This window comes from Vanellus vanellus, assembly GCF_965231255.1.
Source record: "Vanellus vanellus genome assembly, chromosome: 27".
Lineage (NCBI taxonomy): Eukaryota > Metazoa > Chordata > Aves > Charadriiformes > Charadriidae > Vanellus > Vanellus vanellus.
The window spans coordinates 3244703-3366097 of NC_138932.1; the positions used below are offsets into that span (position 1 = coordinate 3244703).

The window sequence follows — 121395 nt, forward strand, 5'->3', positions numbered from 1 at the left end:
TGCAGGGGTGCGTGGGATGCAGGGTGGGGGATCGGGGTGCAGGGGATGCCCAGGATGCAGGGTGTGGGATGGGGGCGCGTGGGATGCAGGGTGCAAGGCGCAGAGCATAGTGTGCAGACCCCGGGACGCACAATCTCAGGCGGGGGGTGGGGGGTGTTTGGGGTGCAGGCTGCGCAGGGTGAGGCTGGGGGATGCAGGGGGTGGGGTGCGAGGTGCAGCGATCACACCGCCCCAGCTCAGCTCCTGTCGGCCCCAGTGAAATCCCACCGAAGCAGCGGCTCTGCCCCAGGACACGGATCTCTTGCGCCGGTTGTAATCCTGCAGTTCTCACCACCGGTCCTTCACTCCCCGTCAGCGCCTCGGGTCCCAGCAAGCTGACAGCGCCCGGTATTGTCTTGCTCCCTTTGATTTCCCAGACTTGATCGTTAGCCCGTAAGGAGGTTCCCGCTGGTGATATCGATTCTCGAGCATCAATACTTCCTCCAGCTCTCCGCCGCCTTAGGATACATCTCCGCACCTCACCCCGGTCCTGCCCGAACCCCGGGAGAGGCGCGGGAGCGTTTTTCTCTGCTGGCTGCCCCGCAGGCCAGCGGAGACGCCGCATTTCAGGCTGATTTGCAGAATTTGCAACGTTTTCTCCATTGCCTTCTTACAGAGACGGGCAGAAGCTTCTCCTGCCGGGGAGGTAGGGCTGAGGGTCACCTGTAGGCACACAGGCAGCAGCAGCAGGGCTAAGAATAGATTTTGGGGGGGCTGCCAAGGCAGCGAGGCTCTCCCCGCCATCCTGCCCACCCTGCAATTACGCTAATGACAAGAGCTTGGAAGAGGGGAAGAGCAGCTCCTTCCCGGCAGCAGAGTATCTCCCGCCGGCCGAGGACCAGCCCAGGCTGGCAGCGACGGCCGCGCGTCTCCTCTCCTCCCCGAACGCGACGGGAAAGACCGGGGCTCGCTACCCTGCTACCGACGGGCCTCAACGCAACCCCCTCTGCAGCAGCGGGAGCTCGTTTTTGCAGCATTCCCGCTGCCGCCTCGCAGCCTTCCTCCACCTCCTCCTCCTCCTCCTCCTCCTGCCACCGGCTGGGGGGGGGGGGGGGGAAGGGCGAGGGAAGCGTTCCTGGCTAACTACTGCTTGTTTTCCACGTAACTTTAATTGCAGGGCACAAGGAGTAAACCACCTACCACCGGCAGCAAGTGGGGTTTTTGCACAGAAATTCCTCGGCACCGGGGCTGATACGTCCCTGCCTACGTGCGCACGAAATCCGGCGTTATTTATGGAAGGGAAAGAGTTACAAAGGAGAAGATTACAGGCTGAGTATACCTGGAGTAACACAGTGACTTTGATTACAATTACTGACACCGCTGGGTGAGGTGTAATTAATATCGCGGAGTAATTACGCGGTTACTTCATCTGTTTAAAAAATATATAAATAGCCTCTGCTGAGTTTTCGTTGAAAGCAGCAAACACCAGTCCCGAAGCCGGAGCCCGGCAGCAGCAGGGGCTCCACGCAAAGACCTGGCAGAGCCCGAACACCGCCCCGGAGCAGAACTGGGAAGGAAAAAGGGGGAAACGGTGAAAGCGGAACAGAAAACGCCTGGTTCCAGAAGTAGCCAGGTGATGCCGAGGGTACTTCAGGAAGCTGGATGCCAGCATAAAAAAAAAGAAAAATAAACCCAACAACAACAACAAAAAGAAGCACGAGGGGCCGCGTTTCGGCGGGCACAGGTGGCGGTGCGGCATTGCCGAGGCGGCGCCGGATGGTGCTGCCGCTCCCCACCAAACCCAGCAGAAGTGGCACGAAGGCGATGGGCTTTGTTTTAAACAGATGAAGCGCCTGCCCCCGCTACTACATCACTTGCCAGCGAGCCCCCTGCTCGACCCCGGCGGATTCGGCGCTGCCGGCTGGGCTCGAGCGCGGACTTTCCCGGTGCGAGTGGAGGTGGTTGTAGCTGATGGTTTGTTTTTTTTTTTTCATCCAGCAGTTCTGAGGCCGCCGCAAAGAGCCCGCTGGCTTCCCAAAATGCTGGGGAGGGGGAGCTCCTGGGCGAGCGGCGATGTGAGCACCTGGAGAGCCCCCCGCCAAGCGCCCGGGCTGGCCCGCCAGCCCCGTCACCGGCCATCGCCGCCTCGGCTGGGGGTAGCCCTGCCCGGCCCCGCATCCCCGCACGCTTTAGGCACTGCTTTCCTGGCTCCGGCACGTTGTCTCCAGGCAGAATATGACACCGAGGACCAGAAAGAAGAAGCGTCCCTTGAAACACTCATGGCTCCGAAAACCGCCTCCCCCCCCTTCCCCGGGCAGGTTACGGCCAGACACTGTCACCCACCCGGCAACGCGCCGGGGGGTTCATGTGCGTCCCGGTAAGGAGATGGGATGGAGCGTGGGCGGCGTAGGTCAGAGCCTGTGCAAGAAACCACCACATTGGCATCTGCCCGGCGGTGCTTTGCGATGGTGAGAGGGGCGGGGGGGGGCGAGGGGAGCGCCCCGGCCCCCGGCGGGGTCCACGCAGGGGAGGAAAACTCTCCCTCTGGTGTCTCCGTTGCTTCAGTGCTTCTGACTTGTCGTTTTGTTTTGTTTTCAAATGTGAAGACCTGAGATTGAGCGTGGGTTTTCCGGACGCCACCGGACGCCGCGGCGCGGGCTCGCCCGAGGCGTCGCCTCCCGTCCCCTTCCTTCACCACGTGTAGAGGCACCTGAACGGGGATGCGATTCCCGATACCAAGGCGTTGGCAAAGCTCCGAGCATCGCTCGGCACTGCTGGTCCCACCGGCTCCGGCCGAAGGGGTCCTGCGGCGCTTCGAGGACCAGAAGAAAGTCCGTGGAGACCTCGGGACCTGCGCGGAAACGCTTCCCTTTGTCCGTGGGGGGGGCTGAGGGGGCTGCGTTTTAGCAGCTGCTTGAGCTCGTGTAAGGGGTGGGGAAGGAAGTGGAGCTGACCCCGATGGGGCTCTCGGAGAGAGGAGTTTGGGGGGTGCCCACCGGCACGCCGACCCCCCGCGCCTCCAGGACGGCGGCGAGCAGGCGCTGCTGCTGCTGGCGCAGCATGTCGGCCATCAGCAGGGGCAGGGAGTTGAAGCTGGCGCTGAGCTGCTCCAGCTTGGACTCCAGGCTGCCGATCTGCTTCTCCAGGTCCTCGCTGCGGTCGTTGAGCTCGGTGATGAGGTCGTACATCACGTTCTGCATCTATAGGGGAAAAGGGGGGGGCGGGGGGGTAACAGAAGGGAGAGCGGAGGGGTTAGTGCCGTGGCCGTGGAGGGGGTAAGGGGGGTTAGTGCCACCGCCGGTGCTGAGCCCTTTAACCCCTTCCTCTGTCTCAGCCCGCTCCGGGAGCTTGCAGGGCACCATGACCGCAGTTTGGATTACCCCGGGGACGTTAAAAGAAGGAAACTCTTCCTCCGTGCAGGCAGAGGGGCAAGGGACGGCCAGCCCCGCTCTGCCGAGCAATGGCACCCCCGGCCGGGGCGGCGTAAAGGGGCTCAGGGAAGCAAAGACCCTTCCTGGAAGCAGGGCAGAGCCCCGCCGGCCCCTGGGTTGTGCCTGTGTTTCTCCTCCTGCCTTGCAAGGGCGGCCATCCCACGGCAGCTCTTCCCGGCTGACATCCACCTGAGCGGAGCGTTTCGCCGTCAGCCAGGTCCGCTTTTGGTTTTTTCCCAGTTGAAAAGAAACACTGGGGCAGCCCGGCCCAGCTGAGAGGTCGCGGCGGGGACTTGCCTTCGAGAGGTCGACCAGGGTGTTGGCTTGGTCGCTCAGCTTCCTCTGCTCCATCTTCACGCTCCGCAACCTGGGCGGAAGGAAAGAGCAAACGCAGCTCCTACCCCCTTCCCCAATTGCAAACCGTAGCCGGAGACCTGCCGGCAGCCGTGGCAAACTGGTCCCCACGCCCCAACCGGGGACTGGACCGTCGTTCCCCCAAGGATGGGGCTCAGCATCCCCCCTCCCCGGGTCCCCCCCCGCAGCGCCCAGCGCCTTACTGGTGAATGGCTTGGAGGAACTTCCTCTGATGCTTCCTGACTTTGGCGTGGTCGATCTTCTTCAGCAGCTTGGTGTGCTTATAGATGAGCCACGTTTCCCGCAGGACGTTGGCCGCAGCGTTCTTGATCTGCAAAAGGAGAGTCGGCTGCGGGTCACCGGCCCCGGTTGCGCCGGTACATGGGATTTCACGGAGCCACCGTGCCGTGAGCCACCGGTCGGTGAGCCGGTGCTGCAAAAGCACTTGTTTCGCCCCAGCTGGAGCTCGGCTCCGCTCCCGCACGGTCTCCTGCGCCTTTGCAAGGGCAGTTCGACGGGAGCAGGGGCAGACAGAGCTGCCCACACCCAGCGGTGGCTCTCGGTCCCCAGTGCGCCCGCATCCCCATCCTACCCTGCACCGATGCTCCGCCACCGGGCTCATCGCCTGCGGGCGAAGCTGTACCCTAAGCCTCAAGAAAAAGAAAAAGAAAGAAAAAAAAAGAAAAAAAAAAAAATCCCAAAGTTTTTCTCGATTCCTGTATCCATCTGGCACTCTTGGCAGGTCCCGGCTGAGCTGCCGGCATGAGGACACGGCTTCCGCAGGCTCCCCGGCTAAACCGCGGCTCTGCTGCTCACTCCAAGATGAATTGGCCGCCGTCTGCTTGGCACGGAGCCCGCGGATCCATATCCACCGTCGGGGGAGTGGGGCCAACCGGCTGTTTGCTTTCCCAGCCTGGCCACGCCGAAGCCCCCCCGACTATCACCGGGGCATCAGGGCTTTGCCCGGGGCTCCTCTCTCCGGGGCGAAGCGGGGTGTCCCGGCCACATCCCAGCACTGGGAGGTCACCCTTCCAAGGGCTGCACTGACACTCGCTTTGCCACCGTCCCCTATATAAAATATCACTCCTGCCACCGGTGCGCGCAACCCATTCCATCACGCGGCACTGTCGGGTTGCCGACGCTTTGCCGCGATGACGCTGCTGAGACCAGAGCACGCACGCTGCCAGGGATGTAACGCCGGATCCCGGCATGACCACAGACCCCATGGACCACCCCCCGCCGCAGCCGCGGCCTCCGGGTCCCTCCTCGGGATGGAAACCGCAGGAGCCCCATGGCACGGCTCTCATCTGGTTGTCTTCCTGACATCGAGCTAGGTGAGATCGTGCTCTGCAAGAGGAGGGAGTCTATATCCTCCCGGGGGAGGGAAAAAAAAAATGGGCTTTTCCTCTCGGGGGTGCGGCTGAGCATCCCGCATCGCCTACATCCCCCATACGGAGCTGGTGCTGTTTGCTTTCACCGTATCGTTTGCGCCTGCGCTGCATCCAAGGCACACGGACACCGGCTATCCCGCCGCAGGACCCGCACCCAGGGGTGCCAACACCTTCCTCCCGCCATGGTACCCGGCATCCTCGGCTCCCACCGCGCAGCACAGCGCCCCCCCGGGCTCCCCCGCGGCGCCTTACCCGCTTCGTCAGCTGCGTGTCCATCATGAAGTTGTGGACGTGCTTCTCGGCTTTGGTGAGCTCCAGCTTCCTGGCCACCACGGCCACCACCAGCGCTGTACAGCCGGCGCCCTGCGCGGGGACGTCAGCCGGGGAAAGGGTTTGTCACCCTCCGGCAAAATTCGTGCAACAGCAGCGCTCCCACCCTCACCATCGCAACCCCCTAATTAACTAAAGCTCCCTGACCTTCAACCCACATCATCCTAATGAGGAGATATCGCGGGGCCTGAGTGTCCTTGCACAGCTGACGATGTGCTGGGGAATTAACGGGAGAGGCCAGGGCTGATTTACGGGGTCAGCGGTGAGTCCTCACATCCCCGGCGCCCATTAGAAACAGCCGGGCTAAACCTTGCTTACTGGTGCCGCCATGGGCTGGGGACCTGCCCCCGTGCCAGTGCCCTGCGGGATTGGCGAGCCCCCTGCTGCCGAGAGGGGTCCGGGGTGGCAGAGCGGTGGGGAAGCACCGAGCGACCTGGGGGAGAGCGAAGAAGGGGATGCCCAAATCGAGGACCCCTCCTCCCCCGGAATCGCCGCGTCTCCCGAGCGCGACAGCTGGGCGCTCGCTTATCCCGGCGATTAGGGCCAGATCCGCGCCGTAACCGTCATCTCCGGCGTCTATTTGTCTTTGGAAAGCAAAGGTGCCAAGCCTCCGCTCCCCGCGGTGCTCCCGCGCTCTGCCTGCCGCTGCCTGTACCAGATGAGCCGCTCCCCCCTCCCGGCACTCTGGCAGAGGCCCACGAGCCTGGCAAACGCTCCTTAATTTATTAAAGAGTCATTAATTAACATCATGCTCTGAGCTGAATCCTTTAGCATCCCCGAAGGTCCCGCTGTGTGCTCTCGGCTCCCTCTCTTCCCGGCAGGGCGGCCGCCCCCAGTGTCGCGGCTCGGAGAGCCCGGGGTTTCCCCCGGCGCCGGCAGTCGCGGGGGGGTCCCCATCCCCGTGCAGGATGGGTGCCGGGAGATGGGCACGCTTTGCCGGATGGTGCCTGGGTTCAAAGCGGGGAGTTGCGGGAGCCCCATCGGCTGAGCCGGCGGCTGCTCCCCTGTGCCGGCAAACGCCGCGTCCCCCCCTCCCAGGAGGGATTTTCTCCCTCGCTTGGCTCCTGCCAACAGCGTCAGCCTCGCTGGCGCCCGACCTCATGCGATCAAAGACTTGAAGATAATATAAAATGAATACCCGTTGGCGGAGCCGCCTCGGCCGACAGCTCTCGCGGGGCACAGAGCGGCAGAGCTGAGCCTGGTCGGTGCCGGGCACCAGTTCCGGCTGCCCCGGCTGGCAACGGGGTGGGGGGGACGGGGACAGCTCTGTCCCCAGAGCCTGGCAGCCGAGGGGAGCAGGGCTGGGGGGAATGGGGCTGGACTGGGACCGCAGAGCCGCCGGCTGCTCCTTCGGCCACCCCGGCACATCTCACGGCTGCCTCGGGGGCAGGTGGCCCCGGAGGACTGTGACCTTCTGGCCGTGAGGAAACGAAGCCGCGGCGGAGCGGGGATGCTGGCGGGAGCGTGGCGGGGGCGGAGGGCTCCCAGCTGGTCCCAGCTCTCAGCAGGAGCCGGCAGCATTTGGGATCGCTCCTGGCGATGGAAGCCAGGCGGCGCGAGCAGGGATGGCCAAAGGATGCTCGGGGGCCCCTCTGCTCCCTGGGGACAGCCCCGATCCCGCCGCGGTCCAGCCTCCCCCCTCGCTCGCCGAACGCAGGTCCAAATCCACCCCGAATTCACCAGCGGGGACCGCAGGGCAGGGGACAGGCTGGTGTCCCACCCTGCGCCCCGCGGGACGGCAGCACCCGCCGGGCACGCACACCCAGCCCGTACCACCACCTCCTTAACCAAACCGCTGCGTCCTGCTAATTACCGTGCTTACAGTAATTGCAATTACAGCTCTATCAGCTTCCAGGCTGCGACACCTCACAGCCAAAGCCGGTACGCCTCATGCACGGACCAGCCAGCCGGGAAGCGGGTCCCTAAAATCTGGTGGCCACGGCGGGGACGAGCAGAGCCCGTGGGATGGGCGACTGGCTCGGCACGGCTCTTACCATGATGCCGGTGAGCAGGCAGACGCCCTTCCCGCAGTAGGTGTGCGGGACCATGTCACCGTAGCCGATGGAGAGGAAGGTGATGGAGATGAGCCACATGGCCCCCAGGAAGTTGCTGGTCACATCCTGCTGGTCGTGGTACCTGCCAAGGAGACACGGGCATCAGTGTCACGGCAGGGGACGGGGACGGCTGCGGGGAGCAAGCTGGGCGCGGCGGTTTCTCTGGCACGAGGCGGGTGCTGTGCAACGGGGAACGGGGATTAACGGGGCGGGATGCCCCATCGCGACAGCGGTTGCACAACTTTTGGCGCGGGAAAACCCACATGGACAAAATCAGAGCAAAAAAACTCAGCGGAAAGGGTTTCTGCTTTCGGTCAGACCTGTCACCACATCCCAGTCCCGCCGCCTGCGTCCCCGGTGCCACGTGGCGTGGCGGTGAGAGCCGGCTGATGGGAGAAACAGCTGCGGCTCTGCAAAGCCCCCGACCGCGCCGGCTCGCCGCCGGCATCCTCCTCCGCATCCCCCCGCTGCCGCGGTTCGGGCTGAGCCCGCTCCCCCTGCGCCGCCCCGGGGGACGGTGCTGTCAGCAGCCCCGGCAGAGCCGCCGGGGACGGATCCTGCCAAACCTCCGGCACGCACTTGGCTCCCGGACAGCGCGGGGGGGAACGGCTCACACGCTCGAGATGAAGCACACGTGGAGCGACCCGCCGCTTCGGGGATGCTGCAAACTTTCCATGGCCGTGTCCCTGCCGAGCTGCGAGGTCAGCGACCGCCCTGGCCGGCCCGGCATCCGGCTGCGGCTCTTCCGGCAAACACGCAACCGGGGCTCCGGCTGCCTCCGGCTCCCCAGGGCCGGTGCGAGCGTGGCCGAGCCACGCGGGGACGCTCCCCGGGGATGCGGCGCTGGCTCCCGGTGGCAGAGCAGGGGCTGGCGCAGTCTGCGGTGGGACTCGGCCCCACACTCCGGGGCGGGCAGGGACTGGCAGGACCTTCGCCCCGCTACGGGCAGGACAGTCACCCTCCTGCCTGCACGCATCCCTCTCCCCGGCAGGCTTCTCCCAGCCTCCTCACGAAATCATGAGAGGGAAACCAGATGGAGCTTTTGGCAATCCCCCGCCCCGGTTCATCCCAGCTCCTCGCTCCCGGAGCAGTTGGGTTTTCTCCTCTTCCGACATTTTTTTCCCCCAAACCAACCGGAGACTCGAACGAGATCCTGGCGCGTGAGAAAGCGCCTTCAGCCACGGCGAGAGCCGCTACCGCGCGCGCCAGGGGAGCCGGAGCCCCTCGCCGCGGTCACGGCAGGGCTCCCCAAAATCTCGGCGCCGGCAGCGGCACGCAACCCCCCATCCCAGCCACCACGTTCCCCTGGGAAAGGCTGAGCCCAGTCCGTCCCGCAGGATGTGGGCTCTCGAGCCGCGGGGACGACCCCGGGAGCGTCGTGCCAGTGAAGGGGGTTACGGCGCAGCCGGACAGACGGACGTGTTCTCTTCCGAGAAGCACTTTGAGCAGAAGGAGCTGATAAACGGGGGGGGGGAGGGGAGGGGGGAGCTGGCACGTGCCGCAACTGGTGCGGGCATGAAGAGGGACCGCCCGCTCCCGCCGAGGGCCGCCAACGCCGGTCAGACCCCAGCGCCGCTTTCCGTTGTCCCCCCACCTGCCTGTCCCCACCACCGGCAGCGCCCCGGTCCCACCGCAAATGCCACCGCCGAGTGGAGCGTCGCCACGCCAGGACGCTGCGGCAGCACCGGGGCGGCTGGATGGACCCCATGGGTTTGGGCGACACCGCCGGGGAGCTGCGGGCTGGCTGCGCCCTCAACCCCGGGGGAGCGGGACCGGCTGCACGTGTGCGCACACGTGCGCGCCGTCGGCGGGCAGGCCCGGCAGCACTGCCGGCACCGCAGGCAGCTCTGCGTGGCGGCCGGGCGAGCGGGCGAGGTTGCTAAGCGACTCGCTGCCTGCGGAGAGCTGCGGTGTGTCCCCCCCCCCGGCACGCCACGGGAGGATGCCCGGCAGCGATGCTGCGCCCGCGGGCGCTGGTGCAGCTCACGGTGCTTGAGGGGACGTGTCCCGGCCAGGCCAAACCCAGCCCCGGGGAACCACGTCTCGGAGCGGCACGGCCATCTCCGAGCCACCCGGCCCCAACGGGTGCCGCTTGGGGATGGCCCCGTAAGCCACAGCAAACTGGTTTCCAGCACCAGCGCAGCAACCTGCCATCAGTAGGGATATGGGGACATGTCCTGTGTGGCCCTTGCGGGAGCTGTGTGGCACCCCAGGCCGGAGCGTGCCCCGGGAACGGTGCATCGCTCAGGGATGGGGCATGTCCCAGAGGTCCTGCATCCCCCTGGATCGGTGCATCCCCCTGGATCAGTGCATCCCCTTGGGTCGGTGCATCCCCCCGCGTCGGTGCATCCCTCTGGGTCGGTGCATCACCCCGCATCGGTGCATCCCCCCCGGGTTGGTGCATCTCCCCGCATCAGTGCACCCCCCTGGATCGGTGCATCCCCCCAGGTCAGTGCATCCCACCGCATCGGTGCATCCCCCCAGATCGGTGCATCCCCCGGATCGGTGCATCCCCCCAGATTGGTGCATCCCCCCAGATCGGTGCATCCCCCCGGGTCGGTGCATCCCCCCAGATCGGTGCATCCCCCCAGGTCAGTGCATCCCCCGGATCGGTGCATCCCCCCGCATCGGTGCATCCCCCCGGGTCGGTGCATCCCCCGGATCGGTGCATCCCCCCAGATCGGTGCATCCCCCCGCATCGGTGCATCCCCCAGATCGGTGCATCCCCCCGCATCGGTGCATCCCCCCGGGTCGGTGTATCCCCCCGGGTCGGTGCATCCCCCGGATCAGTGCATCCCCCTGTGTCGGTGCATCCCCCGGATCAGTGCATCCCCCCGGGTCGGTGCATCCCCCCAGATTGGTGCATCCCCCCAGATCGGTGCATCCCCCGGGTCGGTGCATCCCCCCGGGTCGGTGCATCCCCCCAGATCGGTGCATCCCCCCGCATCGGTGCATCCCCCAGATCGGTGCATCCCCCCGCATCGGTGCATCCCCCCGGGTCGGTGTATCCCCCCGGGTCGGTGTATCCCCCCGGGTCGGTGCATCCCCCGGATCAGTGCATCCCCCCGGGTCGGTGCATCCCCCCGGGTCGGTGTATCCCCCCGGGTCGGTGCATCCCCCCGGGTCGGTGCATCCCCCGGATCAGTGCATCCCCCTGTGTCGGTGCATCCCCCCAGATCAGTGCATCCCCCCGGGTCGGTGTATCCCCCCGGGTCGGTGTATCCCCCCGGGTCGGTGCATCCCCCGGATCAGTGCATCCCCCTGTGTCGGTGCATCCCCCCAGATCAGTGCATCCCCCCGGGTCGGTGCATCCCCCCGGGTCGGTGCATCCCCAGCCCACCCAGGTTCACATCTGCCTCTCGGTAGGCAGAGGGAGGTGGCGGCAGCTCACGGCAGCTGCGGTGCCGGTGATCTGCAGCGCCTTGTCTGCGTCATTTCTTTTTTTTTTTTCTTTTTTTTTTTTTCTTTTTTTTTTTTGTGTCCCTACCGGTTCTTTATTTACATTGAGTTTTCCACCCTAAGCCCCCCTCAGGTGCAGAATCAACCCCCTGCACGTCCCCCCCCATCCTCCCCCCGGGAGCCTGTCTGCCCGCTCCCTGTTTAAGAGGCACAAATAAAAATCTCCCAAACACAATTAAGCAGCGCAACAACCATCCAGCACATCCTGAGAGCATCATTAAGGCAGACGGGAAGGCAAACGCAGCCTGTAAAAGCTCGTAAAATCTCAGCGTGCCGCTCCGCTCCGCTGCCACGGTACTTAAAGCTGCCCTAATGCCCCCGCACGGGGTGGGCAGCGCGAGGGGTGCCACCCTGGGGAAGAGGAGGGGTGGCCTTCCTCCCACCTCGCAAGCGCCCAGAAGCGAGCTGGGTGTCCCAGGGGACGCGCCGGGGCGCCATCCCTCGCACCTCGGTTCCGAGGATGCCATGAAGCTGCTGCAAATAAAAATAGAAATAGAAATAAAAAATAAAAATAAAAATAAAAATAAAAATAAAAATGAAAATGAAAATAAAAATGAAAATGAAAATAAAAATAAAAATAAAAATAAAAATGAAAATGAAAATGAAAATGAAAATAAAAATAAAAATAATACAAATACAAATAAAAATACAAATAAAAATACAAATAAAAATACAAATAAAAAAACCAAATAAAAATACAAATAAAAAAACAAATAAAAATACAAATAAAAATACAAATAAAAATACAAATAAAAAAGGGATTTCAGGCCATTCGGCTGATCCACGGACACCGAGTCACAACACGCGCGCTTTGTCCCAGGCGAGCCCGGGCCACATTGATGGCAGCACAGCGTCGAGCTCAGCCTCCTGGGGACAGGGATGGCCCCGCGCTGGGGACAGGACACAGGACACCCTGTTGGGGGACGTGCCCTCCCCACCCTGGGATGGATGGGTGCCGGCGGCACCTTGTACTGCGGCCAGGGAGAAACGCCTCCAGCACTGGGATGGACTGGGGATGCTGCACCACTGCCCCCCCCGGTTCCCCTCGGGGGACAAAGGGGTGCCATAGTGTCCCCGGGAGATGGTGGCACAGTGGTACCCACCGGAGCCGGTCGCCACAGCAACCCCTGTGCCGAGCACGCCAATGCCGGCATGATGCCATCCGGCAGTGGGTTTGTCACCGCCGTGTTGTCATGGCAGTCGCTCGCAGCGATGCCAGAGCCGAGCCGAGCTGCTCGCCAGCACCTCCGGCCTCTCCCCAGCTCCCGCCGCCCCCCGCGTCCCCCACCCGCCTTCCTGGGGCTCCCGCGCCAGCTGGCAGCGCACGCTGTCCCCTCGCAGGGGGACACTGCCTGTCCCCAGGGCTGTCCCTGCCTCTGCCTCCTGCCCGGGATGGGGGCTCGTCGGTGGGAACCGGCGGCTGCCGAGCCCCTGGATCTCTGCATCCTTCTCACAGGGTGCGGGGGACATCGCAGCTCCGCCGAGGATCCCGAATGGCTGATTATCCCGAACCGCTGCGCATCCCCAACTGCTGAGCGTCCCGAACCACCGCACATCCCGAACCACCATGCATCCCAAATGGCTGAGCACCCCAAACCACCACGCATCCCGAACCGCCGTGCATCCCGAACTGCTGATTATCCCAAACCGCCGCGCATCCCGAACTGCCGATTATCCCAAACCGCCGCGCATCCCGAACTGCTGCTGAGTGTCCCAAACCACTGCGTATCCCAAACTGCTGAGCATTGCGAACCGCCGTGCATCCCAAACTGCTGTTTATCCCAAACCACCACGCATCCCAAACCACCGCACATCCCGAACTGCCGCGCATCCTGAACTGTTGATTATCCCAAACCACCACGCATCCCAAACCACTGCACATCCTGAACTGCTGAGTGTCCCAAACCACCACGCAACCCAAACCACTGCGCATCCCAAACCACTGAGCGTCCCAAACCACCGCACATCCCGAACCACTGAGCACCCCGAACCACCGTGCATCCCAAACTGCTGATTATCCAAAACCGCTGTGCATCCCGAACTGCCACGCATCCCAAACCACCACGCATCCCAAACCGCCACGCATCCCGAACTGCCGTATACCCCAAACCTACGCACATCCCAAACCGCCGAGCATCCTGAACCGCCGCGCATCCCGAACCCCGCCCTGCAGCCCCAGCCCCTCTCACCTCTCGCACACCCGGACCGTCCACGCAGCGATGATCCAGAGGGAAATGCTGAAGACCAGCAGCACCGTTCCGGGGCAGATGGTCATGAGAGTCTTCATGACGAAGCGGGTGTTGAAGTTGATCTTGTTGAGCGCCCCGATGCTGCGCGAGGAGGCGTCGGTGAAGAGCTTGCTGTGCAGCAGCATCACCCGAGCGATCAGGTAGAGGCGCAGAAACATGGGGATGGACAGGATAATGTCCACGTCCGCCTCCGCCCGAGAAGGCGTGTAGGAGAAAGCCAGGCGGGCTGTCCAGAAAAATTTGTACTCCCCGGGAATGGGGTGTATGGCACAAACCAGCATCTCCAGGCCGATGTAGAGGATGCGCTCGTACGTCATCGCTATCCGCCAGTCGTCGGCTCCGTTGTCGATCACAAAGAGCTACCGGGATGCAAAACCACATGGTTACCGGTGGCCATGGCCAACTCTGCCCCACCAGCATCCCGCCACGGGCAGCGGGGGCACCGACACCAGCGCCCTGCGGAGCTGGGGATGGCTTTGGCCGGGGGGGCCGGGGATGGATGGGGAAGGAGAGGGTGGGAACGAGCCATGGGCATCCCCTCCGCTGCCCTGCCTGTGTGTTTAGGGGACGGTTACAGCACTGGGGACACCCCAGAAGGCTTTAGGGTGCCCGGCCTTGAGCACACGCCCAGGGCACGGCACAGGGACAGAACCCGCTCCCGCAGAGCGGCCGGCAGGAGCCCACCTCCCGGCACAGCCTCCTCGCCGGGGGCACAGAGACGGGCAAACCACGGTGCCGCAGAGCACCGGCACGAGCCACCCCCAGTCCCTTTGCTCCCGCCAGCGCTGCACCGGTGCCACCGACAGCCACCACACCCCGAGTGCCAGGGCAACTTTTGGAGAGGGAACACCGCTGCCGGAGCACCCGGGCTGCTGGCGGCGATGGGATCCGGTTGTCATAGCAACCGCCGGTTCATCCTGGGTACCAGCTCCTCTCCTGCTGCCAGCGATGGAGTCGGGGTCTCTGCGGGAACTGGGGGGACGGCAGCTCGGGCTGGCACCTCCGGAACGCCACCAGACCCCCGGGGGTAACCCGCCCCGGCAGCCTCGGGACAGACCCGCTAAGGCAGGACATTGGCTTGTCCCCGGTGTGACGGGGACACCGGTGTCACCTACAGCAGCGAGGACGCACTCAGGGTCTCTCTGCAAGCAGCGCTTGGCAAAGCTGCCACTGGGAAGGGATCCAAGGGGGACGTGGCAGCCGGCACTACCGTCACCGGCGTGTCCTCGACCCTGCAAAGCACGGAGCGACCCTGGCTCAGGCCGGGGCAGGGGGGGGGGTGCCGGGAGCTCCTGTAGCCGCTCCAGCCTGGGCGGTGGGTGGGGAGGACGGCCCCGGCTGGCGTTGCGCCCGGGAACAATGCTCCCGCTGTGCCGGAGGCCCCGGCGCACCTGCGCCAGCCGCCTCGCCGGCACGGCATGGCACACGGTGCTCTCCCCGGGGGGACGGCAAGAGCCGCCGGGGCTGACTCACGGAGCGGCCGTCCCCGGCCACCTCCCTTTCTGGTTGGAAAGCTCCGCTCCTTTTAGCTGCTTTGTTTGAGAAATTGTTTATAAAAATGCTCCAAGCTGTCAAGGGAGATCCTCAGGCATTTAACAAGCTGACAGCCCATTCCTTCCTGGAAAAGGGTGTTAAAAATAAACAAATTAGCGAGAGGAAAGAGGCAGGGAGCCTTTTGACTGCGGGGGGGGGGGGGCGGGGGTTGCAACAGGGCAGGTTGGGGAAGGGAAGGAGCGAGGGGGGGATTCGGGCAGGTTCCCCCTGCGCCAGCCCCTCTCAGCCCTGCACCTGCGGCGCATCGCCGCGGGTTTCCATGGAAACCCCCAGCACGGTCCAGCGGTACCCGACGGGGCATCCCCAGCATCCCCAGTATCCCCAGCTCCGGCATGTCAAACGTGTCGGCCACCGCAGCTCCGGACAAGCAAAGCACATGGGAAGCCACCGAGAAACCACGCGGGTGGGGGGAAAAAGAGCTTCGCCGAAATAAATGCACAAAAAGCCCTCGGCGCCCCAAGGGCAGGGCCGAAAGGGGCTGTGTGTGTCCCCCCCCCCCCCAAAACCCCCCTCTGCTGGAGCCGGCAGCCTCGCCAGCACCGTGCTCCATCAGGCACCGCAGCGATAAAGGCGGCGCTGGCGGGGGACGGCACCCACCGCACCAACGCCGCGGCACCGCGGCGGCAGACCCTGCCCCGGGGTGCAGACCAGAGCCGTCTCCGGGGCCACCGAGTCACCGGTGCCACCGGGAGCGGGTCAACCTCTGCCCGTGGGCGCGGGGAGGGTGAGGACCCGGCAGCTCTCTGCACACGCTCAGCCTAACGAAGAGCGAGCGACACAGGCAATTAGCAGCAGCTCGCGGCCTAGCAGCAGGAGGCAGAGGTGGGAGGCCGGAATGGGCCTCACCTGCAGGCCCGGCTGGCGGGCGACGGGCTCGGGGACACCCCGGGGACCCCTCACCGCCTCAGCCCGTCAGGTGACAGCAGGGACCGGGGCCGGGCAGGACCCCAGGAGCTGGACCCGGGACCCCGGGCACAGCGGTCCCGGAGAAACCGAGGCACAGGTTGAGCTGCAAACGTGCCGAAGGACTCGGCAATTAACGCAATTAATAGCGAGGGAAGAGGCCGAAGCTGCTGTCGAGCCTTTCCTGGAGGCCGGGGAGGCCTGGCAGCGCCGCGGCAGGGCGAGCGCAGGCCCCCCCTTAGGCAAGAGGGACGAGAAACTGAGGATTTAGAGCTCTGTCAGCCCCGTTTCCATCCCCGGCGGGATTATCAGCAATCCCTTTATAAGCACCTAAGAGATAATAGGGCGATCAGCAGCCAGCACGGCTTTGTCCGGACCAAATCACGTCAAACCGATCCCATTCCCTTCCCTGCCAGCGCCACCAGTCCAGCGGAGCAGCGGTGGGACCGTGGTGAGGTTGGGTGGCCGCACCGGCACCCCGCGCTTGCTTGGGGACCGGCGCCCCGCGGAGGGACGGCAGCGAGGGTTTCGGCTCCGGATGGAGCAGGGAGAGGCGGGAAGACCCACACGCCGCTGGGGTGGACGCCGTGTTTGCACAACCCGCTCCCAAGAACAACAAGGGGAGGAAACGGGAGAGCGCCGGGGCTCGGCCCTCCCGGCTGACCCCAACCGCCGCCACCCCGGGGTAAATATTATTCTAGCAAAAAAAAAAATAAAACAACCAAAAAAAAACAGAGCTCTCAAATATTTGCTTTGAACAACCCACCGCCGGGCTCGGCCCCCGTACAGGCAGGCTGCGCCAGCGGCTCCCAGTAAGGTGCCGTCCCACAGCCGCCGGTGGGACGAGGTGGGAGCTTTGGTGCACCAAAACACCGGGGCGCTCGGGGCCGGGGGGTTCGGCGTCCCATCCCGGGACACTCCTTCTCCTGGCCTGGTGATTCGTTCCTCCCATTCCCAAAAGAGGCCGGCATCGTGCCGAAGCCGCATCCTGCGGGGAAGCGCAGCCTTCCTGGAGCAAACTGGGGGCCCTTGAATTTCCCAGCAAAAGCCAGGGCGGGCGAGGGAGGAAGAGAGTGGGCAGCCCTGATTAGGAAAGGATTTCACAGCTTTCCTTGGCACCTCGGCTGGTCCGAGCCCTTCCTGGCTTCAGCCTCCCCCAGCCACCGGCAGCTCCACCGGCCACCCCGTACCCTGGCAGACCCCTCGGTGCCCGGCTTCACCACCCCACCGAGACCTCCCGCTGCCCCCCGAGGCACCGGCGAGGAGGGAAGAGGCTCCACGCAAGCTGCGAGCTCGGGCGTCGCATCCCAACCGGAGCAGCCGACAAACTCCGCAGCCCGTTTCGACCACCCGCCCCGGCAGCCCCTCGCTCGGCACCGGTGACACCGGGACCTACCTGCACCTCCCGCGTGTGGTAGGCGATGATGAGGCCCAACAGGATGACGGTGGAGAGGCTGATAAGGCATTTCAGGGCCAGGGAGAACATGGAGTCCTGCAAGGCGAGAGCAGGGCGGGCGTTAGGGGGGACGTGGCTGCGGCACTTCGCCGGCGCTGGCCGCGGCACCGGGCTCCGCACCCCCAGGAAGATGCTGCATCCCCCTCCGCAACACTTGGCCCCCCTTCTCCCCAGCACATCGGCCCCCCCAGCTTCCACCCCGAGCGGCGCGGCACAGCAGCAACGGCACCGCCGGCACCGCCGGCACCGCCGGCACCACCGGCACCGGCAGGCAAGAGCGGCCTTTTCTCCAAAAGGTTTTCTTTAATCCGATTCTGCCAAGTGTAATTACCAACCTCCCCTTGCTGGGCCACGCGACGCCAGTGCCCCGGCCACATCCAAGCCTGAGCCCAATATTATGGCACCCTAATGGATGGTCTAATTAGATCCTCCTGCTAATTAGCTCTATGGAAATTAAACCAGCCCCTGATTGACTGGCGACCAAAAGGGCTGCTCTTCAGGACGCAGCCGGGAAGAGCGGGATTCACCGTCTCCTCCCATGGGCTCACCTCCGGCCCCCATTTCAGTCACCAGCAACCCCATACTGCCACCGGTCGCGAGCCGGCCCCGCTGATGCCGGGGCACCCGCCGAGCACCGGCAGCCCCTCACCGAGGTGTTATCTCCAAACCAACCTGCCCTGTCACCGCGCTCATCCCACACTCCCACCCCATCCCCAGCACGCTGAGACCCGGCACGCTCGTGGCACGCTCGAGATGTCAGCACGGTCATGATAACGCTGAGACCCGACGCGCTCATGGCACGCTGAGACCTGGCATGCTCGTGACACGCTTGAGACGCCAACACGCTCATGATAACGCTGAGCCCCGGCACGCTGAGACCCGGCACACTCGTGACACGCCACACCTTTGCCCCCAGCACCCCTGGCTGCCTTCAGCCTCGCTCCTCTCCCTCTCTCCAGTGTTCCTCAGCCCCACATGGCATTTAAACGCGGTGAAGGGACTATTTGCCGCGGAGGGGGGTGGCGGCGCATTGTTAACGACTTGGCTCCGGCCACGCAATTGTGTGGATATAATGGCTGGTGCTGAGAGAAGTGCCGGGGACCAAACAACGGCTATTAATAGGCAAACTCCGGGACAGGGCTCGTGCCAAGGCTGCTCCGGACGGACCCTTCCCTGGGGCATTAATCCTGCCTGCCCAAAACACAGGGACACCATGGGGCCGGTGGGTCCCCGGGTGGCGCAGCCGCCGCGTTCGCGGCGGCTGCGCCACCCGGGGACCCACCGGCCCTCCTGGCAAAGGCACACCCACCGCGTTTACCGACGGCTCCTGCCATCGCCGGGTCCGGAGGGACCCGGCAGGAAGAGCTGTCGCTGGATCCCACGGTCCCAGCAAACAACGGGGGAGATGTGTGGGAGGGGACGACTTGGCCAAACTGCGGCGACACCTCGGCACCTCCGGCAGCACCGTGCGGTGCAGGTGGCAGGATGCTTCACCCCGGCGGTGCCATCCTGGAGACGGGAGAGGTCCCCATCCTGCCCACGCTCAAGGGATGGGCAGAGAGCAAGGAAAAACTCAGCCATCGCATCCCTGCTTTCCGGCTCAGCCCCGGCACCCTCCGGCATGGGTGGAGCGTGCGGCGGCGTAGCCGCCGGCGGTGAGGCAGAGCTGGAGCCAGGCCAGGGCCGGCAGCACCGACATCCCCGTCCGCACGACAGCTGCCGGCCCCGGCCCTGTGGGTGCTCCTTCGGTCACGGCTGCATCCCTGCCGGAGAGCTCTGGTTTCCCACCGGGGCCTGCCGGGGCCGGGGAGGGGGGGGGATTTATAGATGGTCGCCCACTGCCGCAGCTCCGGCCAACGCTCCGGGGCAGCCGGCATCCGGGGACCCCCCGCCCTGCGCCCTGCGGTTGTCGGCACAAGCATCGTGGCGAGCGGCAGGCGCCGGGGCAGGGGTCGGGGCCGCGGGCGGCTGCACGGCAGCGGCGCTGACTCACGGGGTCTTCCCCGGCTGACACAGCAGCCCGGCGTGCCGGGGCCAGCAAGCGTGGCAAGCGGCACTGCCGGCAGCACGGTGATGGCAGCCGGTCCCCCCCGGCACGAGGCACGCGGGCCCGGGGAGCCCGGTGAGGCCGGTGGCGGTTCAACAGGTAGCGGGTACGGGTGGGAGACGGTGGTTCAGCCCCGCTGGTGCCGAAGGCGAGCGGGAACCGCCGGGAAAGAGGCTCCGGCAGTGATGCCAAGCGAAGCATCCTCCTCCCTCGGCGGGGAAACCGGGGATGCGGACTCGGCACCGAGGCATCCCCCTGCCTCGGCCGGAGCCAGCAGCTCCTGCGCTCCCACCAACGCCGGGAGCTGGGGGCAGCCGGGACTCGGGACCCCCCCCCCCCCAACCAGCCGGGCACCTCCGTGGGGAAGCAGCGGTGCCCCCCGCACCCACGGGACCCCCAATCACCTCCCTCTTTCCTTCCACCTGCTCCGTCGCCTCCTCCGCCCGCGCCGCCCTCCCCACCGCCCGTGCCGGATCACGGCAGGAAGCAGTGAGCAGCCCCTTCCCACCACCACCACCCCCCCCCCCCAGCCAGCTCTCCTTCCCCTCCGCCGGCGGCACCGCGGCACGGGGACCCCCGCCGACCGCCCCCCCCCCCCCCCCCCAGCCCCCTCGGCAGTGCCGTCCTGCTGACGCCCATGGGTGCCACGCACGCCCTGCCGGCGCGGGTGCCGATGCCTTCCCCTCTCTGGATAAGTATAAATAACATGACAGATGTCTATACAAAGAGTTATTCATATCGCTGCCAACCAGCGCAGCCCGGGAGCAGGAGCTGGAAGGGGCGTGGGGGGGGAGAATTATAAATAAAAGACACCGTCCTGCAAAAAAAAAAAATAAAAATTAAAAAAAAAATGGAAGAAAGGGGTGTGGAGGAGGAGGAGGAGGAGGAGGGAGAGGGGGGCTCCACTGCACCGCCGAGGGCACGGTGCCTCGAGGAGCGCCCAAGCGGGCCGGTGACGGGCACCGCGGACCCCGGTGGGTCATTCTCCGGCGCTGTTGGCACATGGGGCAGCTCCGCCAGGTCCCGGCGCAGCGCTCGTCCCGGCACACCGTCCCGGCGCCCCCCAGCCCGGCGCTCACCCTGTCCGACACCTGTGGCCGCAGCGTCCCCGTAAGGCCCTGAGGCCACCCTGGTGGTCCCCAACCAGCCTGTACGGCCCCGTCCGACACCAGATGGGGCAACTGGCTCCATGTTTATCCCGTGGGACACCATATGGGGTAAACCACTCCGCGCTCACCCTACCGGGCACCGTCCGGCGCCGACGGCCCCGTGCCCACCCCCGTGACCCCACCGGTACCTTGGAGTAGAGCCCCCAGGAGAGCTCGGTCTCGATGACCATGACGACGATGCCGAACATGCCGAAGATGAGCGCGTAGTCGCTGAGGCGCTTCCTCTTCTCGAAGAGCGCCCGGCGGTGCCCCAACCGGTAGCCGATGTTCTGCGCTTTGCGCTTGGGCCCCTTGGCGAAGGCGGCGGGGGCCGGGCGGGCAGGTGGGCGGTCGGGGCGGCGGGCGGCGGGCGCGTGGTTGTCCTCGCGCGAGACGACGATTTCGGGGGGTCCGCCGGCCCCGAAGAGCTGTAAAGGCTGAGCCTCCGGTTCGGCCTCGATGAGATTCCGGCGGGATGCGCTGAGCCGGCTGAGGGGTTTCATCACCCCGCCGCTGTACTTGCAGGAGCTCATGGCGATTTCGGTGAAGGGGTTGCTGTCCCGTCGGTGAACCAAGGGGCTGGGCTGCCGGTGTTTGCCGCTCCCCGTCCCGGAGCCCGCCGGGTGGTCGCCGAGGTTGAGCTGGCTGCCGTGGCGGGAGGAAGGGTGGAGGGCGGCGGGGGCGGCGGGAGGAGGAGGAGGGGCCCGTAACGACCCGGGCGAGGAGTGCAACAGGCTGTGCTGGAGCGGCGGCAGAGCGGCGGGAGGCGGCGGTGGCCGTTCATCCCCCGGTAAGGGACAGGGACACCGAGCGTCCTCCTCCAGGTCCCCCACGCCCGAATCGTGGAGATGCCCCGATGTCTCCATAACGGCGGTACCGGCGCCGTTTTCTCCGGCACCGGCTCCGCTTTCCCGACCACCGGCCCCGCTCGCTGGATCATGAATGGGCGCCGCGCTCTCGCCGCCGCAGCCGCCGCCGCCGCCGACGCCGCCGCCGCCGCCGCCGCCGCCGCCCCCGCCGCCGCCGCCGCCGCCGCCGCCGCTGGCCCGGCCCCGCCGCGCCATTGGCCGCGCCGGGGCTCCCCGCAGGCTGACATCATCCCCGCCCGCTCCCCGCTTCGTATCCCCCCCCCTACACACAACCCCGTCCCTCCCCGCGCCCCCGGTTCCTGCCTCTCTGCGGGGTCGTTCGGGACTTGTAGTCCGTCGGGGTGCACCGGCGCCGGTACCGGCGCCGGTGCACCCCGACGGACTACAAGTCCCGAACGACCCCGCACCCGTTCCACCCATCTTCCCTCCCCCGGGGACCCCCCCACGCCCACCGGGGTCTCCCCTCGACGGCACATCCCCCCCCTTATATAAACCCCCCCTAATCCCCTTATGGAGACTGGAGATTACGGGGCAGCAGCTGGAGCGGGCGCTCCCACGCTGGGTCACCCCCTGTCTGTGTGTGTCACCCCCCCGCCCCCCCCGGAGATGTCCCCAAGGGGGATCAGGGCGATGCCGGACACGGGAATCACCCCAACAGCGATGGGTGTGGGGGACAGAACCCTAATCCCCCTCCCCAAACCTCACAGCCCCCCAGGACCCCCCCAGCTGCACCCAGTGCGCGCTCCCATATTGGGTCACCCCATATCTGTGTGTCCCCCGGAGATGTCCCCAAGGGGGATCAGGGCAATGCCGGACACGGGGCTCGCTGCCACAGCAATGGGTGTGGGGGACAGAACCCTAATCCCCCTCCCCAAACCTCACAGCCCCCCAGGACACCCCCAGCTGCGCCCAGTGGGTGCTCCCATATTGGGTCACCCCATATCTGTGTCCCCCGGAGATGTCCCCAAGGGGGATCAGGGTGATGCCGGACATGGGGCTCGCTGCCACGGCGATGGGTGTGGGGGACAGAACCCTAATCCCCCTCCCCAACCTTACAGCCCCCCAGGACCCCCCCAGGACCCCCCCAGCCATGCCCAGCGGGTGCTCCCATGCTGGGTCACCCCGTGTTTGTGTGTGTGTCCATGTGTCCCAGAGATGGCCCCAAGAGGGATCGGGGCAATGCCGGACATGGGGCTCGCTGCTACAGCAATGGGGTGTGGGGGACAGGACACTAATCCCCCTCCACAACCCTGGACCCCCCCTCAAAGCCCCCCAGGACCCCACTGGCCATGCCCAGCGGGCGCTCCCACCCAGTGTGACCATGTGTCTGGTGTCCACCCTCCCCCAGAGATGTCCCCAGGGGGGATCAGGGCAACGCTGAACAGTGATGGGGTGTGGGGGATAGGACCCTAATCCTCCTCCCCAACCCTGCAGCCCCCCAGGACCCCCCCAGCTGTGCCCAGCTGCAATGAGAACTCCCATACTGGGTCACCCCATATCTCTGTGTCCCCCCTGGAGATGTCCCCAGGGGGGAGCAGAGCGATGCCGGACACGGGGCTCGCTGCCACAGCGATGGGTGTGGGGGACAGGACCCTAATCCCCCTCCCCAACCCTGCAGGCCCCCCCCTCCAGCCATGCCCAGCTGCCACGGGAGAGGAGCGGGTATTAGGGCAGGAGCCGTCTGCTCGGGAAGCGGATAATCCGCGGGGAATTGGCTGCTGGAAGTCTATTAAAATACACCATGAAGCACCCCAGCTGGCGGCCCCCCGCCTGGACAGCGGGAATTAAAGTGCACCTCTGTGCCCCCCCCCCCCCCCCTAAAGCTGGGGAGCCCATGCCGGGGGGTGGGGGCACAGCCCATGTCCCCCGACCCCACGTCCCCTGGTCCTGTGTCCCCCAGCCCCACGTGAAGGTCCCTCTCTCCCGGGGAAATGAGACACGGAGTCACTTGGGGTGGCAGCGGTTCCCCGTGTCGGAGTTTTATTTGCAGGGCACGTGGCAGAAGGGGGGACGCCGCGGGGCTGGGCAGGGGACACGGTCCCCAAGGCCCGGCAGAGGGTCACCGAGCTATAGCCGCCCACGGAGTGACCGCAGCAGTGGTTCCAGCTGCTCGTCCAGGGACCGCTCGTCCCCGTCGTTGGTGATCACCCAGTCGAAAGCCACCCCCTGGTCCAGGCCGCACTCGGACTCGGCGTCGTCCACCCCTGGGGAGGAGCAGAGTGTGGCTGAAGACCCCACGGTGGGTTGGGAACCTCCGTCTGTCCGTACACCCCCCCCCGGAGTTAACACCTCCAGCCAGGCGATGGTGGCGGCAGCAGCGGCGCGGCAGAGCTGTGCCCATGGGGCAGCCGCGGTGCCAGCGCAGCCCCAGGTTTGGCACCGCACTCCAGGACGCGGTGCTCGCTTGCTCACCGGTGACGAAAACCCAACTCCTCCTCTTCCTCGTCTCCTCGGTGGCCACCACCCGCACGGTCTGCACCACGTCCCCGTAGACGTCCCGGAACCACTCCACGTCCGAGAGGCGCCGCGTGTCACTCACCACCTACGCAAGGGCTCCGTCAGCGCCCGCCCCACGTGCCCCACGCGCTCCCCGAATACCCCCGCCGCTCACCCACACCGGCTGCGCCGCCCCCTCCACCGCCGTCCTGCAGAAGAAGCCGGGGTCGGCGCGGCGCTTCTCCTCGCCCCAGCGGATCATGTCCTGCCGGTACCTCTCCTTGTAGGCGCTGGCGTCCAGGAGCCGCTGGAAGTCCAGGCCGTGCTCCTGCGGGAAGAGAGGGTCAGCGGCCACGGGTCGTGCCATGGGGCATGGCACGGCACGGCACGGTGCGGCAAGGCTTGGCTCGGCAGGCCATGGCTCAGCACAGCACGATGGTGCGGCATGGCAGAGTTCAGCGGAGCACTGCACAGCACGGCGTGGCACGGTGCGGTGTGACATGACATGGCACAGCATGGCATAGCATGGCATGGCATGGCATGGCACGGTGCGGCATGGCACAGCGTGGTGTGACATGGCATGGTATGGTGCGGTGTGACGTGGCACGGCACAGCATGTGACGGCATGTCACGGCACGGTGGGGCATGGCACGGCGTGGTATGACGCGGCATGGCACAGCATGGCATGGCATGGTGCGGCATGGCACGGTGTGGTGTGGCATGGCATGGCGCAGCATGGCACGGCACGGCATGGCACAGTGTGGTGTGGCATGGCATGGCACAGCACGGTATGGCATGGCATGGTGTGGTGTGACGTGGCATGGCATGGCCCGGTGTGGTGTGGCACGGCATGGCATGGCGCGGCGTGGCACGGCATGGTGTGACGTGGGATGGCACAGCGTGGGATGGCACAGCACGGCACAACACATCCTGGCATGGCTCGGCATGATGCGGCACGGCATGGCAGGGCGTGGCAGGGCGTGGCAGGGCGTGGCGCAGCCGGCGGTACCTTGGCGTACTGCTCCTTGAGGGGTCCGGAGAGGCGCAGGACGGTGCACACGTCGGGGCCCAGCCTGCGGGAGAGGGATCGGCGGTACCGGCACCGGTACCGGCCCCGGTTGGCTCCAAGACAGATCCCGGCCGCCCCGCCTGGTACCGGCCCCGCCCCCCCGGTACAGGCCCCGCCCCCCGGTACCGACCCCGCCCCCCCGGTACCGGCTCCGCCCCCCCCCCTCCCCCTCGGTACCGGCTGCGGAGCTCCTCGGCCACGAAGTCCTTTCCCGACTTCCTCTTCCCGCTCAGCAGCAGCACCGCGCGCGGCGCCGCCATCCGCCCGGCCACGCCCTCGGCCACGCCCTCCGCGCGGGGGAGCCCGCCCCGGCTTGGCCCCGCCCCTCCATCGTCTGTCCGTCCCGTCCCCCCCCCGCAGGGAGAGTCGGGTGGTACGGCCCGAGGGAGGGGGCGGGGCGCGGCGCGGCTGACTCCGCCCCCCAGGCGGGGCGCCCGCCCGACAGCGCCCCCTGCAGGGCGGGGCCGGCACAGCGCGGGGGGGCGCGGAGGGGGTACCCCGAAACCGCGCGGGGACACGGCGGGTCCGGGCACCCATTTCCCCCTCCCCAGCACCCTCCCCCCTTTCCCCCAGCATCTCCTGCCCCCAGCACCCCCTGTTCGCTCCCAGCACCCCTTTACCACCTGCACCCCCTGTTTTCCCCAGTACCCCCCCTTTATCCCAGCACTCCTTCTTCCCCCCAGCAAACCCTTTCCTCCGGCACCCCCAGTCCCCCACCAGCACCCTCTTCCCCCCCAGCACCCCCTCTTCTCTCTCCAGCACCCCCCTTCCCTCCCCAGCAACCCCTGCTCCCCCCCAGCACCCCCTTTGCACCTGCACCCCCCTTCTGTCCCCAGCACCCCCTCTCCCCCAGCACCCCTAATCCCCCCCAGCACCCCTTCTTCTCTCCCAGCTCCCCCTTTCCTCTTCTGAACCCCCTTTTCCCCCAGCACCCCCTTTCCTCCTGCTCCCCCTTTCGCCCTGCAGCACCCTGCTCCCCCCAGCACCCCCCTTCTCTCCTCTGAACCCCGTCCCCCCCCCAGAACCCCCTCTTCACCCCCAGTACTCGCTGTTGGCTCCCAGCACCCCCTTTCCACCTGCACCCCCTCTTCTCCCCCCGCACCCCCCTTTTCTCCCAACACCCTGCTCCTTCCCAGGCCCCCCTTTCCCAGAACCTCTTTCCACCCGCACCCCCTGTTCCCCCCCGCACCCCCCTTTCCCCCAGCCCCCTGTTGGCTCCCAGCACCCCCTTTCCGCCTGCACCCTGTCTTCCCCTCCCAGCACCCCCATTTCCCCACACCGGCACGCTCTGCCCAGCAGTGACTTTATTGTGGGTGGCAGTGCAGCATCATCACACAGTGCATCTGGTCGGGGACCCGGCCCTGGGGGGGGAGCAGTGGAAGCCCCCGGCCCCCCAAAAGTGGCCCACGGGGGACCGCCCTGCCCGGGGGCGCTGGACGAAGGCTTGTGATGGGGCGGCCGCCCCGGTTTTACCCTCTCCGGCTCCGCTCCTTCCCGGCGGCGCTGCAAGAGATGGGGGTGGCCACGATGGGGGGACATTGGGGCTCAGTCCCCCAGGACCCCCCCTCCGGCACCACCCGCCCCGGCTCACCCGCCGTTCCCGGCATAGTGCCGCAGCGCGTATTCCTCGAAGCCGTCGGCCGCCTCCTCGTCACCCCCTTCCCGCCGCGCCACCTCCTCCAGCAGCTCCTCCACGTCGTCCACGAAGTCGACGAAGCGCAGGCGGTCGTGGGCGAAGGTGCCGTCGGCCCCGAAGACGCCGTCCAGCCGCGCCGCCAACCCCCCAAAATGCCCCCTCCAGCCCAACCGCTCCATGAAACCCTCCAGCAGCCGCAGGAACTGAGCCTTCTGCACCGGCTCCAGCGCGGCTCCCAGCACCTCCCGGCCCTCCTTGCGGGCGCAATCGGCCACCCCTGAGCAGCCCTGGGGTGCCCGGTACCGGTTGAGCGGGGGCAGCTCGCGGTGGCCACGCTGGGGGGGACCGTGAGGTGACTTCCCCCAGGCTTTGCCCGGCTTGTGCTCCCGGGGGGGGCGGGGGTCCTTCCCGTGCCCGTGGGGTTTGCCCTGCTCCTTCCTCTCCCGCTCGTGGGGGGCTCCCCCGGCGCCGTGCCGCTTGTGCCGCTTGCCCTCCTTCTTCTCCGCCTTGTACGGCTTCTTCCAGGGTCCGGGGAAGGGCTCAGCCCCCACTGCCTCCAGCTGCCGGCCCAGGCGCTGCTCCAGGGCGCTCAGCTCCTCCACCAGCCCCTCCAGACCCCCGGAGCCCCGTGCCCGCTCCAGGGCACCCGCCAGCTCCTGCCGCACCGCTGCCAGCCAGCCATGCTGCCGGGCACCCTCCCGCCGCGCCGCGTCCTCACCGCGGGCTGGGGCACCCGTGCTGGTGGGCTGCTCTACTGCCGGTTCCCCGGCCCCGTGGCTGCCCGGTGTCCCCGCAGCCCGCAGGCGCTGCAGCTCGGCCCGGGCGTCGCGGAGAGCGGTGGTTTCCCGCTCCAGCGCCGCGCGCAGCCGCGCGTTCTCGGCGGCCATGCTCTGCTGCTGCGCCCCGGCCGCCGCCGCTTCACCCTCGCTCTTCTGCAGCAGGGCACGCAGCTCTTCCTTGTGGGCCTGGGGGAGGGAGAGGGGGGCCGTGAGCCAGGAGGGAGAGCAGCACCGGGACCACCACCCAGCTTCCCTGGGCAACGGGACCACCGCCGGGCTTCTCCGGGCACAGCCGCGCTCACTCACCTGCAGCTCTGCCTGCATGAGCCGGATCTCCTGGTTCTCCTTGGCCAGCTTGTCCAGGAGGAGGCTGACGGACTGCACGCTCTGGGGGTCCCCGGCATCCGATGCGGGGGGCTTCTGCTGCGAGTCCTGGGGAAGGACAGGACGGGAGCAGTGGGGGTGCTGGGGACGCTGCCAGCTCAGGGGGCTGAGCCCCACCGCGGACCCCCCTCCTTACGTTGCCGTCGGCAGGCAGCGGTGATGACTCCTGTTCGCCGGCCGCCACATCCCGGCTCACCACGCTCTCCGCGGGGCCTGGGGAGGAACCCGACAGGGACGTCCGACCACAGCCGAACATCTGTGCTGCCGCAGGGCTGCACCCCACCCGGGCAGGACAGACCCTCCGTACTCACCATCGGCTGGGTCGTAGATGCCACCTGAGGAGAGAAAGGGACAATGAAGGGGACGTCGGGACCCCCACCCTGCCCCTGGGACCCCCACTCACCGGAGATGACCAGCAGCCCCACGGCCACCAGCGCCAAGGCGCCCAGCAGGTACTTGCTTGTGCTGAGCCCGTCCTCGTCACCAGTGTCTGGTGTCCCCCGGTGTGGGGCAGGCATGGGATGGGGGGGGACGGGCCGGGGCTCGTGGCCCTGCCGTCGCCGCAGCCCCTCCACGTCATCGTCGCTGCTGGTGCAGCTCCCGTCCTCCGTTAGTGGCCCTGGGGAGGGACAGGGGGACCTCCAGAGAGGGGCCGCATGCCGGCACCGCCAGCACGAACCCCCCCGGCCGCTCCCCTGCCGCGGCCTGACCTGCTTTGGGGGTGTCAGGGCCGGGTCCCGGCTCAGCCTCAGCATCGGGCTCCTCCAGCTCCCCGCCATCCGGCACGCCGGGCTCGGCCGAGCCGACCACTGTCCCCGTGTCCTCACACTCCTCCAGGTCCTGCGGACACGGGCACTGGGGACTCAGGTGTGCCCATGGGGGGGCAGGACCGAGGTCCCCCCTGTCCCCCCAGCTCACCTCCAGCTCGGTGCCCTCGGGACGCGGGGTCCGGCCGGTGAAGGCGGCTGGGGAGAGGCAGAGAACGGCGGTGAGCCGGTGGCACTGGGGGGGGGGGACACCGGGCCTGTCCCGTCCCCGCAGCGGCCACCTGCCTGGGACGGTGTCCTGGGTGCCCTCCTCCTCCTCCTCCTGCTCTTCCTCCATCTCCTCCTCCTCGTGGTTGGCCGGATCCTGCTCCGCACCCACCGTGTCGACGGGCAGGCCCTGGGGGGGGAGAGGGGGACACAGGGGACACAGGTGGCACCGTGGGTCCCAGCGCCCCCCAGTTCCCCCCCGCTGCCCCCCCCCCCCCCCCAGCTCCCGGGGGACCCTCACCTCGCCCCCCGCCAACACCCAGCTGCCGTCCGAATCCCGGGAGCCCGAGTTCTCCGCCATGGGGACAGCCCGGAGCCACCTGCGAGGAGACAGATGGACGGACAGACGGAGGGACGTGCCCGGCTCCCGGCACCGCCGGCGTTCGACGGGGAGAGCCGCGGTCCCCGCGACGGCCGGTCCCCAACTCCCGCGGGGAGCGGCTCGGCCGAAGCACCGTCGTGTGTCCCCCCCACCCCGCCGTGGTCCCCCATCCCCCCCCCCCCCAGCAGCTGCCGCCGCGGGTATTTTTAGCCGGTGATGCCGCCCGGCAGGTGGACGGGCCCGCGGGGCCCGGCGAGGGGGCACCGGGGCCGTACCGGGAGGGGACCCTCGGGCAGACACCCACCACCCCCCGCTAAAGACGCCGGGACCGGCCCGGGGGTGTACCGGCCCCACCGGTGACATCCCCCCATCCCTGCGCAACCGGGCGATGCCCGGTCAAGCCCTGCCCGCCGCTCCCGCTGCGCAACTCCGATCCCGGTCCCCAGTCCCGGTCCCGGTTGGGCAGTGGGACTCCGCCGCAGACGGGGGGGGCGCGGGGAAGGACCGGGCGGTACCTGGTGCCTCTGCCGCGGTCCCGCCGGTAACTTCCCCCCCCCCCCCCCGTAACTTTCCTCCGGTGCCGGTCGCCGCCCTCGGGAAGGGGCGCGCACGTGACGCCAACAGCCAATGGGAGCGGGCGGCGGCCGCCACGGACCAATAGGACGGCCCGAGCCGGGGGGGGGGGGGGGGGGGGCGGGGGAACGCGGGGCTCCCCCGGTACCGGACACCCCCCACCTCCCCCCCCATGGGAACGGAGCGAGACACGGAGAGGCGGGTTCCACGGTTTTATAGCGACGGTACAAAAAGTTTCCATTAACGATCGGCTAAAACGGGGGGCGGGGGGAGAGGGACCGGGACTGTCCCGAGCACCGGGGGAGGGTGGGAACACCGGGACTGTCCCAAGCACTTGGGGGGGGAGACGGACGGAGCACCGGGACCACCCCGAGCACGTGGAGGGGGGGAACACCGGGATCGCTGCACAGCCCCGGAGGGAGTCACAGATGGTGGCAGGGACAGGATTGCTCCCCCCCCCCCGCAATGGCACTGAGCCCACCGGGCAGAGTTCAGGGGGGGCACCGGGGAGCCTCAGTGTCCGAAGGTCGGTGCACCAGTACTGGAGCATCCCCCGCAGCAAAGGGATGACAACGGTGTGGCCAGCACTGGCCTGGGGCCCGGCGGCAGCCGGTGCTCGGTGCCATCTCTGTCTGGCGGGGGCGGTAACGGCTACAAAAAAAGGGGGTTTGGTCCTAAACGGGTGGGGGAAGCTGTCCGCGGCGGCAGGAGGGCGGCTCAGCCGTCGTTGGCGGCCACCAGCTGTCCCATGCCCTCCCGGACGTAAACCGACTGGATCTCCTTGGTTTTGAGGCAGAAGTCGCAGGCCCAGACGGCGGAAGCCTCGGTGGTGAGCAGCCCGTAGGCGTTCTCCGTCATGCCGGTGCACTCCCGGTGAAACCACTTCTGGCAGGAGGCCTCGCACAAGATGGCATCCTGGTCGTCATTCACCTCGTTGCGGCAGGCTCCGCAGGGATACACAAGCCCCGGTGGTGGCTGGTGGCCCGATCCGCCGGCCGCCTTGCCGGGGGGAGGCGGTGGGAGGCTGTTGGTTTCGGGGGTGCCGGCGCCACGGCCGGCGCTGCCGGGGGCGAAAGTGGGTTGCGCCCCGTTGACGGCGGCGGTGGCGGCGGGGGAACCTGAGTGTGGCTCAGGAGCAAAGGTGCTGGGGGGTGGGTTGAGGGTTTTGCCCCCCTCCTCACCGCCGGTGGGGAAACCGGGGTCGGCACCAGGGAAGGGGCTGGCGGTGGGGGGCAGGGGGGGCACATTCTGCCCTGGGCGCTGCAGGGGCGATTGTCCAAAGAGGTTGGCGGGCTGACCAAAACGTTGAGCCACCGCCGGCCCCCCAGGGGGATTGAGGGCCGGCCCGGGACCCATGTCACCCCCCCGGGGGGGCTGCCCCATGGTTGGGGAGATCATGGGGCCGAAACCCCCGACGGGTCCCTGCATGAGCTGCCCGGCGGGGGGGCTGAAGTTCTGTCCGAGGGGTTGCCCGAAGGGCTGCCCGGGGAAGCTCATGCCCCCGGGCTGGACGTAACCGGGGTTCTGGGGGGGCATACCGAACGCTGGACCCATCTGCCCGGGGGCGAATGGAGGGGGCGGTTGCCGCCTCAAAGGCTGAGGACCCCCACCATAGCCGGGGGGCACTTGCGGCGACATCCCGCCTTGGACACGGAAGCCACCGAAGGGGACGGGGCTACCCAGGAAAGCGGCAGCGGTGGGGGCCGCCCCGGCCTTGGGGGCCCCAAAATCATCCTCGAAGGGGTTGGAAGCCACCAGGTGGTCCACCATGGGGGTGGGCGGTGGAGCGAATTCAGACAGGTGCGAGTAGGCCGGGCCCTGCGGGGGGAACCGTGACGGTCAGGGCTGCGGGTGGCGCCGGTCCCGGCACCGCCCGCAGCCCACGGTCCTACCTGCGTGTTGGACTTGCGGCGTTTCTTCTCGGGGCTCTTCATCTGCAGCCCTGCGGGGACAACGGGGGGCGCGTCAAGCGGGGCCTGTCCCCGTTCCCCTCCCGCCGGCCCGGCCGCCATCACTCACCTGCCTTCCCCTGCTTCCGGCCCGGCCCGCCGGCGGCGGCGCTGCCCGCGGGATGCGGGGGTCCCGGTGGGGGCGGCGGGGCCGGGACGCCTCCCCCTCCGCCTCCTCCACCTCCTCCTCCTCCCTCCAGCTTCTCCGCGTGCGGGGCCGCCATGCCCTCAGAGCCGGCCCGCCGCCATAGCCCCGCCGCCGCTCCTCCGCGCCGCGCCACCGACCGGAACCGGAAGCAGCACCCGCGAGGGGCCAATCACAGCGTGCGGGGCGGGGCGGGGCGAGGGGCCAATCACAGCGCGCGGGGCGGGGCGTGGGGGAGCGGCACGAACCATTTGCAATGGGGGGGTGTGGGGCGGACCAAGCGCAGCGCGCTGGGGGTGGGGAATAAAGCAGAGCGGGACAGACCACTTGCGGGGGGAGGGAGGCGGAATGGACCATGTACCATGTACCGATGGGGGCGACCCCGCTGACGCCCGGGGCGGGAGGGGCCGTGCCCGGTGCTTCCCCCTCCCCCCCGGTGTTGTCCCGTTCCCCCTCACACCAGCCGGGGCGTAGAGAAATAACAACTTTAATACCAACCGCCGGTTCCTTTGGTATCGCGGGGCCCCGGAGGGGGGGGTGTGGTGTGCTACGCTTTGGCTTGGGGGGGGAAACACCGTGCATGCGGGGGGGGGGGGGGGTACACCCTCCCGCCGCCCCCCCCAACCTACCGGGGCTACCGGAGCCGGCCAGGCCCTGCCGGACCCCGGGGGGAGGGGGGGGTTATGGAGGGGGTGCGGAGGAGCACGTCCCGGGGGCGGGGGGAGGGGGGGCACGGTGGGGGCTGGGGGGAGCGGGGGGTCTGCCCCGACCCCCCCCCGGCATTGCATAGGAGCGCGGGACCCGCGGGGTAAGGCACAGAGTAACACGTCAAGTGATCGGTATAACGGGTGCTCGGGGGGAGCGGACACCCCCCCCCCCCCCTCCGCAGCCCCCCAAGGTGGCCGGTGGGTAGGGGACGAGGCCGGGATGTCCCCCCTCCTCCTCGAAGCCCGGGGAGGGGGGGTCTCAGCTCCGCCAGCCCCGAGTCGCTGCCCACGCCGGGCTTTGGTAGGAGCGGAGCTGCTGTGCAAAGGCCAGAGGTGTGGGGGGGGGGTGGCAGGAGCTTTGGCAAGAAAAGCCCCCCCCCCTGCAGGTAGCCCACCCCACGCTGCCCGCGGCCACCAGCTCCTGGGGATGGAGAGAGGGGGGGGGACAAGCCCCGGCCAAGTCCACGCTCAGTCCCGGGGCAGAGCAGCCAGCTGAGAGTCCGAGGGCTCCCTGGAGCAGGGAGCAGGGCTGGGGAGGGGGGGCTGCGCACCGGGGAAACCCCCCCCCCCAGGCGCTCACAGTCTCCTCTCCACCGGTTGCTGCAGGCACATCTCGCTGCCGGCCGAGATGATGGGCAGGTGATTGTCCATGTGGTAGCTGATGAGGTGGCTGACGCTCTCGAAGCGGTGGTCTTTCGTCCGGACCTGGGGGGAGGGGGGGGGACACCAGGGAAGGGGCACTCAGGAGGCTGCCAATGCCACCAGCCTCCAGGGGGGTGGGAGGAGCAGCCCTCCCCGCCTCCCAGGCCCTCTCCAGCCCCCCTCCAACCCCCCAGCCAGTCCAGAGGTGTCCCCCGAGGAGCAGCAGGGAGGCCCCATGCCCTGGTGGCTCTTGTAACACCACCTCCCTGCCCCCCCCCCCCCCCCTAATTTGTGCCAAGCTCTGTCCCCAGGGACTCACCACTCCCTCGGGATCGACGAGCAGCAGATGCTTGGGCTGCCCACCCTGCAAGCCGGTCAGCACGTACTGGCCCGGGGTGGTGGTGCTCTCCCGCACCAGAAAGTCTCCGTTCACCTTCAGCAACTTCTCGGCCTCTTTGCGGTTCATCTTCCCGTGGTACCAGGGCTCCCGTCTCAGCTGCTCCTCCATGGAGGCCACCACCTGGGCAGGGGGCAGCCCCACCGGCACGGATGGGGGGACGCGCAGGGCATCTTCGAAGGGCTCTTCAGGGAGAGAGGAGCAGGGGGGGGAATCCGTGAGCGACCTCACAGCCACCCTCCCCCAACACAGGCACAGCCACGGCCATCATTCCACTCACTCATGTCAAAGAGGTCTCTCTGGGTGCTGCCGTTGGCCGTCGCAGGGGTGCCAGCGGCCGACGCTTGGCGTGTCTTGTCCATGTTTTGCACGTTGACATAAGACGGGTCATCAAACAGGTCTGTGCGGCCGGACGCGCCTACTGGAGCCGGGTATTTCTCTCTCCCTGCTGCCAAGAGCACCGTGGTCAGCAGGGCTCCAGCCTGCCTCAGCCCCAACACCAGTGCCGGCTGTCGGAGCGCTTGGGGTCCAGGAAAGCAGACGGGGATCGGCCACGTCTGTCACGTTACCTTGGGCAGGAGCGTGCTGCTTCCGAGGGTCGTAGTCCCCACCAGACGTCTGGCCAACGGGCTGCAGGGGAGAGGTGGGTGGTGAGCCCCGCTGTGCTCCCCCATCCCTTCCCACTTCCCGCTAGAGGTGCCGGGGAGATGCGCGTCACCGCTCTCATGGTGGAATAACCCTGAGAGAAGAGCCCATGGCCCAGTCCGGGGTCCCTGCATCTCCCTTGTAATGTGGAGCCTCCCCGCGAGGACGTGCCCAGAGCCTTACCAGCGTGGCCCCCAAGTGATTGGTGGTCTGAGCAGCCCCATCCCGCAGCCGCATGTCCACAACCCCCCCGATGGGAGGCTCCTTGCCGGGGAAGTCATTGTAATACTGGTGATCCGGGGCTGGTTCCTCCTCTTCCTCATCCCAGGCAGAACCATCAAATCCTGCCATCCTAGGGGGGAGCACAGCACAGATGAGCAGCTGCCAGCAGCCGGGTCTGCATCCCCCACTCCAAAACCAATCCCACCTTCCTCCTTCCCGCACAGCCCTGCCCTGACCTGTCATGGGGTGTCACCAGCTTTGGGGGGTTCTTCAGGTACTGCTTGAACCGCAGCTCGAAGGCCTGCCCGATGGTGCTGATCACGTCCTGCGCCAAGCCCTCGGGGCACTCCAGGATGTGGCAGGCTGGGGAAGGAACGGCGAGATGACAACGGGGAACCCCAACGTTAAGTTTCCCACCCCTCGAGCCTGTCCCTATGCGCCCCAGAGCTTCCGTTAGGGGATCCCACTGCCTCCCCACCACACTGAGCTGTGCCTAAACATCCGTAAAACGGGGCTCTGGCATTTAGGACCCTCGGCAGAAGCCTCACCTCTCTGATTGACGGGGTCTTTGGCAACGTAGGCGACGTACTCGGCTGTGTCCTGTGGGTGAGACACTGGCGGTGAGACGGGGCTGCCGGGGAGCACGGAGCCCGAGACTTCGGGGGGAGGCACCGATCCCTAGCACGGGGCAGGGCACGCACGGACGGGGACACTGTGTACTCACTGGGTCTCCTCCAGAAGCAAAGGAGATGGACTGCATGTGGTGGTTGGCAATGATCTGCAAGGCAGAGAGTTTGTTGGATGCAGCCAGGAGCTCCTCGGCACCCAGCTGAAGACAGCACCTCCTGCTTGCCACATTCCTCCCGGGGCTGGCCCAGCACGGGGGCTTACAAGACCCTGGGGCCCTGGTTATGAGCCACAGGCCACCAGGAAAAGGGTTGGGACACCAACAGGGCCAAAACCAGGAGACCTGGCCCCAGGCCAGGAGACTTGGGGTCCCACAGTCCCCAAGGCCAGATCCTGCAAAGCACATGGAGTATCGCTCCAACTTCTTCACCCCTCAGGGGACTGGGGGGAGGTGGACACTCAGCAGGTCACACAGCCCACCAAGACATCCCTTATGGAGGTTGGGGACATCCCCTGCCCCAGCAGGGCCCGGGGTTGTGGACATGAGGATTCCTGCTCTCCACCCGGCCCCCGGCACCCCTCTGCTCTCACCTGCTTGCAGTCAGAAGCCATGAGGTTGAGGCTGCTGGTGGAGATGGTCAGGGTGATGGGCATGCCGGCAAACTTCAGGTTGCTCTTGCCCAGGATGGAGTTCAGGGAGCGGCCGCAGGGCTGGGGGGGCAAACAGCAGCATGGGGAAGGGGCTCCCTGGGCCAGACACAGCCCGGCTGCGGGGGGACGGGGCACCTCCTGCCACCCTCCACAGTGGAAACGGGCACCTCATCCTCCCCACCGCTTCTCCTGAGCTCTGCTGGCCGATCAGCGCCACAGGTTGCCCAGCCCGGGCACGGCCAGTTGGGCTGGGATCCGGCCCTCGGCTCCATGCCCAGATGGCCGAGGACGCTCCCCCCCCCCTTCCCAGTAGCTCCCCAGCCCGGCCTCACCTTCCTCCTCCGCACGGCTCCTTTGGCACCGGGTACGGCCTCGCACACCAGCCCGATGGCCTCCCTGCGGGCAGCACAGCACAATATCAGTCCACCCCCCGAGCACCTGCCCTCCCCATTCCCCCGTGACCCCCCCAACCACAGGACCGAGGACACAGGGACCAGCGCAGAAGGGACAGGGTGACAAACGGGAAGCCCTTGGGGCAGCATCAGCTGGAGGATCTTCAAGAAGGTGGAAGCGCGCTGGAATTAGTACCTGATGGGGCCGCAGGCTGCCTGACCCCGCTGAAAACCCCACGTATCAATCAGGGGCTCGTGCGGGGCTCGGATTTCCCCCTGCCCCAAAAACGGCAACCCCCTGGGGAGAGGCAGAGCTCACCTGGTGACCTGCGTCCTGGTGTTGAAATCCAAAGCCCTCATGGACTGGAGGACTTCCACGCAGCCCATGTACTGGGGGAGAGAGCAGGGTCAGCCCTGCCGGCCCCGGGGTTTGCCCCCCCACGCAGCTGGGGAGGGGGCCGGAGCCCCGAGCCCCCCAGCTCCACAGCAGTCACCTCCCCGGCAATCCCACTGCCCACCCGCCACCCACAAGGAGCATGCCAGGAGGTCCCCAAAAGCCCACCATGACCCCTCCCCACGGTCCCCCCAGTCCCCAGCACTCACCCGGACGTGGTAGGAGACCCCGGGGCCCATGACCTTATCATCCGGGTGCAGCCAGCCGCGGGTGGGCTTATTGACGAAGCTGCCGTGGCGGGTCCATTCGTCACCCCCCAGCTGGCCGCCTTCCACCCGCGTCTTCTTCCCTCCCTTGTTCATATCCTGGGAACAGACAGTGACAGATCCCACTGAGTCGGAGCCGGCAGCTCCCGCCGGTGCTGGTGCCATCGTCCCGGCAGAGCCGGGCTCCCCCGGGCTGCCGCCAGCCGAGGAGCCCCGCAGGCTAAGCAGGTTGGCGGGGTTTGAGAGCTTCAGGTTGGCCATTTTGGGGAAGAAGGAGCAGAGGGTGGTGGGGCTGTCCTCCGACTCAGACGAGAGCTCCCCAAGAGGCGCCGCGGGGCCGAGTGAGGAGGAGGACAGGGAGTCAGGCAGAGACTGGGTGCCTGCGAGGGACTCCACTGGGGAGGCCGGGACCCCCAGGCTCCCCACCACCTCCTCCAGGGAGGAAACGGACTCGTTCCGCAGGTGGCTGTATTTGCTCTTCTGCAGGAGATCCATGCCGGAGAGAGGCAAGAAGGGCTGGGATCAGCCCGTCCCCCGCGGCTCTGGGGTGGACGCAGCCAGCCGGGTCTCACGGGGGCCCCATGGAGAGTCCAAGCGCCTGCAGCCGCCAGGAAGCCACCCCCAAGCACAAGCCTCGGCCGAGCTCCGTGCCAGGTCCGTGCCAGCCCGGCATGGCTGGCAAGGAAAGCCGGCCCCGGGACGCCAGGCAGCAGGTCCGGGGGCTGCCCGGCTCCCTGCCGTCGCAGCCGATCGATCCCGATCGGCGTCAGCAAGGATGTGTGGATCCAGCCAGACAGAGAGCGACCCCCAGCTCCCACCGCGGTGTGGAGAAAAGGGGGCCGCGGCTACGCCCCGGGGAGCGGCCGGCACAGGGAGGGGGGCTCAGCACGCTCGGCCCCCAGCCTGGAGGTCCCTCAAGCCCCACGGCCGGGTCCGGCACGGCTGCCCTCCGCTCCAGCCGCCTTGCTCCAGCCCCAGCGCTGCCCCGCTGCCGCTAAGAGGAAATCAAAAGCATGAATATTTAAAGCCCAGAGACAAGGCAGCCACAGAGCGCATCCAAGCCCAGCCCAGCCCCGCTCCGAGCACCGTCCAGGAGCGAACAAGGTCCTTCTGTGGCCGCCAGCGCTACGCAGCCCACGTGCCAGCGGTGGGCAGCCGCCGTTGGCTCCCCGGGCTCTGCCGGGGGGAGCGGCGCTTGAAGCCGGGGGGGGCCGCGATGCTGAGATGCCGCTGGTGCTCGCAGCTGCCTGGGATGCAGGGACATCCAGTCCTTGGACAGCGCGGCTCTCTGGGTGCGGATCTTTCCCGGAGGGCTGGCAGAAGGAAGAGGAGGATGCCCGGGAGCGGGATACAGGTGGGTTGTCAGCGCGGGCTCCCGGCTGTAGCGGGGAGCCGGCAGGAGAGGCGGCTGCTGCTAATTGCTGCTGCTGCTGGCTGCTTCCCACATCCCGGCCGGCGCTGAGCAGCGGCTCCTCCCGGGAGAGGAGCAGAAGGGGCTGCCGCTACCGGGAAAGGGCCGTGCTGACTCACGGATGGCAGGGCAGGCTCTGCCCGCGGCGGGGGCTGCGTGCGGGCTGGGGCGCAGCGCAGGAGGGGCTCCCGGAGAGGGGTGGGGACCCAGCGCGGATCTGGAGCAGAAAAATCAAGGTCACAGGCGGAGCTAGTGGGAGCGAGCGGCGAGAGCACGCCGGGGGGCAAACCTCGACCCCTTCTACAGCCGGGAGCCGGGCAGAGCCCCCACCTGCGGGTCAGGGGTGTCACGGGCAAGTCTCCCCCTGCCCCCCGGTTCCCAACACACTGGCAGGCCGCTGGGACCGCGCCGGCAAGCCTGACCGCACCACCCGCACCCGTGCTGCTCTCCATGGCCTCATCCGCACCAGCCTCCACAGAGGGCAAAAGCTCTCCCCTCTTCCACCTCCCGTGGGCTGAAGCAGGGATTTCGGGCAGCCCCGTGGCACCCAACCCCTCTGACCCACCATGGGCCAGGGCCTTCCGCAAAACCAGCCACCGAGCCAAAATCCTGGTAAATCCAGCTCAAGGGAAGGGCTCTCCCTGCTTGGACCCACCGCAGGGCACTGCTCAGCACGGGTGGCTGCCTGCCCTGTTTCCCAACCGCTGGCATGCTGCCACGGGGACAGGGAAATGGAAGGCAGGACGGAGCTGGAAATAGCCTCCTGCACAGCGCGAGGGGCTGCGGCTGACGACGGCGGGTCCGTCACCCGCCTCCTCCCAGCACTGGAGCATCGCCTCGGCCGCACACGAAGCCTCCGCGAGCGCCAGCCCCCACCTCAGCCGATGGTGGTGGTGGTCCCACAGGCGCAGAGAGCCCACGCCAGCCGTCCCGTGAAGCTCTCGTCCCCGCCGGGGGCCCCTGGCCGCTCGGTGCTGTGACCTTCCCGTGGCCGGCAGTGCCGCTGCTCTAAAGAAAAGCAGGAAGCCCGGGGCCAGGGAGCCAGGAAGCCGCCAGCCCGGCGAGGGGCCAGCCACAGCCCCCAGCTGCCGGGGGGAGCCCGGCTGGGCGGCGTCGAAGGGCCATGGGGCAGTGGGTATTGCCCACAAGGGCCCAGGCGGCTGGCGTACATAGGGCTGGGGTCCCCTGGCATGGAAGCATGGGCTATGTGAGCCCCGATGCTTCCCCAGGGCCCCGCTGGGATAAGAGCAGGAGGGAACTGCACAGGGCAGGGGGGTCTCCTTTGCCCCTTCCCACCACCCCAGGCCCCATCTGTCACCCAGACAGGCAACAGGGCTCAGAGCAGCCGTTCCCGACACGCACCGAGGGGCTGGCACGCCCCAAGAGCCGCAGCGCCCTGCTCAGACAGACCTCTGCTTTCATAAGATGGAATAATTTCTGATTTTATCAGAATCTTCTGAGGCCAGCCAGCCCACATCACCTCACCAGCCTGCCTGGGCTGGGGACAAGACATATCGCTACTCCCAGTTCTCAGAGACCAGAGGTGCCACCGTCACAGCCTGTCCAGCCCCAAAGCCCACCCCAGGGTGTCAGAGACCCCTTCCCAGCAGGCTCAGAGCACAGAAGGCAAACCAAGACGCTTGCACAGCCACTGAACAGCTCTGCCTGAACAGGCAGCCCTTGAGCCCGACCCAGCAGGCAGCAGCCCTTCCCCTTGCCAGACAGGCCGGCAGCGAGCTCCTGCCCCTGCAGCGGAGGACGAGCGGAGCAGCCAGAACAACCGCCCCTGAGGAGCTCGTCCCAGCCCAGACACTCCCCGTACCCCGGCAGCAAGGAGAGGCGCCAGATCGGCCAGGAGAAACAGAGGGACACAGGCTCCTTTCGGGCGCCCGGGGCTAGGACTTCGCACACAGCCTGGGGCGAGGAAGAGGAGCGGAGAGGGGACGCTTGGGGCCCTGCTACCAGGCCAGCGCCTTGACATCCTCCCAGGAAACACAAACTGGGAGCTGAGTCAGAGACCTGGAACACGCCAGTGGTTTGGCAAGAAATTGAGCAGGCAGCCGGCCGCTGCCGCACGTATGCGCCTTGCCCGGGGCAGGAGACCCCCTCGGTCCAACAGCAGCTGCAGTGGAGCCATCCCCAAACCTCTGGGGCAGGGGGGAAGCAAAGAAAAACACCCAAATCTAGCTAACAGCTGTTTTTTTCCCCTCAAACGTCACGACGGCATCTACGTGTTCCTGTATGCAATCTCTCTGCTGCTCAGAAGAGGGGCCGGGAGATGCCAGCAGTGACCTGGGGAGGAGGCCGGGGCCCTGCCAGCGGGGAGAGAGAGGAGGCAGGATCCACCACCGAAGCCACCTAGCCCTCCACCGAAGTCCTTACCACATACTCCATCGCCGGCGGAGGGCAGGGCAGGCCCCGGGCAGGGAACAGAAACGCACAGCCCCTCTCGTCTGGCACTCCGACCTGCGGTTCGGGGACAAACAGGGAGTTAGCCAGCCCTGCCCCGGACCGCCGAGGCGGTGGCCCTGGCACCAAGAAGCAGACCCTGCTCCTCCTCACTGACTGCAGGTGGATGGGACCGTAGCAGCAGCACGACGTGCTGCCAACATATGGGGCGTGAGAGCCAAGGAAGCCTCCTGCTTCCCATCCCAGGGAGGACAAAGCTGGGATGTGCCAGGGCAAGGAGTGAGGCCAACCCTGGCTCTGCTCAGGCCCTACCAGCAAATGGTGTCGGGAGCCGAGAGTCACTCTGTGACCAAGATAACTGTCAGTGCCGATCCCTGCCCGGCCCCAAAAACAGCGCCCAGAGGCCACACACAAGGGGGGAGAGTGGAGGCAGCCCAGGGGGGCAGAGCTGCCCCCTCCTGCCCACCTGCCACCCCCTCGGCCGGCACCCTGCCGCAAAAGGACATGCGGTGAAGAAGGGAGTCATGGAAAGTGGCTACAAGAGAGGAGCCAGGAGGGGCAGGAAGTTCTGCGAGGGGAAAACAAGGCAAGCAAAGCAGGAGCAGCTCCGGAGCCGCTGCCCTTCCCGCTCCCACCCCCACGCTGATGCGGTCAAGGCCGGCCGAGCAGCTCAGGACAGCAAACATGATTTACTTCCTTGCAGCAATCGTGCCCTTATCTGGGGCCTGCAAAGGCAGCGCCGGAGCCCAGGCGGGCACTAACACAATTAGTTCAGGAGGCAGTGAGATAAGAAGGGCCCTGCTTGGCAAGCGCAGAGGCGCAGACTGGCCCTGGGCAGGGCCCGGCAGCACAATGCCAGGTCATTTGCTGCCGAGCAAAGGTGGCGACCAGGCCCTTTGGATGCCAGGGGCTGAGGTTGGCAGCAGGGAAGGAGGATTGGGACCCCAATCTGGGGTGCTCAGCCTCACCAAAGCCTCCTCAGGGCCTGGTTGTGTCTCCCCTGGAGAGGGGACACTGCCCTGCACAGCTCCCAGGGGCATAGGCAGCCCAGCCATGGCACTCCTCCATCAAAGGGCTGCGGGTGGATCCTCAGGCCCTGCTTGGCTGAGAAGAGATGGCATCTTGGACCCTGCTGGAAAAGGCTGAGGCCAGAGCGGCCCCGGGGAATGCCATGAGAGCTGCCCTTTGCCCACAGGCTTCCGCAGCGCCAGCCCAGCAGGCAGGGCCTGGGTCACGGTTCCTCAGACCCCGTGTCCGGGGTCCCCTCGGGCCAGCACAGCGAGCAGGTGACCCCACTGGAGAGATTCACCCCAGAGAGGCAGGGACAGCCTGCGATGGATGGACACACCACACTGCCAGGGGAAAAGGCAAAGGCTGGCAAGAGGGAATATGTATCCCCAGGCATAAGCACCGGGTCTGCTCTGGATACTCGCCCCCTGCCTCCCTCCGAAGCGGGGAAGCGCAAGCAGGGCTGCATGCCGGATGGCGGGAGGGTGCACCCAGGCACCAAAGAGGCCGAAGACCCCTCCAAAACTAACCAGTGCCCTGTCCCCACTGGGGGCGACACATCCAGCGTCCGGGGGTTCCCCGGGGCCTGACAGCGTCCCTCGAGCCGGCCTCCCTCCCACGTACCTCACCGGCACACGACCCCGAGCATCGGGATAGGGCAATGCAAGCGGGAGCCCACCAAGTGGCCGTGGGCACGCACAGCGGCCACCGCGCAGTGTGTGGGGGAAACCGGGGCACCGGCATCACCCCGAGACGTAGAGGCAACCGAGCAGCCGACACAGCCCAGTCCCGGCGAGGCCGCCCCCAGGAGGGGACAGGGCCTGAGCCCCCGACTCGGCAGCAGGGAAAGAGCAGCCAGACCCCGCAGCACCGATGAAGGCAGTGCCGGCCCCGGGAGGCGGCTGCGGCGGGACCCCCGCTCGCCCCGCGGAAGGTAGCGGCGGTGGGCGGGGAGAACTCAGCCCCGGCGGCACCGGCGCTGCGGGGCCTCGCCCACTCCGGCAGCCCGGGACCCCGCAGGGCCCGGCCGCTCCCACAGGGCTGCGCAGGCCACGTCGACTCCGCCGCAGCCCCCGGGCGCGGTCCCCCCGCCCCGGGCCGGCCCACGCGCTCACCGGGGCACCATGGGTCTCGCGCCGCTCTCCTCCGGTCCCGGCGGCCGCACCGACCGCCCTCCCTCCCCCCGCCGCGCCGCCACTCACTTCCGGCCCACGCCCTCCAGCGCGGCCTCACCGCGCCCCCACCACGTGACGCGCGGGCCAATAGCAAGTCGCGCCCTGTCCGTCAGCGCCGTCCAATGGGAGCCCGTTCCTCCCCGTGACGCGCGGCCAGCGGGGCAGCGCGGCCCAATGAACGCGCGGGGCGGCGGCGTTTGAAAGAGCCGTGAGGGGCGGGGGGGACCAACGGCCCGGCGGGGCGCTGAGGCGAGGGGCGCGCGGGGGCTGCTGGGAAGGGGGCGGACTGGCGGCATGGCGCACAAGCAGATCTACTACTCGGACAAGTACGACGACGAGGAGTTCGAGTACCGGTAAGGCGGGGGAGGAGGGCCCGGTAACGGCTCTGGGGCGAGTGGGGGGTGTCCTGGTAACAGCTCCTGGGTGGGGGTCCCGGTAACGGCTCCCCGGGGGGAAGGGCGGGAAGGGGGTTGTCCTGGTAACGGATCAACAGGGGGGCGGGGTGTCCCGGTAACGGGTCCCTGCGGGGTGGGAGGGGGGGGGAGGGTTGTCCCGGTAACGGGTCCCTGCGGGGTGTGGGGGGGAGGGTTGTCCCGGTAACGGGTCCCTGCGGGGTGGGGGGGGAGGGTTGTCCCGGTAACGGGTCCCTGCGGGGTGGGGGTGGGGGGGGGAGGGTTGTCCCGGTAACGGGTCCCTGCGGGGTGGGGGTTGTCCCGGTAACGGGTCCCTGCGGGGTGGGGGTTGTCCCGGTAACGGGTCCCTGCGGGGTGGGGGTTGTCCCGGTAACGGGTCCCTGCGGGGTGTGGTGTCGTCCCGGTAACGGGTCCCTGCGGGGTGTGGTGTCCCACTCACGGTTTCCCGGGGGGGCTGTTAACGGTTCGCTGAGGGGGTGGTGTCACCGGTCCCCGGGGGGGGGATCATCCCGATAACGGTTCCCCGGTGGCAGGGGTAGGGGTGTCTCAGTACCGGGGCAGGGGGCAGGTCCCGTTAAAAGCTCCGCGGGAGGGGGGGGGGGGGGGTGTCTCCAGCAGGGGGTTTGGGGGCGGGGGGGCGTCCCGTGGGTGCCGGTCCCGGTGCCGGTCCTGGCTGAGGGCGCGGGTCGCAGGCACGTGGTGCTGCCCAAGGATCTGGCCCGGCTGGTGCCCCGCACCCATCTGCTCTCCGAGTCCGAGTGGCGGAACCTGGGGGTGCAGCAGAGCCAGGGTTGGGTGCACTACATGGTGCACGAGCCAGGTGAGAGGGACCGGGAGGGCTGACACCACCCCCCTCCCCCCCTTCCCCGGGATCCCCACATCCTCCCCCCCCCTCCCCAGCAGAGTACTCCCACATATCTCCCTCAGAGCCCCATGTTCCCCCCTGGAGCCCCACATCACCCCCCTGCAGAACCCTGCTCCCCCACTCTCCATCCCAGAGCCCTACACCCCCCCCTCCCTGATCTTCATGGCCTCCCCCGAGCCCTCCCCCCCCCCCCCCCCCCCCCCAGCCCTGAGCCCCACATATACCATGTCCCCCCTCCAAGCCCCACATCCCACCTTGCCCACCCGCATCCCTTCCCCCAGAGCTCTGTGTCCACCCTATCCCTCTGAGCCCCACAGCTCCCCCTTGCCCCCACAGAGCCCTGCATCTCCCCCAGAGACCCCCTGAGCCCTCCCCAAGCCCCACATATCCCACATCCCCCCCAGCCCTGTGTCTCCCCTGGGAGCCCCACATCTGCCCAGGGGTTGCAGAGCCCTGTCCGTCCGTCCCCCGAGCCCCACATTGTCTGCCTGTCCACCCCTTCGTATCCCATCTCTCCCCCCACCCTGGGAGCTCCATTTCGTCCCCAGCCCCGCGTGCCCCATGTCACCCCCTCCTCTGAGCCCCACATCCCACCTCACCCCTCCCAGAGCTCCCCAAGCCCTGAGGCAGCGTCCTCCCCCCCCTCGAGCCCTGTGTCTCCCCCTGCCCCAGCTCAGAGCCCTCCAATTCCCCGGAGACCCCATCGTTTCCCCCCCCCCCCCCCTCCCCTCCAGAGCCCCACATCCTGCTCTTCCGCCGCCCGCGGCCCAAGAAACCGGAGAAGTGACGTAACTGGCCCCACCCCACCGGGACAGCTCCCGCCGCAGCTGCGCCGTTCCCGGAGGTCTGCCCTGTGCCGCCCCGGTACCGGTGGGGGGGGGGGCCGTCCCGCCACGAGCTTCAATAAATGGATATTCAGAAGCTGCTGTCTGCCGTGCGGTGGGGGGGAGAACTGGGGGAGGGGGGCACCGATGGACTCCCGGTGCTCCGAGCGTCCTGCCGGGGGCGGGGGGGAGAGAACCGGGGGAGGGGGACACCGCCGGGCTCCCGGTGCTACGAGCATCCTGCCGGGGTGAGGGACCGGAGGGAAGGGTAGGGTTTCCCCGGGGCCACCCAGCTGGTCCCGGGGGTGGAGGGGGCTCCCAGGGCATCTTGCGGGGGGGTGTGTGGGAAAAGACGCGGGGGAGGGGGTGTCTCCCGGCGCCGGGGGGGCGGAGCTTTCCGAGAGGCGGGCTTGGCCCCGCCCCCTTTCCGGTCGGACCCGCGGTCACCAAAGGGGGAGCGAGCGCCGTCCCCGCCCACCGCGATGCTTCCGGTCCCGCCTCCCGACCAATCCGTGCTGGCAGCGCCTCGCGATGGACATGGTGCTCCGCCAATGAGGGCGCGGGGCGGTGCGACGGCCTGTCGGGGCTGCCGGCCGGGCCGATGTGGGGGACGCTGAGGGCGGGTCGGGCCCTGCGCGCCACCGCCTCCCGCTCCATGGCCGCCTCCGGCCCCGCGGCGGTCCGGGGCTCCCCCGCCACCGCCGGCATCATCGTCATCGGCGACGAGATCCTCAAGGTGCGGCCGGGGGCGAGCTGGGGCTGCGCGGGGCGGGGGGGCGGGGGCCGGGGCCTGGCGGGCCCGAGGCGCCCCGCCGTCACGGGTGTCCCCGTCCCCTCAGGGCCACACGCAGGACACGAACTCCTTCTTCATGTGCCGGCGGCTGCGGGCCCTGGGCGTGAGGGTGGCCCGGATCTCGGTGGTGCCAGACGAGGTGGACGCCATCGCCGGCGAGGTGGCCGCCTTCGCCTCCCGCTTCACCTACGTGCTGACCTCGGGCGGCATCGGCCCCACGCACGACGATGTCACCTTCGAGGCTGTGGCCAGGGCCTTTGGGGAGAGGGTGGCCCCCCACCCCGAGCTGGTGGCCCTGGTGCATAAGTTCTTTGGCAAGACAGAGGCGCAGTGCCCCGAGATGAAGCTGGCTCGTGTCCCCGAGTCCTCCTGCCTCAACTACGGCACGGACAGGCACACGGGCAGCACCTTCAAGTACCCACTGGTCAGCGTGCGCAACGTCTACATCTTCCCTGGTATCCCGGCGCTGATGGAACGCGCCCTGGATGGCCTTGCCCACCTCTTCCGCAGCGAACAGACCCGCTTCCACTCGCGCACCATCTATGTGGCGGCTGATGAGATTCTTATCACGCCCGTGCTGGACCAGGCTGACGCCACCTTCCAGGGTCGCGTCAGTTTGGGTTCCTACCCGGACTGGGCCAACAACTATTACCGTGTGAAGCTGACGCTGGACTCGGAGTCGGAACAGGACCTGGAGGAAGCGTATCGTTTCTTGATGGAAAAGCTGCCGCCAGGCGTTGTCGTGCCGTTGGTGACGGACTGCATCTCACCAGCAGCCACGGAGGTTTATGGCCTGGCTAAGTCAGGTACAGGGAAGCACTGCTGCAGCACAGCTCAGTGCCTCCGTGCTGCTCCTGCGCAGACCCTGCAGCCCAGCAGGGCCAGGGCAGTGGGATGACTGGCGTGGGAGCAGAGCTTGCCTGTTCTGGTGTGTTGGGGGGCTTGAGGGTTGCTGAGGCTTCGCTGGTGCTGCAGCTGCAGTGGGCTTCATCCAACACAGGTGGGAGTGGGACCCATAACCCCAGTTGAGGCTGGTGCCAGTCCCAGAGAGCACAGCATGCATTAGAGGGAGCGGTGCTGCGGTTCCCCGCTGCAGGCAGGATCCCTGTCCCATCCGTGGCATAGAACTCCAGGTTGCGCAAGCTCTTGGCTCCAGGCTGTGGTGCCAGCAGTGGCTTTGCTGTGTGTCTGGAGACAAGTGGTGCCCGGAGGGTGAGGTGCCGCAGGCCCTGGGGTAGCGCCGAGGCGCTGTGGCCCCAGGCAGGCACCGACCATCCCCTCCTGGCAGGCTCAGCCCTGGGGCAGAAGGTGGCAGCAGCACTGAGGACCATCGAGGAGGCTTTGGACCGGTACAGCCTGGCCCAACTCTGCGTGGGCTTCAACGGGGGCAAGGACTGCACGGCCCTGCTGCACCTTGTCCACGCCGCCGTGGAGAGGTACCCAGCCGCAGGGCTCTGCTGGCCTGGCCTGGGGCAGGGGTGAGGGGGTCCCACGGGCCCTGGACGGGGCTCCAGGGCTCTCCCCTGCCCCGCTCTGGGGGAACAAGCAGATCCCTGGGGTCCAGCTTGCGGGGAGTGGGCCGCTTCCCTGCCTTCGGTCCCTGGCTGCTGGAGCCCAGCTGTGACGGGTCTCTCCCCAGGCGGTACCCGGCGAAGCAGGAGAAGCTGCAGGTGCTCTACATCCGCATCGTGTCCCCCTTCCCTGAAATGGAGCAGTTCATCCAGGCGACTGTCCAGAGGTATGGGGCAGAGAGGGGTGGACTGTCAGGCAGGCGGGGTGAGGACTGTCTCCCACAGCCCTGCAGGCAGCTGCCCGTCCTGCCTGCGCAGGTACAAGGTCCAGCTCTGCACAGTGGAGGGCTCCATCCGGGAGGCCCTGGCCCACCTGAAGGAGCAGCAGCCGCAGCTGGAGGCCGTCCTGATGGGGACGCGGCGGACAGACCCCTACTCACGCACCCTGACGCCCATGTGCATGACGGACCCTGACTGGCCCCCGTACATGCGGGTGAACCCCTTGCTGGTACGTGGCTGCCTGCTCTGGGGATGGGACTGTCCCTGCTCGGGCCGGGGAGTGAGCCTGGCAGGTTAATGAGACGGGGCTGGAAGCCGACACTAATCCACCCCCATCCCGGAGGGCTTCCCTCCCGATTCCCCCTTTCCCCAGTGCATCTCCTGCCACATTGCGCAGCCGTGGGTGCCCCTTGCTGCAGCCAAGCTGCCTGGTGCTGTCAGGCAGGGCTCGTTCCTGCCCACCCGGAGCTTTTCCCGTGTTTGGGGACGTGCTGACAGGGACAGGGAGCTCTGAGGCCCCTGGGGACCAGCCGGCTCCTCCGCGTGCTCTTGGGGGGAAGGGTGGCTGGCTTCCCTGGGAGCGAGGGAGTAGCCTGCCTGCCTCTGCAGCAATCCTTGCCCAATTCTGCCTGCAGGACTGGACCTACCGGGACATCTGGGAGTTTCTGCGCAAGCTCTTTGTCCCCTACTGCGTCCTCTATGACAAGGGGTGAGTGTCCCTCCTGCCCTCCCTGCTGGCCACAGCCGATCCCCCTGCGTGCAGCCTTGCAGCCGCCTTTCTCCCTCCGCAGCTACACCTCTCTGGGGAGCATGGCCAACACGCTGAAGAACCCAGCGCTGCGCTACACAGACACCCGGGGCCGGGAGAGCTACCGGCCTGCCTATGAGCTGGAAAATGAGGAAGACGAACGCACTTCCCGCCAGTGAAGACCCACGGGCCACAATCGGGGAGGTTCTGCTGGGATGCTGCCGGCGGCCGGCTCCCCCACGGATGTCCCTGGCGCTGCCGGGGATCACACTGAATAAACCTGCTGCCCGCCAGCACTGAATAAACCTGCTGCGCTCAGCCTGCGGTCTGCATCACGCTCGCGCTTGGCCGTGCTGGTCCCTTCGGGCCTCGCAGGGCTCTGGCGGGGGCAGGACAGGGGGTGAGGCCAGCTCTGCCCAAACAAAAGGGTCCCCGGGCCGTGCCCCCTCCCCGCGCCCGCTATTGTGGAAGCTTTTGAAGCGCAGAGAATGGAGCAGGTTCCAGCGCTTGCCCGGGACCCGCGTGTGGGTGCAGCTGCGTCTCTGCATCAGACCTCGCCGATCCCTCATCGGCCATGCTCCTCCTCCGGACCGCGGCGGCTCGTCTGCCGGGCGCTCCGAGGCGAGCGGCACGCGCGGCGGCACTGCCGGCACCCGCCGAAGCCTCCCTGGGGCTGCGCCTGGGCTCCTGGCTGCTGCGGCTGCTGCAGGAGTGCGTCTACCTCCTGCTCTGCAGCTGGTGCATCCGCGAATTGCTGGACTAGGGAATTACCCCCCCGCGACGTCACAGGACCCCCCGGCACCCCCTGCCTGCCCCTGCACCATGGGTGAGTTCCCTGCCTGCTGCTGCCTGCTGGGCACAGTGCTTGGGGGGGTGATGGGGGCCCGGCTGTGGTGCTCCTGGCGGTGACACGGGCCTGGCCATGGCGCGTGTTGGGTGACAGCGTTATGGGGGCCTGACTGTGGTGCTTGGGGGGTGATGGGGGCCTGGCCGTGGTGCTTTTGCGGGGTGACGGGGTGCAGCTGTGGTGCTGGTAAGGGGGTCCTCACCCCCTGTGCTTCTCTCTCCTCTCCAGGACCGCTTGTCAACCTGTGCTGAGGGAGCTGACGGACCCCCAGCACTGGGACCCCTCTCCAGCCTGTGCCCCCCCTCCCCGATGACAGAGACCCCAATAAACCTGTGTGGCGCCTGACCGGCTAGGTGTGTTTGGGGACAGCTCTGGGAGCGCCCCCCCCCCCAAAAAAAACCATCAAAACCTCGCCCTGGCCATCCCAGCGCTCGCATCGCCTCTGCCTGGGGCCGAGGGTCCCCAGGCCCCTTGGGGACAAAGGGGCAGGAGCCGGGGGGCCATGGCTCTGCCTGCCCGTCCTGCCTGCCCCTCTGCCGGGTTTATCCCTGCCCGTGACTCAGCCCCTTGTTTAAAAAGTGTCTCCATTTGTCCCCGCTCCAGGCCGTTTCCTGCCCCAGCCCCGCGCGCCTGGCCGGCACCGGTGCTGCCAAGAGCCGGCGGGAAGCGAGCGGAGCAAAATGTCCCCAAAGGGCCCAGCCCGGCTGGAGCTGCGGCGAAGGTCACGGCCAGCGGGATGTGTGGGGCGCTGGGGACCTGCCGCGGGGATGGCTGTGGGTCCCTCAGCGAGCTCAGCCCGCCGTGGCCCGGCGGTGCCGATGCTTGGCTACAGTGCGGTGGCTGCCTGCAGCCCTGGCCCCGGCACAGGGGAAGCTCCGCGTTGTCCCGGCTTCGGTGGCAGCGCCTGGCGCCAGCGCGGCCTCCCTTATCTCGGCGGGAAGTCGGGAGCAGGAAGCGCAGCCCGGCGCGGGATAAGGGTCCCGTTTACATTAGCCGCTTTGTTGTGGAGCGGGCTCCCACCCTCGCCCAGCGCCCGCGGGGGGGCCCTGGCCGCAGGGAGGGCTGGGGGGCGGTGGGGACCCCTGGCTGGGGTGCCACGAGGGGCTCGGGTAGTCCTTGCGCCCCCTGCGCGGTCGCAGGCAGGGATGGGGGCTGCCAGGACAGTGCCCTGCCGCTGCACCCCACGGCTCCCCCTTGCCCAGGTCGGCTCCGGCAGCCGGACTCTGCCCTATGGCCATGCACCGGTGCGGTCTGCGGTGCCGAACGGGCTCCCGCCTGTGCCCGGCTGCCCATGGAGCCGTGCCAGCTCTGGGAACATGGTGCTGGGCATCGCTGCCCACCGGAGCCCACACGTCTGGCGCCTGCCCGGCTGTTGCCGCGTCCTGGCCCCGCAGCGGCTCGGCCCCAGCCGGGACGGGGCGAATCAATGAATTCCCCAAACGGGGAGGGCCGGGGGAGGGGAGAGTCTGTCCCGGCACAGGAAAAAGTCCTGGCGGCGGCGCGCAGCGGGCAGAGCGGTGCCGGCCGCCCCGAGAGCGCGGCCCCATGCGCAACCCCGGCTCCTCGCACCCACCTCCGCCACCCGCCGTGAGTGAGACACCCCCCCCCCATTTCCTGGGGACCCCTCACCCAGCCCCACACTGGGGGGGGGTGGGGGGCACAAGGGTGGGGTGGGGGGCGGGGGTGCATGGACCCCTGCTCTCGCCGTCTCAGCAGGGGCAGGTTCCCCGGCAGAGGGGGTTGGTTTTGGGGTCACATCTCCACGTGACCCTGGGGGCACCCGTCCCCCTGGGAGCAGCGCTGTGTCCTCGCACGTCTGTGGGGACAGGCAGCGTCGTGGGGGACTGGCAGCCGCGGGCAGAGGCAAAAGCGGGCAGGGTGGCCTTGCCGGGGCCCCGGTGGGGACGGGGAGAGCGGCTCTGCCAGAGCGGGAGGATGTACCATGTCCCAAATGGGGTCCCCCGCAGCCGTAGCACCCTCCTGGGCACGCAGAGGTGACTCCTGTCCCCGTCCCACAGGCCGTCCCCGCTGCCCCCCCATGTTCCGCTCACGCCGCGCCGGGCTGGTGAGACGGTTGTGGCGGCAGCGCTGCGCGGCGGCCGGCCCCGAGGACGGCCCTGGCGCCCTCAAACCGGCGGCGCACGCCCTCTTCAAGAAGCTGAAGGACGAGGAGCTGGAGCTGCTGGTGCAGGCGGTGGAGAGCCGGGGCGCCTGGGAGTCCGGCTGCGTCTGGGCGCCGCGGGGGGCCAAGCAGGCGCTGCCCCCCCAGGTCCTGCTCTGCCGTCTCTACCGCTGGCCCGACCTCCGCCAACCCCATGAGCTCAAGCGCCTCTGTTACTGCGCCGGGGGCCGGGGGGGCTGCGGGGACGCGGCCGTGCTCTGTTGCAACCCCCACCACTTCAGCCGCCTGGCTGCACCCGGTGAGTGCCGCCAGCTCCACCGGAGCCTCTCCTCACCTTCCCATCTCTGGTCCCCGCTCTGGGGGCTCTGGTGGGCTCCGGAGGGGTGGGATGCGTATCCCAGCCACTCACCCCCTTCCGTGCCCCCCCTCCCCCCAGAGACTCCGCCGCCCCCCTACTCGAAGGCATCCTGCGGTCCCTCCTGGCCGGATGAGCCCCAGCACCCCGGCACTCAGCTCCTGGAGTTCAGCTACAACGGCGGGGACCGGCGCGGTAAGAGGGTCCCCCGGGGAAGGGGGGGTGGCCGGCAGGGCTGGTGCCGCAGTCCCGCTCCCCCAGGCAAATGCCCCCCCCCTACTGCTGGTCCGGGTGCAGCGGTGCGGGACACAGCACCCAAAAATCGGGGAGCGGAGCCGGCAGCCACCGCCAGCGGGAGGAAAGGGGTTCCTGCCGGGGGACCAGCCCGGGTCTGCCCCCACCCCCCCCCGACCCCCTCCCAACTGCGGCTCCTGTTATTTTTGGCGGCGCCGGGCTCCCCGCCGGAGGAAGCGATGCCCACGGGGACACACACAATGTGCCTTGACGCACACAGCCGCGGCTCCGGCCTGGCTGCTGGCCACCGGGCCACTGCCCGCTGGGGCTCCACCTTCCCCTCGCCCGGGGACCCCCCTTTGCCGCAGTCCCCAGAGACGGTGGCCGGGGACGGCACGGCACTACGTGCCGGCATGCAGCGGCTCCGGTGACTCACACCCCATGCCAGAGCCCATGCGGGGACATCCACGGGGTGCCGCGTCTGTCCGTCTGTCCGCTCCGCCAGCCCCTGCATAAACTGGGGGGGCACGAACCCCCCTGTGCCCACCCCCTCCCCGTCACCTCTCCCCGCAGCCCCTCCGGCTCTGCCCACCGCTGACGGCTCTGCTCTCCCCCACCAGACACCAGCATCTCGTGGAGCACCGTTAAGGATGGCTACTGGTGCAAACTGGCTTACTGGGAGCACCGGACGCGCGTGGGCCGCCTCTACGCCGTGCACGAAGCGTCGGTGAACGTCTTCTGCGAGCTGCCGCGGGGCAGCGGGTTCTGCTTGGGCCAGCTACCGGCTGCCCACCGTAGCCGCGCCGTCCGGCGGGCGCGCGGCAAGATCGGCCGGGGGCTGCTGCTGAGCCGGGAGCCGGGCGGCGTGTGGGCGTACAACCGTAGCGAACACCCCATCTTCGTCAGCTCGCCCACCCTGGGCCCCCCCGGCGCCCGCGGGCTCACCGTCCTCAAGGTGCTGCCCGGCTACTCGGCGAAGGTGTTCGACTACGAGCGGGCGGGGGGCGAGGGGGGCTGGCGGCTCCCCGGGGAGGGTCCCTGCGACCCCCATAGCGTCCGTATCAGCTTTGCCAAGGGTTGGGGGCCCTGCTACTCCCGGCAGTTCATCACCTCCTGCCCGTGTTGGCTGGAGGTCCTGCTGAACCGGCCCTACTGAGGGGCCGGGGCTGGTTGGGGTTGGGGGGGGGGGGTGCCATGGACACCCCCCCCCCCCCCCCCCGAGGCAGGTACAAGGTGGAGGGGGGACCCTTCTGCTGTCCCACAGCCTTCCAGGGCTGCGCTGCAGCGGGGTCGTCCTGGCGCAGGGGACCCTCGCCGGGACCCTCTGCCCAAACCCCATGGGGGTCCGGTGCCCCCCATGCCTGGCTCACCACCCTGCTTCCCCCCCACACACACACACCCCCCGGCTGACACAGGGCACTATTTAATCTCTTTCTCTCTCTCTTTTTTTTTTTTTTTTATTTTAATGGTTAAATTTATTTTAATTTATGTTATTTTTGTAAAAAAAAAGAAAAGCACGATGCAGGACCCCCCCACTGCACCATAGGTGGCCGGGGGAGGGCAGCCAGGGCAGGGTGCGCAGGAGCCGGGCACGTCTGGGGGACACCGGGGGCCATAGGGCGCTCCTGGGGAGGTGGGGCAGATCCCCAGCATGGGGGGTTGGGGGGGTGGGGTGGGTCTGGGGGTCACGGCAGGCATGGGGGGAGTTGGAGTGAGCTGGCAGAGTGGGAGGTGTGGGGCAGGTGAGCACAGCTGGATGGGTATGGGGCAGGTTTTGGGGCAGGTGAGCACAGCTGGATGAGTGTGGGGCAGGTGAGCACAGCTGGATGGGTGTGGGGCAGGTTTTGGGGGCAGGTGAGCACAGCTGGATGAGTGTGGGGCAGTGTTTGGGACAGGTGAGCACAGCTGGATGGGTGTGGGGCAGGTTTTGGGGCAGGTGAGCACAGCTGGATGGGTGTGGGGCAGTTTTGGGGGCAGGTGAGCACAGCTGGATGGGTGTGGGGCAGGTTTTGGGGCAGGTGAGCACAGCTGGATGGGTATGGGGCAGGTTTTGGGGCAGGTGAGCACAGCTGGATGAGTGTGGGGCAGTTTTGGGGGCAGGTGAGCACAGCTGGATGAGTGTGGGGCAGTTTTTGGGGCAGGTGAGCACAGCTGGATGGGTGTGGGGCAGGTTTGGGGGGGCAGGTGAGCACAGCTGGATGGGTGTGGGGCAGGTTTTGGGGCAGGTGAGCACAGCTGGATGAGTGTGGGGCAGGTTCTGAGGGAGGTGAGCACAGCTGGATGGGTGTGGGGCAGTTTGGGGGGCAGGTGAGCACAGCTGGATGGGTGTGGGGCAGGTTTTGGGGCAGGTGAGCACAGCTGGATGGGTGTGGGGCAGTTTTTGGGGCAGATGAGCACAGCTGGATGAGTGTGGGGCAGGTTTGGGGCAGGTGAGCACAGCTGGATGAGTGTGGGGCAGGTTTTGGGGCAGGTGAGCACAGCTGGATGAGTGTGGGGCAGCTTTTAGGGCAGGTGAGCACAGCTGGATGGGTGTGGGGCAGGTTCTGGGGCAGGTGAGCACTCCTGGCTGGGTGTGGGGCAGGTTTTGGGGCAGGTGAGCACAGCTGGATGAGTGTGGGGCAGGTTTTAGGGCAGGTGAGCACAGCTGGATGGGTGTGGGGCAGGTTTGGGGGCAGGTGAGCACAGCTGGATGGTGTGGGGCAGGTTTGGGGGCAGGTGAGCACAGCTGGATGAGTGTGGGGCAGGTGAGCACAGCTGGATGGGTATGGGGCAGTTTTTGGGGCAGGTGAGCACAGCTGGATGAGTGTGGGGCAGGTGAGCACAGCTGGATGGGTATGGGGCAGTTTTTGGGGCAGGTGAGCACAGCTGGATGGCTGTGGGGCAGGTTTGGGGCAGGTGAGCACAGCTGGATGGCTGTGGGGCAGCTTAGAAGGGCTGAACAAGTGTGGGGCAGCTGAGAACAGCTGGACAAGCGCAGGGCAGGTTCTGGGGCAGGTGAGCACAGCTGGAGAAGCGTGGGGCAGGCTCTGGGGCAGGTGGGCACCCCACGGCAGGCGCTGATCCGGGTCACCACCGCCGGGACAGAGGTGCCGAGCGGGAGCTGAGCTCGGGGCCGCTCCGTGCCGGGGGCCGGGGCCGGGGCAGGGTCTCCCGTGGCAGCTCCCCGGACCGGGGGATCCCGGGGCCCCTCCAGCCCCGGGGGGGGGGGGCACGGGGACCCCCTCCCACCCTCCCCGGGGCGAGCACAGCCTTGGGGTGCCCGGGCTGCATCTGATATTTGTAACCCAAATAAACGGTGCCGCCGGCACCAAAGCGACCCCCCGGGTCCCCCACGCGTGTCGGTTACCGCGCGGGGACGGGGCGCTGGTGGCCCGCGGGGCTCGGCTCCGGGGACCGGCAGTGCCCTCTGCAGGCGGCCGCCGCCGGGCCGCGATGACCGCCCGGTCCTTCCTGCCACGCCGCCGGCCCGGCTGAGACGGGCCTGGGCTCCGCGGCCCCCGCCCGCCCCGCCCGGCCCCGGTCCCGCTCCCGGTCCCGCCGCGTCCCCGCGGGCAGGAGGTGAGTGGGGACCGCGCCGTCGGGGCCGCCCCCGGGGGAGCGGGCGGGCGGGAGGCACCGGGAACGCCGCCGCGGGTACCGAGGGCTCCGGTACCGACAGAGCGCGGCGGCCCGAGACGGAGGGGGGCGGGGGGGGGCGGATCCGCGGGGAGCGGCGGGGCCGTGGGAGCCGGTTTCGGGCCGGTGGGCGGCGGGGCCGGGAGCGGGTGTCAGCGGCGCGGAGGGGATTTTCTGCGGATTTCCCCCCCCCCCCCCCCCAACCCCCCTTCCCCCGCGCCTGCCGCCGCCACCGCCCCCGCGGGAGCCCCGAGCCCGGCGGGTCGGGTCGGACCGGGGATGTGCGGGGGCGGCCGGTGCGGCGGCGGAGGTGGGGGCGGGGGGTTGGGGGGTGGGGGGTGGGGGATGGAGGTGACCGTCCAGCCGGTGGGCGGAGGGAGGTGATGGAGGTGCGGGCGGGGCGAGGGGGGTGCGAGGCAGGTGGACGGACAGACGGACAGAGAGAGATGAGAGAAGCGGTGTCCGCTGCGCGGGGAGGGAGCGGGGCCGGGCGAGACGCGGGGCGGCGGCAGGTGCCCGGTACCGGGGCCCGGCGGGTGGGGGGGGACACCACGATGATACGGGACCCGGCGCTGGAGCGGTGCCCCCCCCCCCCCCCCCCCCCCCCCCGCCGCTCCCGGCTGACATAACGTCTGCGCGGGGCGGTGTTTGCCTTGGCAGCCCGCGGCGGCGGCGGCGGCGGCGGCGGCGGCGGCGGCGGCGGCTCCTCACACTTTCCGCCAGCGCCGGGCAGCGGCCGGGCTCTGAGTCAGGAGAGGGGGGGGGGGGGGGGGGGGAAGAAAACGGGGAGGGGGGGGAACGGACACACGAATCGGGTGAGACGAGGTGAAGCCGGGGCCGGGCCGCGCCGCCGCTGCCTCCCGGGAACCGGCGGCGGCCAAACAGGTTGCGCGGGGTCCCCGCCCCGCCACCTGCGGGAGGAGGAAGGAGGGGGGGGCCGCTCCCGGGGAGGGGACACACACACACACACACCGCCGCCCCGCCCTGCCCCAGCGCCGCCGGGAACGGGAAGGGGGGGGGCTGCCCCGCCGCGCCGCGCCCCTCCGCACCCCCGGTTCCCCCTTCTCCATCCTCCCCGTACCCGGTTCCCCGTGCCCGGTTCTGCTTAACCCCCCCCCCGCCCGGTGGGCAGGGCTGCATTCCCCGCCCCCGCCGTGTCCGGGTCACCGTGCCCGGTTCTCCATCCCCTCTCCGGGTCTGGTTCTGCAGTCACACCGCGCCCCCCCCCCCCCTCCCCCCCGGTGTCCGGTACTCCATTCCCCCCCTCCCCCGGTGCCGGCTCTCCGTGCCTGGATCACGGTGTCCGGTTCTCCATCACTCCCCCCACCGGTGCCCGACTCTCCATGCCCGGTTTTCCATCACCCCCCCCCCCCGGTACCCGACTCTCCGTGCCCGGTTCACGGTGCCCGGTTCTCCATCCCCTCCATCCCCCCCTGCCCAGATCTCCGTGCCCGGTACTCCACCCCCCCCAACGCCGTGCCCGGTTCTCGGTGCCCCGTTCTCCATCCTCCCCACCCCCCCCGTGCCTGGCTCTCCCGTGCCCGGTTCCCCCGCCCCCCCCGGTGCCCGCGGGGCGGAGCGGAGCGGGGCGGTCCGGCCTCGGCGGCCGCAGCGGGCGGGGCGCGTTCGGCGCCTGGCACCGGGCGAGGCACCGGCGGGGCCGTACCGGGGCCGTACCGGCACACCCCCCCACACCCCCTTTACCCCCCCCCTTCCCGGGGATCGTTCCCATCGCGGCCCCGTTAATCGCCGCCGTCCCGCGCCTCTGACTCAGCTCTTTAACCCCCCCCCTCCATCCACCGCACCCCCGGTCCCGGGGGGGCCCCCGCATGGCCCCCGCCCTCCCGGGGGCCCGCCCTCCCGGGGGGGGGTGTGGGGGTGTGGGCGGGGTGTGGCGGGGCTGATGGGCGTCTCCGGCCACCAATAGGAGGCCGGAGCGCCGGCGCGCTGCCCAATGAGCGCGGGGGGGGGGCGGGCGCTTCCTGGAGCCCCGGCGGCGGCGGCGGCGGCGGCGGCGGCGGCGGCGGGGGGGGGGTGGGGGGTGGGGGGGGGCGGTGGCGGCAGGTGAAGGCGGAGGCGGGGCCGCGGTCCCGGGACCGGCCCGTAGGAGGTCGGGCGGGGCGAGCAGGTGAGCGGCGGCGGGTAAGAACGGACGGAGCCACCGACGGGGAGGTACCGACCGACCGGGAGCGGTACCGGGACGGCGAAAGCATTTGACACCCGGTTTACGGTGAGTCGCGTGGATCCGGGATGCTACCGGCGGGTACGATCGGGGAGCGGAGCACCGCCCGCTCCCGGCGCACGGGAACCGGGACCCGACCGTACCCGCCGGAGCCGGTGGACACGTCGCCCGTGGGGGGTGTGTGTGTGGGGGGGGGAAAATCACGCGTGGGGTGTTCCCGGTCCGCGGGGCTGCGGGAAAGCGGTGACACCGGCAGGTCCCCACCGCTTCCCGAGGTGGCTGCCAAGCCCCGGGGGGCGGGGGGGGTTGGGGGGGGTCCAGTTTGCGGTGCCACCCTCCGGGTGACAAAGTGGCTGCCGCCATCCCACCGGCCCCCTTCCCGGCACGGTGAGCATTCACGGGTGTTGGCGGGCTCTGCACCGTGGCGGCGAGGAGGTACCACCGGTACCGGTAGAAGCGGGAGAGCGAATGTCCCCGTGTCCCGGCACGCGCTGCGCCATACCGGTGACCTGCCAGGCCTGGCACCTGGTGGGGTACATCGCCGGTGGCAAGGCTCGGCGGAGGGGTGCCCACTGGGCCCGGCGGTTCGGTAGCACCCGCCAAACACGGGTGGACTCTGCCCCACGCGCGCACCCAGCCCTGCCGTACCTGTCCCCCCCCCCCCCCCCGGCTGGCTGCCCCCAGCCGGCTGTTTGCCCGGGGCGGGGTACGGTATTTACCCTCCCGCCGCGGCCCGCGCCGGAGGAGAGCTGCTGTCTCGGGCCGCGGCCGCGCTTGACCCTGGCGGCTGCTTTCGCCGGGCGAAGGGACGCGGGGCCGGGTTTGGCGTGGGGTGAGTTTTGGCGTGCCTCAGTTTCCCCCACCTGCAGCCGGGCTGGGGGCTCCCCGGGAGCAGACTGGGGTGTCGTTGTCTTACCCCCCCCCCCCCCCTGCCCCCGGCACTGGCAGAGGCACACGGGAGCTGCCGGTGACTCGAGGCCGCGGTGGTGATGCCAGTGCCGGGCGCGGAGGGAGGAGCTGGGCTCGGGAACTTGAAGTGGGTGCCCGGAGAAGGGGAAGCTGTGGGGCAGGGGAGGGTGTGGGGCAGCGGGGCCGGGCTGGGGGCTGACTGGGGCTGGGGGTGCCCTCTCTGGGGAGGCGGGTGAAGCCCCCGGGCATGGGGATGTGACAGGCGGGTGGGGGGGGATGTCGGTGTTGGGTTTTGGGGACCCTTTGAGACCACCCACCCCGGCACGGGCTGGCTGTGTCCACCCCCCTGCCCCCCCCCTCGCTGGCAGCGCCACGGTGCTGAGCCCGAGGCCGTGGCAGCGCCGCTCTGCCAGCTGGTGCCGTGCACCCTCGATGCACACGTGGCACGAGCGCGACGGGCCTGAGCGCGACGGGGGCGGGCAGCGGGGGCAGCGGGGGTGGCAGGGGCCAGCGCGGCCCCCGCACCCCGGCCCTCGAGGGGTGGCCGCTGCCCCGCGCGCGGAGTAGGAACTTCTCCTTCGGGGCGGGTGGCGGATGATGAAACCACGGAGAAATCTCTCCTGGCAGCGCGCGGGCTGCTGGCGGGAGCCCCCGGGAGCCCGCGCTCCCCCTGCGCCGCCGCCGCCGCCTTTCCATGGTAACCCCACCGCGGGAGCCAGCGGGGGAGGCCGCCCCGTCTGGGGGGGGTTGGCGCCCGCCTGGCTCCCCGCGGCAGCACTGGCGTCCCCGACATGCCCCAGGAGTTGCATGTCCACACCCCAGCGAGCCCCGGGGCGGCCGGAGGACCTGGCGAGGGGCTGGGCTGAGACCCGTCAAACTCGCTTCATGCCAGGGAGGTGACGCTTGGGTGGCCGTGCAGGCAGCGGGGGAGGCGGCCGTGGCCGATGCCGGTGCCATGGCTGGTGACCTTCAGCACGCCCGGTGCCTGGCCACGCTCTGTTCCCGGGGACGGGTGGCTGGTTGGCGTGCACGCCGGTGTGGCGGGAGCTGCAGGGTCCCGGTGTCCCGTGCCCCCGGGGCCGGTGGCGTGACTCGGCGGGGCCGTGGGCGGGCGGGGGGACCGAGCCGTGGCGAGGGAAAATGAAAGCAGGTGATGCGGAAGGAGAAGTAGGTCAGGCGAGCGCTGGCCTCTCCCGGCAGCCTCGGCTGCGCTGCGTGCTCCGCTCTGCCCCGGCTGTCCCCGCCGTGTCCCCGGGCCCCATGGGCAGCGGCTGGAGGGGGCGGTGAGTATGGCGTCCTGCCGCTGGGCGCTGGGTCCTGGGCAGGGTGGGTGCCCGACGCTGCCTGCCCTGGTTGCCGGCGGGCTGGGGAGCGCAGCCGGGCTGGCTGGCACGCGGCGGGCACGGCAGCGCCCCGGCGATTCTGCTTCGGTTCCCCTCCCGCGGGTATTCCTTGGGGACACGGGGCTGGGGGCTGCGGTGAGGATGGGCAGGAGGATGCTCCGCTTTTGGTCCGCAGCGGGGCCGAGGAGGGGAGGGCGAGGGGATTCCCGTCCCGCCGGGGCTGTGCCCAAGAGCCGGCACGGTGGGGACATCCCGCTGGGGCCCCGCGTGCCACGGTGGGGCTTCACGGCCGGCTGCCCCCCGAACCACTGTGCCGCGGGGCCGGGGGCCGTCGCCCTCCCCGCGGTGCAGGGCTGGCCGGGGTCTCGCTCGCGGCGCTGCGTGGGTCGGGGAGGCCGCGGCGGGCACGGCCCCGCTGGCAGCGCTACGTGGGCTCGGGGGGGATTAGAGCCGCCTGCCCCCTCCTTCCCTCCCCCGGGATCAGCCGTGGGCAGCGGGGAGCTGGCAGCAGGCAGCTGCCGTGGGGGCGGAAGCCGGGCTATTTCGGGGGGTGTGGAGGGGGGGCCGTGGGCTGGCACTGTCCTTGCCGGGTGACCGCCCCGGTGCCGGGATGGAGCACTGGGGTCCATCCTGCGCCAGCTCCGGCTGATGGAGCTCAGTCCGGCTCGGGGTGCCGTGAGGACAGGGACCCCACGGCGGGGAGGAGATGCCACCAGCCTGGGGGGCCCCCCGGGGCCGTGCAGCACGGCGGGACCGGGGGGTCTGGTTGCCTTCCAAGGGGCTCCCGTGACTGTGGGCTGCAGGGCGAGCAGCACCGGAGCCGGCTCACCCCGGGGCCGACGAGCGGGACCAGCCGTGGGAAGCCAGCCCGGCCCAGGCCCAGGGCTGGCAGAGCCTCGTCCTGCTGCCACCGGCACCCCCGTGCCTGTGCCCCGGCTGTTGGGGTGCCCGCAGGCAGCCGACTCGTGTTCCATCCCAGTGGGGTCCTGGCCAGGCTGGGCCGTGCAAGCCGGGGTGTAGCGGGATGCCCGGCTCCGCCGTGCCCCCTCGGCACTGGCAGAGGTGCCCCCGGGCACCGGCCGGGCTTGGAGCCCCTCCGCAGCCTCGACCGCAGCCCTGTCTGTCTGTCCGTCCCCCCCCCCCCCCGGCTGCCGGGGAACCCATGGGTGGGTTTCACCCCGCGCCGGGGTGATCAAACATGGGGTTTGCTGTTGATCATTTCCTTCCTGGTCGTCCCTTCCTCAAGTGCAATTTTGGCAACCCCTTCCTTCCTTCCTTCCTTCCTTCCTTCCTTCTTTCCTTCCTTCCTTCCTGCCTTCCTTCCCTCTGTCCACTCTGGGCCGCACGTGGCCGCGCTCCCTGGGCCGCCCTGGCAGGGAGCAGCCGGTGACAGCCCCTGTCCGGCCTCGCGTGGCCTCTTCCCGGCGCTGGGGATGGCGATGGTTATGGTGGGGAGCCCGGGGGTGACCGACAGAGGCCACACACCCTTGGCCACATCTGTCCTGGCCACCCACGGGCAAGCAGGTGGCTGTGGGACACCCAGTCCTGGCAGGTTGGGGTCCCCCGTGTCGGGATGTGGCACGGGAGATGGGGCCACCCATGGCTGGCGTGCCCGTCCTGCCGCCAGGAGAGGGGCTGGTGCCGTGCGGGAGCCAGGATGCTACCGGAGCCCATCGCCGGCTGCGTGTGCGGGATGGGGCCGTGCCCCATCACTGGTGACACTGGTCAGGGTGCCGCCAGCCGAGGCCATTACGGAGCGCGGAGGAGGATGGCTGAAACTCAGCTCATCCTCCCCAATGGCTTGATCCATCCCACCCCGGGGTGGGCACCCTCCGGCTGGGGGGGGGACAACACACCAGTGGCAGTTGGCGGCTGGCGCGTGGGCGGTTGCGACACCCCCCCCCACCCCCTCTAGGGGTGTTGGGGGGATGGACGGACGACGATGTGGTGACTCACTCCGGTGGGGCCTGGCCACCAGCGGGAACCCTGAGTCAGGGCTGCGTGCCCATGCCGTGCCCCTCCCTGCCCGCCTCTCCCACCTTATCTCCCGCCCTTAGCACCTGGCACACCTGGGCCAGGGGGGGCTGGCGCCATTCCCCTCCTTTATGGGGAGCAAAGGGCAGGCAGAGGGTTGGCAAGCAGCTACCGCGTCCCCTCCCTCCCTCCCGGAGACGCTGGCCTGGGGCCGTGCCCCCGCGCTGGCCCGCAGCATCATGGCGGCACTTATGCGGGCATCGTGCTGACCCGCTGGCGGCATTGCGTTCCCCGGCGATGATGAGGGAGGTGGGATGCCACCTTGGCCTTCAGGAGCGAGTCGCCGACGTAGCCGCTTGCCCCTCTGCCCGCCCGCCCGTCCCTGTGGTCGGGTTCTTGCACAAGCCGGCTCTTTCCGCGAACGTTGCTGGGGGCCCCCCCCCCCCCCGCCTTGCCCGGCTGCGCGGCCGCGTTGGCGCAGGGCTCTTCCCCTTTCTGCCAGGCCTTGTGCTGCTGGCAACGCCGGCACGGTGGCATGGCTGCTCGGAGCCCGGCCGGGGACGTGCCGGGGCGCTATGGCGAGGCTGCCCCCCGTACGGGGGGCAGCCTCGCCGTAGCGCCCCGGCACGTCCCCGGCCGGGCTGGTGTGGGTGGCCGGGGCGGGTACTGGGTGCCGGTGATGGGGTGTGGGGTGCTCTCCCCTGGCTGCTAATTGCTGTTTAGCTGGGGAGGCAGAGGGTGTAATTACAGCGTGTGTGTGTGTAGGGGGGGATTGCGTGAACCTACAGCCGGCCCTAGGGGTCTGCCGGGGGAAAAAATTGGGGGGGGGGGGGGGGGCCGTACCCCACCGGTGTGGGGAGTGAGGGCACCGAGGCGACACAGCGCTGCCCCCGACTCCCCCTCCCCGCCTCGCCATGTCCTACATCCCCCGTGGCACCTCGGGGACCCGCTTATGGGGCCGGAGCGGGATGTGCATCTGCAGGTTTTTTTGGTTTTTTTTGGGGGGGGGGGGGGGCGGCTCTGGGGCTGGCCAGGCAGGCCACGACACGCCGCACCGAGCCCAGCCCTGCGGTGGCAGCCCCGCTCCCGCCAAGCGCAGGCGCCCTCCTGGCTCGGCCGGGGCCGGCCGCGGCCAGCGGCGAGCACCCAGCACCCAGCGCCCTGCCCCGGGGCGGCGGGAGGGCGAGGGCCCGTCCGACACCTCGGCGCGGGGGGCCGGGGCAGGTGGTGGGGTAGGCGACGCCGACGGCGAGGAGGGGATGCCGGCGGCACGGGGCGCCCGTCCTGTCGGCGCTGGGAATTTCCTCCCTCGGGAGGGGACCAGGGGGTGCCCCCTGCCCGGTTCCGGGTTGGCGCCCCGCGGCACGGCGCCGGCCGCGAAGGGTTAATGCCGTGTGTGTTCTGGGAAGCAGCGGGGCTGGGAGGTGCGTGACCCGGGGTGTGGGCGTCGACTCCTTTTGAGGTGGGATCCTGCGCTCAAGTGCAGCGGGGAGCGGGGCCAAGTTCACACAGCACCCTGTCTTCCCCTCCCTGCCGCTCGCGGGCCGCCGACCCGGCCGCGGCGCAGCACCGAGCCACGCCGGGACACGCGTCAGGTGAGCCGCGCGCCCACCCCGCCACCAGCAGCCGGTGTGGCGGAGAAGGTGCCGGGGCGGCGGGCACCCGGCGAGGTACCGCCGGGCACGGGGAGGGCCGGGCATGGCTGCTCTGGCACCAGCTGGGAGGCTGCCGGGATGCTGGCGTCGCCCGAGCCGCGCACCGCCCTCGCTGCCGGTGGGATGGGACGGGACGGGAAGGGAAGGGACGGGCGGCGAGGTTCAGGTCACCGCGGCCTGGCAGAGCGGGGCCCGCACCTTGCGGCGTCGATGCCAGGCAGCCGGACGCGCCTCTGCCTGGCCCGGGCGGTGGGGAAGGTTTTGGCAGCGGGAGGGTGCCGTGATGCCAGTATGGGGCCGGTGGGCGGGGGACTGGTGTGGGGGCTCGGCTGGGCCGGCAGTTGCTCGTCCCCGCTGCAGGTGCCGGGGTTGGCGCGGGGGACGCCGCCGATCCTGCAGCCGCCTGCTCCGCCATGGCAGGGCAGCCCGTGCCCAACCTCCAACCCAGCTACCGTGCCGGGCTGGCACCGGGCCCCGGGAGCCGTGCCGGGCAGCGCCGGCTGGGTGCGGAGGCACACCTGGCCCCCGGAGCTCCGAGCCCCTTGCCCGGTGCTGATGGCTGCCGTGCCTTGGCCACCGGCGCACGGCCGTGCCCGCGAGGCGCTCGAGGAGCCGGGTGGCACTGCGGGCGCGAGGAGCCGGATGGCAGCGGGGGGCCGGGGTGGTGCCGTGGGGCTCGCTCCCCGGCGCCGTGGGGTGGGGGGTCTGTTTATCCTCTTCTCTCTTCAAACCATTTCCTTTCGGCTCTGCTCGCTGTTTTCTTCTTTTTTTTTCTAAGAGCGGGACCGCTTTCCCCCGACCGCTTCCCCGCCAGCACCGGGACCCCCCGCCACACCGCCAGCGCGTGCCCGCTTGAGGGCCGCCACGCTGGCCAGACCCCGGCTCACCGCCTTCCCCGCCGGCTGGGCAGAGGGGCCGCGCAGCCCCCTGCCCCCGCAGCCATGCCGCCCCCTGCACCGTGGCGGCCAGCGCTGGGGCCGCTGCTGCTCCCCACCGCCTCCGGGCAGGGCGATGGGTGGGTGGGTGCGTGGGTGGTGGTGGGGGGGGGATGCACGGCCCTGACACCCGGGTCCCTTTCCCGGCTCCCAAAGGGCGAGGGGCCCCTGCGGGGCGAGGGGCTGGGGGCCGCGTCGCTGCCTGGCGCCGCGCTCCCCTTCCTGGGTGACTCATTCTCCCCGGTGCGGCTGTGAAGTCCCTCGACAGCGTTTGCGACCGAAAGCAGCAGCACCGGGACGGGGACCGCGCTCCCCGGGACCCCTGCCCCCCCCCCCCCCTCCTTTCCCATGGGGGAGCAGGTGAGGGGATCCCCCCAGGCACCCCCTCCCACCCCACGTCTGCCACCGAGCTGGGGCCGGTGCCTGGCCCAGGCTGGCATCGTGCCCGTGTGCCGGGTGCCATCCCGGCTTGGTGGCACGGGGTGCAGCCGGGCCCCGCGCTGGGTGGGTGCTAGCAGGGCCGGACCCCCACCCTCCTGCAATGCGGCTGTGCCGGGGCGGCGGGACCCCCATGCCGAGGAGGGGGGAGCTGGCAGGTAATGGGGGCTGGCCGCGGTTGTGCCAAGCGGCGCAGGCCGGCGGCGGGATGTCAGGGTGACCTGGGCAGGCATTGTTCCCGTTGCCGCCCGCCCCGGCATGGGAGCCGGCTTGGTGTGGGGAGCGAACCCCCCCTTTTCCCCGGCCCCGTGTGGCTGCCGCAGCCGAAACGGGCCCGGCCGCAGGCATTGACGTAACCGAGAAAGCCCTGGCGCGGCGGGGGTGCGGGCATTGTTGCCAGCCCCCTCCCCGGCCCGTGCCCCCCGCGCCATCATCTCCAGCGCCGGCCAGGGAACGCCGGGGGGCCGGGGGTGGCTCCGGCAACCTCACACCTCGTCGTTCCCCCCTCCTCCCCATTTCCTTATCGCCGCTGCGATCTCCTCGATGGCAGCACCCGCTCAGCATGTGACTTCGCTCCAGCGGGGAGGATGCGCGGGGGGGGCGGGGGGTGTCGGGGAAGAAGCCGTAAACGGGCGGTTTGGTGGATGGAAAATCCCCCTCCTGCTGCCGCCTCGCCCCCGCCCTGCCCCAGCCCCGCGCCCTCGTCCGCAGGCATCCGGCCCCGCGACCGCTGACGGGGGTCCCGGCTCCCATCGCCGGGCTGAGCCGGGCCTCCGCCGGTGAGCACCGTGGCACGGCGAGGCCGCCTGCACCGCGACACGGCGAGGCCGGTGGCCATGCCTGTTCCTCGGAGCACCTCGCCACCTGCCAGGACCTCGACTGCTGCACCAGGCCCGGGCACCCCTGGCGCAGGAGCCCCGCCACGGTCACGTGCCGGCGGGTGCCAGCACCAGGGAGAACCCTACGAGCTCCCCATGCCTGGTGGGACCAGGGGATACTGCAGAGACCGGGGGACAGGGGGGTCCATCCTGCTGCCGTCGGGGTTTGGCCAGGCGAGGCAGTGATGGAGGATCCAGGTGCCACCTCATCCCGGGACCACCGCCTGCGACAGCCATGGGGGTCCCTCAGCGGGCACCGCGTCCCTGTCATCGTCCGTGTGTCCGTCCCCCCCCCCCCCCCGACTGTCCGAGCTGCAGCACGGGGCGCTCGCCTCCCGTAATCCTGCCCCCGCTGCTAATCCTGCCTAATCCCACCGGGGGCTGTCGCTGCCTGTTGGCTCCCGGGGCCCTGATGGCTTAATCGCCCCTAATCCGCTCGCCCCCGCCCTGGTGGGCAGCGGGGACCCCGGCCGCCGGCGGCGGTGGCGGGACGGGCTCCTGGCAAGGGAAGGTGGGGGGGGCGGCCATGGGTGCTCGGCGCCAGCATCCCGGGCGGTCGGCACTGCCCGGCTCCCAGTTTCAGGGGCGGCTGCCGCCTGCCATGCCGGTCGGGCCTGCTCGGCAGCGGCTGGGGCGGCTCCGCAGCCGGTTGCTCCGGGGCCGTTCCCAGCCGCCTGCCGAGGCAGCCCCAGCTGGCGGCCGCCCAAGCGCAGGGAGCGGCCGGCGCGGGGATGGGCCCCTGCGCCGGGGGCCGCCGGCCGCGCCGCCCCTCCACGGGCAAGAGGGGGCACGTCCCCCGCGCCCGCCGACGGCACAGCGTGGCTTGGCACGGGCCGGCACGGCGTGGTGGGGTTCGGTTTGGATGGGCCTGGCGCGGCTCAGCGTGGCCTGGCGGCGGCTCGGTGATGTCCAGTGCCACATGCCACCCGCCGCCGTGGCTTGGCTGGGCTCGGCGTGGCACGGCACAGCTCTGGCAGCACCGAGAACCTGGACATGGCGGTGCTGCGCACCCGCCTCGGAGTGCAGGCAGGGCTGCAGCCACCGGACGGACCGCGCACCCCGGTGTCACCCGGCGGCACCGGTCAGCCGGGAGGGCATGACCCACGGCCAGGCATGGGGTTGCGGGTCAGGTCGCGGCACCGGAGCTGCCGCTGCTGCCCGTACCCTGCCTGCGTGTTGGGAGGGCAGTGGGCTCCCTCTTCCCGCAGGCTCCATCGCCCGCCTGTGCCGGCTCCGTGGGGACGCGCGGGTCACCGGCACAGCACCATGAGGGCCCCGGTGCCGGATTTATGGCTGTGGCCAAGCCCTGCCAGCCGCAGCGTGGGAAAGGCCCGGCTCACGCAGGCAGGGCTTGGCTGGGCGAGGAGCAGCCCCGGGCTGGGGCAAAGAGGGAGGGAGGGGGCCGGGCCCCCACCGGGAGCGGGGGCAGGAACCGGCGGCGCGGGTGCTGATCCTAATCTGCGGTGGCAGGAAGCGTGGCCCCCGTTCCCAGCCCGACCGGGCTCCGCGGGGCGGCCCTCGGCCCTCGGGGCCCTCTTCCCAGCACTCGCCCGCCCACCCGCGCCCGCCGCCGGTGAGGCCCGCCGTTCCCAGGACGAGGGTGCCGGGAGCCGGTGGCTGCGCCGTGCCGTGCCGGGGGGCCGGGGGGTGGGTGGGCTGGGGCAGGAAGCGCGGCGCCTGGGCGCCGTTCAAAGGCGCCGCGCTGAGATTTCCCCCTTTGCTGTGGTGGCGCGGGGGGCGGCGCGGGCGGCCGGGTGCTGGCGGCGGAGGAAGCGCGGGGGGCTGCGGCGGGGGGCCTGCCGCCCGCCAACCCCGGCACGGGCTGGGTGGGGGTGAGGGCAGCCCCCAGCCTACCCCGGTTTGGTGTCCCACCAAAACCCCGCTCCTCGGTGCCGCCGGCGAGCCCCGTGCAATGGTGGTTTCCTCGCACCCCGGCTTCGTGGCATCAGCCGCCGCGTTTCCTCCGAGCGCCGTCGTTCGGTTGGTTCCCGTGCTGGTCGGCGAGCGTTCCCTCCTTCCCGCAGGTGAGGACGATGGCCAGCCCGGAGGACGACCTCATCGGCATCCCCTTCCCCGAGCACAGCAGTGAGCTGCTGAGCTGCCTGAACGAGCAGCGGCAGCTCGGGCTGCTCTGCGACGTCACCATCAAGACGCAGGGGCTGGAGTACCGCACCCACCGCGCCGTCCTGGCCGCCTCCAGCCGCTACTTCAAGAAGCTCTTTGCCGGACCGGGGCCGGGGCAGGAGGTCTGCGAGTTGGACTTCGTCGGGCCGGAGGCGCTGGGAGCGTTGCTGGAATTCGCCTACACGGCCACGCTCACCATCAGCAGCGCCAACATGGGCGAAGTGCTGCGCGCCGCCCGGCTGCTGGAAATCCCTTGCGTGATCGCCGCCTGCGTGGAGATCCTGCAGGGCAGCGGGATGGAGGCGCCCGGCCCCGACGACGGCGACTGCGAACGCGCCCGCCGTTACCTGGAGGCTTTCGCCTCCCTCCCCGAGGGGGAAGCGCCCGCCCCGCCGCCCCCCCGCCCCGCCGCCCGCCGCAGCAAGAAGACCCGCAAGTTCCTGCAAGCCCGCGGCGCCCGCCTCAACAACCACGCTGAGGAGCCGCCCGCTGAGGCCGAGGGCTGCGGCAGCCCCCCGCCGCCCCCCGGGCCGCCCTCGCCCCCTTTGCCCGAGGGGCTGCCTCTGCCCTACGAGAGCTTCGAGCTGCCCGAGGAGGAGGAGCTGCCCCCGCACTCCTTCCCCTTCCCCTACCAGCCCTCCCTGTCCCCCGAGGAGGCCGCCTCCGACGAGGACGCCATCGACCCCGACCTGATGGCGTACCTGAGCTCGCTGCACCACGAGTCGCTGGCGCCCGGGCTGGATACGCCCGACAAGCTGGTGCGCAAACGCCGCTCGCAGATGCCCCAGGAGTGCCCCGTCTGCCACAAGGTCATCCACGGCGCCGGCAAGCTGCCCCGCCACATGCGTACGCACACGGGCGAGAAGCCCTTCGCCTGCCAGGTCTGCGGCGTCCGCTTCACACGGTGAGTGCTGCCGGTCGGACCCTCTCTGCCTGATGGGTACCCAACGGCGTTTCCCCCATGGCACCTCCCCTGCCGGCGCCTGTGGCACGGTGCAGCGCAGGTCTGCGGGTTCCGCTTCACACCGCGAGCGCTGCCGGACCGACCCTCCGTGTCGGATGTGTCCCCGGCAGCATCCCCTGGCACCGCCTCCCCTGCCGGTGCCTGGCCGCAGCCCCGCCACCGTACGGTCCAGGTCCGTGGGCTCTTCTGCGTGCCGTGAGCGGTGCCGGACCAACCGCGCAGGCAGCATCCCCCGCCACGCCTGCCCTGCCTGCAGCCCCGCTGCGGTACAACGCAGGGACCCATTTCCCACCGCCGCCGGTGCCGCGGCAGTCCCCGCACTCCCCGGCCCCGCCGCGGCACCCGGAGCTCCATCACGCGCTGTTGGCGCATCCCTGCCCCGCAACCCTACCTCAGGGCTGCCGGCACCGTCCCCCTGCCCGCCGCGGCCAGGCAGCCGCTTGCCCAGGGCTGCCGGCTGCCCCGTGCCGACGTCTCCCTGTACGTGTGTCGCCCCGCTCCAGGAACGACAAGCTGAAGATCCACATGCGCAAGCACACGGGCGAGCGGCCCTACTCCTGCCAGCACTGCAGCGCCCGCTTCCTGCACAGCTACGACCTGAAGAACCACATGCACCTGCACACGGGCGCCCGGCCCTACGAGTGCTACCTCTGCCACAAGGCCTTCGCCAAGGACGACCACCTCCAGCGGCACCTCAAGGGCCAGAACTGCCTGGAGGTGCGGACCCGCCGCCGCCGCCGCGACGAGCCGCCCCCGCCGCCCGCCGGCCCCCCCGGCCTCGACCTCTCCAACGGGCGGTTGGAGGGGCTGCGCCTCTCCATCGCCCGTTATTGGGGTCCGGGACGGCCCGAGGAAGAGGAAGAAGAGCCGGAGGGTGAGGAAGGGCCGCAGCCGGACGGCGCTGTGCCGGTGGAGACGGCGTAGAGCCGCCGCCGGGGCGGGTGCCGCGCCGTGCCGTGCCGTGCCGAGCCGTGCCCGCCGGGGTTTCTGTTCCCGTTTTTCCCCGTCACGGTTCGTTCCCAGTTATGCAAAGGGGGAAACTCCCCCCTGGCCGATTTGCACAATGGGGTGGGGTGGGGGGGGTGGGGGGGGGTCCCTCCTGCCCCCTCGCCGTGCCCGGGTCCCCCCTTCCTCCCCTCCTCCGCCGTGCCCGGGCGGCGGAGCCCTGGCAAAAGTTGGGGGGGTGGGGGGGGGGAAGCGAGACTGGGGTGTCCTCCCCACCCCCCCATCCCCCCCACCATGGATGTTCCCCCCCTCCCCCAGCGGGGCCCGGGCACCCCCCCCCCCCCTCAACCTGGGGGGTGGGTACCCACCACCCCACACTGTACATAGCTTGTCCCCCCCCTCCCCCCCCCCATTCCCATCCCGAGCAGCCCCTCCCCGGCGAGCCCCCCTCGCCCCTGCACTCCCGGCTGCTTTCTCTTGGTTGCACTATTCGGGTGAGCCCACCCGGGTGTGGGGCAGCCCCGGCCCCCACCCGACTCCCCTCTCCCCCCCCCAACCCCCCCCCCTCCCTCCCCGGCCCTGTGGGACCCCCCCCCCTTCTTTCCCCGAGGTGACCAGGTCACCCCTCTGCCCTTTGCACATGCCCCACTTCCCCCCACCCCCCACCCCAGGGCGCAGCCCCCCCACCCCCCCACCCCCGGGGGGGGGGAGCAGGGGATTGGCACTATTTGCCTAAAATAAGAGTTTATCTATATTTAAAAAGATGATGTAATATATTCCCCTCCCCGGCCCCTCCGCTGCTGCCCGCCAGCGCTGCCCGGCCCCCCGCGCGTCTGTCCCTTGCCATGGGGTGCCGGGAGGGGTGATGGGGACGAGGGGCTCGGCTCCCGTCGTGGCTTTAAAGTGCCTTATGGTGAACTTGAAATTTTCGGCTACTTGAACCTCTCTGGTGTCAGGAACCAAACGAATCATCGGCGGGCGGCCGCCCCCCCGCCCCGCCGGGTCGCCTCTGTCTGTCTGTCTGTCTGTTTGTGTTTGTTTTTTTAAACGAAGGCTGCTTGGTAATAAACGGAGAAGCAGGGACCCCCCCTTCACGCTTGGCACTCTGTCTGCCCCACACCCCCGCCCCGGAGCAGCTCTGGGGGGAGCAGAGTGGGGCTGGGGCCACCGCGGGGTGGGGACGTCGAGGGCCTGGGGACACCATGGGGACAGGGACAGGGCTGGGAGCACCGCGGGGATGGGGACATGGAGGGACTGGGGACATGGAGGGGACGGGGGCACCATGGGGACAGGGACAGGGCTGGGAGCACCGCAGGGATGGGGACATGGAGGGACTGGGGACATGGAGGGGCTGGGGGCACCATGGGGACAGGGACAGGGCTGGGAGCACCGCGGGGATGGGGACATGGAGGGACTGGGGACATGGAGGGGCTGGGGGCACAATGGGGACAGGGACAGGGCTGGGAGCACTATGGGGATGGGGTCATGGAGGGGCTGGGGACACCATGAGGCTGGGGGCACCATGGGGACGGGGACAGGGACAGGACTGGGAGCACCATGGGGATGGGGACAGGGACATCGAGGGGCTGGGGGCACAATGGGGCTGGGGACATGGAGGGGCTGGGGGCATGGAGGGGATGGTGACATGGAGGGGATGGGGGCACCATGGGGACAGGGACAGGGCTGGGAGCACCATGGGGCTGCGACATGGAGGGACTGGGGACATGGAGGGGATGGGGACATAGAGGGGATGGGGACATGGAGGGGCTGGGGGCACCATGGGGACAGGGGCAGGGCTGGGAGCACTATGGGGATGGGGACAGGGACATCGAGGGGCTGGGGGCACTGGGGGCTGGAGACAGGGTCACCATGGGGCTGGGGGCACTGTGGGGACAGGGACAGGACTGGGAGCACTATGGGGATGGGGTCATGGAGGGGCTGGGGACGTGGAGGGGATGGGGACACCATGGAGCTGGGGGCACTGTGGGGATGGGGACAGGGACAGAACTGGGAGCACTATGGGGATGGGGATGGAGACATCGAGGGGTGGGGGGCACTATGGGGCTGGAGATGAGGGCACCATGGGGCTGGGGGCACCATGGTGACAGAGACAGGGCTGGGAGCACCACGGGGGATGAGGATGGGGACGTGGAGGGGATGGGGACACCGTGGGGCCGGAGATGGAGGCACCGTGGGGTTGGGGGCACCATGGGGACAGGGACAGGATTTGGAAGACTGTGGGGGTGGGGCTGGGGTCAGTGAGGGGCTGGGGGCACAGTGGGGCTGGGGGCACCATGAGGATGGGGCTGGGGGACACAGCAGGGATGGAGCCAGGGACACCACGAGGTCGGGACCACCATGGGGTGCCGGTCACCAGCTCAGGGCACCATGACACGGGCACCTCAAGGACCGGGTGCTTTATTGACCAACCCCTCCCCACCCGCCCCGGCAGCTCCCGGCTTCCACCGCGCTGCTGGAGCTCCAGCCACGGCCTCGGAGCCTGGCCGCGTGTCCTCGCTGCCGCGTGGCACCGTCCTGCCGTCACCGGGCCCTGCTGGGTGGCCGCAGGGCCACCACCTCCTCCAGCTCGCTCCCGCTGCTCTCGGGCTGCTCCTGGTAGCCGAAGTCCAGGCTGTGGGGTCGGGATGGTGGTTTGTGTGTGTGTGTGGGGGGGGGTTGGAGAGCTGTGTTGGGGACAGTGCCAGCGGGGTGGCGGGGACATCGCCGTCCCCATCGCCAGCCCTCACCTGGAGAGCGAGCTGTCCTCGCCGTCCTCCCCGCTGCTGGCCCCGTCGCTCTCCCCGCTCGCCTCTTCCTTCAGCTGGGCAAGCAGCCGGGTTGCCAATTCGGGGGGCAGCCGCCTGCCGCCCCCCCGCCCCACCGCCACCTCCCGGACACGCCGCCACAGTAACCGCCCTCGTTCCTGTCCCCGCAGCGCCCGCACAGCACCCAACCACAGCCCCACCGTCTCCTCGTCGCTGGAGTCCCTGCGGGGACAGGGGGCGGGAGGGTGGGCTGCACCCACACTACACACCCACACACCCCCCAACCCTGGGGTCCGGCGGGGTCCCTGCACCCCCCTACTCACATCTCCTCGTCCCCGCTGTCCCCGCAGCACAGGGGTCCCATGCAGAGGGAGCAGACGTTGTTCAGGGTTTTGTAGCACTCGTTGCAATACAGCCCTGGAGGAAAAATGGGGCTGTAAAAGGGGCGGAAGATATTTTTTTTGGGGGGGGGGGAGGGGGGAGAAGGTGGGGCGGGCTCCTACCTTTGCAGCCGGGCGTTATACACGCCATGAAATCCGGCTGCTCGGCCGTCTCGCAAGCCAAGCAGCGTTTCTGCTGGATGCCCAGGAGCCGCGTCAGCCGGGCAAAAGCGGGAAACCTGCGGGAAGATGCTCCGTGGGGCAATGCTACCCCCTGGGGGGGTCCGCGGTGAGGGCTTTGCCCTCGCCGCGGACCCCCCCAGGAGGTGGCATTGCCTTTTTGCGCTGCCCAACGAGGCGCTTCGTGGGGTCAGGATGGCACCAGCCCCACGGATACATCCCCAGCGCATCTTACTTGGAGGTGAGGAAGAGGAGCAGGTTGCCTTGCCCGGCATCGGCCGTGCGCTGCTTGGTGGCCCGGTACAAGGCACGTGCCAACCCTGCCCGTCGTGCCAGGATGGCGCTGTGGAGAAAAGCCGTGCGCTCCTGGGGTGGCGGGGATGGGGGTGAGGAGAAGCGGTCGCCGCCGGTTGGGGGGGCACGGGGAAGGTGGTGACGGTGGTGATGGGGGTTTCTACCTGCTCGCGGCACGGGTAGTAGGTGGCACACGCCAGCCGGCGCAGGCGTGCCACGTAGCTGCCGAAGACGGCGATGAAGAGGCACGTGCCGTATAGGAGTCCTGGTGGGAAGAGGAGGAGTCACGAAGAGGCAAACCACCACCACCACCATCCCCGTGCCCCACAACCACCCCTTGGGCACCGAAGGTGCAGCACCCACGCTCACCCATGCTGATGTAGGTGCCGTAGTCGGGTTCCACGGGGCGGAGGAGGCAGCGCCGGGAGAGCACCGAGACGTTGCCCTGCTGCAGTGCGTCGAAGGCAGAGACCACGTCGCGGAAAATCTTGCTGGTGTAGCCCGACCCGTTGACGCTGATGCCCATCACCACCGGCGCTGCGGGGAGAGCGGTTCAGCCCGGAGGTGGTGGTGGTGGTGGGGGGGGGGGAACCGAGGCACCCGCCGCCCCCAAACCCCGGCCTCCAAGGGTGCCGCCGTGGGGCGGCCGGTGCCGCTCACCCCTGGCGACGATCTCCCCCTGCATGTGGTGCCGGATCAGGTCGAGCAGCCAGAAGAGGCTGTAGTCGGCCAGGATGACGCTGACCCCCAACAGCACGTGGCGCAGGACCCCCACCAGCTGCAGCCCGTACCGACGCCGCTCCTGCCGTGACAACCACAACCCGGCTGGGCCGGCACGGGAGCGCCGTCAGGCCGTGTGCCGTGCCGGGACCCCTCCGGCTCGCTGCCGCGGGGATGACCCTCGGCGCAGGGCGGACCTGGGGCGACGTAGCGGCCGCACTCCCTGGCGGTCAGGGGCAGCACGGTGGGTCTGCCCTGCTCTGCCCGCCGCAGGTCCAACTCCTTGAAGCGCCGCGTGATGTAAACGTTGTCGAAGGTGTCATCCCGTAGGTACCGGTGACGGTACCGCAGCGCCCTGAGGACACAGGGGGGGATGTTGGGCACCGGCACGCTGGGTGACCACAGGAGGGGGCCGGAGCGGGACCTCAGCCCACTCACTGGAGGTAGATGTAGAGGATGGCGCAGAAGGAGACGTGCGTGAAGAGCCCCAGGAGGCGGCGGGTGGGCTCCAGGCGCAGGCGCACGGCCTCCATGATGTCCAGGGCCACCTCCCCCAGGCTCTTGCTGGCGCTGAGGCTGACGTTGAAGCGGTGCACGGCTGAGACGTTGAACTCGAACTCCCCGCGGACGCGGTCCAGAGCATCCCTGAGGGCTGCGGGGGTGACAAGGGGCCGCGCGGTGCTGGGAGTCAGGATGAGAGCCAGGGGGGAGCAGAGAGGGACCCCCCATTCCCCCCTCCCCGCCGCACCGAGGTACTCACGGTCTGAAGTTCTCCTCCTGAGGAAGGACTGGATGTAGTGGGGGATGACGCAGAAGAAGAGGGCGTCTGTGGAGAGAGGGAATCTCTGCCAGGGTGGGGGTCCCCAGGGCGAGCAGGGGTCCACCCCCCCACCCCCCCCTACGCACATTTGGCCAAACCGCAGAGGGGCCTGAAGGTGACGATGATGTAGCAGAGGAAGTGGAGGAAGGGGATGGCGCGCTGGCAGTCGTCCTTGGCCTCGTCGAAGAGGCGCAGGCAGCGGCGGTACGGCGTGCCCAGCTCCCGGTTGCACGCCTTGCCCACGTTCAGCAGCCACAGCCAGACGTTGCGCAGGGCTCGGACTGCGGGCAGGGAGCGGGTGATGATGGGGACAGTCCGAAAGTAGGATTGGGGCGGGGGGGGGGGAGGGTTGGAGAGACCCTCGGGGACCCCCCTCTCACCGACGTAGCTGACGGAGTCCATGATGGAGCGGAAGACCTTGCGGGCATGGTCGCCCACCATCTTGGCTTTCTGGGAGATGTCCTTGATTTTGGCCAGCATGTCTGTGGAAGGGGGGGGTGGTGGATGATGATGACCCCCAACCGTACCCCGAGGGGTGAGGGCAGCCCGGGACCGGCCAGCGCTGCTGGGATCCCCTCCGCCGGGGAAGTCACCCTCCCATCCCACCGCGTCCCCGTCCCCCCCCCCACCCCGGTCACCGGTCTCACCCAGCAGCGGTTCCTGGGCGCGCCGCAGCCGCTCGGCCGTCTGGTTGAGGGCCAGCTCGGCCCCGCACGACAGCGACTCGGCGGTCCGGGAGAAGTTCTGCAGGATGTTGGCGCAGGGGCCCTGCACCGCCACGCTCAGCGCCAGCAGCAGCATCAGCATCTTCCCCTCCCCTGTGAGGATGAAGCAGGAGATGGGGGGGGGGGGGTCAGCTGGGACCCGGCGCCCCACCACGACACCCCCCCCCATCCCCCCCGGCTCCTGGCGGCGGGACCGACGGCGGCTTACTGGTGAAGATGTGGGGCAGCGACAGCAGCACGGTGAGCCGCGCTTTGGCGGAGAAGGCCATGCCCAACCCCAGCCCCGCGCCCAGGCCGGCGGTGGTGACCAGGCAGTACCAGACGTTGTGGCCCTGCACCAGCAGCACCAGAGCCCCGTACAGGCTGGCCAGCGCCAAACCCAGCACGAAGCCGCCGAGGCTGCGGGCCAGTCGCCGCGTTTCGCTCGCCTTCCCCAACCGGCTTTTTTGCCGGGGCCTCTTGTTCCCAGACGGCGGTTCCGGGCTCTTCCCTCGGCCCAGCAGCCGCCAGCCCGGCCCCATGCCGGGTTGGGATTCCCCAGGGCTCCCGGTGCTCTCGCAGGCGCCGGCTGCAGGGGTACGGCGGGGGGAACGGGGCGCTCAGAGCGTGCCGGTTCCAAGGGAGCGTTCCGCCATTGCCGGTTCCAAGGGAGGGTTCCACCGTTGCCGGATCCGCTGGAGCATCCCGCTGTCGCCAGGACGAAGCGTAGAGCCATGGAGCCGGTGGCAGCCCCTGGGGGAGAGCGGGCGGCTGGGAGAGGGACAGGCAGGAGGGGGAAACCACCCAACACGAGTGAGGTCCCCGTCCCACCCCGCTGCCGGCCGGGGCCGCCCGTGGGCAGGGGGAGAAGGCAGAGCTGACACCTCCCTCCCCCCCCAGCCCTGAAGCGAGCGGTGGTCTCGCTGCTGCCCGCCCCGTGCAGCCGGTTCCTCTGGAGCCGGCCGGACCAGTACCGCAGCAGCAAGTTTCTCCTGGGAACCGGCATCGGGACCCTCCTCGGCATCGGTGTGTGCGCCCCGGTGTCAGGCACCGGCGGAGGGTGGTGGTGGTGGGGGGGGGGGCGGTGGCACCGGGGGCTCAGGGCGCATTTATGGGTTGTTTCAGGGCTCTGCCAACTCCTCATCGTCCCCATGAACATCACGGAGACGCGCAAGGTGCAGCTCGCCTACGGGCTGGCGGGTGAGGATGGGGCTGGGAGGGAACTGGGGTGATGGGGACCATCGGAAGTCCCGGGGGGTCTCTGCGGGACTGTGGGGACAGCTCTCCGCTCCCTGCAGGGGTGACTGCCTTGGGCTGGGCCACGTCCCCCCACTTTCGCTGCGCCAGCCTGCTCGTGGCCCCCAAATTCCTGGGCAAGGAGGGTCGGGTCTACGTCCTCTCCTTCGTCCTCACCGCCATCTACAACGGTAGGGACCCCCGCCGTGTCCTCGTCCCGTCCCCCGGCAGGGTCCTGAGGGCCGGTGGGGGTCTGAACCATCCCTGTCGGTCCACGGCAGGACCCGTGGCCAACGTCCGGCACAACCTGGAGGAGGTGACGCGCTCGCTGGGCTGCGTGGCCGAACTGCAGGTCAACCACAGCCGCCAACTCTGGCGGGTGTCCACCGCCCCCCTGCACAAGCTGCTGGAGGACATGGCGGTGAGGTGGGGGGGCAGGTGGGGGGGGGGGCGGCGGGGCGAGGGGGTTGGGGAGTCCGGGAAGAGCGGGGCCGAGCTCCCTATGTGTGGGTGTCCCCGGCAGCGGAGCGGAGGGATGCTGAACGACGAGATGCGGAACGTCTCACGCGCCTTCGTGGAGCTCAACGAGGAGGTGGCCAGCGAGGCGGGCTACGAGCTGCGGCAGCGCCAGAGCCCGCGCCCCCGGCCGGCATCCAACACCCAACAGCTCTTCGAGATGAAGACCAAACTGCGCTGTACCTGTGAGCGGGGCGGGCGGAGGGGTGGCAGCAGGCGGTGCAGGCAGCTGCCGGCACGGGGAGGGGGGTCTGCTGCAGCCCCACCGTGTCGGCCTCGCAGGGCACCCGTGCTGTGTGGGTCAGCGGGGACGGGGTGCGCGGCGCGGGCGCTGAGCGCTCCTTTCCCCCCCCTCCCTCCCCCACCTTAGATGTGATCGAGCAGGGCATGCAGCGCTGCCGGGACTGGTTCGCCGCCATGCACCACGCTTGTATGAAGCGGGTGGTGGTGCCCATCATCAACCACCTCGTCTGCCTGCCCATGAAGCTCAAGTTCATCTGTGGCGTTGTCAAACGTGGGTGACGGCTGGGACCCCCACCCCGTCCCCGGCAGCCCCCGGGATGGCAGCCGCAGCCTGTGCCGGGGGTGATACCCGCTGCTCCTGGGGCGATACCCGCTGGTCCCGGCTCTGCCGGCATCATCCCCGCTCCCTCCCTGCAGTGATGCACAGCTGGTGCCGGGACAGGATCCCCGTGGACGGCAATTTTGGGCAGATGTACGACCTGGTGAACAACTCCATCAGCAACCTCAGCCAGGAATTCAGCGCCAGTGTCATCTACCAGGTGGGGGCCTGTCCCCTCCGCCCAGGGCCGGGGGATGGGGGGGGCCGGATCCTGCCCGGCCCTACGGCCCCTCCGCCGCAGGAGGAGCACCGCGAGATGCTGCTGGACGCCAACGTGTCGGCCGAGCAGCTGATGCAGGAGGTGACTTCGCACCTGCAGGAGCACAGCGCCCGCCTGGGCCGGGCCGTCTCCTTCTTCCGCCTGCTGCTCTCCTTCACCTTCCTCCTCGTCTTCATCTCGTGAGCCCCGGGATGGGGGGGGTGGGATGGGGGGGGGGCACCCCTGGGCCAGCCGCAGGGCACGGAGGGGTAGGGACCTCCTTTGGCAGAAGGTCGGGGGGGGCACAAAGACAAGGGGGGGGATCCTGGGGGGCTGTAGCCAGTCTGTTGCCCCCCCCCTGCCCCTTCCCTCCCCGGACCCCCCCTTCTTCTCGCCAGGGCTTTCTCCTACACCAAGCGGTACTGCCAGGACATCTGCTTTGACAACATCTACATCACCACCTACTTCCGTCAAATCGATGCCCGTCGCCGAAAGCAGGTGAGGGGGGTGAGGGGGCAGCGGGTGGACCCCCACCCCCGGCAGAGGGTCCGGGAAGGTGGTGGTTGGGGGGGGGACGGATGGGGACGGACACTGCTCTGAGCCGCCCCGCTCTGCCTCCCCCCCCAGCACAAGCGGACGCTGCTGCCCCTGCGCCGCGCAGAAGTCTCGACCGTCATCTTCCCGTGCCGCCCGGCCGTGCAGCCGCCCGAGCTGCGGAACATGGTGAGGGGCCGGCGGGGACCGGGAGAAGAGGGGGAGCCGGGCTGGGTTGGGGGGGTCAGGCTATGGCGGACCCCTCTTCTCCGCAGGTGCTGGAGCTGCTGGAGTGCATCCCTCCCCTCCTCCTCCTCCTCCTCGCCTGCGGCCTGGACCACGTGCTCTTCGCCGTGCTGAGCGTCATCCAGCAGCACTCCTTCGTGCAGTACTCCTTCCACAGTGAGCCCCCAGCCCCACGGCGCCCGGGGGGGGGGGTGGGGGGGGGCGGGGGCAGCCCCCAACCCCACAGCCCCCCGCCACGTGCTCCCCTCCCGCAGGCAGCCACCACTTGGCCGTACACGTGACGGGCACGTCCCTGATGGCTCGGCTCCTGCGCAGCACCGTTGGGGCCCTCAACACCTCTTCCGAAACCCAGCTGGAGACCTCCAACTTCGGTCAGCCCTTCTCGGGGGACGGGACCCCTCCCCAGGCCGTCCCTGCCATCGAGAGGGGCTTTTCCCGCGGAGGGTGGGGGGGGCACACTCAGGGCTGTCACTTTGTCCCCAGCCTGCCTGCCGCAGCCCCGGGGCATGACGAGGCAGCAGTACGTGGGCAGCTGCCTGCCCCTGGCCGTGTTGGTGCTGCTCTGCCTGGCCCAGGTCTACACGTACCGCCTGCGCCGCGCCATCGCCGCCTTCTACTTCCCCAAGGTGAGCGGCACCCCCGGCGCTGACCCGAGGGGGGGACAGTTTTTAGGGTGGGCTGGTGTCCCCGGCCATCCCCTCACGGTCATCGTCGGCGCAGCGGGAGAAGAGACGCGTGCTCTACTTCTACAACAAGCTGCTGCGGCAGCGGCAGAGCTTCGTCTACCGGCAGCGGAAGCTCATCGCCCAGCGGGCACGGCAGCACCCGGGACTGGTGAGCGGGGACGGGGACGCGGGGATGGCTCTGAGGGGACGGGGTCCCCCCAATCCCAGGTCCGCTCAGCTCCAGCCCCACACGGCCCCGGTTCCGCCGCAGGGGACGTCGCTGCTGCAGCGGTGTTGCCAGCGCTGGCCACGACTGCGCCGCTGGATGCGCCGGAGCTGCACGCTGTGCGGGACGCCCCAAACCCCCCGGGACAGGGTCTGCCCCGCGTCCGCCTGCGGCGCCCCGTACTGCCGGCCGTGCTGGAGGGAGGTGGGCAGCGTGTGTCTCGTCTGCACCCCCGGGGACCCCGACCTCTCCCGGGACAGCAGCGAGGACGACACCGGGTACGCGGCCTGAGGACCCCCGGCAATACAGGCTGTGACCCCCACCCCGCGCGCGGTGTGATGTGGGGTGTGGGGGGGGTGCGTCCGCAGGGGTGGGGGGCTCTGGCGTGCGGAGCGGTGAAAGGGGGTGTCGGGGTGATGAAGGTTGGGAGGGGGGGGGTCTTCTGTGTACGGGGTGGTGAACACGGGGGTCGCTGATGTACGGGTTGGGGAAGGAGGGGGTCTCGAGAGTGGGGGGTGATGAGGATGGGGGTCTGCGGCGCAGGGGATGGTGAAGGCGGAGGTCTCCGGTGTAGCGGGTGATGAAGATGGGGGGCTCTGGAGTGGTCTCCACTGTATGGGGTAATAAAGATGGGGGTCTCCTGTGTATGGGATGGTGAAGGTGGGGGTCTCTTCTGTATGGGGTGATGGAGGTGGAGGGTCTCCAGTGTATGGGATGATGGAGGCGGGGGTCTCCAGAGCATGGGATGATGGAGGCGGGGGTCCCCAGTGTATGGGATGATGGAGGCGGGGGTCTCCAGAGCATAGGGTGATGGAGGTGGGGGTCTCCAGTCTATGGGGTGATGGAGGCGGCGGTCCCCAGTGTATGGGGTGATGGAGGCGGGGGTCTCCAATGTATGGGGTGATGGAGGCGGGAGTCTCCAGAGCATGGGGTGATGGGGGTGGGGGTCCCCAGTGGATGGGATGATGGAGGTGGGGGTCTCCAGAGCATGGGGTGATGGAGGTGGGGGTCTCCAGTCTATGGGGTGATGGAGGCGGGGGTCCCCATTGTATGGGGTGATGGAGGCGGGGGTCTCCAGATCATGGGGTGATGGGGGTGGGGGTCCCCAGTGTATGGGATGATGGAGGTGGGGGTCTCTGGTGCACAGGGCTGTGAAGGCGGGGGTCTCTGCTGTATGGGGTGATGAAGTCGGGGGTCTCCGGGGCACGGGACGGTGAAGGCAGGGGACCCGCTCCACAGCAGCGGCGCAGCCGGTGACGGTCGCAGCGCACCGGGCAGCGGCAGTTGTTGGCTCCCGTCGCACACGGAGCGGCCGCTGCGCGGAGCCCCGGAGCCGCCTCCAAAGCGCGGCCCCCCGGGTCCCGTTCCTCCCCCCCCCCCCGCGCCCTCCCCGGCCGGGTTGGGCGTCGCCGGCGGAGCGGCGGCGGCGGCGGGGCGGGGGCCGGGGAGGAAGTTCCTCCTCCCGGGCCGGGCCGGGCCCGGCGGCCGGTGGCGGCGGCGGTGCCATGCGCGGCGGGAGCGCCGACGGGGGCGGCCGCGGCGGGTCAGGTCGGGAACCGCCTGCCCGGGGCCGCCGAGCCCCGCTCGGGCTACGGGAGGGCGATGGGGGCGCGGGCGCTGCGGCCGCTCCTCCTCCTCCTCCTCTTCCTCCTCCTTCTCCTCCTCCTCTTCCTCGCCACCGGGGTCACCGCGAGCGGCGCAGGTGAGTGGGGACGGGGGGACCAGAGGGTCGTCGGACCGTGTCGCCTCAGCCCGCGGGGGTCCGCTCGTCGCCCCCTCCGGGACCCCCGGGGACCGGTTGGCGGAGGGGGGGGGGGCGGGGGGGGAGTGTTGGGAGCGGGACGGGAGCGGGGGTCGCAGCCCGGAGGGATGCTCGGGGGGTGTGGGGGGGGTGGGTGTGTGTCCCCCCCGGGGATCGCGGAGCCGGCTGTGCCGTGGGGACCGGCGCTGGTGCGGTTGCGGGGAGTGGGGGCTGCGGGGGACCCCCGCCGCTCCAGCATCCTCCCGGTCCCCCGGAGGGCGGGGGTGCCCTGGAGAGCCGGGAGGAATGGGGAGGGGGGGGACGACGGAACTGGGGCGGGGGGGGGGTGGGGGTGAGGGACACTGAGTCAGCCGGGCCGGTCCTCCCAGCCCTGCCCCGGTCCCCGAGCTGGTTGTACTGGGGCGGCTGGGCCGGGGCTGACGCAAGGGCTGGCAGGGGACCCCGGGAAGCCCATCCCCAGGCGGGGGCGTGCGCTCCCCCCGTCCCCCCTCCCGCCGCTTCCCGCCGCGGGGGGGTCGGGTCACCTCCAGGCGTCCCCCGCTGGGAGCCGGCGCACTGGGTGGTGCGGAGGGGGGATGCTCAGGGCTTCGCTCCGGGGCACCCCGGGAGCTGCTGGGTGAGCGTGGGAGTCCCCGTTCCCACTCCCCACCCCGGACCCTGCCCTGGCCCTGGGGGCCGCCCTGTGGCGGGTGACACGGGGGACCGGGCTGTGACAGGTGACACTGGGGACTGGACTGTGACGGGTGACACTGGGGACCGGGCTGAGATAGGGGACCGGGCTGAGATAGGGGACCGGGCTGTGATGGGTGACAGGGCTGTGATGGGTGACACTGGGAACTGGACTGTGACGGGGGACCAGGCTGTGATGGGTGACACGGGGGACTGGACTGTGATGGGTGACATTGGGGACTGGGCTGAGATAGGGGACCGGGCTGTGACAGGTGACACTGGGGACTGGGCTGTGACGGGGGACCGGGCTGTGATGGGTGACACTGGGGACTGGACTGTGACGGGGGACCAGGCTGTGATGGGGGACACTGGGGACTGGGCTGTGATGGGTGACATTGGGGACCGGGCTGAGATAGGGGACCGGGCTGTGACAGGTGACACTGGGGACTGGGCTGTGATGGGTGACATTGGGGACTGGGCTGTGACGGGGGACCGGGCTGTGATGGGGGATACTGGGCACCAGGCTGTGACAGGTGACACTGGGGACCGGGCTGTGACGGGTGACACTTGGGACTGGGCTGTGATGGGTGACATTGGGGACCGGGCTGTGATGGGGGACTGTACTGTGACGGGTGACAAAGCTGTGACAGAGCGGCTCTGGGCCCCGCGCAGGTGACAGCTCGCAGCAGCGCCGTGCGGAATTGGGACACTTCTGGCACGTGACCCCACGTGTCCTTAGGGGCGACCGGACGCTCAGCCTGGCAGAGGTGACCCAGGTGAGCCCCCCCCCGCCTCCCTGGAGCACCCGCGCCGCGCAGGGGCTTGTGCCATTGGGCTGGGGGCTGCTCGCACCCCACCACCTCCTCCTGCCCCCTTCCCCGTGTGGGACACCCTCCATCCAGGTCCCCTGGCCCCGAGACCCCGGGGGTCCCAGCGCCCTGGGCCCCCCAGTGGCAGCGATGAGGGGTCCCCCAGCAAATCCCCCCCACCTCCCCAGTCTTGATGCTGGGAGGGACATTGCTGGGTCGGGGCACCCACCCTGCGCCCGGCCGGGGCGGAAGGGCCCAGCCCTCCCCGCGGCCGTTGGGAGTCTCTCCAGCGTTTCCGCCGCGCTGCACCGGGCAGGAAACGTGGGGGGCGGTGGGCAGGGGCGGGGGGACGGGGGACACGGGACGGGACCCAGCTCCGTCCGACCCCCCCCTTCCCCGGCACAATGAGCCTGGGAGGGAGGGACGCTTCCTGCGGGGCGTGAGGGTGGGGGCCGGGGTGGGCAGGGGATCCCTTCCGCCCCCTCCCTCCGGGCACGTGCCAGGGCCAGGCGGGTCCCCTGACCCCCCCCCTGCCAGCACCCCGCTGCGGGTCCCGGTGTTTCGGAGGGTGATGGGGACGGGAGGGGACCCACGGCTTGGCGCAGGCTCGGGTCCCCTTGGGGCAGGGGGTCCTCCTGTAACCGCTGCCGCCTGTGGCAGGGGGGGTTCCCCACCCGGCTGCGGGTCCTGCTGGAGCTGGAGGGGACGCGGCTGGTGCTGGAGCTGGAGCAAAACTGGTGAGTGGGCGGCTGGTTTGGGGGGGCAGAGCAGGGGACGGGGTGGGATGGGGGGCCGGGGGATGCTGTATATCTGGGAATGGTGCGTGCAGGGTGGGGGTCCCGCGGGCTCCGTCTCCATCCGTGGCGCACACGGGGTGGGGGTCCCTTGTTCCCCTTCTCCATCCGTGGTACGCACGTGGTGGGGGTCTCGGGGACCCTGTGCACCCGCAGCAGGGTGGGAGGTCCCCATTTTCCTCAGAGTGGGGTGGGCTGGGGGTCTCCCTGCTGCGGGGGTGACGCATGCCTCCGGCAGGGAGCTGGTGCCGGGCGCCGGGGCGCTGCTCTACTACCTGCCCAACGGCACGCGGGTGACGCAGGCGGCCAACGAGCAGGTAGGACCCAGGCACACCGTGTCCCCAGCGGTGTCCCCGAGCTGTCCCCTTACCCCGTGGGGACCCCAGTATGGGGCTGCCTCCTGAGTCCCCCTCTCTGCTGCAGGAGCACTGCTGCTACCGAGGGACGGTGCGGGGTTTCCCCGGCTCCTGGGTCAACCTCTGCGCCTGCGCTGGACTCAGGTGAGCCCCCGGCCCTGGTGGTCCCCGAGCGCAGTTCCCACCACGCCGCTGACGCCTCCTCTCCCCATCCCCAGCGGCCACCTCCGGCTGTCGGAGACCAGGAGCTACGGGCTGGAGCCGGATGCCGGTGGCCCCCCGGGGCGACACGTTGCCTACCGGTTGCGGGAGGTCCGGTTGGCGCCGCGAGCCTGCGGGCAGGGGCCCCTGGACCCCCCCCAGGAGGAGGTGGAGGAGACGGACCCCCCCGGGCCACAGAGGGTAGGTCACCCGTGGGTCCTGCCCCGAAAGAGAGGGTCCCCTCGCCCATGCCCTGACCCCCTCTCCCCCCCCCCCAGGGCAAGCGGGCGGTGGTGGAGCAGCAGCAGTTCGTGGAGCTGGTGATGGTGGTGGACCACGCTGCGGTGAGTGCTGAGCAGACATCCCCGGCGCAGGGGCTGCCCTGCTCCCCCTGTCACCCCCCCCCCCTTCCCGCCCCCCTTGACACCTCCCCCTGTGCCCCCAGTTCCAGAATTACCGCGACCTGCACCGCGTCCGCACCCGGACCCTGGAAATCGCCAACCAGGTGGATGCGGTGAGTCACCGCTGCGACCTGCCGGGCACCATCCATCCATCCCGGTCCGGTGCTCGGCTGTGCCCTCGCTGCTGTGGGGCTGGGGGTCTCTGACCCCCCTGTCCCATCCCATCCCATCCCTCCCCAGTTTTTCCAGCCGCTGGGAGTGCGGGTGGCCTTGCTGGCGGTGGAGGTCTGGAGCGAGGGTGACAGGTTTGCGGTGGGCGGCAGCGCCCGGGCTACGCTGGAGCGGTTCCTGCGCTGGCGCCGGGAGGAGCTGCTGCCCCGACTGCCCCACGACAATGCCCAGCTCCTCACGTGAGTGGGGGACGGGACGGGGACGGGGGACGGGGCGCGCAGGCAGCCCTCCGCGACCCCTGCGCTCTCTCCCCAGGGGTGTCCGCTTTGACGACGTCTCGGTGGGGATGTCGGCTCAAGCCTCCATGTGTTCCCCGGCGCGTTCCGGGGGGGTCAGCATGGTCAGTACCCCCCTTCCCCCCTCTGTCCTGCCACCGCCTGCCTGCCCTGACCCCCCCCCATCTGTCCCCCAGGACCACTCCATCAGCGTCCTCGTCGTCGCCTCCACCGTGGCCCATCAGCTGGGGCACAACCTGGGCATGCGTCACGACAGCGCCGGGCGCTTCTGCGACTGCAGCGACCTCCGGGAGGACCGCGGCTGCATCATGGCATCACCCACGGGGTGAGGGCAGCAGGCAGGGCCGTGGGGAGCCGGGGCCTGAGCCCCCTCCCCGGTGCCTCACCGGTGCCTCTCCGGTGCCTCTCCGGCTCCGTAGGCTGACGCCCGGCTTGAGCTTCAGCAACTGCAGCCGGCAGGACCTGGAGCGCAGCCTGCGGCGGGGACAGGGCTGGTGTCTCTCCAACGTCCCCGAGCCCCAGCGCCTGGCCGGCAGCCCCCGCTGCGGCAATCGCTTCGTGGAGCCGGACGAGGGCTGCGACTGCGGCCTCAGCGTGGTACGGGGTGGGGGACCTCCCCTGCGGTCACCTCCCTTCTCCTGAGCCTGCCCGTGCCGTGGCTCTGCCCAGGGGTGCCATATCCCCACCCTGCCGTGGGGCTGGCAGGGGGGGTGCCGGTGGCCCCCTCCCCGCTCACCGCAGCCCCTCTGCCGGCAGGAGTGCACCGATCCCTGCTGCAACAGCAGCAGCTGCCAGCTGATGCCGGGGGCCGAGTGTGCCACGGGGGATGCCTGCTGCCAGGATTGCCAGCTGCGCCGCGCCGGATACCCGTGCCGGGAGCCCCTGGGCGAGTGCGACCTGCCCGAATTCTGCGACGGGGTCTCACCGCGCTGCCCCCCTGACGCCTTCCTGCAGGACGGGCAGCCCTGCGCCGGCGGGCGGGCGGTCTGCTTCGGCGGCGCCTGTGCCACCTACGAGGGGCAATGCCAGCAGCTGCTGGGACCAGGTATGGTGAGGCCAGGGTGGGGGCCGGCTTCTGGGTGGGGGTGCTGAGTTTGCTGCCCTCCCCCACCTCGCTGCAGGCGCCAGCCCCGTCTCCAGCTCCTGCATGGCCTCCTTGAACGCGAACGGGGATGAACGCGGGCACTGCGGGCAGCTCCCCAACGGCTCCTACGCCGCCTGCGCCCAACGGTGAGTGCCATCCCCTCTGTCACCGTCACCCCCTCGCCGTCGTGTCCCACCCCCCCGGCCCCTGACCGCTCTATTTCTGCAGGGACGCTGCCTGCGGGATGCTGCAGTGCCAGCGCGGCAGCACCCGGGGGGACAGACCAGAAGGGTCCTGCCTGGGGACCATCCTGCCTGGGGACGAGGACGTGAGCGATGCGGCTATGGTGCTGCCCGGCACCGCCTGCGGCCCCGGGAAGGTGAGTGCCAGGGTGGTGGAAAAGGTGCCGGGAGGGAGGGGGGGGTCACCGGGTGCTGACCCCCCCTCGTCCCCCGATAGGTGTGTCTCCAGCACCGGTGCCAGGACATCTCCGCGCTGGGTGACCAGCAGTGCCGGAGCAAATGCCACGGGCGTGGGGTGAGTGCGGGGCCCAGCAGGGGGGGGGTGGTGGAAGTGGGGACCTGCCGGGGGGGCTGAGGCTCGGTGTCACCCCCCCAGGTGTGCAACAACCACGGGCACTGCCACTGCGAGCGGGGCTGGGCCCCCCCGACCTGCGAGAGCCCCGGCGTGGGGGGCAGCCAGGACAGCGGCCCCGCCGCCCTGGAGCGAGGTGAGGGCAGCAGCAGCAGCAGGCGGCCGCCATCGCCGCCACCGCCGCCACCCGCGCAAAGAATGGGGCTTTGTTTGGCCAGAGCCCGGCGTGGGGTGCAGTGTGTGTGTGTGTGTGTGTGTCGGGGGGGGGGCTGACGTGCCGCTTTCCGCAGGGGGGAGCGCCCTGCCCACCGCCCTGCTGCTGAGCGCGCTGCTGGGGCTGGCCCTGGCGCTGGGGCTCTGCTGCGCCCGCCGCGCCGGATTGCACAAGCGCCTCTGCCAGCTCGGCAAGGGGACCTCCTGCCAGTACAGGTAAGCGAACCGGCGGGGACACGCGGCATGCGGGTGGCACGCACGCCTCTGCGTGTGCGCGTCGCGGCGGGTAGCGGAGCTGCCTGCGTGCACGGGGGGCACGCGCACGTGTGTGGTGGGTAAGAGGGGCACGTGCATGTGCGTTTGCACGCGTGCGTTGTGGCCCGTGGCGGCTGGCCGAGCGGTGTGCATGCGTGTGGCCCCAGGCAGGTGACCGTCTGTGTGTGCGTGCGCCTGTGTGCATCCCCCCCCCACCCCCCTTCCCCATGCAGGTAGCAGACCCTGTCGTGCATCGTCGCCCCGCGTCACCGCGGTTCCTCGCCCCGCGTCACCGCGGATCCTCACTCCATGTCACCGCGGTTCCTCACCCTGGCTGCTGCCCCCTGCCCTCCCCCCGCCCAGCCCAGGGCTGAGCCCCCCCCAATCTTCTCCCCACAGCGCTGAGACCCGGGTCCGATTCCTGGGTCCGGAAGCCCCAGACGGCTGGAGCGGGTAACGTCACTGCCGGAGCCTGGGCGTGGGGCTGTCCCTGAGCCATCCTGCTTCGCAAGGCCTCCGGTGCTGCGATCTTCCCCTGGCAGTGCCCGTGGGGTGTGGGGCAGCCCCGGGGTGCAGGGTGTCGCATCTGCTGGTGCCGAGGGGTTCGTTTCTCTTGGGCTTCTGCTGGTGTCGGTGTCGCTCGGTTGCCGTGCCGTGATCGCCTGGAGCGAGCGGGGCCTGATCCTGCCTCTCCCCTGCAGGATCTCGCAGCCGGAGCACCGGTCGGGCAGCCAGGTCCCCCCCGAGCGCCCCCGGCCCCCGCAGTGGCGTCAGGCCACGGAGCTGCAGGTCATGCACAGCAGCAAGGTGAGAGCTGAGGGAAGGGGAGATGGGGATGGAGGGGGATGCTGTCGCCGTGGTAACAAGCTGCGGTTGCCGTGGGTACCAGGGTTCGTTCGGTTGTTGCCGAGGAGGGTACCAGCTCCGAGCATCCTTCTGTGTCGGGGCCGCGCACTTTGACTCCGTGCTGCCCCGGGACGGGAGCAGCCTGGCACGGCCCCGGACCGCGCTGCTGCGGTAGCCGGTGCCACACTCGGCACTGGCTGTGCTTCACCGGGATCAGTGCCCGTCTAGGGGCCGTGGTGGCCATCCAACCCAGGGCTGAGCCCCGGAACTGCCCGCTCTGTGTGTGTGTGTGGGGGTCTCAGCTTCGCGGTGGGAGGGGGGTCTTCGCATGCTGCACGGCTTGCCCTGCTGCAGGGCTGCATGGCGCGCCTGCCCCCTCTCCCTTTCTCCGCAGCCGGCTGCCATCGGCTCGGCCCGGCCCGATCCGCCCTCCCGGCCTCTCCCGCCGGACCCTCCGCCCAAGGTAACACCCGGGCCGGGGTGGGGGTCCCGGGCAGCACCCCCCTGGCCGCCGGCCACCACTGCATGCCTGGCTGCGCAACCAGCTCTCAGGGACCTGCGGGCTGCGGCCCCTCCGTGACACGGCTCCCGGCGCCCACCGCCCCCCACGGGAGAGCTCTCCCCCCCCCTTCCGCCCTTCCCCAAACAGCCCCCGGCCCGGTGAGAGCTGTCTCAATCTCCCTCCTCCTCTCTCTGCCCAGGCCCCCCCCTCGGACAGGCCGCCCCCCCCCACACGCCCGCTGCCTGCGGACCCCGTGGCGCCCGGCACGCAGGTAACGGTTGGCACAGCGGTAGCACCGGCGTGTGGGGCAGGACGGCGTGTGCCTGGGCCGGGTCCCCCTCCCAGCCCCACCTTGGGCCAAGGGAGGTGGTTTGGGCCCCCCCCAAACCCATCGTTGGGGGGGTGGGGGGGGGAGGTTGGCCCGTACCAGAGCTTTGACGCCCCGGTTCCCCTGCAGCCCCCAGCTCCGGCCAAGCCCCCCCCGCCACAGCGGCCGCTGCCCTTGGACCCCCCGGGGCCTTCGCTCCCCCACAGCGAGATCCCCCCCGGTCACCCCTACGTCACGGTGATTCCCTCCAGGTGAGGGGGAGGGGGGGGGGGGGGATGGACACGACAGGACTGGGGGTGGGGGGGCTGCGGGGGGGGGGAGTGGGGGGGCTGAGCAGGGGTGCAGAATGGGGGGGTTGCACGGTGCTGGGGGGGGGGGGGGGGCTGTGGGGCACAGAGGCCTTCTGTGGCCCCAGCCCCATCACCGCCCGCCTCTCTCGCCCCCTCCCCCCAGGCCGGCCCCCCCTCCACCGCCGCCCGCCGCCGCCGCCGCCCCGCGGGAGGCCTGAGCCGCGGGCCGGGAGCCACCGCAGCGCTGGAGCCGCGGGGAAAGGCCTCGCCCCGGGGCCCACCGGGCCTCACCGCCCTCTTCTCCCCTGCCGACGCCAATAAAGGGGCTGTGAGCTGACCCCGCGCTGCCTCCGCCGCACCGGGCACCGGGGGGAATCGAGGGGGGATGGGGGTGGGGGGGGCGAGGTGTAGCCGATCAGGAACTACAACTCCCAGCAGCCTCCGCGGCGTCCCACCGGAAGCTCCGCCCCTCCAGGAAGTTACTTCCGGTAGGCGACGCCCCCTGGCGGTCGCCATGCGCGCAGCCGCCCCGGGGCGGCGGGAGGCGGGGGGTCCCCCGGAGCCACGTGGGCACGTGCAGGGGCCGCCCGTGTGCGTGGGCACGTGCGTGTCCCGAGTAAACGGACACATACACACACACCCCTCCCCCCCAGCCTCCCCCCACCCCCTCCCTTCCCGGGTCCCGCCGCACCGGGCCGGTACCGGCGTCCGGTGGGTGCCGAGGTGCCGATGCCCGGTGGGGGTGGGGGTGGGGAGGTGCGCTCTGCCGGTGCGTGGGCAGCGCCGGTCCCGGTGCCGGTGGGTGCCCGAGAAAGGGGGGCGGGGCCGGTCCCGGTGTGAAGGGGGTGGGGCGGGACCGGTGCCGTCGGAGGTGCCGGTGGGTGCGAGGAGGCCGGTCCCGGTGCCGGTTCGGTGTGGGGGTACCGATCCCGGTGCCGATCTCGACGATGATGGGGTGCCGGTCTCGGTGATGGGGTGCCGGTGCCGGCTCGGTGCCGGGGGTCCCGGTGCCGTTGATACCGGTGCCGCCCCCAGAAGGGTTAATGGCACTCGGGGAAGTTGCCGGGCGGCGGCGCGGCGCGGATTGGCCCGAAGTTGGCGGGGCGGGTCGGGCCGTGCCGAGCCCCGCCGTGCCGGGCCGCCCCCGCCGCCGCCGCCGGCCCCCGCCCCGGCCCGGCCCCGCCGCCGCCGCCCCCCGCCGCCGCCGCCGGCGGAGCCATGCGCCCCGCGCCGCTGCTCGGGCTCCTGCTCTGGGCGCCGCTGCTCTGGGCTCCGCCGCCGCCGCCGGTGCGCAGCTTCCGACACGGCGTCCACTGGAACGGCAGCAACCCCAGGTAGCGCCGCCGCCCCCCCTCCTCCGCCGGTCCCGCCCGGTCCCGCCGCCTTTGTGCTGCCCCGGGCCCCGCGCCCGCGCCGCCGGGAGGGTCGGGGCGGGGCGGAGCTGGCGCGCAGCGAGCCGCCGGGCAGCCCCCGGTGCTACCGAGACGGTGAGTAGCCCCGGTGGTACCGAGCCCCGGGTGTTACCGAGCCACCGGACACCCCCGGTGGTACCGAGCCAGTGCGAAACTCCCGGTGCTACCGAGCCCCGGGTGGGACCGAGCCACCGGGTACCCCCAGTCGGTACTGAGCTGGTGAGAAACTCCCGGTGGTACCGAGCGACCGGGCACCCTCAGGCGTTACCGAGTCAATAAGAAAATCCCGGTGGTACTGAGTCCCGGGCGTTACCGAGCCACCGGGCACCCCCAGCCGGTACCAAGCCGGTGAGAAACTCCCGGTGGTACCGAGTCCCGGGGGTTACTGAGCCACCGGGCGCTCCCAGGTGGTACCGAGCCGCCGGGCACCCCTGGGCGTTACCGAACCGGTGAGTACCTGCGATGGTGCTGAGCCCCGGGCAGTACCGTGCCACCGGACAGTATTGAGCCACCGGGCATCCTCGGTGGCACCGAGCCCTGGGTGGTACCCATCTGGTGAGTGTCCCCAGGGGATACTGAGCCCTGGGTGGTACTGAGCCGGTAAACAGCCCTGGTGGTGCCAAGCCCCTGGTGGTGCCAACCTGCACCGAGCCCGGGCGGCCTTGGTGGTACCGGGAGCTTTGGGCATCCTCAGGTGGCACCGAGCCCGGGGCTAGTGGGCAGCCCGGGGGCGCTGGTGGCCGGTGGGCATAGAGCCTGGCGTCACCCCGGGTGGCATCACGCCGGTGAGTGGCACTGCCAGGGCTGCATGTCGCCGTGGTGGGGGTCGTGGGGCACGACCGGGGGGCTGCCCGCAGGCTCTGCCATCACCGGTGGGCTGGAGCCGGCCCATCCCTCCTCCCGGCCTCCTCCATTTTAGGCATTTCCCAGTTCGGGGAGCGGGGAGGCAGGGTCGCGGTGTTGTGCCGGGGCCTGGGGGGGCTGCGCTCCCCCGCGGTGGTCTCGTGCCCTCGGCCCGCCAAGCTGGGCTGGGCACACGCCGGGCAGGGCTGGGGGCACCGATGCTGCCTTGCTCCCCCCGGGAGTGGGGACCCGTGGATGGGAGACACGGGAACCCACCGCCCGTGGGTAGCCCGGGGAGGGGCGGGGGGCTGCGTGCCCCTCCGCGGGGTCAGGGCACGGCCCCAGCCGCCGGCAGCCCTCGGCCGTGCCCGGGCTCGTCCTGGCCGGCGTCGCCCGGCGGGTGCTCTGAGTCAGTGGGGAGCCCGCGCCCGGTCCTGTCCTCGAAAAGCCCCCGGCCTGGGGTGGGGGGGTGGGGGGGCAGCTGGGGCCCGAGCCTCCCCGGCACGGCAGCGCTGCCAGCGCGGTGATTAATGCACCGGCCTCTGCCGCGGCTGCCAGAAATCCGTGCCTGGTGTAAACCTCGGCTGTGCCCACACCGGGGTGGGAGGAGGCGGCTGGAGGTAGCCGGGGGCTCCCCACCGGTGCCATGGGGCGACCCTGCCAACCGGCCGGCACCTCGGCAGCCCCATCCCTGCCACGGCACTGCCGGCGAGGCCGGGGTCCTGCCGGGCTAGTGCGTGCCCGGGCCACGGCGGCATCCGGCCGGTTGGGAGACGTGGGCGCAGGGCGGAGGTTGTCGCCCCGCTGGGGCTGGCGAGCGGCAGAGGGGCTCCTGCGCCGTCGCCTGTGCCGGGTGGGCAGGACCAAGCGTGTGCACGCACGTGTGTGTGTGCGCGCACGCGTGTGCGCGCCTGCAGAGGTGCCTGCTCCACCCCGGCCTGGCTGCACGCGGTGTTTACGGTGCAGCCGCGCCGGTGCCCTGCCTCCCCAGCCGGCAGCGCCCCCCGTGCCCCCCGCCCCGGCCACCGACCCCCTGCCAGCACCGTCCCGGTGCAGGAGGCATCGCGTGGGGCAGCCCCCCGCCGAGGTGTCAGCGCCGATCAGTGCCGGGGGCGGTGAGGCGGGTGCCTGCGGTGAGGGGCTTTGTGCCCCGGCCAGCGTGGCTGGGCTCCCCCCGGCCGCAGCGGCCGAGCCCATTCAGCTCCAGTGGCCTGCGGCTAATCCGAGTTGATGTCTGGTTGTGCGGAGCAGCCGGGTGCCCGGGACCTGTTTCGGCAAAAGCCCCGGCCACCCGCTCTGCCGGGCATGGGTGGCAGCAGGGCATCCCTCCCGGGGGCCAGCGGGACCCCCGGCGCCCGCTCCCCGGCTCGCCCTGCCCGGCAGGTTCCTGCGGGACGACTACGCCATCCAGGTGGCCATCAATGACTACCTGGACATCTACTGCCCGCACTACGAGGGGGCCGTGCCCGCCGGCCGGGCAGAGACCTTCACGCTCTTCATGGTGGACCAGGAGGGCTACCGCGGCTGCTACGAGAGCCCCGGTGCCTTCAAGCGCTGGGAGTGCAACCGGCCCCAGGCGCCCTTCGGCCCCGTCCGTTTCTCGGAGAAGATCCAACGTTTCACCCCCTTCTCGCTCGGCTTCGAGTTCCAGCCGGGGGAGACCTACTACTACATCTGTGAGTCGCCCTCGCGGATCCCTGGCTGCAGCCGGGGTTGGGTCCCACCGGGGTCCGGCTGCTCCCAGGGGTCCGGGTGGATGCAGGTTTGGGGCACGTGAAGGGGTCGGGGTGCACTGAGGGTCTGGATGCAACTGGGGTTGGGGTAAAGAGGGGGTCTGGATGAAACTGGGATTGGGGTTGATGGGTGGAGGCGGTCCTGCTGCACCCGGGGATCTGGATGCGACAGGGACTGGGGTACATGGGGGAGGACTGGGATGCGTGAGGTGGTCGGGGTGCACCGGTGCTCTGGATGCAACTGGGGGGGGCTGTAGAGGAGGGTCCGGCTGCACTGGGGGTGTGGATGCAACCGGGGTTGAGGCAAATGGGGGGTCTGGATGCCCTCGGGGGTGTGGATGCAACCGGGGTTGGGGTGAACAGGGGGTCTGGATGCAACTGGGTTCATGGATTGGGGGGGTCCTGCTGCACCCGGGGATCTGGATGTGACAGGGACTGGGGTACACAGGGGAGGACTGGGATGCGCGAGGTGGTCGGGGTGCACCGGTGCTCTGGATGCAACTGGGGGGGGGGGGTGTAGGGGAGGGTCTGGGTGAACTGGGGCTCGATGCAGCCGAGGTTGGGGTGAGCCGGGGGGGGGGGGGTCTGGATGCCCTCGGGGGTCGGGGTGCAACCGGAGTTGGGGTGCATGGGGGGGTGTCCAGCTGCACCAGGGGGTATGGATGTAACAGGGGGTGCTCGGGGGGGGGAGGGGGGGGGGGATGTCGGGGTGCACGGAGGGTCTGGATGCCCCGGGGTGGGGGTGCGGGGGGGCGCCGGTCCCGCCGCCCGCCGGGAGGGGGCGCCCCAGGCCCGGCTCTGGCCCGGCCCGACCGTCGGGGGGGTCCCGTCCCGGGCTGGAGGTGGCAGTGCCTGGAGGGGGGGGGGACACGACGACACCCGCTGATGTGTCCCCTCTGCCCAGCTGTCCCCAGCCCCCAGAGCGCCGGGCGCTGCCTGAAGCTGCGCGTCACCGTCTGCTGCAGAAACACCAGTGAGTCCGGCCGGGGGGGGCGGCTGCACCCCAAAAAGTCTGGGGCTCCCCCCCCCCCCCCCCCCCCCCCGCTGCCTCTGGAGCAGCCTGGTCCCCATTAGGGGTACTGGGGCTTCGGGGGGTGACACCCTGTGTCCTGGGGGAGCCGGTCACTCACACCGTCGGGGTTTATTTCAGCGCCGGAGCCGGTGACGGAGGTTCCCAATTCACAGCCCCGTGGGCACGGGGGGCCGGAGGGTGAGTATGGGGCGGGCAAGGGGGAGTCGGGGGCTGGTGGGGGGGCGGAGGTGGGCTCAGTCTCACCTCTGCTCCTGCCCTGGCAGACGCGGTGCCCGCCCGGGGTACCGCGGCCCCGCTGCAGCCCCGCGTCCCGTACCTGGCGCTCACCCTCCTCACCCTACTCCGGATCTGACCCCCGGCGCTGCCCACGGCGGAGGGACGGGCTCCTCTGCCCCACTGCCCGCTTCCAGACTCTTCCTCCTCCGCCGCCATCCCCCCACCTCCGCCGAGCCCATGGGGCAGCTCTGGGCCACGACTCACCCGCCGGACCCCCAACGGAGCCGAGCCGGGGCCAGGAGCTCCGGGCTGGAAGGTGATGGGGGCTGCCGGGCGGTGGGGGCCGATCCCCCTTTTCCTGTGGCAGCATTCCCTGACCGCGCTCTCTCCCTCCCAGGGACTTCGATTCCCACCGGCATGGCGGTACACCGGCCCCGTTGGCCACCCTGCCCCGGCGCTGGGCTCCCCGCGGCTCGGCGGACCCCCGCTCTGCCCCAGGGCCGTCGCCTCGTCTCGTGCCTTCCCCCATGGACCCCCCCTCCTGCTTTTGGGGGAGGCCGGGGACCCCCCAAGCCCTGGAGCGGGCGCCGGATGGAGGCCCCTCTGCTGCCTTGTCCTCCAGCGAGGACACACCGATCTGTCTTCTGGGAAGACGTCCTCTTCCTCCTCCTCCTCCTCCTCCTCCTCCTCCTCCTTCTCCTCCTGCCTGACCAGCCCTCACGGTTTGGTTTTAACCCCTGGTAGTGACTGAGCCGAGCAAATACAGTGTTTGCAAGATGGCCCTCGGGCTCTGCAGCCCCCCCACCCCCGGCCCCGCGCTGCCCGCGGTCCCCATCCCCGCGGTCCCCATCCCCACAGGGACGCCGGGGCGGCTGCTCCCCGGGGGTGCCCGCTCCTCCGGCCGTGACCTTTCAGGCCGGGGGTGGGAGGGGGGGGGTGGGGGGGTTTAATTGCAGCGATTTGATATTGAGACATCAGCTCATGTCACAGGGAGAGCTTTAATTACAGACGAGCTGCCTGCAATTAGCGCCTGGCAGCGGGACCCACGGCCGGCCGCTGGCGCCTGGGAAGGGATGGGGATGAGGGGTGGTGGGGCTGGAGGGGGGGGTGTCGCTCACCCCGAGCCCCCGGCCGGGCGCGCTGGCCCTGCTCACTGCCCTCGGCCAGGTTTGGCTTGCCTGCGGGGCGGCGGTCCTCTGTCCGTCTGTCCGTCCCCCCATCAGGTACCACATTAGGATGCACGGCGAAGCGGTTGGGGTGACGCCCTTCACCAACGGGGCACTGCGGGGACCGAGCTCATGGCACAACTGGATCCTTACTGGGGTCGTGGCTCCAGTGCAGCCGGCAGCCGTGGGATGGAGCCGGCAGCCTCATGCCCCAGGAGCGATGCCGGAGGCTCCCGCAGCGGCCGGTGGGTCCTGTCCCCCCACCCCATGGCCGCAGCCCCCCCGCTGCCCTCCTCGGGGGGGGGGTCCAACCGGAGCTGAGCTTCCCATGGCTCCGATGGCGGCCGGGCCCCCGCAGCCCCCTCCCCACGCAGGCGTTGCCGGCCGCCCGCCGCAGTGGTGCTGGGCACGTCAGACAGGTTTTATGGCTTCTCCGGAGAAACTGCTCGGCAAGAGGCTGAGCAAAAGCATCGACCGTGCCGTGCCCCTCCCCCCCCCCCCCCACCCTGAGCCACCGCCTGCCCTTCCCCCACCGCACCCCGCACCCCATCCTCGCATGGGCAAGGGGGCACCCCGTCCCCATGGGGGGGGGGGGCGGCAGGGCATGACCCCACCGCCGGTTCCGCAATGGCGCCCCAAAAGCTGCCCCGGTGCAGGGGGGTCCATACCCTGTGGGATGCCCCCCCACCCCCCCGCAGGGATGCTGGGAGCGACTGTGTCCTGAGGGACCCCTATGTGGGGATGCTGGCTGGGGGCATCCCCCAAAGGACCCCCATGCTGGGGTGTCAGGGGTACTGGTGACCTGTGGGACACCCCCCCCCCCCCCAGGTGTGCTGGGGGGGGCACTGTGCTCTGCGGGACCCCCGTGCACAGATGCAGGAAGGCTGTGCCCTGCGGGAACCCCATGGTGGGGTCTCAGGGGTGACGGCGACCCGCAGGACCCCCATGCCAGGTTTCGGGGGGGGGGGCTGCCCATCTCGCCTCCCCCGCCCCAGGCCCTGAGGCTTTCCCGGGTGAGGCCGAGGGGTCCCGGAGGGGTCCCGAGGGTGGGTGCCGGGTCCTGGAGCAGCGGGACCCCGTCCTTGAGCCGGGGATTGTTTGGTATGCGGGAGCTGCTGCCGGCTTCAAATCCCATCGACTTCCAATGAGCAATGCCATCAATAAAAGCTAATTGATGGCACGGCCGCTCCAAATCAGATTCCCCGTCCCCTGAATCGAATTGATGGCTCCGCGCCCCGCAGCCAGCCGCGGCAGAAATTGAATCTATTAAAGGAATAGGCTCCATTAGCCCGTCCCTTCTGTCTCGCAATCTCCCCGCCTCGGGGCTCCCCCCTGATGCCAACCCCCTCCCCACCCCTCTGCTCCCCCTTGCCACCCGCACCAGCCGGGATGCTCGGGTGCCAGGACACCCGTATCCCACAGGGGAAAGGTTTGGGGTGCCCCGGTGCCTTCAGCCTCGGTGCCCCCCGGGCGCTGCGGGCGGGTGGGAGTTAAACCCTCCGAAAATGGGAAGAAAAAATTTATCGCCGGGAACAGAAAATGATGCGAAACGGTAATAGGCAGCCCTGAGATGAAGAGGGGGATGAAGAGGCGGCGGTTGGTGCCGGCAGCCACGGTGGCGGGAGGTGAGACGGAGGCACGGTGTGGCCGTACCCAGCCCCGTGCCCCGGCTCGCTGGTGGGATGGGGGCTGTGGGATGCGCCGAGGCACTGGGATGAGCCTGGGCACAGGTTCCCCGGCCCCGTGGTGCTCCCAGCAGCACGCGAGGAAGCTCCTGGCACCGGGTCCTCCCACCTGACCGTGCTGCCGGTGTCCCCCCACCCAGCCATGCCGGGGCCACGGCACACCCCGACACCCCTCACCGCCCCGGGGGGAGGATGGGGTCAGGCACTGCGGCCACCCCGGGGGCAGCCCCAGGACACACAGGGTGGGACACGGGGCCCGGTGACACCCCCAGGAGGGCTGGAAGGGAGGAGCATCCCCCCCACCACCCCCGGGACGGTGGGACCCATCTCTGCCCATCTCCCATGGGCGCAGGGCAGCGGCTGCAGCCCCCACCAGAGAGCTGCCGAGAGCATCCTGGAGATGGGAAATGGCTCCGTGTCACCATGGAAACGGGGCCACCGGCTCGCCATGCCGAGGGGACACGTGTGCTGAGCCCCGAGGAGCGCGGCGCGGGGCGAGCCGGGCACCGGGCGCGATGCACCAGACCCCAGGCGCTGACCCCAGGCTCCTCGGCACCCTGCGGCCACGCCACAGAGCCCATCACCCGCCTCGGTCCTGCGCCCGCATCTCCCGGCGGTGGCGGGCGTGTGGCGGCGGATGCCACCTCACCGGGATGGCACCCCGGTGCGTTGCCCACCGGGAAGCTCTGCACCACTACACCGGTGCTCAGCGCGGGGCCGGAGCCGGCTCTTCCCCCGAGCAGCCGCCTGATGATGTGCGTCGTCAAGGTTATAATTTAGCAAAACACTCAGCAGGGGCTTTGGAGGGAGCCGGCCCGCACCGGCTAATTAGCCACAGCCGCACGCACCGACACCGCGCCAGCCATAGCAATGAGGGCACGTGCACCGGGCGTGCCGGCTCGCACCGGCGCGGCACACGCGTGCAGGGGCTATCGCATCCCACCCGCATCCCGCGGTGCCGGGGCTGGGTACCGGCTGGGCGGTTGTGTCTCCGCTGGCCGATGCCGGCTGCCGGCTCGGAGCAGAGGGCACCGCCGCTTATCTCTGCTGGCCCAGGGCCAGGGCGACAGCCGGCGCAGCGGGGAGGACGCGCGGGGCGCGCGCTCGCTCGCTCGCTCGCTCGCCAGCCCGGGCACCCCGGTGGGTTTGCGCACCCGGGGGCTGCGGGCGCAGGAGGCAGATGTCGCGTGCAGGCAGCCCCGCTCTGCGCCGGGGTGTCTGTCCATCCCTGCCTGCGTCTGTCTGTCCGTGCCCTTGCGCATGCCGGGATGGCGGTGGCGGGGCTGTGTCCGTCTCCCCCCCCCCCCCCCCCCCTCTCAGCCTGTTGTAATCCTGACGGACAATAATCCTGCTGTGCCGGAGCCGGGATGGGCAGGAGCTGCCCTTGCAGCGGTGCATCCTGCCTGCAACTGCTGCATCCTAAGGGCACTGCATCCTGCCGTGCCCTGCTGTCCCCATGCTGGGACACCCCCCCCCCGCCCCATCCCCCGGATCCCCAGGGACCGGGATGGTGACCCACCGGGATGGTGACCCACCGGGAGCCCCAGCCCGCAGCCTGGCATCTGCCCCAGGGGACGTGGGCAGGGTGCAGGCAGGGTGCAGGCAGGGCTCCCACCTGGGTTTTACACTTCCTATCCTCTCGCCCCTCACTGGTTTTCACTGGGATACTGGTGCTGGCACCGGCCCAGCAGGCGGGAGGAGAGCGGAGCATCGCCAGCAGCGCCCGGGCGGAGGATTGGGACAGGAAGGGGTTGGTACCAGCGACACGGCGTTGGTACCCCCGGCCGCGCTGCGTCCCCCGGGACAGGGGCAGCATCTTCCAAGGGTGCCCGGAACGAGTGATGCGGGGGTCGGCAGTGGGGCCGGACCGCCACCGGGATATCACTGCCGGCCACAGCCCGTCCCCTCCAGGCTCACGTCCGGCTGGGAGGATGCTGGGGGGGGCACGGAGGGACCCCAGCACCGAGGGCTGGATGGAGCTGTGGGCACGATCGGGGTGGAGGTGAGTCCCCGGGGGGGGGGGGGGGGGGGGGCTGGAGGGTGGGGGGGAGCTGGCGGGATCCTGCCCAGAGCCCCCGGTGCAGGAGCCCTGCGGTGCCTCCATACCTGCTCCGCACGGCCATCGACCCGTCCCGTGCTCCTTTGATCATCAGGCTGCTAACGAGCTTCCCTGGCAAGGAGCTCGTTAGCCGCGCTGCCTGGCCAGCATCTGGCTCGCTGGGCATGAGGCTGGTGCGCCCGGCTTCACTGCGGGCAACCTCCTGGGGTCCCTGCAGGTCCCAGCCCGGGGACAGGGACAGGCAAGCGCCGGTGGCCGGCAGGAGCGCGGCGTGGCCGGCCCGTGGCCAGAAAGCAGGCGCGGCAGCAGGCGGATCGATGTGTTGAATTATTTAGCGAGGGAGCGCGAGGCGGCTGCGACGGCAACACGCCGCGTCGGGGCACGGGGCCACACTCGCACCCGGGCAACGGGACACCCCCCCACCCATTGCCGGGCTGCAGGTTGGGTGTACCCCCCCCTCCCCGGATTCCTCTGCCACCCCCTCAGGCGGTGGGTGCCGGCGGCACGGGGCGCCCCACTCCTCCCAGTACCTCTCCGTGCCCCGCTGGCCACACCAGCCTGTCCCCAGGAGGTGCCACCGGCACTGCCTGATCTGTCCCCAACCGCGCACCCGCCGCTGCAGCAGCACCCAACCGGCACCACGGCGTCGGCACATGCCGCACCGGAGCCCGGCGGCTGCAGCTGGCGGAAGGACCACCCATTTTCACCGGGACCCCCACGGGGCTGCCGCGTCTCAGGCACACACCCCCGCGCCCCCCCGGCCCCTCTCGTGAGCCTTTTTTTACAAGCGATGCATTATTAAAACTACCCCGCGCCGTCGCTCGCGGCCAGCGTGACGGCGGGCGCCGCATCAAACCTGATGAATATTTCAGGCCCTGAAATCTCCCGCGCCTGCACGCTTTAATCCTGACACCCCCCCCCCCCCACCTTAATTTATTAGCTCATTTGCTTCCCTCTGCTTCTGCCCGCGGCGGAGCCGGGTCACCGCGCGTGGCCGGACCCTCTCCCCGAGCTCAGGCTGGCGGTGTCACCCACTGCCACGGCTCCATCCCGGGATGGGACAGGGATGGGATGTCCCCGAGGGGCGGGTGGGCGATGCCGGAGCTGGTGGCGCATCCCCGGGGCAGAGCCGGAACAGCCCCGCGCTACCGAGCTCGGTGCCCACCGTGGGTCCCCAGGATGTCTCCCGTGTCACCTGCACACGTCCCCAGCCCTCGTTTGGCACCGAGGGGCTGCAGTTTCCCCGGCGCTGTCGCCTGTGGGGTCAGGGCAGGAGGATGGGGACAGCCCTGGGCAGGTCACCGCGTGGACACGTCCCTGTGTGTCCCCCCCGAAGCCTCCACCAGCGCTCCCTGTCCCGGCGGCTGCAGATGTTAATTGCAGCATGATCTATGGACGGCGGCAGCGGGATATTGATGCTGCCTGTCACCCCTCGATTGGATTAATGTCACTTAGGCACCGGTAATGGGCGGCTCAGAGATCTGCCACCGGGGCCGGTGGGGGCTCCGGCATCGCCATCACGGGCACTGCGTCCGACCTGCCACCACGGGCCATGTCCCTGCTCAGTCTCATGGATGCTCCGCCGACGGCTCCGTCGCCCCCCATGCCTCTCCCGGCACCCCCGGGGAGCCACCCCGCGCCTAAACCCACCCCCCCCCCCCGGGGCCGCGGCGCCGCGCACAGCCACCGGTGCGGTGACGCGCTGAGGAGCCTCCACACGCGCTGACTTGCCCTCGGGCTGCACGCGGTGGCCCGGGCACCGCCAGCCACGGCACAGCCAGCGTGGTCCAGGCACCGGCAGCATTCCGTGGGGCTGAGCAGGGCTGAGCGCCGGTGACACCGTGAATCCGTGCCACGGTGCCGGCGAGGGGGAGTGTGGGGTGCGTGGTCCCTCGGAGGGGGGGTCTGGGCTGTGCGGTGGCCCCGTGCCCACCGTGGGCTCAGGTGCTGGCGCAGTCAGGGCCAGTGGGGCCGGGGCTGCCGCCGGTGGATGATATTGGAGTGATCTTGAGGCCGGGAGGGAGCTTTGCCGTGCGGGAGGAGAGGAGAGGAGCCGGCTGAGTCACCCGGTTGCCGGCTGCTGACTCAGGCGCTTCCTGCCAGGTAGCCCCCGCCGCCGGCGGTGGGCCACGAGATGCCGCAGAGGGGCCAGCCGGGACCACGGCACCCCAGTCCGGCACCGCAGAGCGGGTCCAAGGTGAGAGCGGTACGCGCGGGGTCTGCGTCTCGCAACGCGGTGACCCGTTTTTACCCGGGGTCGCCCACCGGCGGCACAGCCGCGTGCCGGGGTGGCATGGGGGAACTACCGGTGGCTACCGGGCCGTGGGAACCACGAGGAACTGGCCGCCCACACCTCCCACCCCGGCACCTCTGGGTGCCCACCAGGGCTGGTGGGATTTGGCACAGCGGAGCCCGCCGGAGCCAGGCTTCCGGCAAGCAGGGACCCCGCGGCTTCCTGCCTGCCGGGCAGGGGGGTGCAGCCCCGGTGCCGCGAGCGAGCCCGGGGCTAGCAGGCGGCAGGGCCAGGAGCCACGCATGGCTTCACCCGGCGACCGCGTGAGGAACCTGATTTCCTCTGCGCCGCCGCCACCCGGCGCGGCTGCCCGCTCGTGGCCGTGGCCGGGCTGCTGGCGGCCAGCTTTGCCTTGGCAATTAACCCTCTTCTACTCATCCTGCGCCATTAAGCTCCGTGTCAATTAACTCAAGCCGCTGAGGCGCTAATTAGCGAATCGGCCCCTTGTGCGGGGCTCACCTCCAGCCCACCCCGCAGCACGAGGCCGCTCTGGCCGGTCCCATGGCTCATCAGTGAGGGGGTCTGGTGGCCCGTGGCACTGCCACCCATCTTCACACCCCCGCCCCGTGCCACCTCCGCGCCCCGGATGACGCGGCTATCGCCCCAAGCCCAGCCCCAAAGCGGGACTGGGGGGTCCCGTGGGACACTGCCAGGGTCGGGGTCCCCCCTCTCCGCCGGCGTGGGGGGGTCAGCACCCTACGCCCTCACCGGGGCGGCGCTTGCCCGGCGTTTGCCGAGACGCTGACGCGGCGCGACCATCCGTGAGGCCTTCATTCAAATTTAAAGACCGACACGGGGGATAAAAAAAACAAAAAAAAAAAAAGGAAAAGGAGCAGCGAGGAGCGGGGCGACCATGTGCTGCGCGGCGAGCGTGCCCCAGGCGTGCCGGCCGGGCTAGTTGCCCGGCAGGATGGCGTGCCCGAGCAGCGGCGCGGGGCTGCGTGGGGCTGCCCGATTGGTACGGCTGAGCGCTGCCAGGAGGAGCTGACGGGAGCCGGAGGTCGTTCGGCTCTGCGCGGACACGCCGGCACCGCCGGCTACCCGTTGCCCGACCCGGGTGCCGCGTCCCTGTAGCCTTGGCCACCCTTTCTGCTTGCCGTTGGCATGTTCTTGCCGTGTCCGGCCGGACACGTGCCGGTAACCTGGCTCCTCCCGGTGGGTCGGGAGCCCTGAGCTCAGCGCGTTTGGGGCGGCGTAGGTGTGGCTGGTGAATATTTCATGCCCACGTTCACGCCGAGCCCTTTCTTGGTTACACTCCTGCCTCCTCCCCGCTCTCTCGCCATGTTTATTTATTTAATGAATTATTTATCGGCTCCCCCTCTCGCTCGGCTGGGCGCTGCTCCGCCGCTGGCCCCCCCCCCCCCCCTTTTTTTTTTTTTTTTTCCCCGCGCCGGCTCCCAGCCCGGCGCGATGATTTATTGAATGCCGGCTCTGCTCTGCGGTTGCGACATGCTGTCACAGGAAGCCGCGGTTAAATATTAACCAGAGCGGGCGAAACGGGTCCCCTGCCCCGCCGGGTGGGCATGGCTGGTGGGACAACACCCCCCCACCCCCCTTCCTCCTGAACCCACCCCGCTCCGGGCATGGTGGCCACCATGGCCGGTGGCCAAGGTTGCCCGCTCTGGGCAGAGGGTGGGGGGGCTTTGCTCTGGTCCCCCGTTGCTTTGAAGCAGGAACCTGCTGGCCCTCAGCACGACGGGCACAGGGGTGAGGAGATGGGGGGAGGGGGCGTGGAAATTTTGGGGAACCTTCTTCATGCCCCATCTCCCCTGGAGAGCTCAGGGCCTCTCCCGTCCTCCTGCGAGCGAAGCCACCCGGCTGGCAGCGTCCATCCGTCCCCGTCCCCGTCCCCCGGTGTCCCCACCGCAGACGCCGTCTCCTGCCGTGGTCAGCAAAACCCGGTCATGCCCCCTCCGTGTGCCGGTTGCCGCAGCCGAGCTCCGTCCCCGAGCCCCAGGGTGGGCGCTGGCACCCGCACGGCGGTGCACACCGTGATGCGCCGGGTGCGTACGGCCACCCGGGTCCCTCCGTTCCCGCGGGCGCGCTCGGTGCATCCCGCCGTGGCCCCGCATATCGGGGTACCCGGGCACCGGGGTCTGCCCCCCCCCCCCCGCCCCGTGCCAGCGCGGTGGCGTGCGGGTGCCGGCGGCGACGTGCGCGTTGCCATGAGTGGAAGGGGGGTGGGGGGGTGGGGGGGGTTTCCATGTGGAGGTGTGTGTTGCCATGGGTTTGCCGAGCCAAGGCGTTTCCATGGTGGCAGCGCGGCGCTGCCGGGGGGGGGGGGTGGGGTGGGGGGGGCCCTTCCAGAGGTGCGCAGCCCCCCGGGATGCCCCAGCCGCAGGGCGCACCGGGAGGGATCACTGCCGCCGCCATCACCACCGCGTCCCGGCACATGGGTGCCCCCGACCCCTGTGCAGCCCCTTCTGCCCCCCCCCCCCCCCCCCCCCACCTCCAGCACCCCATTCCCCACCTCCGCTCCCCCCCCCCCCCCGGGGCCAACCGGAGCCCTTTTCCACGTGTTGTGTTTTCTTCACTTCACTTCTCCGGATGAATAATTAATAGAGGCTTTTTTTGGTCCTCCGGGCCCTTCCGCCGGCCCCCTCCCCCATCCCGGCAGGGCTCCAGCAGGGGCTTGGCCCCCCCCAGTGCCACCGGTGTTGAGTGGTACCGGGGTGGGGGGGACCACAGCAAGCCCCTGGCCACCATGCCCTCGTCCCCCTCCGTGGGCCGGGGCAGCACCCGCACGTCCGAAGAGGCGTTGGGGAGCCCAAAAAGGGGCCCCGAGGGGGGAGCAGCCCCGCTCCCACCCTGAGCTCCCCCAGCACCTTCGGGGAACTGGGAAACCCCCTTCACCTTGGCACTGGGCCACCGATGTCCTGAGCCCAGGGTGACACCGCGTCACCCGCCCGGAGCCTGGGAGCCACCGTGCCCGGGCGACGGGGACACGGGGACGCGGCATTCGGCCGCACACCGCCCCGGCCACACTCGCCACTCCAGCGAGCTGGTTCGCGGCGGGAGCAGCCCGGGCCGGCTCAGCAAGCCCAGCCGCGCTTTCGATAGCCGCCCGGTTTCGTTTGCGAAGTCCTCGGGCTGCCAAATCGCCGGGCGGTGTGCGTAGCCGGAGCCGTCGGGTGGGTGCTGGTGGCGTGCGGCGCGTGCACGCGCTCGGGCGCGCTCCCGCCTGGGAGCTCCCGCCGAGCTGCGTGTGCCTTGCGCTGGTGCAAGCGTGCTCGTGTGTGCACACGTGTGCCGGGGCGCGGATCACCCGGCACACGGGACCGCCGGGCGGTGCCGTACGGCAGTTGCTAAGGGATCTCGCCGAGGATCGGCAGCTGGAACTGGCACCCAGCTCTATCCCTTGCCGCGTGGTTGGCAGGGACCGGCACCCGGAGAGCGCCCACCGTCCCTGCGGCTGCTGCCGGCTCCCCGCGTACCGCTGCCCCACGGACCATCGGGGGGAAACGAGGTGGGGGTGTGGGAAGAGCAGGGGTCCGGCCTCGCCGGTGGGCGCTCGGCAGGGCAGGCAGGAGAGCCTGGCACCGGGGCTATGCTCCCCTGGCACCCGCGCTGCCCTGGCACGCTGGTCCCAGCCCGCCCGTGCCGGTGGCGAGTGGCTGGGTGCCCACCCTCCCACCTGCTCCCGTGTCCCTGGGGCGGTAAAACCCCTCTGCGAATACGTGTGACCCCCCGCGACGCTGGCAGCAGCACCGCGAAGACCCTCCGGGGTCGTCAGCCCCCACCCACGGCTGTGCTGGCACGGATCCACGGGGGCACGCCGGTGCCCCGAGCCGCAGCACTGCCACCCAGGAGACCCCAGGGTCAGTGGGATCCGGCCCTGGTGCCCACCCCCGTATGGTTCCAGTGAGACCCCAATGTCAGTGGGTCCTCAGCCCTAGAGCCCCCACCTGCAGAGATCCCAGTGAGAGCCAGTGTCAGTGGGACCTGGCCCTGGTGACCCACCCACATGTGGCCCAGTGAGACCCCAGTGGCACCTGATCCTGGTGGGATCCGGTCCTGGTGCCACCACCCACGGGGGTCCCAGTGAGACCCCAATGTCAGTGGGACCTGGTCCTGCTGCCCCCACCCACATGTGGCCCAGTGAGACCCTGGTGGTACCTAATCCCAGTGGGACCCGGCCCTGGTGCCCCCATCTGTGGGGGTCCCGGTGAGACCCTGGTGGCACCTGATCCTGGTGGGACCCAGCCCTGGTGGCTCTTCCCACAGGGGTCCCAGTGAGATCCCAGTGTCAGTGGGGACCCAGCCCTGGTGCCCCCACCCATGGGGACCCTGGTGAGACCCCGGTGGCACCCGATCCCGGTGGGACCCGGCCCTGGTGGCCCTTCCCACGAGGCCCCCGGTGAGACCCCGGTGGCACCTGATCCCGGTGGGACCCGGTCCCGGTGCCCCCACCCACGGGGGACCCTCATCCCAAGCCCGATGCAGCCCCGCTTCCCCCCCCCCCCCGCCCGTTGCCGATGCCGGTGCTGCTGCCGGCGCCGGTGCAGGCGGGCCCGGGGCGGCGGCGGGAGCGCGCGCGGGGGCGCGGCGGCGGCGGGCGCGCGCGGGGCGGAGCTGGCTGCCGGGGGCGCGGGGCGCGGGCGGCTCCGGATCGGTTCTCCATTCATTGGCATCGCGGCGGGCTCCGAGGCGGCGGCGGCGGCGGCGGCGGCGGGGGGGATGGCTGCTCGGCTGCCCGCGCTCCTGCCCCTGTTCCCGGTGCTGCTGCTGCTGCCGTTACCGGGCCGGGGGCTACCGGGAACCCTGAGCAACCGGCACGCCGTGCACTGGAACAGCTCCAACCTGCAGTGAGTGCGGGGCGGGCGGCGGCGGCGGCGGCGGCGGGGGGGGGTGTGTGTGTGTGGGGGGGGAAACCGCCGGTACCGGCACCGGGAAGGGCGGTGGGGGTGTCCCCGGGGCCGGGCGGGGCGGGGGGCGCCGCCGGGAAGGACGCGGCGGGGGCGCGCCGGGGATCGCGCTGAAGGATGCGCGCGGCGGCGGCGGCGGCGGCGGCGGGGGGGGCGCAGGCATCGGGACTGCGCCCCCCCCCCCGCCCGGTGCCGGTGTCTGTGTCTGTGCGGTGTCCCCGTGCGGGGGAGGCGACACCGGGTGGGGGGGTTGCGGGAACCCCCCTGCCGGTGCCGGTGCCGGTGCCCCTCCCGGCCCCGTACACCTCGCCCTGCCCGCGGAGGCGGGGGCCGCTCCGGGGCTCGGGGGGGGGGAGGTGACAGCCACCCGGCCGGCCCGACCCGACCGGCGGCGGCTCGGGGCCCCGGGGCCGCGCTACCGGGCGGGGCGCGGGCACTGGAGGGGTCGGGCTCGCCGGTGGAGCGGGGCTCGGTGGCTGCCGGTGCGGGTGCGGGTGGGTCGGTGGCAACCGGCGGTCGAGCCCCCCCCCCCCCCCGCCATCCCTCCCTCCGCCATCCCTCCCTCCCCGACGGCGCTGACCCGCCCCGCGGCGGGTACCGGGGTGCCGCGGGAAGGGCACGGTCGGGCACCCCCTCCCCCCGGTGCGCCGGGTCGGGCAGGGGGTCCCGTTGCGCCGCCCACACCGCCAGACGCGCCCCCCCCCCCCTTGTCTGGGTGCGGGAGCGGCACCGGCGGCGCGGCGGGAGGAGGGTCGGGGGGGGGGGGCACCGGGTGCCCGTCCGCCCCCTCGGGCGGGCGGCGGTGCCATCCCTGGGGGCAGCAGCCGAGGGCGGTGGGGGGGGGTGCGGTGGCGATAGTGGGGGGGGGGGGGGGGATGTTGCGAGCGGAGGTGTGGAAATTGCCGTCGCGCCCACGGCCACCGGGAGCGGAGCCGCCGGGAGCCCGGGCGATCGGTGGCCACGGCCCCGCGACACCTCCCTCACACCCGGTGGCGGGGGCTGCGCCCTCCCCTCGCCCACCCCCGGGGGGGGGGGGTTGTGGTGGGGTGCGTGGCCCCCACCTCTGGGGCTGGGCACCGCGCAGGCCTTGGGGTGGCGATGGGTACAGCTGGGCTGGGCTCCCCCCCGGGGCAGGGGGGCTACGAGTCCGCGGTGGGTGCGTGGACCCCTCCACGGGGATCGGGGTGCTCAGCCCGTTGGCGGTCACCCGTCTTCCCTCGCCGGTGCGAGCGCTCAGGGGTGTGGCGGGGATGAGCACCCAGTTGGAGCATCCTCCGGTCCCCGCTGGTGCCGGGGGTCCCCCGAGCTTCCCTCCCCCCACAACCCTGCGCCCCTTTGTGCGGGGAGGGAACGTCCCCGTCCCCCCCCCCCGGCAGCTCCTTCCCCTCCCATTGAGATTGTGTCGCCAGGCGGAAGCCCGGGCCCCATAAATTGTGCATGTGTGCGACGTGCCGAGGCGCAGCACAATGGCGAGGCGCTCGGCTCGCCCCGCCGCGCACGGGCATCCCCCCCCTGTGCCCGCTCCTCCAGCCGCACCCCGTTCGCCCACCGGCCTCGTCCCCACGCCATGACATTGCCGGGACCTCGGCGGGTGGGAGACACCCACACTCCCGCCATCGCCCCGCCGTGACCGTGGGCCGCCTCTCCCCACCCCATCGCCCGCAACCGTGTGCCATGACCCGGCGCTGCCCCGGCACCTCCCGAGGGATGGGGTGGAAGGGGGTGCCGGTGGTACCCCCGCCGTGCCAAACGGGGGGGTGTCACAGCCAGACGCCCGTGCCCGCTTGCGCACGCGTCTCTGGCGCGGCTGTGAGCGTCCGGCTCAGGGCACGGGCGGCGCGGTGGGGGCGGCTGCGGCAGAGACGTGTCCCAGGGACTCCGGAGCGCTGATATTTATTGTTAGGCAGTGCGGCAGCTCGGCCGCAATTATAGCCGCACGGCAAAGTGTCTGGATTAGATAAATTATGGGGGGAATTAGGCTCCCTGGGCCGCAGCCTGCAAATCCCAGCAACCCCGCTGCAATCAGAGCGATAAACAAGCCCTGCACGGCCCCACGGGGCTCTCCGGGGAGGGGGGCGCGCGCCGGCAGGTTCGGCTGCAGGCAGCTCCTCGGGGGCTGCGCCAGGCACCCCAAAAATTTATTGCGTCTCCTGCCGCGCCGCCCCGGGGCGCCCCTGCGACTCCCTTTCGGCAGGAGGATGCGGCGAAGGGCTGCCCCACGGAGCCCACCCACAGCACCCGGCGTCCCGCTGGCGCCTCGGAGAGAGGGGGGCTGGCGGTGGCTCGTGCCACTTGGGCACGTGGATGGGCTCCTCTGGTCCCGTGGTCACCACGGCGGATGGCCGGTGGAGCCGGGGGGGGGGGCTGGAAGGGCCACCGAGTGGGTGAAGCGCCCCTCCTGCAGTGGGTTTGGGATGCTGATGGCTGATGGAGGCGCAAAGCGGGGGGGTGAGTTGTGGGGCAGCGCAGGTGCCTGCTCCTGCTCGGCCAGGCTGTTGGTCCCTCTGCGCTTTCTGTCTGTCCCAGCGTCCACCGGTGGCAGCCGGCGAGCCCTGAGGGCGCGGGATGATCCTTGTCCTCTCCCAAGTCCTGCCGGGAACGGGCACGGTGGCACGGGGCAAAGGTGCGGGGTGGCCACATCCCACCCAGCGCTGGTGTTTGGGGGGGGGGGGGGAGGGCGGCTGCATCCCTGGGGTGCCCCATGCTGTGGGGCCCGGGGGCTTCTAGGGGTGTCCCCAGCTGAGCCGGGTCCCAGCACGCTGGCGATGCCACCTCCCTGCTGGGATGCCGAAGGTGGGGACAGCGGTTTGTCCCCATGCATGGGCACAGGCATGGCCTGGTGCTGCCGCAGCCCCCAGGACCCCCCCCCCCCACCCACCCACCCAGAGCGGGTTGGGGTGAGCCACTCTGCACCCACGGCTCCGGTGCGGGGACCGAGGGTGCTGGTACTGGGACCGTGCGCGGTGCCGCGGAGGGGGCAGAGCGGGGTGGCCGTGAGACGGCGGTACGCGGGGTGCTGGTACCCAGTGGAGGCGGACGGGTTGGAGCCCACCTGTGTGCGGGGAGCAGCGTGTGCGGCGTGCCCCCCGCCACCGCCCCGGCCGCCGGCGCTGCCGCCACGCTCGCCTACTCTTCAAGGCGGCTTTTATCTGGGCTGACTTTGTGTTCCAGGCGGCGAGAGCCGGAGCGGGTTCTCCGGAGCCTTTGCGTGGAGCAGCCTCTCCCCGGGGGAACGTCTCGCACGGGAGAGGAACCGCGTCCCCCGCTCTGCGCCCGTCCTGGGGGGGGGGAAGCGGATCTGGGGGTGCCCACGCTCCCGAATCCTCTGCAGCTGTTGGACCCCGACGCCGGGGCTGTGCCCACCCAGGTCGCTCCGTTACGTCCGCTGCCACCCGCGGGGCTGGGGACAGTGTCACCTGCAGCAGGGGGGACCCCGGCGGGTCCCCGGGGCATCCAGCAGGAGGTGCTGTGGGGTGGGGGGCAGTTCCCCCACCCCACCGTGGGGCTGGAGGGTGGTGATTACACCTCTGAGCGGCTAAATTAACCCAGCCCCACGGCTGCGGTGTCCCCAGGTCACTGGGGGGGGGGGGGAGGGAGGGGAGGGGGGGGGTCCGTCACCCCCAGCCCCACAGCTGTCCCCCCCTGTGGGGCACAGCGCCCGTGGGCGCTGGCGGGAGCTGCCACCCGTGGGCAGAGGGTGCCGTGCCCTGTGAGTCACTGCGCCGGGCGGCACCGAACTCCGGCAGCGCCGCCGGGCCCGCGGGTGGGGGGGTGGGGTGTGGGGGGGGTCCCGTGGGAGAAGGAGCCACGGTGTCGGGGTGCGGGGGTTGTCCCGGGGGTGCAACCGGGCTGGGGCCACCCGTTCCTTGCCCAGGCTGGTAATTGAGTCACTGGTTGCAGATTGATGGTTTAATTAAAACCCAATTAGAAACCTCATTGATCTTGTTAGCAAAGCGGGAAGGTTCGGGCTTTAACGGGGATTAAAGGGATTGAGTGGCCATCGATAGGGATGGGGGGGGTTGGGGGCACCTGTAGGGCGGTGCTGGGGGTCACGGGGGGCTCATCACCCCGGAGTGGGCACTGCCCAGTGGCACCACAGTCCCTTCGCCCACCTCTGCCTCCCCGGGGGGGGGGCAGCCCCCGTCTCCCCGGTAGCCCCAATTCCCCGGGCGAGGAGGTGGCCCTGGGGGACGCCGTGTGCCGGCGATGCTTTTTGCACCCGCAGCTCGCGGCTGCGCCAGGCGTGGGGGGGGGGGGAGGCCATGCTGTGGCGCCGTGCCACCCGTGCGCGTGGGCTGCGTCGCAGGCGCTGTCTGCCGAGCCAGCGCGCGTGTGCGCGGCCGTCTGGGCGCCGTGACTGTGCAGCGTTGCCTGCGTGGGGAGGGCTTGGCACGGCGGGGAGCAGGCAGGTGGGTCTGTCTCTCCGTCCCTCTGTCCGTCGGGGTGGACCGGCCGTGGCCGTCGATGATGCGCCTTCGCCTCTCGCTGGAAGGGGACCGCGTAAATCAATGGCACTTTTTTTTTTTTTGTTTTTCTGCCCCCCTTCCCCCCCCCCCCCCCCCCCGGCTGATCGATGGGCCCTGGATGTGCCAAAAAGGCAAAGCTGCCGGAACCAAATAAAAAGCCCGGCTGGGCTTGGGGGGCGGGAGGGGGGGTCTGACGTGGTCCCCAGTGCTGGGGGCGCGACGCCGTCACCCCCATCGGGGCATGCCCCGTGTCCCCCCAGTCCTCACCGTTGTCACCACCAACACGGGGTGCTGTGCCCAACTCCGGCCCCACCGCCCTCCAGGTCATTCCCGCACCGTGGGGCTGAGCGTCCCCCCATCACGGGGGTCCGGGTGGGGGTCTGGTTTCCCCCCCCCCACATGGCACTGCCGCCAGGGTCGGGGGTGTGCTGCAGTGCACCAGGCGCTCCCTCGCAGTGCATGAGCGAGCGTGCGGCGCTCAGCCGAGATTTACGGCAGCGGATGGCAGCGGAGCGGCCGCCCAGCTCACCAGTGGCTGCGGCTTGCCAGGTAACCGGGGTCCCGCCGGTGCGGGGCCGGTGGGCTCCGAGCCTTGCCCGCGCTGGGGACGGTTCTGCCAGGGGACATCCATCTGCCCAGCGCCGACAGGCTGCTGGAAGGTACCACCGCTTTGCGAAAGCCCTGCTCTAAAAATGCAGTCGTGCAGAAGAGATGCCGCCTCTTCTGCTCCCGCGCTTAACCCTTCGGGCACTGCTGGAACCCGTCGCATCCCACCGGCTGCACCGCGGCTGCCGGAGCCCCGGAACCTACGGGGGGGGGATCCATCCTGACCCATATTACCCGTCACCGGGGCTTCCCGATGGCTGCGGGGAGCTGGCAGGGATTGGGTACCCGTGCCTGCTCCGGGGGGTGGTGGTGGGGGGGCGTTGGTGAGAAAGGAGGTTCAGACCCTCCCTCTGGGTGTCTGTTCCCATCCTCCTGCCCAAAACCAGCGTCTGCGGGCTCCCTGCCTGCAGCTGGGGTTGTTCGGACGCTGCCGGACGGTGCCGTGGGCAGAGCTCAGGGCTCTCCGGCGATGGCGTTGGGGCTACCGGGGTTTGGGTGCGTCCAGCTCCGCGGGCACGGTGCAGGAGCTGAGCGCGGTGGGGGTTGCAGCGTCGCGGCTTAAGCTGCTTCCAGAGTCCCCCGGACGTGCCCCGGGTCACGGTGGCCCCGTGGCTCTGCCCGTTTCGGGGCTGTGCTCTCGCCCTTCCCAACCGGCGACGATGCTCCGGTGCCCGCGTGCTCCCAGCACGTGACGACGGCTCAGCGACGCCCGTGGGGCTCACCGCCATGGCGAGCGGGGCCGCCGGCCCCCGCCACGCCGTCTGGGGTCCCCTGTGCCTCCCCGTTGCGGTGCTGGGGTGGCCCAGTCCAGGGGAGCCCTCAGTGCCCCGACGGGGCAGCGCTCGTTAGCGAGGCTGTTTACCGGGAGCCACGCTTCTTAACGAGCCCCAGCGCGGGGTGCCGGGAGGGTGCGTGTGCCTCAGCGCCGGGTGCCGCAGGGGAATAGGAGGGGGGGGGGTTACAGCTCCGCGGCACCCCGGGACAGGGTTTCCCCCGGCACAGCGGGAGATGGAGCCGAGTGTCACTCCCGCGGGCGCGGAGACCCGGGGGCCGATGCCGGGGAACGCGCTTCCTCCGGTCCCTCGCACCCCTGGCACAACCGCAGCCTGGTCGCGGTGAGCACCAGCTGCCGGTGCCCACGCCGGTGTGGGGGAAGCCGACTCGGAGCACGTTAGCGTCCCGGCCCTGCGTCCCGCACGGAGTTAATTACAATTTTCTCCTTGGGGCCATTTCTTTAATAACAAGCTTTTATTTTTTTTTTATTTTTTATTTTTTTTTTTTCCTCTCTCCCCCCCTTCCCACCACATCAAAGCGGGAAGATGAAAGGTCCCGGCGCCCTGCGGAGCAAGGGTGGCTGCCTCAGCACCTTGCTGGCGGAGGAGTTGCCCGGCGGCCGGCGAGTGCCGGGCTGGGCTGGGCTGGGGAATAGCGGCTGCGCAGCGAGGGAGGTGCCGCGTGGGGCTGCGCTCCCAACCCCACGGCGGACGAGGTTCGCCGTCGCGGCCCCCCCGGTGCTGGTGGCAGCGCCACGTGGGGAGGCGTTGTTGTTTGGATCCTCCTTTGGTGGCGGAGACCGGGGGTCCCTTTGGGCGTCTCTCCAGCACCCGGCTTCTGGGGCGCTGGGTGCCGGGGTGCCGCGGGCGCTGGCCGGCTGCCGGGGCTCCCCAAACAGCACCGGGGGCGGTTGGGCGAGGTGGGGGCGTCTGCCGGGGACACCCATGAAGCCGGTTCCACTGCGGGTAGCGCCGCGGGGGGGATTGGTGGGACCACCACCCCCCCTTCCCCGTGGGGCGAAGGGACGCGGGTTTGCCCTGATGGGTGGGGGAAGGGACCCCGAACCGGAGCGATGCCCCACGGCGAAGCCCGGTCACGCGTGGCGGGATGGTCCGCGTCCCGGCAGAGCTGGGCGAGGGACCCCCAACGCGGCAGAGCTTGGGGGGGGGGGGGGGGGGGGGGGGCACAGCGGCGCGGTGCAGGGTGGGGGAGCGGGGCGCAATCGGGATGCGGTGCTGCGGCGGCAACTGGGTTGCGGAGCCAGCGCCTCGCGGTGCCGGCTCGTAATTAATTGGCAGGAGCAGCGGGTCAGCGCGGCGGCGAGGATTACCGCGGCCGGGATTTCCGTCGGGCGCGGATTAAGGAGCCAGCGGAGCCTCTCCTGAGTGGATCTGAGGGGATTGCCGCTCCTAATCAATGTAAATGAGGCTCCCCCAGGGCCACCCTTTACGGCATTAACGAACTAACGGGATTAGCCAGAGCAGGGTGAGAAATCCTCTCTCCGAGCTGTGGCACGCGGCGGCACTGGGGGTCGCGGTGGGCGGCCGCCGTGGGTCGGCTGCGGGATGCCGGAGCTGGGGAACGCCGGGGCACCGTCACCCCCGTGGCGCACCACAGTCGGTCTGTCTGTCCCGCTGTGTCTGTCCCCTCCTCGAGGCCGCCGGCGCGTTCCCGGCAAGAGCCAGCGGCGCCGTCTCGTGCGCCCGGACCTTTGCTGGCGTCCCACTTGTGCACGCGACTTGGCACCCACAGCGGCCGTCCCCAGCAGCGTCCCTCCCGCGCGGTGACATCCGCCTCGCCTATCCGTGGGGCTGCGGTTACGCTGGGGGGGGTCCCACTGCCTCGAGGCGACTCCAAATAGAGGGTTGGGCAGAGGGCTACCGCCGGCTCCTCCGGGAGCCGTACGCTGCGACTTGCCCGTTTTCCAGCCTCGGCGTCCCTTTGGAGGTGGGGGCCTGTGTTTGGAAAGCCCTCCCCTCCCCAATCCATCCATCCATCCATCCATCCATCCATCCATCCATCCCCTTCTTTCCCTTGCAGCCTGCGGCGGGAGGGCTACACGGTGCAGGTGAACGTCAACGATTACCTGGACATCTACTGCCCGCACTACAACGCCTCGGTGCCCGAGCACCGGCTGGAGCAGTACGTGCTCTACATGGTGAACGCGGAGGGTTACCGCACCTGCAACACCAGTCAGGGCTTCAAGCGCTGGGAGTGCAACCGGCCCCACGCGCCCCACAGCCCCATCAAGTTCTCGGAGAAGTTCCAGCGCTACAGCGCTTTCTCGCTGGGCTACGAGTTCCGCGCTGGGCAGGAGTACTACTACATCTGTACGTGGGGACCCCCACGCAGCTTTCCCCCCACCCCCCTTCCCCACTCCATCCCTGGCTGGGTCCCCATGTGTCCCATCCCGGCTGGTCACCCCCCCACCTAAACTTCACCGCCTGGTGGGACCTCTCTGCATCCAAACCCCCCGGCTGGTCCCCATGAGCTCAGGGATGGGGGTGTGGGGTGGTCCCCATGAGCTCAGGGATGGGGGTGTGGGGTGGTCCCCATGAGCTCAGGGATGGGGGTGTGGGGTGGTCCCCCTGAGCTCAGGGATGGGGGTGTGGGGTGGAAGGGGGGTGTGGGGTGGGGGGGGTGGGGGTTGTGATGCAGCGGTGTGGGGAAAGACGGGGGTGCGGGTGGGGGTGCCGATGTGGCGTTGGGGGGGAGCGGGGGTGGTGATGCAGGCGCAGCTTCGTGGTGCTGCTGCATCCCCCCCCCCCCTCCAACCCAAAACGCACCCCCCGCCGTGCCCAGACCCCGCGGGTGCCCCGGGGCCGGGGTGACCCCCAGCCCGCTCTTGCCTTGCAGCCACGCCGACGCACAACCACCACCGCGCCTGCCTGAAGATGAAGGTGTTCGTGTGCTGCGCCTCCAGTAAGTACCCCCGTGCCCACCCCCGGGGGCTGCGGCGGTTTGGGGGGGGGTGGGGGGTGGGGGCTGCGGAGCGTGACCCCCGTCCCCGTCCCCTCTCTCCCTCTTGCAGCGTCGCACTCCGGGGAGAAGCTGGTGCCCACCCTGCCGCAGTTCACCCTGCGGCCCGAGGTGAAGATCGAGGACCTGGGTGAGTCGGGCAGAGCCCCCCCAGTCCCGCAGCCCCGTGTCGTCGCGTCCCGTTCCCCACCACCCCCACCCCCCCCCCCACCACCACCCACCACCGCCGCCCCCGGGGCAGCCCCAGCCGCGGGGTGGGGGTTTCGGGGCCGCTCCGGTACCCCCCTCACCCTCTCGCTCATCCCCGCAGACAACTTCAACCCGGAGATGCCCAAACTGGAGAAGAGCATCAGCGGCACCAGCCCCAAGCGGGAACACTTGCCCCTTGCCGTGGCCGCCGCGCTCTTCCTCATGACGCTGCTGGCCTCCTAGCTCCCGGTGCCGGCGGGGACCCGGCCGGCGCGGCTCCGCCGAGTGGGGACCCCCCCGACCTGCTGCCCCTCGGGAGAACCAGCAGGGGAACCACCGTGGGACCACCAACCCCCCCCCGCCCTACACCCCACCGATGGCCGCGGCCACGTCTGCGAGGATGCGGCTCGGCGCTGCCGCGTGCACCGCAACTTCCGCCGACGCCGAGTCCTGCTCGCAGCCCACCCGGTGCCCCGTGGCCGGCGGAGCCCGGTGAGGGCAGGGACCCCCGGGGCCGGGCAGCCTGTACATACCTATATAGAGATCTATACATACTGTACAGAGAGCGACTATATAGATATATCTATACTGTACCATAGGCAGCGGCGCCGGCCCCGGGCTGGCTTGTACATAGTCGAACGTGTTGGATTTTTCCTCGTCTTCCGTGAAGACCCGACCTATGCAAACGCACAGACACTTTTTGGGGAAAAAAACAAAACAAAACAAAACAAAACAAAACAAAACTCGACCTTTTTTTCAAGTGCTTTGGCTGGTGATTTTCATATTCTGCTCTTAGTCTATTAAAAAAAAAAAAAATAATAAAAGGATAAAAAAAAAAAAAAACAAAAAACCAAAACAAAACGACCCCTGTCACGACGGCGTGCGGCGTTCCCGGTCAGCCCTTGGTCCTCCGGCGCGGTGGGCTCCGGCCGGGACAGGGCTCAGGCGAGGGCAGCGAGCGCTAAGTGCCGACCTTCACCGTGCCACCCGCCGCGGCGGTCCCAGTGACGGACTCGGTGCCGCTGGCAGCGAGGACACCCCGGGGTGATGCTGGGTGCTTCCCCCCCGCCGCCTCCCACCGGCTCTGCTCCCCGTTGACCCCCCCCCAGACGTCGGCACGGAGCCTCCGGCAGGGAGCCGGTGCTGCCCGCGGGATGGCGCGGCGCAGATGGCAACCAGCGCCCGCAGGTAAGGCCGGTGCGGGGCCGTGGGCCGTGGCGCGTGTCGCTGGCGGCCCTGGGGATGCCGGCGTGCGGTGGCTGCGAGGGATGGGCGCAGGAGAGCCCTCCTCCTCATCCTCACCGGCAGCACGGGGTGCGCAGCTGCCGGCGGGTACCCCGATGTGCCCGGGGGCTCCGTGGGAATCCCCGTGTCACTCTCACCGGCGCGTCTGGCTCTGCCGGGCATGCCGGCTCCTGCCGGCGTCGGTGGGGGGGATCTGGCGCACGCCTGTCTGCGCAGCAGCTCCCGCAGGATGGGGGGGTTGCCCTCGGTTCCCCCCCCCCCCCCAGTGCCTCCAGCGAGGCAAGGGGATGCGTGGGGAGGGGGTTACACCCGGGGGGGGTGACGCCTAGGGGGGGTGTTGCTGGGGCTACGGAGGAGTGGGGTGCACCCAGCGCCGTGGCTGGCACCCCACAACCCCGGCGGGTGCTGGGGAGCAGCCGTGTGGGTCCCGACACCGTACCCCGCTGGGCTGGGGGGGGGGGGGCGGTGCCTCCAGGAGGCAGCGTGGGACCAGGGGGGGCTGCGGCTTTGGACCTGCTGCAGAGGCGGCTTTGGTCCAGGGGGGTGTCCCCCACAACCATGGCGGTGGGGAAGCCGCTCTCCCCCCACCCAAGCAGGCGCTGCTGGGCGGTGGCTCGGCGTCCCGCCGGCCCGGGCTTGTCCGGGTGCGGGAAGAGCCGGCGAACCCGTCAGACGGGTCCTCGGAGTGTTCCCGGCAGGCACCGGGCTCCCCGCGTTCCCCCCGCGCTCCCGCAGGCCTGGCCTGCTGTGGGGCTGGGGACAGTGGCCTGGAACCCCCCCCCCCCCCCCTCCCCGGGGACGCGGGGTGCCACCCGGCACCCGGCCACCAAGTCCAGGCTGGAGCTGGCGGCGTGGCCGGGATCCGGCTGGGACAGCATCACCCAGCGCTGCCGATGGCCGTATCCCCGCCTGGACGCTGGCTGATGGTGCCCAGCCGCAGTTCCTGACCCGGTGCACGGCTGTGCCGGCGGCACACGGCAGGGTGGGCCGGTGCAGCCCTGTTGGCCGGCGCATGGTGGCGGGGAGCAGGGGACTGAGTCAGCCACCCCGGCACGGCACAGCACACCCCGCTTGCCAAATCCCTCCCTGCCGCTTGCCTCTCGACCTTGGCACCGCTCCCCGGCATGTCTGTGGCACCGCCGCCAGCTCGGTGGGGACCGGCCACCCAGCCCTGCTCCCATCCGTGCCCTCGGGCACGGCGCGGCGTGGCACGCCGAGGGCGGCCTGGACCAGCCGGGTGACCGCTGGGGCGCTGGTACGGGGCATCCCCGTGCCCCGCCGCCCCGAGGCAGGGGGGACCCCTTATTGACACCCCAACGCTGGAGTTTGGGTGCCCCCCCGGGGTGCTGGAGGGGCTTCCACAGTCCCGGTGGCAGCGGCTCCGGCTCTGGACAAGGGGTGTGCGCCTGGACCGGCCGTGCGGTTCGTCACCCCCACGGCAGCATCCGTCCTGCCCACGGGCAGGGTTGGGTGCATCCCGCTCTCCGGCCAAACGCGTGAAGGGCCTGGCGTGGCCAGCCAGCCTCGGGGACGTGGCTCTGCCCCTGCCACGCGCAGCCTGGCGTCGGGCCGGGCCTACCTGCCGGGCTGCACGCAGCCGGCACGGCGCGTCACCTTGGCCTTTGCTCCCGGCCGCGGACTGGACGGCTCCTCTTCCTCCCCCCGGTCTCATGGCCGGTGACGTCAGCCCTGGCAGGGGCCGGGGCTCACCTGGGTGTCCCGAGCCAAGAAGCCATAAATAGTTTGTCACAAGCCCTGCGGCCTCTGGCCGGCCCCACCTGCCCCGTGCCGCTCTGCCACGAGTGTTTACGGCGCGAAACGGCTTCACCTTTGTCCTGCAAACCGCAGCCGGTGCGGCAGGAGACCTGCCTGCGCGGGCACCGACCCCCCACGGTGCCACGGTCACCCGGCGTGGCCCCCAACGCCGCCGCGCACCGGGCGGTGTGGCCGTGACTGCACGCGCGTGCGCACCGCCGCTGGCACTGCCCACCCTGATGGTCACCCTGTTCCTGCCGCGGTTCGTCCCCCACCATTGGGCTCCGGTTGATCCGGCACGGGGAGGTAACGGGGCACCCTCCAGCCCCAGCTTGTCCCTCGCGTTGTCCCCAGCAGGGGACACGTGCTTGTCCTTCCGCCACCGGCACAGCCACCGGTGCCACAGGCCAGGCAGGGCAGTGACGCTGGGACACGGCCACGTCCCCGTGCGCTGGTGGCTCTGCCCCGGCGCTGGGGACCACATCCCGGTCCCACAGGACGGATGCAGCGCGGTGCTCCAGGAGGCTCGTCACACCCCCCCCCCCCCCCGGGGCTTGCACCAGCCGTGCTGGGGGGTACGGCACAGCTTTGGGCTTCTCCATCGCTGCCGCGGTTTCTCCAAGCACCCGGCGCAGGCGCAGCCTCTCTCTGCCATGATGGGGGCAGTACCGGGGCAATGCCCGGACCCCGGCGATGGAAGCCGCCGCGGTGCTGAGCGGCCCCACCACCACCGTCCGGCTGCGGCCGTCCCCACGGCTTGCACATGCCGCGCTCCGGCTCTCTTATCCCGGTGGGCTGCGGCCCCGGAGGGGGGGGGGGGGGGGTGGGTGGGTTCCCGGGAGATGCTCCCCGGTACAAGCCACGACAGCGCCGGCTTCCCGGGAGCGGGAGGCCTCGCGCAGTCATTACGGCGCAGGGGATGATGTCAGGCCTGGCCGCAAGAAGGGAGGATGAAAGGGAAGAAGCGGGTCCCCCCTCCCGCGGGAGCCGAGGGTGGGGGAGAGAGGTTGGGACGTGGGGAGGACACGGGGGATACGGGTGGGACGTGGGGCAGCCGGCCCCACCAGCCTCGGCCCCGTGGGATCCTTGGGCTGCCGGAGCCGCCAACCGCTCTCCGGGTTACAGCCGCGGTGTCGGCGCCTGCCCGAGCCCCTCCGGCGTGCCAGGGGAGCGCTCCTCGCACGGCTGCAGCGGCGGGCATGCAACATTACCCACAATCAATGGATCATTATGCAATAAACAAGAGGAAAGTTGTTTTCGCGAATGCGGCTGAGTTATCACTTCACAACACGGCGGGCGAAGCATCTCTCCGCCGAGTTTAACAAGGATGGATCGGTGTCGGGGGCAGATGGGAGCAGATAGCGAACCGCCGCGCTCCCCGCCGGGCAGCCGGCAACGCGCCCGCTGCGCCCGCAGCTCTGCGCCGGGGGGTCGCGGGGGGTGGCGGTGGTGGTGGTGGTGGTGGTGGTGGTGGGGTGGGGGGATTTCACCATATCGAGCAAACGGAGAGCGGGGGGAGCGGGGCGGGGGACGTTTTGGGTTCATCCAGTGCTGGAGTAAAGCCCTGGGAGAGCAGAGGCAGCTGATGAGGGGAGGGGGAGGAGGAAGAGGAGGGGGAGGAAGGGGGGGCTGCCCCTGCCACCCCCAGCATCTCCTGGATCTCGGCAACTTCTGCAGCTCCCCAGGTCCCACTCGCTCAGGGTTGTCCCCCCGCGTCTCGGGTAAGGGGGTCCCCCCCTCAGCCAGACCCCACCGCCGCGTTGCCCGACCCCCCCCCCCCCCTCCTCCAGCAAGTCACGACTCAGACCCTTTGCCCCGAGCGTGGGGGGGGGGGGGGGGGGGGGGGGGGGATGGGGGGGTGGTGTTTCCCACCTCCTCCAGTGGCGAACACCCCGGGTGTCACCCCATCGTCACCCATCACCCTACCGCCTCAACCGGGGTGACCCCCCCTCCGCTCTGCCCCACGCAGGACCACCGGACAGGACCCCCCCCGTCGGGGGTGTGCGTGGGGGGGGTCCATTCCCCATCGTGCGTGGGCTCCCCCCTCTTCTTCTTCCTCCTCCTCCTCCTCCTCCTCCTCCTCCTCCTCCTCCTCCTCCTCCTCCTCCTCCTCCCCGCGCTGCCCGTGTTGTTGTTGTGTCGCGGCCCCGGTGAGCGGCGGGGGGGGGGTGTGGGGGGGGGGAGGCGGAGCGCGGGGCGGGCGGCGGGCCGTACTTAAGGCGGGGAGCGGGCTCGGTGGCCCGCCCGGCGGAGCGCGGCCGCGGAGCGCATGGAGCGGCGGTGGGTGCCACTGGCCCTACTGGGGTTGGGGTTGGGGTTGTACTGGGCGGCGGCGGAACAGCAACTGGTGAAGCGCCACACCGTCTACTGGAACAGCTCCAACCCCCAGTGAGTGTGTGTTTTCCCCCCACCCCTCCACACACGCACCGGCACCGGCAACCGGCGGCCCCGAAGGCGCGGACGCCGCCGCTCCCCCGTCGGGGTTGGGCGATCCCCGACGGCCTTTGTCCGGGATGGGGCCGCCGTGGGGCTGGCGGGGGTGTGTGTGTGTGTGTGTGTGTGGTGTGTTTGTGTGTAAAGAGGGGGGGTGGGGTCGAGCCCGGTGCGTAACCGCGCCGTCCCGGTGCTGAGCCCCGGTCCCGGTGCGCGGGCGGTGAAGGGGGGGGGGGGGGGAAGGGGGGAACGGCGCGGCCGGTCCAGGTGCGGTGTGGGGGGGGTGGGTAAGGAGGGGGGGGGGGGGCAGCACGGGGGGGCCCTTTCCGTTCCCAGGGCTGAGCGGGAGCGGGGCCTCTTCCTTCCCCGCGGGGGTGGCGCGGCGCCAGTCCCGGCGCCGGGGCACAGGGAAGCGTGTTGACAAACACGGGACTGGTCCCGGCTCCCGCCCGCACGGGCAGGATGTGGGGGGGGGGGGGGGTGGGGGTGGTGTTTGGGGGGGGGGGGGTTGACCC

The 121395-nt window shown here is 70.2% G+C and overlaps 14 protein-coding genes across 19 annotated transcripts in view; 8 read left to right on the forward strand and 6 right to left on the reverse strand.

The window, feature by feature from the left end:
- Positions 1-2873: 2873 nt before the first annotated feature.
- Positions 2874-21221, reverse strand: KCNN3 (potassium calcium-activated channel subfamily N member 3; the record flags this gene model as incomplete). The annotated part of the gene is made up of 8 exons (XM_082496220.1): positions 2874-3179; positions 3708-3777; positions 3968-4095; positions 5408-5518; positions 7480-7621; positions 13188-13606; positions 17101-17196; positions 20505-21221. 8 exons carry the CDS (start codon positions 21219-21221, stop codon positions 2883-2885), a joined length of 1980 nt encoding a protein of 659 aa, XP_082352346.1. The 3' UTR covers positions 2874-2882.
- Positions 21222-23185: 1964 nt separating this feature from the next.
- Positions 23186-24989, reverse strand: PMVK (phosphomevalonate kinase; the record flags this gene model as incomplete). The annotated part of the gene is made up of 5 exons (XM_082495929.1): positions 23186-23428; positions 23637-23766; positions 23836-23988; positions 24670-24733; positions 24907-24989. 5 exons carry the CDS (start codon positions 24987-24989, stop codon positions 23292-23294), a joined length of 567 nt encoding a protein of 188 aa, XP_082352055.1. The 3' UTR covers positions 23186-23291.
- Positions 24990-26021: 1032 nt separating this feature from the next.
- On the reverse strand, positions 26022-29468 carry PBXIP1 (PBX homeobox interacting protein 1). Of its 3 annotated transcripts, none has more exons than XM_082495961.1 (10): positions 29400-29468; positions 28804-28882; positions 28581-28692; positions 28239-28493; positions 27932-28147; positions 27840-27863; positions 27665-27741; positions 27451-27576; positions 26321-27330; positions 26022-26232 (listed from the first exon to the last, which is right to left on the reverse strand). In XM_082495961.1, exons 2-10 carry the CDS (start codon positions 28861-28863, stop codon positions 26199-26201), a joined length of 1914 nt encoding a protein of 637 aa, XP_082352087.1. In that variant the 5' UTR covers positions 28864-28882; positions 29400-29468; the 3' UTR covers positions 26022-26198. The 3 variants fall into 3 exon arrangements, with proteins under 3 accessions (XP_082352087.1, XP_082352089.1, XP_082352088.1); XM_082495963.1 differs by lacking the exon at positions 29400-29468 and having other exon boundaries at positions 28239-28368; positions 28447-28493; positions 28804-29059; XM_082495962.1 differs by lacking the exon at positions 29400-29468 and having other exon boundaries at positions 28239-28383; positions 28447-28493; positions 28804-29059.
- Positions 29469-29660: 192 nt separating this feature from the next.
- Positions 29661-32028, reverse strand: PYGO2 (pygopus family PHD finger 2). Its single transcript, XM_082496290.1, has 3 exons — positions 31477-32028; positions 31350-31399; positions 29661-31275 (listed from the first exon to the last, which is right to left on the reverse strand). Exons 1-3 carry the CDS (start codon positions 31628-31630, stop codon positions 30175-30177), a joined length of 1305 nt encoding a protein of 434 aa, XP_082352416.1. The 5' UTR covers positions 31631-32028; the 3' UTR covers positions 29661-30174.
- SHC1 (SHC adaptor protein 1) lies at positions 32023-42593 on the reverse strand. 3 transcript variants are annotated; one of them, XM_082496288.1, is made up of 13 exons: positions 42438-42593; positions 36438-36593; positions 36154-36224; positions 35775-35838; positions 35383-35502; positions 34889-34942; positions 34713-34764; positions 34401-34527; positions 34126-34294; positions 33867-33927; positions 33578-33745; positions 33220-33482; positions 32023-32963 (listed from the first exon to the last, which is right to left on the reverse strand). In XM_082496288.1, exons 2-13 carry the CDS (start codon positions 36588-36590, stop codon positions 32835-32837), a joined length of 1431 nt encoding a protein of 476 aa, XP_082352414.1. In that variant the 5' UTR covers positions 36591-36593; positions 42438-42593; the 3' UTR covers positions 32023-32834. The 3 variants fall into 3 exon arrangements, with proteins under 3 accessions (XP_082352414.1, XP_082352415.1, XP_082352413.1); XM_082496289.1 differs by lacking the exon at positions 42438-42593 and adding an exon at positions 38782-38862; XM_082496287.1 differs by lacking the exon at positions 42438-42593 and having other exon boundaries at positions 36438-38043.
- Positions 42594-42772: 179 nt separating this feature from the next.
- Positions 42773-44696, forward strand: CKS1B (CDC28 protein kinase regulatory subunit 1B). Its single transcript, XM_082496030.1, has 3 exons — positions 42773-42850; positions 43603-43730; positions 44510-44696. Exons 1-3 carry the CDS (start codon positions 42792-42794, stop codon positions 44560-44562), a joined length of 240 nt encoding a protein of 79 aa, XP_082352156.1. The 5' UTR covers positions 42773-42791; the 3' UTR covers positions 44563-44696.
- A 504-nt stretch (positions 44697-45200) lies between these two features.
- On the forward strand, positions 45201-49117 carry FLAD1 (flavin adenine dinucleotide synthetase 1; the record flags this gene model as incomplete). Its single annotated transcript, XM_082496049.1, has 8 exons — positions 45201-45335; positions 45439-46198; positions 46681-46828; positions 47032-47130; positions 47222-47411; positions 47818-47891; positions 47974-48756; positions 49006-49117. 7 exons carry the CDS (start codon positions 45201-45203, stop codon positions 48107-48109), a joined length of 1542 nt encoding a protein of 513 aa, XP_082352175.1. The 3' UTR covers positions 48110-48756; positions 49006-49117.
- Positions 49118-50305: 1188 nt separating this feature from the next.
- LOC309682041 (mothers against decapentaplegic homolog 6-like) lies at positions 50306-52658 on the forward strand. Its single transcript, XM_082496055.1, has 4 exons — positions 50306-50364; positions 50796-51197; positions 51336-51449; positions 52109-52658. The coding sequence occupies exons 2-4, from the start codon at positions 50816-50818 to the stop codon at positions 52642-52644; spliced, it is 1032 nt and encodes a 343-aa protein (XP_082352181.1). The 5' UTR covers positions 50306-50364; positions 50796-50815; the 3' UTR covers positions 52645-52658.
- Positions 52659-67398: 14740 nt separating this feature from the next.
- Positions 67399-69759, forward strand: ZBTB7B (zinc finger and BTB domain containing 7B). The gene is made up of 2 exons (XM_082496221.1): positions 67399-68445; positions 69009-69759. Exons 1-2 carry the CDS (start codon positions 67451-67453, stop codon positions 69427-69429), a joined length of 1416 nt encoding a protein of 471 aa, XP_082352347.1. The 5' UTR covers positions 67399-67450; the 3' UTR covers positions 69430-69759.
- A 2144-nt stretch (positions 69760-71903) lies between these two features.
- DCST2 (DC-STAMP domain containing 2) lies at positions 71904-75855 on the reverse strand (the record flags this gene model as incomplete). The annotated part of the gene is made up of 15 exons (XM_082496117.1): positions 71904-72082; positions 72198-72437; positions 72539-72632; positions 72719-72834; positions 73011-73141; positions 73234-73334; positions 73439-73606; positions 73730-73894; positions 73987-74144; positions 74228-74441; positions 74550-74615; positions 74696-74890; positions 74990-75091; positions 75257-75427; positions 75543-75855. 15 exons carry the CDS (start codon positions 75853-75855, stop codon positions 71992-71994), a joined length of 2325 nt encoding a protein of 774 aa, XP_082352243.1. The 3' UTR covers positions 71904-71991.
- DCST1 (DC-STAMP domain containing 1) lies at positions 75854-79848 on the forward strand (the record flags this gene model as incomplete). Its single annotated transcript, XM_082496118.1, has 15 exons — positions 75854-75860; positions 76214-76339; positions 76439-76513; positions 76612-76740; positions 76831-76970; positions 77073-77250; positions 77436-77579; positions 77726-78086; positions 78285-78384; positions 78514-78609; positions 78696-78822; positions 78921-79037; positions 79150-79292; positions 79387-79500; positions 79603-79848. The coding sequence occupies 15 exons, from the start codon at positions 75854-75856 to the stop codon at positions 79846-79848; spliced, it is 2103 nt and encodes a 700-aa protein (XP_082352244.1).
- A 1200-nt stretch (positions 79849-81048) lies between these two features.
- ADAM15 (ADAM metallopeptidase domain 15) lies at positions 81049-94993 on the forward strand. 2 transcript variants are annotated; one of them, XM_082496023.1, is made up of 28 exons: positions 81049-81259; positions 82661-82764; positions 83458-83534; positions 83830-83908; positions 84015-84091; positions 84166-84349; positions 84427-84492; positions 84594-84662; positions 84790-84959; positions 85036-85120; positions 85193-85341; positions 85436-85613; positions 85773-86061; positions 86138-86246; positions 86329-86479; positions 86560-86637; positions 86719-86830; positions 86985-87123; positions 87562-87615; positions 87864-87969; positions 88403-88471; positions 88710-88781; positions 88968-89089; positions 92767-93059; positions 94021-94089; positions 94267-94326; positions 94413-94681; positions 94763-94993. In XM_082496023.1, exons 1-27 carry the CDS (start codon positions 81160-81162, stop codon positions 94499-94501), a joined length of 3150 nt encoding a protein of 1049 aa, XP_082352149.1. In that variant the 5' UTR covers positions 81049-81159; the 3' UTR covers positions 94502-94681; positions 94763-94993. The 2 variants fall into 2 exon arrangements, with proteins under 2 accessions (XP_082352149.1, XP_082352148.1); XM_082496022.1 differs by lacking the exons at positions 87562-87615; positions 88403-88471; positions 92767-93059; ... (2 more) ...; positions 94413-94681; positions 94763-94993 and adding an exon at positions 89292-89458.
- Positions 94994-106245: 11252 nt separating this feature from the next.
- On the forward strand, positions 106246-115690 carry EFNA3 (ephrin A3; the record flags this gene model as incomplete). The annotated part of the gene is made up of 5 exons (XM_082496057.1): positions 106246-106373; positions 114320-114609; positions 115136-115201; positions 115311-115388; positions 115569-115690. 5 exons carry the CDS (start codon positions 106246-106248, stop codon positions 115688-115690), a joined length of 684 nt encoding a protein of 227 aa, XP_082352183.1.
- A 5011-nt stretch (positions 115691-120701) lies between these two features.
- Positions 120702-121395, forward strand: part of EFNA1 (ephrin A1) — a 4878-nt gene continuing 4184 nt past the window's right edge. The window contains 1 exon segment of the mRNA XM_082496144.1: positions 120702-120835. Within this exon segment, the coding sequence (XP_082352270.1) occupies positions 120717-120835 (119 nt within the window). The 5' untranslated portion in view covers positions 120702-120716.

Bases quoted from the DNA above. Each gene is read 5' to 3' on its own strand.
- PBXIP1 (XM_082495961.1), bottom strand. From the start codon at position 28,863: ATGGCGGAGAACTCGGGCTCCCGGGATTCGGACGGCAGCTGGGTGTTG. The intron at 28,148-28,238 runs GTCAGGCCGCGG...GTCCCTCCCCAG, and splicing joins CCCTGACACCCCCAAAGCAG to GGCCACTAACGGAGGACGGG. The intron at 27,742-27,839 runs GTGAGTACGGAG...GTTCCTCCCCAG, and splicing joins CATCTACGACCCAGCCGATG to GCCCCGCGGAGAGCGTGGTG.
- PYGO2 (XM_082496290.1), bottom strand. From the start codon at position 31,630: ATGGCGGCCCCGCACGCGGAGAAGCTGGAGGGAGGAGGAGGAGGTGGA. The intron at 31,400-31,476 runs GTGAGTGATGGC...TTGTCCCCGCAG, and splicing joins CCGGAAGCAGGGGAAGGCAG to GGCTGCAGATGAAGAGCCCC. The intron at 31,276-31,349 runs GTAGGACCGTGG...TTCCCCCCGCAG, and splicing joins GCCGCAAGTCCAACACGCAG to GGCCCGGCCTACTCGCACCT.
- SHC1 (XM_082496287.1), bottom strand. From the start codon at position 36,989: ATGGATCTCCTGCAGAAGAGCAAATACAGCCACCTGCGGAACGAGTCC. The intron at 35,503-35,774 runs GTGAGGCCGGGC...TTGCCCCCCCAG, and splicing joins GAGCCGTGCGGAGGAGGAAG to CCCTGCGGCCGCTCCCTGAA. The intron at 33,746-33,866 runs GTAACGTGACAG...TGCTCTTGGCAG, and splicing joins GCAGCACGCTCCTGCCCAAG to CAGGGAGAGAGAAATACCCG.
- CKS1B (XM_082496030.1), top strand. From the start codon at position 42,792: ATGGCGCACAAGCAGATCTACTACTCGGACAAGTACGACGACGAGGAG. The intron at 42,851-43,602 runs GTAAGGCGGGGG...CGCGGGTCGCAG, and splicing joins GACGAGGAGTTCGAGTACCG to GCACGTGGTGCTGCCCAAGG. The intron at 43,731-44,509 runs GTGAGAGGGACC...CCTCCCCTCCAG, and splicing joins CTACATGGTGCACGAGCCAG to AGCCCCACATCCTGCTCTTC.
- LOC309682041 (XM_082496055.1), top strand. From the start codon at position 50,816: ATGTTCCGCTCACGCCGCGCCGGGCTGGTGAGACGGTTGTGGCGGCAG. The intron at 51,198-51,335 runs GTGAGTGCCGCC...CCCTCCCCCCAG, and splicing joins CAGCCGCCTGGCTGCACCCG to AGACTCCGCCGCCCCCCTAC. The intron at 51,450-52,108 runs GTAAGAGGGTCC...CTCCCCCACCAG, and splicing joins CAACGGCGGGGACCGGCGCG to ACACCAGCATCTCGTGGAGC.
- ZBTB7B (XM_082496221.1), top strand. From the start codon at position 67,451: ATGGCCAGCCCGGAGGACGACCTCATCGGCATCCCCTTCCCCGAGCAC. The intron at 68,446-69,008 runs GTGAGTGCTGCC...GCCCCGCTCCAG, and splicing joins TGCGGCGTCCGCTTCACACG to GAACGACAAGCTGAAGATCC.
- ADAM15 (XM_082496023.1), top strand. From the start codon at position 81,160: ATGGGGGCGCGGGCGCTGCGGCCGCTCCTCCTCCTCCTCCTCTTCCTC. The intron at 84,350-84,426 runs GTAGGTCACCCG...CCCCCCCCCCAG, and splicing joins ACCCCCCCGGGCCACAGAGG to GGCAAGCGGGCGGTGGTGGA. The intron at 86,247-86,328 runs GTGAGTGCCATC...CTATTTCTGCAG, and splicing joins TACGCCGCCTGCGCCCAACG to GGACGCTGCCTGCGGGATGC.